The sequence below is a fragment of the Amblyomma maculatum genome, chromosome 4, assembly GCF_055883805.1.
Source record: "Amblyomma maculatum isolate TAMU_Amacu chromosome 4, ASM5588380v1, whole genome shotgun sequence".
In the NCBI taxonomy this organism is placed as follows: domain Eukaryota; kingdom Metazoa; phylum Arthropoda; class Arachnida; order Ixodida; family Ixodidae; genus Amblyomma; species Amblyomma maculatum.
The window spans coordinates 137,934,936-138,079,114 of NC_139347.1; the positions used below are offsets into that span (position 1 = coordinate 137,934,936).

A 144,179-nucleotide genomic window follows, 5' to 3' on the forward strand; every position below is an offset into this window, starting at 1 on the left:
CCAACGAAGAACGCCGCCTTGTCCATATGGAGAGAAGAAAGCTGTACCTTCTTTCCATCACGTGCAGCCTTTTTTCGACATACAGCTGCGAAGTGTCCGGAACAACCGCAGTAGTTGCATTTGGCTGCTTTTGCCGGGCACGAGGCTCTGGGGTGCGTTCCTTGACCGCAGTTGGGGCATGACCCGGGGGTGCCCGGTCGGTAGGACTTGACTCTGGGACGCGGACCTTGTATTCCAGATGAATAGTTCTTTGACGAGCTGTCCGAGTGCTGTCCTGAAGAATACTTTCTGGGCTGCCCTTGGTTGCTGACCGCGTCAAGATTGCCGGTCGCCGTTACCAAGGGTTCGTCGCCGGTTTCTCGCAGTTGCAGCTGCTGTCGTTGGACGGTCTCCTTTAAACGCGCTTTTGCCAAAGCGCTGGCGAGAGTCAAATTCGCATCCATTTGAAGCGACTCAGAGAGCTTAGCGTCCCTGAGGCCGACCACGAACCTGTCGCGAATCATGCGTTCCTTTTCCTTGTAGTCGCACCGGTCCGCCATCGTGTGCAACGCGGTAACGAATTGGTCGACGGACTCTCCAGGTTCTTGAGTGCGACGATGAAAGCACGCGCTCTCATAAACAAGGTTCCGTGCGGCGACGAAGTGCTCGTCGAACTTCTTTTTGACGACTTCGTATTGCTTCTGTTCTTCTTCAGGTAATGAAAAAGTAGCGAAGATTTCTCTTGCTTGCCTGCCCATCGTATAAAGTAGCGTCCGGACCTGTGCTTCTTCATTCCGCTCATTTAGGCCCGAGGCGAAGCGGTAGTCATCAAAGAGTTGGATCCAAGAAGGCCATTCGGACGTCCGGTCGAAGTCAAACCTTGGCGGAGCTGGAACCGCGAACATTCCGTGGGAGGGCTTGGCTGCGTTGTCCTCTGACATGGCGCCCGTTGACGAAGTTAAGGCAACGCCTCTCAAACGCCAGAGGATCCCACTTCTGACACCATGTCGCGTTCGGTCCCTGGCCGGACGCCGAGCGCGGCCGTGTAGCGGGCAGGAAGGAACTGAGACTTGCCCCGATCCCGGCACGATAACAACAACCCTTTATTTCACGCGAACAGCATCTTATATAGCAAGCACACATGTGACCAGTGACGTCACGGACAGACAATGTTTCAGACGCGGCACAGGCGCTATCAGCACAGCCGATTGCCCAGCCCCCAGCGGGAAAACTGAAACCAGCGACCTTCGGGGGTAGGCTCGCTGGACATCGCTGCGCGGGAGACCCCCCATCGACGCGGACACGGAAACTCTACGAATCGACATTAGAAAAGTCCGCGGTTGCCGATTATAACGCTACCTCGACGCCACCACGACGCACCCGCAACGACGACGAATTGCCGGTGGAACCGACGATGCACCAACGCACCCGCAACAACGACGAATTGCCGGTGAAACAGACAACGCAACAATGCACCCGCAACAACGACGAATTGCCGGTGGAACAGACGACGCAACAACGCACCCGCAACAACGACGAATTGCCGGTGGAACAGGTGACACGACAACGCATCCGCAACGACGAAGAATTGCCGGTGGAACGGACACCGCAACAACGCGCCTGCAACAACGACGAATTGCAGGTGAAGCATACCGCGTACACCGACGCAGAGCACTCAAACACTCAGAAGCCTGATATTCGCGAGAAGCTGTCGTTGGACATACCAGTAATACTTAATGGTCGCCATGTTCGAGCTTTGTTGGATACTGGCGCTGATTATTCTATTTTGAGCAGCCAGTTTGCCGCGATTCTCAATAAGCTTTTGACTCCGTGGGCTGGCACACACGTTCGCACTGCGGGTGGTCATCTGGTTACTCCTCTAGGCATGTGCACGGCCAGGGTTCAAATTCAAGAGTCGACATTTGTGGTAAGCTGCCTCGTTCTGAAAAGCTGCTGACGTGACCTAATTCTGGGCGTAGATTTTCTTCGTGAATATGGCGCAATTATTGACCTCCGGGATTTTAAGGTCTCGTTTTCAACTGAGAAAGCAGTGGCCCTCAGCAGTACACAGCGACCACTCAATGTGCTTCGAGTTTATGCGGACAGTGTCACGCTGCCACCCCGAACCAGCACCTTCGTTAATGTCAAATGCAATGCACTTCACGATGGTGATGCAATAGCCGAAACTAACCTCTCGTTACTGTTGACGCAGGGAGTCTGCGTGGCTCGCAGTTTGATCCATCTTAACTGTGGCCAGTCCAAGGTACTTGTTACCAATTTTTCGCACGAGTATCGACACCTTTTTCGGAATACTTCCGTAGCTTTCGCGGAACGCATATCTGAAGTCTCCGAGTGCTTGTCCACAGAAACCGTGCCACCGCCCACATCCCTCGACAACCTCGATATTAGCTCAGAGCTATCGGTGAGCCAGCGTGAACAGCTGTTTTCATTGTTACTTGAATTCAGAGAGTGTTTTGCATCATCGTCAAAAGTGCATCAGACTCCCATTGCCAAGCACCAGATCGTGACGTTCGATGATGTGCGCCCAATTCACCAGCACCCCTACGCTCTCTTCGACCGAGCGCGAAGTTATTAAGTCACAAGTTAAACAAATGCTCGAAGATGATGTTATCCAGCCTTCAAATAGCCCATGGTCCTCCCCAGTCGTTCTAGTTAAAAAGAAAGACGGCACGTTACGTTTTTGCGTCGATTACCGCAAGCTGAACGCCGTAACCAAGAAGGATGTATACCCCTTGCCGCGGATTGACGACTCTCTCGAACGCCTTCGGCGTGCGAGGTACTTTTCGTCAATCGATCCAAAAAGTGGCTACTGGCAGATTGAGGTAGATGAGCGAGATCGTGAAAAAACGGCCTTTGTCACACCCGACGGACTTTACGAATTTAAAGTTCTACCTTTCGGACTTTGTTCCGCGCCGGTCACATTTCAGCGGATGATGGACACTGTCCTCGCCGGGCTTAAATGGCAGTGTTGCCTAGTCTACCTAGATGATGTGGTGGTCTTCGCAGAATCGTTTTCACATCTTAAGCGCCTGCGGTCAGTACTCGAAGCCCTTCGATCCGCTAACTTGACACTTAAGCCACAGAAATGTCACTTTGGCTACCAAGAGCTTAAATTCCTCGGTCATGTCGTAAACGCTGCCGGCGTCAAGCCCTACCCTGACAAGCTTACTGCTGTTGCGAAATTTCCGATTCCACGTGACAAGAAAGCTGTTCGCAGATTTCTCGGCTTGTGCAGTTATTACCGCCGTTTTATCGATAACTTCGCTGATCTTGCTGAACCGCTGACTCGGCTCACCCGGGGAGACACCCCTTTTGTTTGGAGTCACGAGCAAGAAGCTGCTTTTACCGAGTTGCGTCTCCGTCTCCAATCGCCGCCTATTCTAGCCCATTTCGATGAGCACGGTGAAACAGAAATCCACACTGACGCCAGTAACATTGGCCTTGGGGCGGTTCTCGTGCAACGTCAAGAGGGTGTGGAACGAGTCGTCGCCTGTGCCAGCCGTGCTTTATCCCGCGCCGAGATGAACTATTCAACTACTGAGAAGGAATGCTTCGGCATTATTTGGGCGGCTGCAAAATTTCGCCCCTACCTTTATGGTCGCCCATTTAAAGTGGTCACTGACCACCATTCCTTGTGTTGGCTGGCCAACCTGCGTGACCCATGCGGCCGCCTGGCGCGATGGAGCCTTCGCCTACAGGAGTTTGACCTTACTATAGTCTACAAGTCCGGACATAAACATGAACCAACTTCTGGCCACTTGGGCTATACTCGCACACTTGCTAGAATACGAAAAACATTCTACTGGCCCAACCTTGCAACTGTCGTTAAGCGCTATGTTAAGAGCTGTCGGCAATGTCAGCGTCGGAAGGTTCCGCAATCAAAGCCTGCAGGCCTTCTCGTGCCCATAATACCACCACGCGCACCGTTTGATCAAGTCGGCATGGACCTTCTCGGTCCTTTCCCTCGATCCTCCGGGGGCAACCGCTGGATAATCATCGCCACAGACTACCTGACTCGATATGCCGAGACCAGAGCGTTACCTAGTGGTACAGCATCGGAGGTTGCCCATTTCTTTGTACACCAGATCATGCTGCGGCACGGTGCTCCGACCTGTATTATTACTGACAGAGGGACTGCCTTTACTTCACAAATGATGGCCGAAGTTTTTCATCTCAGCGGTACGGCGCATCGAAAAGCTACTGCTTACCATCCGCAGACCAATGGGCTGACTGAAAGGCTTAATAAGACCATTGCGGACATGCTGGCGATGTATGTCGACGTCCAGCACAAGACTTGGGATGCTATCCTACCTTATGTGACATTCGCGTACAATACGGCAGTCCAAGAGACGACACGCTTCACGCCGTTTCGCCTAGTTTACGGCAGAGAGGTTCGGACGATGCTGGACGCAATGCTCCCTTGCGAAACAGATACCGAGCTTTCTACCGACGCCGAACACTTTTCCCAAGATGCTGAGCAAGCACGCCAACTAGCACGCGTCCACATCGCCCAGCAACAGGACAAGGATCCACGCCGGTACAACCTCCGCCACAAACAAGCTTCCTACAACACCGGGGACCAGGTGTGGGTGTGGACTCCTGTTCGACGCCGTGGCCTATCAGAAAAGCTGATTTGCCGTTACTTCGGACCATATAAAGTCTTGCGGCGCCTCAGCGACGTTAACTATGAGGTCCTCTCAGATGGCCCAGAGCAGAGAGGCCATCGGCTACCTCGTCCAGAGACAGTTCATGTTCTACGCATGAAGCCGTATTTTATGCGGTAACTGAAAGACGGCATCTGCAAACTTTTTTTTTTCGTTTGCTTTTGTCCACCTGTGTGCACGTGTGCCGTGTGCGTCACGCTTAAGGAGGGAGGAGTGCCAGGGGGCGCTCGCAGCGAAAGACGTTGAAGTGGCGCTCGGAGAAGAAGGACGAAGTGAATCGGCTCCGAACTAGAAGGACGTACCTAAAGCTTGGACCTTATAATTTCACCTGCACCGGCTCTGATAGCGTAGCCCTAGTCGCCAATATCGTGACAATATTAATGATAAACTGAGTTAAGCAAAAGTAAGATGAAAACAAAATTGCTATTGTTGTGTCCTTACAGATATTCAGACGCTCCTCAGAACTTCAGTAAAGCACTTTGCGAGCATGTTGGTGCATTGCTTCTGATAATTCAAGGGCAACAACGACGCTGCACAGATACAGAGACGACAGGAAGCGCATGTCCTGTCGTCTCTCTATGTGTGCCGTAATGGTTGCGCCTGATTATCAGAATCATCCGAACTTCACTGCATTATTGACAGCGATGATAATGCCAAAGCTGCACTAGAGCCCTGCAGCACCTTATAGTGCATGATATATTATGTCTGACACTGGAAGCTGTTATCATGTTCTTAGATTATCATATTGAAGTAGTTTTAAACCCATGCTTGCTAATACAGTGACAGCCATAAAGTGAATCTAGGGCATCATGCTAACATTCAAGGCTTCTGATAGCCGCTGGATACATGATGTGGGCTACATCAGGAACCTGTACCTGGTCATCTTACAAGCAGTTGTGCAATTTATATTTTTCGTGTATTGTAAACGTTTTTGTGTTGTGTTTCTGTATGTCAATGCTTTTATTATTGAAGGCTAAAATGTGGCTTGTAAAACCAAAAACCTGTGCTTAATCATCCTAAAAACAGCTGTGCAGTTGGTGCTTTTATCGTGTTGTCAAAGTGTTTGTGTTCTGCTTCATATGGCAATGCTCTACTCATTAAAGACTAACATGTGGCTTTATTAAATTGTTTCAGTTGTCATTTGCAGTAGCCGGTTTCGTAGGCCAGCATGAAGCAGCACTTGAGCATGTGGGCAGAAGTTCCATAGGCTGAACTTTCATCCATGGTGAAAACAACAGCAGCATCCCTTTGCATTCTCATTTCTTTGTTATGGCATCGCTAAAGCTAGTATTGTATCGTAATCTGTATTATTAATATTGAATTATGATTGTCATATAGAAGCTGTTTGAGAATCATAAGAATTTAAACATTCAGGACTTTCCTTGGACAGTAATGTTTCTTTCTTATTCAGATGTAGGATGTAGCACTGGTTGGTTTGTGGGGTTTAACGTCCCAAAGCAACTCAGGCTATGAAAGACGCCGTAGTGGAGGACTCCGGAAATTTGGACCACCTGGGGTTCTTTAACGTGCGCTGACAACGCACAGCACACGGGCGCCTTGCTTTTCGCCTCCATCGAAAAGCTGCCGCCGAGGCCGGGATTTGATCCCGCATCCTTGGGAACAGTAGTCGAGCGCCGTAACCACTGCGCCCTTGTTCAGATGTAGGATGTAGCACTGGCTTAAACAATCCTTACACAGCAAATTCTTTTCACGTTGTCCACCATGTAACTTTTTGGCCTTGTCCATTGAAGTAAATAGCTAGTAATTTAAGTTTTTCATGGTCGTCCACTCTTAGCTTGAATACGTGAATATGCGGCATACGTTTTGCGAAATGCTATTGCATCCATCGCAGCCGTGCAGTAATGTTAAATGGCTTGTCCTTACAGGGACCGGCAGCTGCAGCTTCATGTCATCTGCCTCTTTTCTCCGGTGTACAGATGCGCATCAATGCAAATTAGCTAATGCATAGAGGAACCAGGAGCTGCTGGTCCACGTGATTTGTCTCTTCGCTCCAATGTGCAGACGCGCATCAAGGCTATGACGATTTCTCCCGTATGTTTCCCGTTATGATGAGCGCCTTCTCTACGGCACCCGAATCTGTCTGCGTGGGGAAGAATCAGGAAGAGAAAGAGCGGAATAAACACTCTCCCCACGTACAGCGAGGAGGGCCAGTCTGTCTCCCGCTAGCTGTGTGTGCAGTCTGCTTTCAAGCGCCTCTACCCGCGCCCTCCTCAAGGCACGTTGGTAACCCACGCATAGGCGTCTTGAGGCTCGGCCTCCTACAATCCCCTATCAAAGGCAAAGTGGTTTATGCGTAGAGGAATCAGGAGCTGCTGTGGCACGTCTGTCTGTTACGGTGTGCAGATGCGCATCGAGGCAAAATGGCTTATGTGTAGAGGAAGCAGTAGTTGCTGCTTAATGTCCTTTGCCTCTTTACTACGGTGCGCAGCCATGCATCGAGGCTAAGTTGCTTGTGCATGGAAGGCCCAGGAGCTGCATCTTCACGTTGTATGCCTCTTTGCTACGGTGCGCAGACAGGCAACGAGGCAAAGTGGCTTATGCGTACAGGGACCAGGATCTGCTTCTTCGCATCTGCTATGGCGCACAGCCGCTTATCAAGCGAAAGGGGCTTATGCATAGAGGGACTAGAGGCTGTTACTACACGCTGTTTGCCTCTTCGCTACGGTGTGCGGCTGCGATGGATGTAATGGCATCTCGAAAAGCGCGTGCCGCGCAGTCGCGTGTTCAACCTAAGAATGGACGAGTGTGTGCATGCTACAGCACACTTATTCATAGCATGAAGCTAGGCCAAGTTGGATAAATTATAGCGCACCTCATATGTAGCCAGCAAATAAAAACCACTCCAGAAAATTCGATAAATTCAATTTTATAGAATCCTCATTCATGCACACAGTACTGACAAGTCAGATTTTCTCCCTAACATAACCAAGGGTGCGTCTGTAATAGTCTAGCTTGCTCTTTCTCATCAGACTTCAATCAGCTGTGTGTTTGATTGTTGTGGCTGATTCAGGCGTGAATGTGGAGGTTTTAACCTTGCAACACGTATGGTATTGTAGTTTAGAGGCAAAATGATACTAATAACTGCAACCTTATCCCCTTATAATAGCGTTGCCAGACACTGAAATATTAGTTTACTCTGTATCGGTTCTCTCTAGCTGATGTGCAGCGACGTACTCATACTTATGTGACTTGGAGTGGCAGACTTTGCACTTAGGAACATGGTAGCGTTATCTGATGTGTTGTTTTCATTCCTGTAATTTTCTTTTCTATATAACTGTTTGTTACATGCCTTCTTGAAAATGGCGAGCTCTTTTGTCCAATCCTGCAACAAAGTATCAAAGGGCTCCAAAATATTCCACAAAACTGTGTGATATCTTTACTTCCAGCTGATGCTTCATATCAAAAAAACATGTAGTACTATCTGTTGAGGTAGCTTTATATTTCTTCCCCTTTTCGTTCTAATGAGGCCCAGCAGAAACAAACTCTGGAATCTGCAATGTCCTACGCCCTGTAGGCCCTCCTTTAGGGCACTACTCTAATGTCAACATCATTTTTATAGCTGTGGCTGCGGCACAGCACTCATGTCTTTTATACACTTGTTGTTACTAATCTCGTACCCAAGCGGTGGCTTATAGTATGTGGGCAAAGTCTGGCGAGTTTGGACTAGAATAGCGGTGTACAAAAGTTGTCACCTTCTTTCTCTAGCACACATATAAACTAATTTTCAACTTTCAAATCGACAAGAATGGCCCGAGACTCCTGGCCAATGCGATAGTTATACGCGTTGATTGTAGTTTATGTGGTCCACACACTTTTGTTCCCGATATTACACAGGGGCAAATTATGGGCCATCCTTGGACAGGGGCAGTTTATTCGGCCCCCACTACCCTCCCCCTTAAATCAGGTACAGTGTTTCTCGTCAACAGCTGGCAGCATCCATACAGACCATAATTGTCTTGTAATTCATGCTGCATACTGCCGGTAATACATCAGGAGCTTATGGTTGTCAGATTTCTTTTTGTGTTTTGTGTAACTGTAAGCCTTGCTATCATAATGTCATACAAAGCACTGTGGGTAAACAAGTAACTTTGCTTTTAACTCTTGAAGAAGCAATAAAACTGCACAATCACTGCGGCGGACCAAGATTCCACATTGGGTTTAGCCACATGTTGAATATCAATATTTATTCTGCTGCTGCGGCTTGCATATTATCGGTTACACTAACATCAGTAATTTCCTCACAGCTGCTCTAAGAAGACTAATTTTTTCACTATCCTACATGTCGATGTCGATATACAACTAATACGCCCCAGGCGTCTCTTCGTGAAGGGTACATCGAAACCAGCAAAATGTTGTGCAGTTTACAGAATAAAAAGGTGACAATTTTAAATGATGTTATTATTATTCACTTCTTTTCAAAGCTGGAACAATGGCTTCAAACATTCGCATCTTAAGCCACTTAAAATGCAGGTTTCTGCCACTAATGCATACCTGTATAATACTGCAATGTTGTGGCTGTGCTCTATGTTGATATACAGCATCCTTTATTCTTCGTTCCTCTGCATGTGCACTCCATGTCTTGGGCATTGCTGAGGGCGCATAGCAGCAAACATTTATAAGATCCTATGTTTGGTCAGAGTGGCATGGTGAAAAAGAAGCCTTAAAAACAATAAAATACTGAATGCCAGGTTCTGGTGAAACTATGCCTGTATCGTTTGGTACTCTTTATGGGTTTTGCTGCAGTTATGACCTTTCCATATAGTATAGAACCGTTCTGAATGGAGATGCACACGTGCAGTGCCATCTGGAAACAGCAATTGAAGGCAACTAGCATTTACCCTTAGAGATATCTAATCAAAGTTCAGCAGAGATATTTCCCTTTTTCTGCAGGAGGAACCCAACCTGCTTTGTCCAACTTACACCTGCAAGACTAGCAACAGCTGGTGGAGCGAGTGCGCAGGATAGTGCGGCTTCTGGCATTCCGGCCTAAGGAGGCTGCCCGCAGAGGACTCGATCGTCTCCTCACCAGTTCTCAAATATTACGTTTCAATAAATACCTTTTCCATCTACCCAAGGGAAGAGCTGTCACAGCCAAGGATATTTTAAAATTTTAAGTATATTCCTAATACTCCAGTTAGCCTGAATTTTACTATGCCATTCAGTCTATTTTTGCATGGAGCTTTAACATCGATAGTGTTTTAGCTTAGACTATTTATGAAAGTTTAGCAATAAAACCTAATAAGAATAAAAAATGCTATTTTTAGACCCACATATGCTGGTATGCTTATGCACTTCGCACGTTTTCAGGGATGGTGCCTTTGTGTAAAGCTTAGCTAGCATTTGTGCTTCTTGGATGGAAGTTTTAATTTAACACTACTGTTCAGTGCTTTGTTATGTTAAAGCAGACAACAGGAAACTTGTTGCTTATTCTGTTGTCTGCTTTACTCTCACAACAAAAGCATTGATCACTAGTATGTGAATGAAATTTCCTTGGCAAACGTTTGCTGAGCTTTACACGAATGTTATATCAAGCTTTTACACCAATAACAGGCCCTGCGAGTAAGTTCCGGGAAACGTCCGAATGTCCACCTCCGGCTGTCCGTCGGACGCCCATGGGGCGCGATCCCGATTCACAAATGATTGTACGGCGGATGTTCGCTGTACGTATGTCGAACATAACCAGATTTCTGTCGGATGTCCAAACCTCCGAAAACGGACGGCCGTCGGTCGTCCGTGGACGTCGGTGGCCACCTGAGGAGGTTTTAAAGGTCTGAACGATAGCTGAGCGCATAATATTTTCAAATGTCTTAGCCAGATCTTCACCTATGATAGCTTTGGCATCATAGGCTTGGCATTAGAGAATGTGATGTTCGAGCTGTAGGAAGGCGTCCTGTTTAGAGAGCCTAGGACGAAATCCCAATGTGCATTGGTTGTGAGAATATTGCTTTCTAGGCTCTGACAAAGCCAGGACTGAGAATATTGCTTTCTGGGTACTGACAAAGCCTGGACTGGAGCTCCTGCTCCATGCTTTTGCCTACCGAAGAGGTGAGGAAGATAGGCCTGAAGTTAGAAATGAGCAAATGTTCCCATATTTAGGTGTGAAGACCACTTTGGAATCTTTCCATTGCGGTTTGAGGGTGGTCATTAGCCACCTCTTTAAAATATTCAGTAACGGCAATTACCGGACATCGAGGTTGCTATGTACCCTATCCGGGACAGAGGCTGAGTATGTATTAAGCCTCTGGAGTTCAGCCTGTGCCTCCGCTTCAGAAATGGGTTGGTCGAGGAAGTCGCTGAGGGGCCTGCATTGTCGAGATGCTTTACCGGAGGGTATGTGGGAAAGTACTGAGTTCGTAGTTCTTCGAAGACTTCTAGCAGATGTGTATCGCAAGTATGTATTAGTTTGGTGAGGTTGTCTCTTTGGGTAGTCTTAGTCTCTGAGGAGTTTATGAATGGCCTAAAGAAGTTCCATGTCTGATATAAGCTCTTATTACCATCTGGCTTGTTGCATAGCCATTACCAGTTTTGTCATAAAAGATTTGCTTCATGCCTCTCTATTTCTTTGTTTAAACCAGTGAAGCGGCGTCTAAGCATCGGGTTTTACGGCTGCCATTGTCAGCGGTATTCTAGGCCTCCTGTAGCCTCTCTTTAATGTAGGAGGCGGATTTCAACTGTGCTGCTTGTGAAGTACTGTAGTAGGCAACTAGTTACCGACCAAATATCGGTTTGAAATTGTTTGGACCATTCGGGAATGTAAGTGAGGGGGCGTAGAGGCGGGGTGCTCTACGTGATTGGAAAAAATCCCTCTTCTTCACAGCGGAGCATGTGGCAGGCTTGTGGAGTAGTCCAACGTTTGAAAGTATTTTGATGATGAAATGATCATTATCTTCTGAATAGCACCAAGAGGCGGGAGAGAAGCGATGTGCGAACGTAAGGTTTTGTGTAATGCCTCTATAAACAATGTTTGCAGTGCATGTAGGAAAGATAGAGGCAGTAAGCAGAGCTCGTTGCGAGGCTAACCACCACCGACATCCTTTTGGTGCTTCGTGCTTGTAACCCCGGGGGGTATGAGAGACCTTGAAATCTATGAATAAGGGACACTTGTTTGCAATGCGCTTAGTAAGCATAAAGAGAAAGTCGAAGTTGCTTTGTAGGCAGTAAGTGTGGCAATATACGTATAGAATAAAAATACTTTTTGCTCGAGTGTATTGTGGCACAAGCTCGATTGGAAGATCATGAGTATTATGAATTTCTGGGGGTTGGAGATAGAGGTGATAAAGCGACTAATTACTAGAAATGGTGCAGGGTATGCGTGCTGAGTAGGTGCATATCCGGGGAAGGTGAGTGGTTTGGAGGTCTTTTGCAGGGAAGGATGTGTATACCGTAGCGCAGGACAGTAGTTGGTGAGCTGCATGACGCTTCTGGCCAAAACCTCGTCAGTTCAGCTGCCAGAGCGTAACATTACGGTGCGGAGCTGCCATTATGACGGCTAGTCTATACAGAGGTGACGCACAACGCTGGAGCGTGATTCATGAGCTATAGCAAGAAAAGTATTTTCCTCTGTATCCGTTGCTTATGACCTCTTGCGTTTTGGGAGGTGGGCTACATAATAACTGAGCCGGAACACGTCATCGTTATTGAAGTTTGAGAATTGTTGGGTTAGGACATCGAATCTGTGATTAAGAACAGTGTTGTCTTGTGTTATGCGGATTACCGCGTCTTTGCGAGTTGTACTTACCTGGTTGATGGAAGTTATAGCTCTGCAATTTTGCCTTAAGTTCAGTTCAGTCGTTCAGCCGTGTCCTACTCTTCGTGACCCTATGGACCATATCACGCCACGCTTTCCGGTATCTCACTATCTTCCTAATATCACATAACTTCATCTGCAGCGCCTCGAGGATGCCTTCTAACCATCGCGTTCGCTGCCTACCCCTTCTCCGGCGACCCTCAACTTTTCCCAACATCAAATCTTTCTCCAGCGACTCCTCTCTTCTCATCAGATGGCCAAAGTAGCTGAGCTTTAACTTTGGGGTTTGACCCTCCGATGAGCAGTCAGGGTTTATGATCGACAATATCGACTAATTTGATCTTCTGGCCGTTCATGGAACTCTCAAGATTCTCCGCCAGCACCACAATTCAAGCGCCTTCACAGTCCAACTCTCGCATCCATACATCACAACTGGAAAGACCATAGCACGAGTTATACGGATCTTGGTTGGCAGCGTAATGTCTCTGCTCTTTACTAGGCGGTCAAGGCTAGCCATAGCTCTCTTTTCAAGAAGCAGGCGTCTCCTAATTTCATGGCTGCAGTCTCCTTCCGGGGTAATCTTGGAGCCCAAGAAGATAAAATCTGTCACAGCTTCCACTTCTTCTCCCTTGATGCTCCAGGACTTGATGGGGCAAGAGCAGCACATGACTCCAGCAGGGATGTTAAGCCGTCCAGTGAGTTGAGGTGGAGGTAGGGGAAGGTATGGATGGAGCTGATTTTGTAAAGCGTTCCGTGTCAGCATCCATCGTTAGCGAATCAGGAGGGGCACTAGGGTTGCTGAGCAAGGTATGGACGGGGGTGGGTTAGGTCTAGGAGGCTGAATTGCGATGAGAGCGAGGGAAGGGGAATGGGAGATTCAGTGGCAAGATCATTTACCTGGGCTTCCAATCTGGCGATGTGTTGACGAAATGGTGCGGCTTTTGCTCAGGCTGCTATAGCTTCTGCTTCAGCGGCCTCCTCCTGCGATTTTGCCAGGAAGTGTTCTACATTGGAAGTCGCTGGCTAGGATATCGAGTGCTTGGAAGAACAGGTAGAGGTGTTTCAGGCTTATTTTAACCCTGCTTTCCAGGCTTGACCGATTCTTGATGCTGCGTTTGTTGCTGACTTGGCTGTTCGCGCGGCTGGTGAAAATTGCGTCGCTTGCACGATCATATGCCGGTACGATGAGGGCGCTCACAAAGAATGCACTTGGGATGCTGCTCAATGCACTCGGTGCGGATGGTGAGTTCCATTGCAGAGCCAATAAATGGCCCTGGGGCTCGGGTATACATCCGGACGCTGCCCGGCTGTGTGCAGTAGGTATAGGCGATCGGGCTACCACGGTATGGCGTGCAGCGATAAATGGCTCCCGTGCGTTTGATGTTTCACATCGGTTGTGTCAAAGACAATCAGGATTGTCGTGTTTTGTCAGTCTGGTATGCACTTTCAAGAACAGTGTCTGCTTCGATTTGCTTTTGAACTGAACCAGTGTCTTACGCTTTCCCTCTTCTCGAGTTTGTACGCGGTGGCGTGACTCGATATTAGCAGGCTTTACAGATACTACCTGTCGATGTCACGATAATGAGAACATTTTCACCCTTTCTCTAGTGGACACCTCGGATGTTTACATTAGTCCTACGAGAGTACTGCTCGTACTGAACCATTCTATTTTCAAGTCTTTTGAGAGCAGCGTCAGTCTCATGGTATTTAGCGTGTAAACTTTCGTTTTTCTTAATGATAGCAGCCGTTTATATTCGCGCCTCAACCAGGTGCTTTTTCATGCTCTCAATTTCGTCGCTCGTGAATTGAAGGCTCTCTTTCAGGGCCTTTATAACTGCACGCAACTCGCACAGGTCGGAACGATTGTTTCGGTTTGAGGGCTGCTGTGGCTTAGACATTGCCTCTCGCTAGCAGGAAACGCACCACCTGTACTAAAATTTAACAGTACTGCTGAAACACACACGATCCTGCCAACAGCAAAAACAAAAACAAAGCTACAGACTGCAGGCTAGGTGTCCACCAACTTGCAGTACAAAATGCGCTCGGTAAACCGAAGTGCCAGCCAGCTGCCGCTGGTGCGAAGTGTCCGTGAAGATAACTTCCGGTAGCGTCAGCGTCAGTGCAAAGCTGCCGCTGCTAAGTGGCTCACGTAGATGATAGTAGGGTGGAGTGGCTATTACTAGTAATCCCGCAGTTCAAAATGCGCTCGATATGTCGAAGTGTCAGCTAGCTGTCGCTGCTGCGAAGTGGGTGCCACTCAGAGGTATTGCTCTTTGGTTCTTGCCAGATAGGCTGTCGCGGTGCTGTCAAACTTGGGTGCAAGATGAACGACCTGAAAAGTCACGATGTAGCGGCTTCGTCGTATTTCCATTCGTCTCGTTGAAGGGCAGCGAAGAGGAACGTGTTTGGCAGGAAGGATTCAGGTACACAACTCTTGTCGCATTTTGCGCCGTCTACCTAAGACACAACACGCGAGCTGGGCAGCGCCTCATCTGCCGCCGTAAAGTAAATGCTGTCCAACGCACTCTTGGCAACCCCTAAGAAGATTAGCGCTCCAGTCTCTGCTTCACATTAAAGCAAGCCCTGCAACGGCCAATTAATTGTGGCGGCAGTTTAATAAGTACGTGCATGAAGAGGATTTCACACCTGTTTTACGTTTTCTTACTTCGAACAGTCTTCGACGGAGGAGACTCCTGGGGATGCAACAAGGAGCTCTGAAGACGCCCCAAAAATCGCCCAGAAATAACATAGGGTTGAATAAAGTTTTTCTTTCTTTCCTTCCCTCAGCATTCCCTTGATAGAGCAGCAAGCACTCGTTTTCGGTTGTTTCGTAATAAAAGAAACTATGCGTCCCACCTTCGCCGAGCAAAACTTCTGTCATTCTTTTAGGTGAAAAAAAAAAAGTACATGAAAATCACTAAACATTAAGATAGACCGCCACGATGGGACCTTGCGACTGGGAAGCAGCTGTCAAGGAGCGCTTGCTATGTTACCCGGCATCGGTCTCTTTTTTTTCTTGCGCCAAGCTGCTTGTGTCCGCCTGAGTAGTGAATGCTTGGCGCAAAGGGGACAATGCACTATTAACTTTATCCCCATACGCGCTAAAGTGAACATTCTCTTCTTCAGCGTGCTTTTGCAGGAAAGAGGTTACGCTACGTTGCCCCATGCACTTTTACGCTACTCGGGTGCTGGGACTCCGTACGCCATTGCGTGTGCTTTTCTGCGACAGATGGTACGTAGTTTTTCACCATTCTCTGGTCTTTCGGGCTAAAAGGACTTTGCCTAAGGGGGGAGAAAATTCGAGCGCATGTAATCGCAACTACAACTAATGCATGCAGTAGCAGCCTGAGTGAGGAAAATCAGTAACAAAGAAAGGACAAGCACAACATATAAGCTCCTGATGAGTCTAAAAAAAATTCCATTGCGCACTGCTGAATGCTGCTACCAGAATTATGTATTCTTAAGGAGAACTATTACCATGGCTATGAAAGGCCGGATAAGTACCCCATTTGCAGATTTATTCGGTGAGGGATATCAGGGCTCGTGGTGCTTAGGCCGATACAGCCTCTTGCGGAAGAGCACTACATGGCAACTGCATTGCACGTTCTCTGTATATGAACAGCCTTCATGATAACTATGTAAGCTTGAAGTAGGGCGGCATTTGCACGTCAGAAATAAAACTTTTTTTTTTATCCTGCAGGAGCGCTGTGACCAGTTCTTGTGATTTCTTGCGTAACAGTCGCGAGCGTGATTTGGGGCAAATTCGCGGATTTTTTTTTTATTTCTACTTTTCCATTAATTAGGTCAAAAGGAAAAAAGCCTATTCTGGAAAAAAATATCTGTTGAAAACATACTAAGACGTGGATTTCGCTGCTCTGAAAAGAATTGAAAGTATACGAAATTTCATAAGAGTACAGTGGCTGGTGATAATTGCAATTTCAAACGTTAAAATTGTGCTTCGTGCAAGTTGCACCAATAAACATGGGCATTTAGAAACGTACCTGCATGCTATTTAAAAATGACATCCGGTAAATATTCGTTGCAGATAGATGAAAATGGGTGCAATGGGAAGTGTCCACGAAAGTACCAAAATTTAAATCTAGGCAATGCTAAAGCGTTACACATAAAACTTTTTGTCTGAAGTAGAGCACACCTGAAAAAAGGCAACTGAAGAGTAAACGCCTGGAAACTGAAAAACAGTACAAGTTGTTTGGGAGCGAAACGGTCGTATATATGTAAGGGAACTGAAGGTGCCCTGTTATTGTTGTTGAGAGTGGAGCGAACCTGTGTAGGATAACGTGATGACTGCGAGTGCACGTACATTTTGTAAATGGGTGGCAAGACGCCGAGAATTTCGGTCAGCTCAATCTTGTACATGTTTCAATCTTATTCATGTAAATGTAAGAAGCTTCCAAAAGCACTGGAACATCTTAGAAATCTATTTAAAGAATGTGTTAACTTTCCTGGAGGTCATATTGTTTACGGAGATTAAAATCTATGTTCTTCTGTTTATACAGCCGCAAACTATTCAAATCTTTATCTTTTTCGACAGCCGCCGCCATGCGGCCTTATCATTGTGACTCCAGCGCACGGATCGTTTCTGTATTCTTTGTTTGTTTATGCTGGTTGTCGCGAGACGACGCTTTAACATTTTCTTTGTCGCACAAGATGCGACGAGATGTATCTTAAAGGTTCCAGCCACTAGCGCGTGTTCCGACAATGTCACGAGCTATGCTAATCACCATTGCGACGTCATCTGGATGTTTCTTCGCCGCCCTTAAATTGAGCGTTGACGTGTGCGAAATGTATTCTCAGTTTGACGACCAAAGAGCACGTTTGTTGCTATTGCCGCCGCCAAATTGTTTAGTTCTTTTGCGGGAGTGAGTCAGCCCAATAATGAGTTGATTTCAGAGCGATTACGCCTGTCTTCATTCTCGGTGCCTATTGCCTTGTCACCACTACGTGACAATATTACCGGGTGCGCGAGGTATTTGAGGTCAATATTCCTTATCGCCACGAACACCAGCAGGTTCAGCATATCTATCGAGACGTGCGACTTCTTGCTATTTGACCCCTTATCATTCATACTACGCAGTTAGTTCAAATACGGAAGCATACAAGTTGACGCAGGAAATGAAACGTCATGCAGTCCTCGTTGCACTGGCCGCGTACTCCAGTAACTTGGAAATTGCCAGCGTTCTGAATGTTGCGAAGTTTTCCGTTAACAAGGTACGGGCAGAACAGATGTGCTGTGCCGTTGACATGGCGTCTGTGGCGGGAAGTAAATAGCACAGTCAGCGGTCAGATGTTGCCAGAACACCTGATTTTCTTCAGTGCCTGCAAGTCATCTTTTGGAAACGACCGAGGGCAGTCAATGGGGGTGATTGCAAATGATGTCCAAGTCGCAGAGTCAACTGCCAGGCTCACTGTGCACGAGGACTTGAAGTACCATTCCTATGTCGTGAAGAGGCGACAATTCCTGTCCGATAAAACTCGGTTGAATTGTTTGCTCCTGTCCAAGCGCTTGCTAGGCAGGCTGATGAGACCTAAGGAGCCCTGAATGCTACGGAGTTTTTTCAGATGAAGAGAAATTTGACCAAGACCAAAACGCTAATCGTCGTAACGGCAGGTGGCTTTGCGCAAGCGCTCATAACCTGCCTACAGTGAGGCACACAATAATGTCCGTCATTTGTGATGGTGTTAGGAGTCGTCAGGAACGAGGGTGACGTCATGCCTCCACACTTTTTTGGCAAAAGGACTACGCGTCACTGGTGCCGCGTACGTGGAGATATTTGCCATCGCTGTGAAGCCCTGGATTAATACTGTTTCGAAAGAAAAACCTGATGTAATTCAGCAAGGTTCGGCTGCCGCCCACACCGCCTGCGTCACCCAGGACTGGCTGGCCGACAACGTCCATGACCACATCACTCCCACCTTGTGGAATCCTAGCTCTCCAGATTTGAATCCACTCGACAATTACGTCTGAGGTGTCGTTGCGAGAGAGGCCAACAAAAGGCCCACATAATGCAAAAAACTCTCTGAAGGCTACCATTGCTGACTCAATGGCCAGCATGCAGCCCTTTGCGAAACAGAATTAAATTAGTTATTGCTGCAGGTGGCATATTCATCGAGTCACTGGAAAGTAAACAGTGAAAGAAGTATTTCTCAAAGCTTGCTGAAAATATGTCCATTTTTGCTGGAGACATTCTTCTCTGCCTGAAGCCAAAATATTATCCTCAAATACCTCGCACACCCGGTATACAGGACTTTCATTGACAAGTCTTATACAGAGAAGGCAAAAGAGTATTTTTGTACAAAAACGGCTGGCGTAGTGAGCGCTTGAAAGTTGACAATAGCAATAATAATAAAATTAATAATAATAAGAGTAATAATAATAATAATAACAATAATAATAATAACATTATAATCAACGGAAAAGTAGCCTTTCACCAAAATCCTATTTAGATTTGTTCTCTATGAATGCTTATAGTGCCAGTTTTATCACATGCCCATTACGCCATGGCAGAGGCATTACGGTCTTTGTGAGCCAAAAGTATCATGTTTCTGTAGCTGACATCCCGTTTTCACATGCGGAATATTTAGCCTTAAAAGTGGGTCTATGACATTAGGTGGATCTATTAGCTGTGTATAGTCCGCCGTGTAATAGCATAGCATGAATGATAGCATAGCATAACATGAACTCGAAGACATACTTCTTAAGCACAAAGCAGACGACTTGTGCGTGGTAGGTGACTTAAACATTGATATTTAACGCCAAATAAGATTCCTGTTTCGGGTTACCTGTCATCTCTTTTGGCATTTGGAATTGAAAGCACGGGTAATGCCCTACGCGTGAAGATTTCATGAACGGTCCACTGAGGAGGTCTTGTCTTGATCTCATCGCTGTACGTTACTGTACCGCACTTTGACCGCATGCATTATTTTGCAACAAATAGCAGATCATTATTTCATTGTCTTTCATTTTTCGCTGCAATATGGGCTGCCTTTAACCAGTACATCAAGTGGAAGGGCTGCTAATATACTAACTATGACAATTACAGATGAAAGAAGATTGGATACGCTGAAAGAGTCCTTTCACTGGGCACACCTAACTGAAGGCAAACTAGTGGAGAGAGTTTACATAAACTTGCGTAATACAGTTGACGAGCTGAAAGAAACATGTACTCTGAAACTAGTGTGTAAAGAAGGCAGAATCACATTAGGTTGCGATCTTCTGCCGAACTGGGTCCCCAGAGTGCAGCAGGGTCTCCAAGCCCTCAAAGGTGGTGAGGTGCTCCCGACTCCGTGGCGGAGAATTCGCCGGTTCATTGGAGCAGGATATGGGCGAGGAGGAAGCTGTGGAGTACTCTAAGGCTACTGGAAGTGAAATTACCTGGAATAAATGTTTAGGTTTCTGGTATGGAGACTGAGAACACACACCGGAATAAGTTTGTGACAAGAGATGGACGATAACACCGGGCAAATACATTGGTGTACCACTTGATCAGCTCAAGAACACTAAAGAGTACTGGGAGGAAGAAACGCAGCGAGTTAAAAATCAAACGAACAAATGGGGAGGACAACTTTTTCATGTTTTCTAGAGCTGCTGTGTGGTACGTATTTTTGGTTGCCAAGATATTTTATGTCCTTCAAACTTTATCGATGACAAGAGCGTCTGTACAGAAGCTTCACAGTGTATTTGCAACGTTTATATGGCATCCACATGGGAACGCACGAACCGGGGCAATCTGCTTCACGCAGTTCAGAATGGGGGCCTTGGGGTGACGCATCTATTTCTCAAGCAAATTGTGACTAGATTTTCCTTTCTGCGTGAGCAAAGTGACACCTTTCTAAGGACTGTAATCCAAGTGAGATTTCCCGAGTCACTGCCTGATTACGTCGTATGTGCTTTTTCAAAGCCGGTGGCATTAAACCCCTTTTTGCGAGAAGTTGTTTTATCTTTTCGTATCCTTAAGGCAAGGTTCTCAACTGAATATCTGCCAATTGTGCCGCGGAAGAAGTTCTATAAGAATCTGCGAGATGTGTTTTTGGCACTGCCAGTGTAAAGCGCTGTGTATAATGCAGGGTCTGAGCGTGACGTTTTGAAAAGGGTAAAACGTATGCCTGTCAGAGCTGGTGCAAAATCATTCTTTTTTCAATTGCATTCCGGCTCTCTTCCAGTCAAACCATGGCTGCAGAACAAAGGGCTTTTTGTGCATTGGTCTATTAAGAGCATTATCTGCAGAAAATCCGATACCATTGAACACATCTTCTTGGAGTGCCATGACTCAGTTTTCCTCTGGAATATCTCTAACCGAACTTTAAAAAAGAATTGCCAATAACGCCATTCGGAATTCTATATCTCCCATGCGCTGACACTGAAAGAGTGCCGAATGACATGCTGATGCTATTATGTATGCATAGCGTATGGAAAACGAGTATGGATGTCAGGCATGCGCGAGCCGTTGTACACCCCGCTCGACACTGCTTCATCGAGAGCATGGTATACCTGAGAGAAAATCTGCGTGCACAAGATAGTTCTTCGGAGTGGCTACATGTACTGGACCAGCTGGCTTCAGTAAAGCCCTTTTAACTCTGGCGCTTTAGACACAATGTGCCTAAGGCTTTTAGCATCCCTTTTGTTTTGCTTTGTTTTTGTGTATTCAGAGTGGATGCTATGGGGTTGAAAATTGGTAATAAAGAAAAAAAGAAAGGCTCGTTTGTCTAGGGGTATGATTCTCGCTTCGGGTGCTAGAGGTCCGGGTTCAAATCCCGGACGAGCCCTTGCTTCTTTTTCCTTGCGCTGGTGGCAGCCACTGCTTTTGATAATTCCACGCTCATTTCGTAGCCTGCGTCGTCGTCTGCCTTGTCGCTGCACTCATTCATGCACCATTAGATACTCAGGCAAAGAGGGCGTCTGTTAATTCTCCATTTATGGTTTGCCCCTTGTCAGATATGATAGAAATTCACTGAGCGACTGTTCACTCCCAAGCTGGTGTATGTGTGTAATGTTCTATATGTGTCAAATCTGATAATAAATTAAGCAATAAAGAAAAAAAAGGCTCGTTGGTCTAGGGGTATGATACTCGCTTAGGGTGCGAGAGGTCCCGGGCTCAAATCCCGGTCGAGCCCTTTCTTCTTTTTCCTTGAGCTGGTGGCAGCCACTGCTTTTGATAATTCCACGCTCATTTCGTACCCTGCGTCGTCGTCTGCCTTGCCGCTGCACTCATTTATGCACCATTAGATACTCAGGCAAAGAGGGCGTCTGTTAATTCTCCATTTATGGTTTGCCCCTTGTCAGATATGATAGAAATTCACTGAGCGACTGTTCAGTCCCAAGCTGGTATATGTGTGTGATGTTCTATATGTGTCAAATCTGATAATAAATTAAGCAATAAAGTAAAAAAAGGCTCGTTGGTCTAGGGGTATGATACTCGCTTAGGGTGCGAGAGGTCCCGGGTTCAGATCCCGGACGAGCCCTTTCTTCTATTCCTTTGCGCTGGTGGCAGCCACTGCTTTTGCTACTCCCACGCTCATTTCGTAGCCTCCGTCATTGTCTGCCTTGCCGGTGCACTCATTCATGCCCCATTAAATGCTCAGGCAAAGAGAGCGCCTGTTAATTCTCCATTTATAGTTTGCCCCTTGTCAGATATGTTAGAAATGCACTGAACGACGGATCACTCTCGTGCTGGGCTCGTTGGTCCGGATTCTGCTTCCGGCCACGCTAGTGAACGGACGCAGGATGCAGGGCTCCTCAGGAGCGGCTTCAGCGGCCATGTCAGGCAGCGGTAACAGGTTTTTTGCACAAGAGAATGAGTATGAGGTGATCCTGCCCAGCCTGCCAACTGGTCGTATTGTTTTTATACTGTTTTTCTTCACGCTGACGTCCGTGCCCGACCATATCGGGTCGAAAATTTTCGCGACGCATTGGCCGATCTTAAGCTGCTCCCCGATGTATCTGCCTTGGCGGCGTATCGAATGAGCCACGTTTGGGCTGTGACCTTCGACAATGCGGTAGCTGTCAAGAAGCTCCTCACCGATGGTGAACTGAAAGTGAAGGAGGGTCGTTGCTTGATTATTGACCCTGCAAACCAAGACGTCAGAATGAAGCTGCACTGGTTGCTTCCAGGTGTGCCTGACGAAGATGTGCGAAAGGCTTTTTCCCCGTATGGGAAAGTGACTGACATTAAGGCCGAACGTTGGCGTTTTTATGGAATGACCGGAAAAGGTTCGACAACACGCCTGGTGTCCCTGACATTGAAGCTAGGTGTCAAGGTCGAAGACTTGCCGCATCAAGTTAGCGTCGCTGGTGAACTGGCTCTAGTAGTGGTACCAGGTAGGGCTCCCCTCTGCTTGCGCTGCCGTGGCAAGGGCCACGTCCGACGCGTATGCCGGGTACCGAAGTGTGGGGCGTGCCACCGTTTTGGGAATGAGGAAAGCCAGTGTACGCGGACATACGCCAGCGTCACCGGGCACGCTTCAGCCGAAGAAACAACCGAGCTGCTAATGGATGAGGTTGGCGCAGAGGATGCCGCAAGAGAAAAGGGTGACAGCAGCATGGTGAAGCTAGTGTCTCGCCCAAAGTGTGATGAAGAGCTGAGCGGGAAGTTTTAGCCTGCTCATATCCCTCAGGAAAGCGCATCTTTAGAGGCGAAGGCGAACAAGGCGGAAGAAGCCAACAACCCTTTTGACGAAGCATCAAAGGGTGATGAAATACGCGAGGAGAAGGCTATGGTCATTGTAGCCGCCAGCGGCAGCCAGGCTGGAAAGCGACCGCGAGAAAAGAACGCTGACGACGAGCAGACTCCGGAAGAAAGTGCCGATGAACCACCGACGAAAGCTCTTGGTGTTAGACGTCCGTCTTTCAAGCCGCGGCCGAACATTCCGCCCGACCCGCGGCAGGCGGCAAGCTGCCGCCCCCATAGTGCTTGCTACCTGGGAATTTTGAGAGGCTCCCTATTTATGCGGAGCGACAACGAACTGCTGGCAGACATCATTTTCAAGTTGCCCTGTCAACGCAACTGTAAACTGCTGTGAGTTGTGGGGAGTTTTTTTTTGTAACTAGTCTTACTGTTTACAAAGGTCAACAATATGCGTGACCTTCTTCTCAATGAAAATGAATGCATTACAAAAGGTAGCGTTACGTATGTCAACGTTGAACGCGAGAGGTCTAGCTTCAAAGTCAAAGTCAAAGTTTATTTCCCATCTGAAACTACAGATGGAGGAATCGTAGAAAAAAGCTGCCCTTGGGCAGTTTGACGAGTCTACAATTCTAATTATTGGCAGGGAGGCAACACAAGAGTTTATACAGTTTTGATAACAACTTCATCAAGAAAACATCAGAAAATACGAGAAACAGCAATATGTATACATAATGAAACTTAAACCATGTTATTCAAAAACAAATTATGTAGTTCACGACGTGGAAAAGAAAACAAATCGAGGTTAATGTGGATGTACCTATTTAGAAGAGATGGAAGAGTGTACTGAAGGCATTCCCTACCAAGGTTTAGCCGAGGTGTTGGCACCGTCCATTCTTCGCCACGTCTTGTTGAATAGACTGATTCTTTTTTCCTTAGTTCTGCTAAATTAAGATTTGTTACATTATTCCTGATTTCTGTTTTAAAAGTAACACTGAGGCGATATTTGTAAAGATTATGTGCTTTAATAACTGTGGAATGGCAAAAGAGAGCTGCACTTGGATATCTGAACGGTAAATTATATGTATTTCGGATATATCTTTATTGCATTAAATGAATACGTTCAAGGTTAGTGAATGTTTTAGTGCCCCACACTAACTGGCAATAGTTTAAATGCGAGTTGAATATTGAATTGTATATCAGCATCTTGGTTTTTGTGGGAAGTATGTATTTTAGACGGCCTATAACACCAGTGATTTGAGCTATTTTTTTAAATATATTTAACATGATAATCCCATGACATACTGGTAGAAAATATAACCCCGGAGCACTTAAACTGCTCAACTATTTCTACAGCCCGCGAGTTTAATATAATATTATCGTGCGGTGGGATAACTTTGTTTTTCGGCCTAAATATGACAGCATTGGTCTTACTCTCGTTTATTTGCATCAGGTTAACTGCAGACCAGACCTCAAGTGCTTTCATTGTGGCATTACATTGTTTGATAAGTTCATGAACATTTTCACCTGAAAACAATACGCTCGTATCGTCGGCATAGATGAAAAACTTTGTATTATCGCTGATGTTGACAATATCGTTTAGGTAAATATTGAAGAGTAGAGGCCCTAGCGTACTGCTTTGGGGGACACCGCAGAAGAGCGGCTTCTGCTCAGACCGTATACCATTTATGAACACCACTTGCTGTCTAAACGACAAATAGGAACTTAAGAGTGAGAGCGCTTTTCCTCGAATACCATAGCAGTGTAATTTATTTAGTAAGATTTCATGATTTACCAGGTCAAAAGCCTTTGAGAAGTCCACAAATACACCAATGACAATAGCTTTGTTTTCAAGTTGCTTTATTATATATTCCTTTTGTTGGAGTAACGCAACTACAGTTGATTTGCTTTTGCAGAAGCCAAACTGAAACGGTGTTAGCAAGTTAAATTTATGGATGAAATTTGACATTCTTCAATGGAGTATTTTCTCAAATGCTTTCGAAAACACTGGCAAAACAGAGATTGGTCTGTAGTGGCCGAGGGCGTTGCGATCTCCTTTTTTGTAAAGAACAACAACTTTTGCTAATTGCATTTTTACGGGAAAAACTGCAGCCTCTAAACACATGTTAAAGATGTGAGCAAGTATGGGAGCAATTATATCAACTACATGCTTGACTGGTCGTATTTGGATAAGATCAATGTCACAGCTACTGCTATTGTTAAGATTTGTTACCACCGACACTACTTCGCCTACCATGACTGGGTGCAGAAAAATTGTTTCACCATTCTGAATTCGAACATATTTGCAAGCGTCAGATTCGGCAGCACGGGTAGCGAAGCTCGTTAAAAAAGTATTGAATACATTAGCCAGTTCAACGCCAGAAACTTCCTTTCCATCAATATTTAATTTTGTTAATGCAGTGCGTGAGCTGTCCCACTGCAGAAGTGTATTTAATCTCGACCATAGTACACCATTCCGAGCATTCTTAACCTCTAGAAGTGACACATGATAGGCTGTTGGGGCAGACCGCAGTTTTTTAGGCAGTTTATTCCCATGTTTTTAAAATACCGCAAGGTCCTCAACCTTCCGGTTGGTCAAAATTTTTCTATACAGCTTGTCTTTCATTTTTACTTCTCTGCGAAGCTCTGGCGTTACCCTTGGCTTGCGGACTCTGCGACTTTTCACACGTGTTACAAGAGGAAAGCAGTCGCGATATATCTGTTTAAAGCAATCGATAAACGTATTATAAGCAACATTTGCGTCATGAAGTTCAGCTATCTTACTCCAATATACTTTCGTGAGCGCATCCCTAAAGGATTTCAATGATGATTCTGTAATAGCTTGGTATGTGATTCATGTGGACTTACTCCCTATTGTACTAGCCTTCTCAATGCAAGCAAACACGGAAAGGTGATCACTAACACAACAAGATAAAACACCAGAAAAAGCATTCAGCTGCATAGAGTTAGTAATAATTAAATCGAGAACTGAATGGCCTTCGCTTGTGACTCTGGTTGGTGTATTGATCAGGTTAACAAAGCCATTAGACATAACAGTCATATTAAAATCTCTAGCAGATGGGTTGGGATTACCCATATCAATATTAAAGTCACCACACGCTATTAAGGTTTTATTATGGTGATACTGAACAACAAAAGCCAGGAACACGTCATAAAACTGTAAAAATGATGCAATATTACCGTTAGGAGGGCGATAACACACAGAGAATACAGAACTTTGTGTAGAAACCGAAATAATTTTATAATCTGTGGTAATTAAAGTGTATGCTTCAAGTAATTCGCCTTCAACGTCGTCCTGAAGCAATAATGCAACACCACCGCCGCGAACACGTCTGTTTGCATAATATGTCGTAAAGTTCTTCAACCTGAAAACATCACAGTCACTTGTGCTCCACGTTTCGGTTAACATTATTGCGGAGAATTCAAAGGAAAAGCTAGCAAAAAATTCTTGCAGGCAGAATACTTTGTTTTTCACAGACCTAGTATTCAGGTCAATACATTTGTAAGAGGTCGCCGGAAAATCTGACACCACTTGATCCACATCACTGGGCAAGTATTAGCGAGTATCATTCATCCCTCTTTTTTTTCAACAAATTAAAACAAACAATGCGTCAGTTACAGGCTATCAAGGTCAGCTTTGGTCTGAATAAAAATGGCAACGGCACCGCTGGTCTTTCGAACCAGAACTTTTCCGTTCACGTACCAGACAAAAGAATAGCCTTTTTCCTTTGCCTTATTCTTCGCGTCCCAAAAAAGTTCTCGGTGGTAGCGAGTTAGGTTTTCCTGAATGAAAGCGTTTGTTTCACTGTCTTTCAGCGCGCTTCTTTTCTGAAGCCATGCGTCTTTTGTCTGCTGCTTGGTAAACCGGATAATAATTCCGGGGATTTTATCTCTCCTGGCTGGCAGGCGGTGAGCTGATGCGACGTCAGCGTCAGTGAGCTGAGGGACTGAAGCATGTCAGCAATCTGATTCAGAGATAACAGGTTTTCGCCCGCGACAACAGGGACACCGTGTACTTCCAGATTAAGCCGCCTACTGCGAAATTCTAGGTCCTTTATTTGTTGCTCAAGATCAACTTGTTCTGTAGCACGAGCTAAATCCTTCTCTTCCAATTCTGCCCCCCGCTCTCTGAGCGCCTTTATCTTCTGTCTTCTTATCTTCTGCTCAAATTCGTCGAACTTTCCTGACATGAACTGAACAGATTTTTCCATGTCACTGATTTTTTCAACTAGAGCAGGCAAGCTTTCGAGCTTTTCATTAATGGCCATGAGAACATCGGTTTCAACTTCGCTTTCAAAAGCGCCGGCAATACCAAGTTAGTAGTCTTCTTGAAAAGGATATCGATGTCGCAGCTATACAAGAAACCAAAGTTGAATCTCAAGAACAAACTGAGCGCATGTTGCAGCCTTTTCGATCGCGTTATAATATATACGCGAGTCATGCAGTAGGTACATCTGTGGGTGTTTTACTTTTAATTCGAAATCCTATTAACATTGAAGAAGAGTGTTTAAAGATAGATGCAAATGGCCGTCTGATAGTATGTGATTTTTTATGTTGCCAGATGAAATGGAGAATAATCGGTGTGTATGTCCCTAACAAGCCGCAAGAGCGTCGAGGTTTCTTTGAGGAACTTGTGCCTCATGTTAATTCTGAAAGATCGCTTGTTCTACTTGGTGATTTCATTAGTGTTTGTGTGCCCGAAAATAGGGCAAGAAGGCACGCTATGCGTTACCACAGCGCTCTTTACCTGAATGTGATGGTTGAAGAGCACAGTATGGAAGACATAGGTTTGATGTTGTCAAATTACAGTTTGCCGCAATAAAACCCATTTATTCACACGCTAGACTTGACAGACCATACATAACTCTCGGACTCGTTCCATTCTGTAGCACTTATAAGGTGAAACACGTTTCATTCAGTGATCACAGTCTGGTGATATTTACACCTGGAACAAAACAAATGAAATCGCACTTCAACTGGCCCCTGTGGAAGATTAATAAACTACTTGAAGATGACACCTTCGTTACTAAGACGCAAGGTGACATTAAGGAAGTGACGACAGGTGCGGCACAAAGCTATGTACACGCGTGGGAATGTTTCAAAGAAACGGTTAAAATAACCGCTATTGAACGTAGTACGATGAAACAGCGTGAACCAAAGAAGTCAGAAAAACAAGTGCAAAGTCAGCTACACTTCTTACTGAACCAAGAATGCGCACAGCCCGGACTACGCAGTAAAGAAATCAAAGATGTTACGCGGCAGTTAGAAGCGCTAGACCAAGATAGGTACAAAGGGGCAGTAATACGGGCGCGTGCGGAAAAGCTTTGGGTGAGTGAAATGCCAACAAAGCGGGAGTTAGCGGACGAAAAGAGCTATGCGGCGAAAAACGATATCGCGGAGATACGGGTGGGAAATTCAGTAACCCGAGATAAGGAAACGATTAAACGGGCGTTCGTTGACCATTGCCGTGACTTATTTGGAAGCAGCAAACAAGTGGAAGGATTCGAGAGCACTCTCCTGTCACTGATGCCGAAACTCGTTGATGGAAGAAAATCAGCACTGGAACATCCCATTAGTGTCCAAGAAATTGAAAAGGCCATTGATGTCAGTCCTGGAAAGACACCCGGGCCATACGGATTAATCGCGACCTTCCGAAAAGATGTGGCAGTGGCATTACACAGAGTGTTAATGGAAGCTTACGAAAAGAAAGAGCTGCCACCGTCTTTCCGACAATCGCATATAGTTTTGATCCCCAAAAGCAGTGACCGTGAGAAATAACTGTCTGTCTCATCTTACAGGCATATAACATTAACAAATGTGGGTTATAAAATATATATGAAACTACTAGCTAGACGATTGCAAACTGTGATTAAAGAAATTGTGGGGCCTCATCAGACGTGTGGCCTTATAGGAAGGACAATAACGACCAACATACACATTATGAGGAGCATTTTAGAATGTTGCGATGTTTTGTCTGGAAGAGCAGCAGTGCTACAAGTTGATCTAGAAAAACTTTTGATCGCGTCACGCACGACATACTCTTTACTTTATTAGAATACGTCAACTTAGGCGCAGTCATTGTAGATGGTGTGAGAATGGCATACAAAGGATGTACTGCCAGTATTGTGGTCAACAACGAAATCAGCGACCATATCGAAATTCTATCTTCTGTGAGGCAAGGCTGCCCCTGTCGCCATTGCCGTTTGCTATATACCTTGAACCCTTTTACTTGAAAGTGCTTTACAATAAAAATATAAGAGGTTGCCGGCTAATGACACCCGAAGTGAAAGTGCTTGCATATGCTGATGATATTGCTATCATTTGTGAGATTAAGTAAGTGTCAAGGAGGCTCTTGATGATGCCACTTCATACTGTCGATGCACAGGCAGTGTTATAAACTGGAGCAAGTGCTTAGGTTTCTGGCATGGCATATGGGAAAGCACTCCTGCCTTATTTCACAATGTTCAATGGGAAGATATGCCTACAAAGTACCTTGGAGTGCCACTTCAGCACTACAGGGACACGACGCAGTATTGGCGAGCTGAAATCGAGCAAGTATGCTCGAAAACAACAAATTGGGGTGGCAGAGACTTTTCTATTTTTGCTCACTCAACAATGTGCAATATTTTCCTTGTCGCGAAAACATAGTATGTGCTCCAGGCACTGTTCATGACTAGAATGTGTGTTCAGAAGCTGCACAGAGTGTTAGCTGTGTTTGCGTGGTGCTCAACGTTGGAACGCACGAGCCGCATGAACTTGTTTCGCTCAGTGTGCAGTGGGGGTTTGGGCCTTGTACATTTGTTCTCAAGACAAGTTGTGTAGAGGTTTACCTTTTTATGCGACCAAAGGGATTGCTTTCTTCGTACTATGGTCCAAGTTAGGCTTCAAATAGTTCTACCCGAATTCGTGGTTTGTTCCTATATGACACATGAAAGTAGTGTGCAGGGATATCTGCGCGAGGTCGTTGGAACATTTCAGATATTGAAAGTGCGATTCTTTATACAATACTTCAGTAATGTAAAACGGAGGAAGTTGTATGCGGACCTTATCGATATCATGTTACCAGTGCCCATTTACCGTTCACTCTACGGTGAGGGCCAGGGTGGGGACGTCCTTAAGAGGGTGAAAAAGATGGCTGTGCGGCCTTCGGTAGAAACTTTCTTTTTTCACTCACATTGTGGCACACTGCCAGTTAAACCTTGGTTAGTAGAAAATAGGCCTTTTGCCCCGTCCACCACGGGCTGCTTTTTATGCAATAAGCCTGAAACTATAGATAACATATTCCTGGTTTGTTGGGATGCGGTATTCCTGTGGGATATCCTGCAGAGAACATTAAAAAAAAAATCTTCCTGTAACCCCGTACGGTATACGTTTTTTACCGATCCACAGCGAAGATGGTGTGCCATATGACTTGTTCATGGTGTTCGTTCTTCATGGCGTATGGAAGACACGAATGGGTGTTCATCACACAGATGAAAATGTTCGGCTGGCTAGAGAGTACTTTGTTGAGAGTGTTGCATAACTCAGAAATGTGTACAAGGAGAAAGCTGAGAAGCCAGAATGGTACGCTCCGTTATGTGAACTTATTGACCTCAAGCGCTTTTAATGTACGAGTGCTGTCTTCCTTAAGATAGCGCCTTTTATTGTCTGTATTTGTTTTTCTGCCCAATCGGCAATAAACAAAAAAGAAGGCTCGTTGGTCTAGGGGTATGATTCTCGCTTAGGGTGAGAGAGGTCCCGGGTTGAAATCCCGGACGAGCCCTTTCTTCTTTTTCTTTGCGCTGGTGACAGCCACTGTTTTTGCTAATCCCACGCTCATTTCGTAGCCTGCGTCATTGTCTACCTTGGCGCTGCACTCATTCATGCACCATTAAATACTCAGGCAAAGAGAGCGTCTGTTAATTCTCCATTTATGGTTTGCCCCTTGTCAGGTATGATAGACATTCACTGAGCGACTGTTCACTCCAAAACCGGGCTCGTTGGTCTAGGGGTATGATTCTCGCTTAGGGTGCGAGAGGTCCCGGGTTCAAATCCCGGACGAGCCCTTTTTTCTTTGCGCTGGTGGCAGCCACGGCTTTTGCTAATCCCACGCTCATTTCGTAGCCTGCGTCGTTGTCTGCCATGCCGCTGCACTCATTCATGCACCATTGAATACTCAGGCAAAGAAAGCGTCTGTTAATTCTCCATTTATGGTTTGCCCCTTGTCAGGTATGATAGACATTCACTGAGCGACTGTTGACTCCAGAACTGGGCTCGTTGGCCTAGGCATTCTACTTCCGGCTACCGTTCGGTGCGGACGCAGGATCATGTGCTCCACCGGAGCGGCGATAGCGGCCCAGCCTGGCCGCGGAAACAGGTCCGACGCAAGTACTGATAGCGAGTATCAGATCGTTTTGCCTCAGCTGCCTACAGGACGTGTTGCGTTAAACACGGTTTTTTGCACGGAGATGTTAAAGCTAGACCCTTCCGAGTCGAGGATTTCCGCGATGCGCTCGCCGAGACGGATGCGCTCCCCGAGGTTGTCGCCTTAGGGGCGTATCAGGTAAATCACGTATGGGCTGTCACTTTCAAGACCGCTGAAGCCACAAAGCGCATCTGTGCTTTGAAAGAGCTTAACATTAAGGGACGACGATGCATTATTTTCGACCCTCAAGACCAGCAAGTCCGCCTCCGACTTCACTGGATGCTCCACGGTGTCGCTGACGAAGATATTCGGACGGCTTTCGCCCCATTCGGCAACGTAACCGCAGTCACCCGTGAACGATGGCGCGTCTCGGGTGTAAACGAAAAAGGCTCCACAACACGGTCCGTACTCCTGAAGTTGAAGATAGGGATGAAATTGGATGACCTTCCCCATCAACTGAGGGTAGCAGGCGAGTTGGCCCTCGTAGTAGTGCCCGGAAGGCCTATGCAACGTCTATGTTACCACGGCTCCGGACGCGAGTGTAAAGTGCCGCGTTGCTCTCGCTGCCGGCGCTTCGGACACGCGGAAGTGGAGTGTGTGCGCACGTGCGCGGCGGCAACGGTACCAGCTATGAGATAGGAGACGCCCGAGGACGTGATGGACGTTGCCGAGGCTGAAGAAGTAGCGAAGGGAACCCAAGACAACACGGGAGGTTCCGCAGTGCCAGATAATGTGGCGGCATCGCATGGCACGGATAAAGAGGTGTGCGTGGACACCAGCACTCAAGAGCCAGCGTCGGCTGTATCGGAGTTGTCCTTGAAAGTGGACGTGTTCAGTCAAGGCGCCGCACAACAGGGACCAGCAATGAGTGTGAGTGTTATCACGGAAGTCGGAGCTCGGCCAACGGGCACCGCTTGTGCGCCAAAGCGCCCGCATGCCGAGGCCGGCAACTGTGCTGACAAAGGGAACCCTAGCAACAACGAGGAGCCACAAGTGAAAGCGACACAGAGCCGATGACCACCGTTCAGGCCCAAACCTAATACCTCGGCAGACAGGAAAACCGCTGAAAAGCCTTCCCCGCAGCAAGTCGGGCCCATCACAAGTGATGGCGGTGGGACCTCTGGAACTGTCTAGCGGCACGCTAGACGTGAAAGGTAAGCGCCTTGCTCCCGGTGTCCTTCTTATGCATGAAAATGGCGATGAAACAGGCTCTGAGCGTAGCAACGCTTAACGTCCGTGGGTTGGCAGGAAACCGAAAACAAATCCAAGTACATCGCCTCTTGACAGAGCTAGACATAGACGTGCTAGCGGTTCAAGAAACCAAAGTGGAAGGGGAGGAGGCGACTGGGAGCATGGTGCAGCGTTTCACGTCAAGGTATGACGTGGCTGTTAGTCACACGGTGGGTTCATCGGCTGGGTGCCTTCTGCTTGTTAGGCGGTTGCCAGGACTGACAGTGCAGGCCGTGACCTCATCCGCATGTGGAAGGCTCATTGTCTGCGACGTCGTTTTTCACAATAGCGAATGGCGCGTTCTGTGTGTGTATGCACCCAATACTGTTGAAGAAAGGTTCAACTTCTTCACAAGCATGCAACGATATTTAAGTTCAGAGAAGAAACTCGTGGTGATGGGGGATTTTAACTGCGTGTTAAGCGCTAGAGATAAGACCTCAAACCGTGCCTACAAAGACGCAAGCACTGACTGTTTGTCCCAGATGATTGGTGAATTTTCGCTGGAAGACATTGCGGAGTGTTTGGATGGTGCGCGCAGTGTGCTTTACACTCATTTCCAGGGAGCCAGTCATGCGCGACTCGATCGGATTTGTGTATCGTTGGATGCGATACCAAACTGTCAAAATTATGCCGTTATCGCGATTTCGTTTTCCGATCACTGTCTTGTGAAGTGCAGTATTGGACCTAGAAATCAAAGCAAACATTTTATCTGGGAACTCTGGAAGTTAAATTCTAAACTCTTAGATGACCAGATTTTACGTGATACTATATTAGAGAAGATAAAAGAAATAGAGAAGCGACCTAACGTTAACATGGGGGGGGGGGGGGGGGGGCAGTGGGAGCTATTTAAACAAGAAATAAAGATGAAAGCGATAGAAAGAGGTAGTTGCTTTCGTCATAATGAAAAGTGAGAAGAGGCAGGACTAAGGTCAACACTAAACATGTTAGTTGCTCAGGAAAGCAAACAGCCGGGGGTGTATAAAGATGACATCAAAAATATTAAAAAGAAAATAGAGTTAATTGATGAGGAACGATATCGTGGAGCGATCGTTCGTGCAAGGTTTGAAAGATTGAAAGCTGGCGAGGCCCCCACTAAGCGGGCCCTCAGTCTCGAAAAAGCACACGCTCGTCGAAACGAAATACTAGAAATAGAATGGAACGGCAGCCGTATGACGGATAAGGATGACATAGCACGTGCGTTCTATGATTACTATCAGCAGCTATTCGCAATAAGGGACATTGAGTTGGAGAAGTTTAAGGGGGTGTTTGTTTCTTCATTACCCCGACTGGACAACTGCACAAACGAAAGACTAGAGCAGGTAATTTCCGAGCAAGAAGTAGCACGAGCAATAGAAAACCTAAACCCAGGGAAGTCGCCTGGGCCTGACGGTTTGAGCGCAGCTTTCTACAAAGCATTTAAGGAAGAGCTATCCCCGCTGTTGGCAGAAGTTTTTAACGAAGGTTTCCACCTTAATCTGTTGCCGCCTTCGTTTGCCACGTCACACACTGTGTTAATACCTAAAACTAATGAAACGGAGAAATTAAGATTTGTGACATCAAACAGGCCTATATCACTAACAAATGTTGATTACAAAATTCTAATGAAAGTTCTTGCGGCCAGGCTGCAGACAGTAATTCAAGAGATAGTCGGCACCCATCAGACTTGTGGCATCAAAGGACGGTCCGTAACTACTAATATGCATAAGGCGAGGTGCGTGCTGGAGTGCTGCGACGCTGTTTGCACTGGGGTCGCGCTTCTCCAGCTCGACTTGGAAAATGCTTTTGATTGTGTTTCTCATGATGCTTTGTTTTCTATTTTGGACTATATCAACGTGGGTTCTGTTATCAGAGAGGGCGTGGCCCTGGCGTACCGAAACTGCACCACGAGATTGATTGTCAACAAGGAACTGGGCGATCCAATAAATGGGCAACGCTCGGTGCGCCAGGGCTGCTCCCTCAGCCCTCTTCTGTTCTGTATTTATATAGAAACTTTGTGCTTGTCTATTATACGAAGCGAATTTGTCCAGGGCTTTCAACTGCATATGTGCGAGGTGAAACTCTTGGCGTACGCAGATGACGTAGCAGTTTTCTGCTTGGACAAAGAAAGTGTAATCAAGGCTGTTGAGATAGTGAAAGAATTCAGTGCGATCTCAGGAAGCCCAGAAAACTGGGGAAAGTGCTTAGGGTTCTGGCATGGGGAGTGGTCATCGACACCCAATGTTTTTGCCAACGTAACCTGGGTCACAACACCGGTGAAGTATTTGGCCGTACCATTGGAATGCTATGAAGACAGTGATTCATTCTGGCGTGCCCAAGCTCAAGAAATAAGCGAGAAGGTCGACAAGTGGAAAGGGGCGCCGCTATCTATCTTCGCACGAGCCACTGTGTGCAATCTGTTTTTTGTGGCAAAGTTGTGGTATGTCATGCAGGTACTTCATTGTTCCAGGTTAAATGTACAAAAGCGTCATCGAGTTTTTTCAGTTTTTATTTGGGCATCCAAATGGGAAAGGTGTAACCGACTAACTTGTTTCGCCGGATTCGAGAAGGTGGACTTGGGCTTGCTCATCTATTTGTACGCCAACTGGTTAATCGTTTTATTTTCCTCCGTGACGTCTCAGTCCCTTTCTTACGTACTGCGTGCCAAGTAAGGCTCGTGCGGGCAGTGCCCAATTTTGTTGTCTCTACGAGAAGTATTCCAGGGCGAATTTCCAAGATTTTTCAAGAAATAGTAAGCAGTGTCCGAATTTTAACTGATCGTTTTTCGGTAGAATACTTGAGTACATTCAAAAAGAAGAAACTGTACAACAATATTTGTGACAACCTTTTTCCTCTTCCTATGTACAGAGCCTTGTACAGCGAGAGTCTAGGTCAAGACGTATTAAAACGCGTGAAAAGAATGCCAATTTTTTCGGGGGTAAAGACGTTTTTCTTTAAGCTACATACAGGTACATTATCGGTGAAATCATTTTTCAAAGACAAGGGTTTTTATCTGCCTTGGGGTTCACAATGCCTAATATGTAAACAACCAGAGACAATAGACCATGTTTTTCTGCACTGCTGGGAGGAGGTTTTATTTTTGGGACGTATTACAAAGAACACTTAAAAAAGAATTACCTTTAGATCCACACGGAATCAGGTACCTGCCGACAGATAATGAAGATGATGTACCCCTAGACACCGTAATGTTGCTAGGATTACACAGTCTTTGGCGGTCTCGAATGGCGGGCTTCCACGATGACCCTGAAGCTCGCCCTGCAAGGCTCCACTTTCGCGAGTGTATGTACACCTTTGTTGAAATGCACAAAGCGATGAGAGCAGTCCCAGCATGGGTGGTGAAAGTTCAACCATTGGTAGAGTTGAAAGAACTTTAACTCGACAACGTCAACCCCAATAAGGTCAACGGCTTTTTTTACCTGTGTCATATTTATGTGAACATCACGAGCTGGAGTGACAGTTCAATTTGTGTCAACCTTGGTTATGTGTATGACAGCCGGCAATGAAGAAAAAAAGAAGGGGGCTCGTTGGTCTAGGGGTGTGATTCTCGCTTGGGGTGCGAGAGGTCCCGGGTTCAAATCCCGGACGAGCCCTTTCTTCTTTTTGTTTGCGCTGGTGGCAGCCACTGCTTTACTAATCCCACGCTCATTTCGTAGCCTGCGTCGTTGTCTGCCTTGCCGCTGCACTCATTCATGCACCATTGAATACTCAGGCAAAGAGAGCGTCTGTTAATTCTCCATTTATGGTTTGCCCCTTGTCAGGTATGATAGAAATGCACTGAGCGACTGTTCGCTCCAAAACTGGGCTCGTTGGTCTAGGCGTATGATTCTCGCTTAGGGTGCGAGAGGTCCCGGGTTCGAATCCCAGACGAGCCCTTTCTTCTTTTTTGCGCTGGTGGCAGCCACGGCTTTTGCTAATCCCACGCTCACTTCGTAGCCTGCGTCGTTGTCTGCCTTGCCGCTGCACTCATTCATGCACCATTGAATACTCAGGCAAAGAGAGCGTCTGTAATTCTCCATTTATGGTTTGCCCCTTGTCAGGTATGATACACATTCACTCAGCGAGTGTTCACTCCACAACTGGGCTCGTTGGTCTAGGGGTATGATTCTCGCTTAGGGTGCGAGAGGTCCCGGGTTCAAATCCCCGATGAGCCCTTATTTCTTTCTCTTTGCGTTGGTGACAGCCACTGCTTTAGCTAATTCCATGCTCATTTCGTAGCCTGCGTCGTTGTCTGCCTTGCCGCTGCACTCTTTTTTTTCTTTATTGCCTGACTTTGACACAGATACACCGCACTGGAACTCAAAACAACAGGAACAAAGGAATAATATATGCACACAAAGCTAGTTCGCTTTGCCTAACACCCACTGAGGGGCAGGCATTGTCATGTTAAAATTCCTTGAGCACCGTCAAAGGTTCCAAATTTAACAGCCACTCAGGAGCATGTGGTTGCAATTTAAGCACGTCGAGACATCGCTGCACACTTTCACGGAAATACATGCGCGCTGGCCGTGCATCTGGATCGCAGTGATAACCAGCCATTCGTGCGCGCCATATACTGTGGAGGCACATTAATATAACCTGGTCTAACGGCATATCATCGTGGTTATCCAATGGCAAGTACCTAATGCCATGGGAATCAAGTGGCAACTGTTTTTTTATTGTCCTTTGCAGAACATCCCACAAATATACCCCCTCCCAGCAATGCAAAAACACGTGATCTATTGTCTCTGGCTGTTTGCAGATGAGACATTGGGCCCCCCACGGTAGGAACATACCCTTTTCCTCCATAAATGATTTTACACTCAAAGTAGCGGTATGTAGCATAAAGAAAAACGTTTTAGCTCCCGTAGCAACCTGCATTTTCTTTACGCGTTTTAATACATTACTTCCTGTGCCTCCATAGTATAAAGCTCGGTACAAGGGCACCGGGAACACCACTTCACAAACATCCTTGTATAATGTTCTCCTGTTAACATTACTTAAATGCTCTTTCGAAACACGTGCGCTTAAGAATTTCACGCTCACAACAATTTTCCTAAAGAATCCAAGAAGAGAACCCGGCATACATTGAGTATAAACTACGAAATCAGGCAACGCTCGACCGTCTTTCCCCCCATGCTTCACCTGCCGGAACAGATTTGTCCGACTGCACCTCTCCCAACTCGAGGCCCAAACAAACACCGCAAGAACTCGATGCAATTTTTGCACATTTAAACGGGAGCAATGCAAAACTTGCATTACATACCATAACTTACTAATTAAAAACAGGTTGCAAACTGCGGCTTTTACAAATATTGATAATTGAGTGCTTTTCCATTTCTCCGATTTTTTCACGGGTTTCTTTGACCTGCTCTAGCCAGTATGGCTCGCTTTCCTTGTAAAATTCCAAGTACTTTGCAGGCGTTGTAACCCACGACACATTAACGTAAGTGTCGGGGGTCAGCTGCCATTCTCCGTGCCAAAATTCCAGGCACTTACCCCAGTTAACTTGACTCCCTGTGACTTTGCTAAATTGTTTTACCACATCCACTGTCCTATTTACACTCTCCTTATTTACACAAAAAACCGCAACGTCGTCTGCGTAAGCCAGTCATTTGACTTCTGACTCCTGCAGTCGAAAACCATCAATGTCATTGTTTTGTAGAATGCTTAAGCAAATTGTTTCAATATAAATGCCGAACAAAAGAGGGCTGAGGGGGCAACCATGGCGCACCGAACGTCGTACGTTGATGGGGGCCCCCAGGGACTTATTGACAATTAATCTCGTAGTGAAGTTACGGTACGCCAAGGCCACTCCCTCTCGAATAACAGAGCCAACATTAACATAGTCTAATATACTGAACAGAATAGTATGTGCCACACAATCAAAAGCTTTCTCCAAGTCCAACCGCAGTAACGCAACACATGCATCAGTTGCATCGCAGCATTCGAGCACACTTCTCGCTGTGTGAATGTTCTGAAAGATAGATCGCCCTTTGATACCGCACGTTTGGTGAGGGCCCACTAGTTCGCATATAACCATTTGTAGTTTGCCAGCAAGCACCTTCATATAAACCTTGTAATCAACGTTTGTCAGAGCAATGGGCCTGTAAGACGACAACTGCCTAAGCTTATCTGGTTGGTCAGTTTTCGGAATAAGTACTGTGTGCGACGATCCGAAAGACGCAGGCAGTGCCTTCAGTTCATACGCTTCATTAAATAAGGCACTAAACAAAGGAGATAGCTGTTCCTTGAACGCTTTATAAAAAGCCGCACTCAGGTCATCAGGCCCGGGTGATTTCCCTGGGTTTAAATTTTCTATTGCCTGCCCCACTTCTTTTTCGCTTATTGGCCGCTCCAATCTTTCTTTTTTTTTCGTCATCCATTCTTGGCATCGCGTCAAGAAAGGATTCTTTAAAACGGTCCAAATGAACATCTCGGGATGAAAAAAGCTCTTCATAATACTCCCGGAAAGCTTTCGCGATTCCTTCGTTATCAGTTTCTGTGCGTCCTGCCCAATCTACCTCTGCCACGTGATTTCGCCTTGCATTTGCTTTTTCTGTTCCCAACGATCTTTTTGTCGGCGTCTCATCCATGGCGAATTTTTTAGCTCTCGCACCCACCAGTGCTCCGCGATAATGGTCTTCGTCATTCAGTTGAAGTCTTTGTTTTACTTTTCTAACGTCGTCCATGTATAACCCTGGCGTGTTAAACTCCAGGGCTAACAATTTATCTAGCAAATATCTTAAATGCATTTCATTTTCTTTTTCTTGAAACCGTATGCAGCTGGCCTTTTCTATAGCTTTGATTTTAATTTGTTGCTTACACAGTTCCCATTCTTGACCCAGTTCGTGGGTGTCCTCCTGACAAATCTTACCAATTTCTTCTTCTACACGTCTGGTTAATTGCTCGTCATTCAGCAGTTTATTATTTAACTTCCACAATTACCAATAAAAACCGCTACCTCCCTTTCTTGTTCCAATTGTACACTGAACCATTCAGTGATCCGAGTACGTTACCGCCAAAACATAATAATCCTGGCATTTTGGAGCCAGTTCTGCGGACACAAATCCTGTTAAGGCGGGCGTGGCTAGCACCCTGAAAATGAGCACACTGAACCCGTCGCTCACTCGTGAGACACTCTGCAAAGTCTTCCAGTGCAAACTCGTCCATCAAGCGCGAAAGTACCTCTGTACTACTATCCCTAAATGTACAATGGCTAGTTTTGTCACCGGAGCTCAGTACACAATTGAAATCTCCCAGAAAGACAAGTTGCTTATCCATGTTTAAATACTCCTCAACAAAATCGAACAAAGCAGCCCTCTCATCAACTACCGTAGGTGCATATATACAAACAGCATGCCACTCAGCCGAGCAAAAACTAAAATCGAGGACCACACCCCGACCCGACGGAAAAGAAGCATGCGACTGCACTACAAGACCCGGCAGCTTCTTCACAAACAGGACGCATCCAGCAGAAGTACCGACTGCATGACTGACAGCTGCGTCAAACCGCGACCTGAAACGTTGCACCATGCTCTCGGTCTCTTGCTCACCCTCGACTTTTGTCTCTTGAACTCCAAGTATATTGATGTCATTTTCATTTAAAAGGCGCAGGACTTGGCTCTGCTTCCTTTTCGCTGCTAGACCTCTCACGTTAAGGGTCGCAATCTTTAGTGACAGTACATAAGCCATTTTCTTAGAGTGAAAGAGAGGCCAAGAGCATGGTGCTTACCTTTCACGTCTAGCATGGCGCTAGACGCTTTCGTTGACGCCAGAGTCATGAGGTTGGACTGGCAGACCTTGTGACAGTGGCGGCTTTTCGGCAGCTCTCCTGTCCATCGAGGCATTCGGTCTTGGTTTGAAGGTCGCCCTCCTCCCTATTGGCGTTTTTATCGGCGGCTCGTCGTTGCTAGCTGCCTCTGCCTTGCTTGTCTCACTTGTGCTCTCGTCGTGGGCACGCTTCGCAGGGCCTTGGACGTGGGTCGCTGGGCCGCTGCTCATTTCGAGGGTTTCCTGTCTGCCCGCAGACTCCGGAAGTTCAATTTTTGAGCTCTCGGCATCGCTCACACTTCCTTCCTCTGACGGTCCGTTGTTTGGTAGCGTGACTTCCTTGTCTGGCCTACTCAGTATCTCGTCACCGCCCCCTGGGGGCACTAACATGTCTGTCGTTGCTGCTATCTTTTCAGCTTCTCCGACCCCTTTTGCGGCCTCTTCTGTCTCTGCCACATCCATTTGGTGCTCAGCCATGTCCGCCCTCGCTGTTGGTGCAGTAGCCATTGCTTACGTTCGTACGCAATCATCCTCGGCGTGGCCAAAACGCTTACATGTCGAGCAACGCGGAATCTTACATTCCCGGCGCACATGACCGGTCCCGCGGCAGCGCAGGCACTGCATTGGCCGCCCAGGCACCACAACAAGGGCCAACTCCCCTGCTACTCTTATCTGGTGAGGCAGGTCTTCTATCTTAATCCCGGGCTTCAACTTCAGGAGCACGGTCCTCGTTGTTGAGCCCTTTTCGTGAACGCCCTGGACTTGCCACCGCTCACGGGTCACTTCGGGCACCTCACCGAAAGCCGCAAAAGCAGTTCGAATATCCTCATCCGCCACGCCATGCAACATCCAGTGTAGCCGTAGCTTCACCTGTTGACCCTCCGGGTCAATGATGATGCACCTTCGACCTTTCACTTGAAGCTCCTTGAAGGCTACCAGCCGCTTGGTTGCTTCAGTGCTGCTCAAAGTCACCGCCCAGACATGGTTTATTTGGTAAGCCCCTAAGGCCACCTGTCTGGGAGCGTACCAGTCTTGGCCAGGGCGTCCCGGAAATCTTCAACCCTGAAGGGTCGCACTCGTACAGCTGCGACGAAAAAAGAATGACACAAGTGACTCATGACCGGAGCGGAAAAATTGCAAGACGCGGCGCTATTGTAGCCGTATGCTTAGATAGCGAGAGTGCCAGGAATATTCCACTTTCCAAAGTGGGGGTGGCCGACAGAAAGCAGCACATCTCAAAGCTTGCATTTTAAATAATAGCTTGTGCGCTGCTTATCGGTATAATCACGCGCCAACATTTGTGAGCATGACTCCATTTCTTTATTTTTTTTAGCTGAAGTTTTGAGCAGCGACATTTTCTTTAATGACGTTTTTCCTCAAAGCCCGCCGTTTGTTGGACGATATACTGTCAATGGCTGTCAGCGCTAGCGAAGATCAATGGCATCATTCATGAACCTCCGCATTCCATAAATGAGTTTACTTTTTGGCAACAAATGAATGCAGCAGTTTGAACCCACAATTTTCTCTTTATTGACAAATTTCTTTAAATATTACCACAGCACGTGAAAGAAAGAGAAGTCTAAAATTAGTTGATAACTGGCAACAAATTAGAAGTTTTTCTAAAGCTAGATTAGTGACTGGCGAACGCTCCACTAGCCTCCACGACATAGCGTGTTCGTGTGGGTAGTGAGGCATAGAGGCTGCTGCGAAACCAGGCATGCGTTTTAGTCGCACAGCCTCTTGCACAGCCTCCCAAAGCAGATCTGGTGACGCTCCGTGTAGTTGCTGTCTTGCCAGCTGCTGCTTCATGAGGCCTCACACATTTTGAATAATATTAAAGTCCGCTCCTTTTGGAGGTCATGGAAGCTCTTGAATGCAGAGCTCTTCAAGTTTCTGCGGCACTATCCTTAAAAAAAAAAGTTTTCAAATCATGAAGCTTGGAATCCTTTTCGGGTAGCGCGAACAAAAGAACAGAAGTGAATAATGGGGATGCAATAAATGAAAGCTAATGCTATTATTTGTAAGCATATCGAACGAAAGCAATCGTTCGGCAAAAGTAACAGCCTTGGATAATGAAATTTAATAACTGAACAAAAAATGATAGTAGCATATTTTTTAAGGATCGATCAGCAAGATACAAACGTTGTAAGTGGGTGAAAGTAGAAAACGAAAGTTAAGTGACAACAATCACAAGTTAAGCCACGTAAAGTATCGGTAGCCCGCCAACAGATTCAAACCTCACCGCAGGATACTATTTAAAAAAAAGACGTTTAGTCTTCCATTTCAGTGCACTGAAATAAGTTATCCATTTACAAACTGTCAGAAAAAACCTTTAGCTCTTTTGCGCGCATATACGTTGAAAGTAATTGTACCTGCTTGTGTGGTCCTGTCATGCTGAAAAATGAAACATCCATCAGGAAACGAGCCATCCGAGATGAAAGGAATTAAGTTTCTTTCAAGTATATCCGCATAGGTTGATGATGTCAGGACTCCGTCTATCCGAACGAGCGGCCCTTCGTGTGTTATAACACCCCACACATTGACAGACCGCCGGCCGCTAGCGGCAACTTGTTACGTATACTCGGGTTCAAACCTGTAACAAAATGTGAACGTTTTCCTTGTTACGGCGCAGCTCAACACTTCTTTTCGGACATTCGCGTAGTAGGATTCAAAGGAAAAGTAAACTTCTTAGCTAGAGGTTTTAGAATTTACCGGGCGTATAGAAATGAAATAAAATGAAAAGACCACCGCAGCAGCTGTCATAAACACGCGACGATTATTTTCCGCACATATTCGAAAAGAAACACTTAGAAAAGTGCTGCTTTCCAGCCCTCTTAAAAACAGAAGCACAAGACCTACCGGGTGCAATCTGGCTTTCAAACACGGCGCTTTGGATCCCACTTGCTGCTAAAGCTAGATTCCTCGGTGAATACTACATTCATCCACTCTTCGGTCGTCCACGAAAGATGTCTAGTGGCAAACTCCTACCTGAGCGCCTTGTGTTTGTGAGTCAAAAGTGGCCTCTGGCAAGACATCCTACTGCGGAGCCCTACTGAACGAAGACGTTCTGTTATGGTAGTAAGGGATATCTGAAGGCTAAGTTCGTTCGGCTGTTATAAAAGTGTCACAGCAGGCGGTGGCCACGATCAACCTGTCTTCTTCAGTGGTCCGTCTTGGCCGCCCATCTCGAGCAGCGTCTCCAAGCCTTGCCTCTTGCCGAAAAGCCCAAACAATGCGCGTAACGCTGCCAAGCGAGCACCCAACCTCCGCAGCAACACTCCTTGTCCGACCTGCTTGAACAAGGGTTAATATTTGCACTCTTGTCGCCTCGTCGATTCGCGGCATCCTTATGTTGTGGCAAAGTTTATGGGAACTACACCTGCTTTTAAACTTTCTCTGTCGTGTGACGTAGGCACTGCCACACATTACTTTTGACAGTGCATTCCCAGCAAATTTTAAAGGGAAAAGTAATAAGGATACCGTTGCTCGCAAAGCAACGGTATCTAGCCACCTTGGCGTATGGTTTGGCCGATAAGAAATCAACATGCGTTCGTTTAAGATTTTGCATTTCTGATGTGCGAATGACAGGATGAGCCGTCTTCTGCCGGCCACCCCCACTTTGAGAAATGGAATGTTCCTGGCACTCTCGCTATCGGCACACTCGGCAACAGTAGCGCCGCGTGTCGCGATTTTTTCGCTCCGGTCATGAATAACTTGTGTCATTCTTTTTCCATTGCAGCTGTACGTCGCCGTGCAAAAAAACTGTGTTGAAAACAACACGTCCGGTGGGCAGATGCGGCAAAATGATCTGATATTGCTTATCATTGTTTCCGTTAAGCCTGTTACCGCGGCCAGCCTGGGCCGCAATCGCCGCTCCGCCGGAGCTCATGATTCCCCGTCGTACACGCCGTTGGCCGGAAGTAGAATGCCTTGCCGCGGCACTCATTCATGCACCATTGAATACTCAGGCAAATAGAGCGTCTGTTAATTCTCCATTTATGGTTTGCCCCTTGTCAGGTATGATAGGCATTCACTGAGCGACTGTTCACTCCAAAACTGGGCTCTTTGGTCTAGGGGTATGATTCTCGCTCACGGTGCGAGAGGTCCCGGGTTCAAATCCCGGACGAGCCCTTTCTTCTCTTTCTTTGCGCTGGTGGCAGCCACGCTTTTGCTAATCCCACGCTCATTTCGTAGCCTGCGTCGTTGTCTGCCTTTCCGCTGTGCTCATTCATGCACTATTGAATACTCAGGCAAAGAGAGCGTCTGTTAATTCTCCATTTATGGTTTGCCCCTTGTCAGGTATGATAGAAATTCACTGAGCGACTGTTCTTCCCATAGCTGGGCTCGTTGGGGCAAGCAACGTTTCATGTTTTCAAGAGCCACTGTCGCCAACCCTTTTCTGGCATTTGGTATGTCATGAATGTGTTGCGTGCTGCAAGGGTGAGCAATCAAAAGATACAGTGGGTTTTGCTATATTTATCTGGGCCTCGACTTGGGAGCGGTCCAGTCGAACTAATTTGTTTTTGCTTGTCAAGAAAGGTGGCCTTGGCTTAACTCACTTGTTTTTGCGACAAATCGTGTCGTGTTTTGTCTTTTTACGCGATCAAAATGATACCTTTCTCCGCACAGTTATGCAAGTAAGGCTGAGTAGATTTTTCCCTGGATACGTCGTTTCGACTGTTCATAATATGTGCGGAGGTGTACTGGGTACCTGCATGAAGTAGTTTTGTCGTACAGGCTTTTGAATGTACGTTTTATCCGTCCGTGCACCACACGCTCGCTGCCGTTGTCTTGATGTCGGTAGCCGCCGCAACGGCCACTGCCACGAATCCTTCTCGCTTGTATTCCGCTACGTCCACGAACCGGGCGTGCGGGTCCTGGGCGTGTTGCTCGACGAGGACTTTGGCCCGCGCCTGCCGCGGTTCTTCGTTGTACTCGAGGTGCATCACGCCTCATCGCTGATCTCGCACGATTGCCGACTGGGAGCTAGGGGGTTGTAACCCAGGGACGTCAGTATACTGCGGCCTGTCTTGGTGGTAGAGAGGCGCTCCATTAGCGTTATGGACGCCGAGCTGCAGGAGCCGAGCAGTACTCGTGGTTCCCATTAATCCCAGCGCCGTCTTGTAAACGCGTCTGATCAGTGTGTTTATATTTGTGCTGACAGTGACCTGCCAGTCACTGACATCGCACAGCACACGGGTGCCTCTTCGTTTCGCCTCCATCGAAACGCAGCCGTCTAGGTCGGGTTCGAGCCCGACTACTCCGGCACAGTAGTCGGGCGTCTTGCCACTGCACCACCCCGGCGAGGCAGCTGAGCCACCTGATTTATTTATGATTTATTTATAGGAAAGGAAAGGCGCGCTAACTGTCTCACTTGTTTTCTGTGGACACCGCAACCGCGCCGTAAGGGAAGGGAGGAATATGGGAGTGAAAGTGAAAAGGGAGAAAGAGAAGCCGTAGTGGAGGGCTACGGAGTAATTCGATCACCTGGGGATCTTTAGCGTGCGCTGACATCGCACAGCACACGGACGCCTCTTCGTTTTGCCTCCATCGAAACGCAGCCGCCGAGGTCAGGTTCGAACCCGGGTACTCCGGCACAGTAGTCGTGCGTCTTACCACTGCACCTACCGCTGCCTCGTGCGGACAGAAGAGGAAAGAGAGAAGAAAGGAGAAGAGGGAGAGAAAGACGCGCGCCGCGACAACAGCAGTCGTCCACCAGCGAAGCGGTGGCGTGTGCAATGACGATCTACCGGAGATAAAAATTCGGTGACTGGTTAGCAGCCGCCGCAATAGGCGTTGACCTACCATCCCAGCGCCGTAGGGCCAGGAACAGCCACCCTTCTGACGCGCACCGCAACAGCCGTCGTCCACCACCTCAGTGGGGGAGGGCGCAATGACGGTCTACAGTAGATACAAATTAGGTGGCAGGCCAGCCCCAGCCTCAAGCGCCGTTGACCTACCATTCCCAGCCACGTAGGGCTAGGAACAGTCACCCTTCACTACCTCCCAACCCTGACCCCAACCACGCAAATTCGGAATACGGGCCTAGGTGGTCGAAATTTCTCCGCAGCCTTCTACTACAGCTCCTTTTTCTGTATTTCCACTTTTTCTCCCGCCTTCCTCTCTTCCATTCCAGGTGTCCACCGAACAAGTGTGGCTGATACTGCGCCTTTCCTTTCCTGCGACCCAATTAATCTCGGCTCCGCTACTTGGCAAGGCGTTCTCTTTGTACGGGCGTCTCTGCTGGTTTGCATCTTGGCGTCTCCGCTTGGCAAGACGTTCTCTTTGTTCGGGCGTCTATGCTGGTTTGCATCTTGGCGTCTCCGCTTGGCAAGACGTTCTCTTTGTTCGGGCGTCTATGCTGGTTTGCATCTTGGCGTCTCCGCTTGGCAAGACGTTCTCTTTGTTCGGGCGTCTATGCTGGTTTGCATCTTGGCGTCTCCGCTTGGCAAGACGTTCTCTTTGTTCGGGCGTCTATGCTGGTTTGCATCTTGGCGTCTCCGCTTGGCAAGACGTTCTCTTTGTTCGGGCGTCTATGCTGGTTTGCATCTTGGCGTCTCCGCTTGGCAAGACGTTCTCTTTGTTCGGGCGTCTATGCTGGTTTGCATCTTGGCGTCTCCGCTTGGCAAGACGTTCTCTTTGTTCGGGCGTCTCTGCTGCGTCGGCAGTGGAGTCGGCCAGCGGCCGCGGTGGCCGCGAGCTCTTGTCATGCGTAGCGCACCAGTTGCTCGTCTCCGATTTCCGCGTACGCACGGCGAAATTCTCGGCTGGGTAGCGTAGTGCAGTTCTCGCTACAAAAACTCAGGAAACTACTTTAGTGAGGGAGAAAAGCTATCTCGTCTAACCGTTAATGGCGGTGCTTGTGTGTCCCCCTAATTTTTGTTGTACTTCGTCGAAGAGTCACGGTGCCCTCTGTCGGTGTTCATGGGTAAAGGTGCCGGGATATATGAGGGTGTTATTAAGGAGCTTTAGTACCTTCCGAGTCACGAACGAAGCACCAACATATGTGGGTGATTCCACGAGGTGAAGCTGCCTAATTGTTTGATATTTTTAATGTATTTAGTTTTTAGATATATTGTACAGCCTTTGTCAAAACTTCAGAGCCCAGAGGGTTTGCTTTTAGGCCGTATGGTATGACCTCTTTAACAATCGTGGAAGTCCTATCCATTGGAGAGGGTTGGAGGAAAACACTTATTGCCTTCAGCAAGTATGCAAATATGGGAATGAATTACGAGCCCCATAGTATGGCTCAGAAGTAAACCCCTTCCACTCTAACCTATAGGCAAAGGCTGTATATGTAATACTCGATATGTCAACAGTCCAATAATTTTTTTTGTAACTTTAATATTGACGAAAATTATGAACAATTGCACGCCACTGGCAGACTTTTCGCACACATCACTGTGTACGGATATTGCAATGACGTAAAGTGAATCGTTCAAGCCATAGTTAATACATGTTACGCAGTCAAACCACAGATGGCTCGAGTAAGTTAGGCGTTTTTCCGACATTCTGAAAAATGAGAAATCAGGCCTTTTTACACGAATCATTTTCTGTGCGACTAGAAGAAACGCCTTTTTCAAATTTTCTGAACTAATAGGCATTTGTGCGCTAATCAAGGTCACTAACTTCAATTCTTATATATCATAGGGAAGCATAAGAAATCCATGCCTTATATTGCAGTTTTTACTGTATGGTTGTTTTAAATACAAATTATAAAACAATAACGATTCCTAATTTTGCTCAAAATTTCTCAAACAATTCTCAAGACGTAGGCGAGAAAGGATACAAAAATACATCCTGTATTATATTGTTCCTTATCAAGTTAGGAGAGCTCAAACTTGTCACTTATCCAGCATTGGCTAAAGCACCTGAATGTCGTTCGTGAAGCAACTGCTACTCGGAACCTTGTTTTAAATTGCCCGTAATTGTCATGACAGACTTTTTTTTTTTTTGCTTTGTGGATGGAGCAAAGTCATTTATTTTTAACAGGCAGCATCAGTCTGCGGCTTAAGCGCGATGAAGAGGCGCTTGACCAGTTTGACCAGAGAGGAAACTTGACCAGTTTGAGCTCTCGTAACTTGATAAGAAAAAAAAATATTGCATATCTCTTGATATCCTTTTTTGCCTACGTCTTGAGCATTGTGTGAATAATTTTGAGGAAAACTAAGATATGGGATTTTTTATATTTTTTTAAAGAGCTCATACAGTTAAAAATACAATATTGGGATAAAATTTCTTATGCTTTTCCTCAATATATAAAAATTAAATTCAGTAATCCTAATGATTGCTCAAGTGTCTATTAGTTAGAAAATTTTTAATAAGGTGTGGCTTCGATTCGCGAAGAAAATAATTCATAAACAAGGCCTGATTTCTCATAAGTGTACGAAATGAATCTTTTCCGCGGAAGCAATAACTTTCTAAAGATGACGAAAAGACGCCTAACTTACTCTTAGCCACCTGTAGTTTAACTACACAAAATATATTAACCATGGCTTGAATGATGCCACTTGTTCACATCATTGCAAAATCCGGACATAGCGATGTGCGCAAACCATCTGCTTGAGGCGTGCAATTATTCGTATTTTTTCTCCCTTGATATTAACGATCAAAAAAAATAATTGCCCTGTAGACATATTGAGTACAAGGAGTTCAACATATCCAAAAGCAAAATAAGTTAAAGATATCAAATAATTAGGCAGTTTGATCTCTCTTGAAAATCACCCATTTTCCTTTTCGCAACCGTTTGTTTCCGCAAACGATCATTCAAAGCTAATAATTAATCGCAGGGTGTACGTTGTCAAAAGACAAACGCTTTGCGAAAGCGTACAGGAACGAGAAGCGAGACTTGGCAGGGCAGGCCCCGTAGGCTTCGCGGGATCGCCGTGAGAAGCGTTTGGCATGTGTGTGGCGTCCAAGGGTAGGCCTTGAAGTAGACTTTTTTCAAGGCTGGGGTTTAGAGCAGAAGAGGTTTGAGGGTTGTTGTCGCCATCGTGCTTACTTCTTCCGATGAAAGGTCAAATGCTAGATCTGGCGCGATTGCTTCGCAGCAAGAATACTAAAACGAAGTCTCGCCGCTGCTTTTTACCTCGAGAAGGAGTGCTACCACATTTTATTCTTCGGTGGGCAATGATGCTAAAATCTGCTCTCCTCGATATTGCACAACCTAAGCATCTGTCGCAGGACTATATTTCCACAAACGTGTCTCCTCTTATTTCGGCCACTGTCCACCACTCACCGGAGCGCCATCATGTCCTGCCGCGATGGGGAGGCGAAAATGGTACAAGACCGCTACTGGAGGGTGCCCGTGATGATGGGGTGTTCCATGTTTCTGCTCATGATGCCCTACGGGAGTTTCGGATTATTCTACGTGTTCTTCATGGACAAGTTTGGTGTGTCGCGGGAAGACGCGTCCTGGCCACAGAGCGCCTGCTCCATGGTCAGTCACCTGTCAGGTGAGAAGAAAAAGTAGAGGTCTAACCTGGTGCTACGCCTGGCCTATCAGACTGCAAAGTTGTATTCAATGTTTTAATTTATTGCACATAGATTGTTAGTCATGCGCTTTATGTGCTTAATTCGTTGCGTGACGAGCTCCAGCGATCACGCAGCTTCTGTGGAATCCCGGAGAGCACGTTTGTTTTAATTTTAGTTATTTTCTAAATGTGCAAACATTTCCAGTTGATGTTGGTCTGGAGAATGCAAGGTAAGATGACGCTGGCCTTGGCACAAGTATATTTTATTTATTTATTAATACTGCGGAGTCTTGACTCCAAGCAGGGGTGAGCAGATACAAGTAAAAAAAGGTACAACAAAATATACACGAGCTTCATGCATGAGCAAACGGATGATGCAAACAAAGAAACAAAGGTTTCACTTGTGAAAGGCTCTCAAGTTATCAGTAAATATTGCTACATTTATGCTGTTCAACACGTGCATCGGTAGTTATTCCTTTCTCTAATTATTTTGACAAAAAATGAGCGCTTAACTGTAATGGAGTATGCTCGCAACGCTTTTAGAATTTTTTCATGATTAACACGCGTACTTGCCCGCGAAACAGAAGTAATATAGTCATGGGGATTAATTTTAATCACATTGTTGTATATTAAGTACAAGAAGTTCAACCTTGCTTGAGTGCACCTTGCCTGAAGGAATCATAAACCAACAGGGTTGATCACCTCTAAAACTATCTGTGCGTTTGAATCTGTTACAAATGAAACGGGCTGCAATCATTTGCACTCTTTGCTTTGTAATGGTCTCATAGACAACTTGTATATTGGAGACGAGGACGCACCAAAGCTTTGTACGCTGCCAATTTCATGTTTGCTGGGGCCTTTGTCAGTTGACGCCTCAAATATCAGAGAGCCTTTAGAGCGTTCCCCCCAAATAACATCAATGTGAGCATTCCAACTCGGGTTATTACTTATCTGGACTCTAAGGTATTTTACAGAGACAGATTCTGTTAGATTTATGCCAGCTATAGAATATGCATGTGTCAGAACAGTTTTCGTTTTATAAATTCAAAGGACCAAACATTTATTAATGTTAAAAAAACCAACCACTTTGTGTGTACCTATATAGAACTTCAGCAGATTACTGTTAAGCTAAATCTGGTCTACTGTGCTGTAGAGTATAAAAAGCAATCATCTGAATTAGTTAAACTCTAACTTCGGGATCAACTATATTCGGTAATTCGCTTACAAAGATTAAAGATAGGATAGGTCCCAGAACAGATCTTTGTGGAACACGAGAGGAAACCTGAGGTGGATCAGAGTACTCACGGTCAACATTAACATATTGAAATTTATCTTTTAAGTAGGCTTTAATAAGGTCAACAATCTTTGGATTGATTCCGGCAATGCAAAGCTTTTCTTTGAGTTTAGTGAGGAACCTTATCAATGGCTTTGGCGAAATGTAGGAAAACAGTGCAAGTTTGTACTTTCTTACAGCTGCGATAAAAAAAATCATGACAAGTGGTAACCAGTTGTGAGGCGGTAGGTAGGCACGCCTAAATCCATGTTTCTCAGTAGATAGAAAACGACTAGATTCCAAACATTCTGTCAAGGCTCAGCAAATCACATGTTCAAACATTTTGCAATTCGTCGAGGGCAAGGAAACTGAGCAATAATTAGATACGCAAGTTGGCTCGTTTCTCTTAAAGATTAGTATGACACGTGCAAGTTTCCATTCTGAAGGGGCTGCGCCCTGAGCCAAAAAGGAATTGAAAATAACGAAGAGATAATGTGACAACCATTGTGCATAACGGCGAAGGAAAGCTGGTGTATTGTTATCAGCCCCACTGGACTTTGTTAACATCAAGTTTTAAAAGCAGGTAAAAGATACCTTCGCGGGAGACATCTGGCATTAAAGTGGAATAGCCGTCTGCATAGAAGGAAAACGTGAATTTTATAAGCATACAAAGATTTAAAATACTCATTCAATACTTTGGGAATGTTTTTTGATCCTGTGACAGGTGAGCCATTAGCTATTAGTAACATTTTGCGTTGTTTTGCGCCATTCATGTAACGCCAGGACTTGTCGGGAGCTTCACTGAAAAAAACGACCAAGTGTATTAGTAAAAATTTGCTCACATTTGCGACATGCTCACATTTGCCTCATTCCGTTTACTAGAACGCCGAATCCGCTTTAATTTACGTTAAGTGTGGATTATATCCCGCGTAATCCATGGGTTATGTTTTTTGTCTTCAGTATACTAGAGAAATGCACTGTGAAGCAAGCAAGGCATAGTTTTTAAATATGCACCATAATACATTTACATTATCCTCAGCCCTGAAACTATCAAAATGAGTCTCTAGAAAATCCAGGATGCCTACATCATCAGCTACATTAAAATTTTTCACAACAATAGGGCGTTTTTTGCCTTCAACATAAGCTTACAGGAAAAAAGCACGCGAAACAAGATTACGATCAGATACACCTTTCAAGACAAGAACAAAAATACACTTAAGGGCACAGCTACTGAGCACTAGGTCAAGAATGTGTGTGGAATACAGAGGTGCAGATTCTTGTTGGTCTCTCAACAATCTGCGTCAGATTACATGTGAGGGCAGTATGCACAAGGAGCTCATAATGGCCAGAATTGGCACCCACAGCATCTTTGAGAAACCAATCAATATCATGCAAGTGAAGTCACCACCTAAAATAAGCTTCACTCGGTCGCCACGAATGCATTGAACATAATCGCACAGGTTTTCGAAAAAGGCGACATCCGCGTTAGGAAGTCGATATACTACACCCAATACAATAGTGTTACCAATCGATCTTACAAAAAAACTTTCATAATTTCGAATCCAAGACAAGAGTACAGCAGCTATACTTTCCTTAGGTACTATCGCGACTCCTCCTCAGCGCATCGGCCTATCGCGTCGCCAAATTCTGTAGGCAGGTGGGAAATTAAACCATCAGGGATGTCAGAATGTAGCCAGGTTTCTGTCACAAACGCAACGGGAGGATCCAGTTTGTAAAGGAGCGCTTCGAATTTGGATGTCTTATTTGCGATGCTTTGTGCTTTAAAAGGAATGATTCGTAACGGTCTGCTCTTATCGGCCCATCATTTATAATACTTTCGTTTCTGACATCGAGTGACTACACGACTGGATGATGTTGCAGCACTGTCACTGTCACCAGTTTGGCCACCAGATTAATTTTTACGTTCATTCGATATGGCAAGGAATCGTATTTCGTTCCTTTCTTCATCCCACACATACGTGTTCTCATTGATAACTAGCTTGTAAAATTTTAGGTGTACCGCTTCCTCGGGATTGCAACTATTTTTAACAGTAGACAACAGTTTCCGAACTTTTTGAATTCGAAGAGGGTAGTCCTGAGATAATGACATTCGTGAACCTTTCAGCTGTTTCACATTCCTAAAAAGGTCCATTTTTTCATTTCAGTCGAAGAACCGTATTATCAGTGGCCGCCTCTTATCCTCAAATTGCCTGCCGAAGCGGTGTATATATTTAGCGCTTCCGACTTTATATCATAGTTTTATTTCAAACACTTCTGTTGACACAGTATCCTTCGGGTTCTCCGGAGTTTCTGTGCTATCTTCCTTCACCCCGAAGATAATCAAGTTATTACGCCGAGAACGATAGTCTAGGTCATCAACCTTGCTACACAGTGATGCAATCTGCTCCTACCGAGAATTGAACTTTCACATTCTTCTACCCTCTTTATCTTTGTGTAAAGGATTCTATTTGTTTCCTCAATCGAAGCCAGCCTTCTGTTCGACTTGGATGCATGAACCTCTAACTTCTCCCTGATACATTTTAGCTCACTAGATGACCCTTTATGATTTTCGGTGATGATTTCCAGCTGTTCAGACACGGTCAAGGGGCCTGGATTGGTCTCTACATCTCCACTTAGCAAGAGCCAGGAGACAAAATGAATCAAAAGAAGCCGCCACACACTCACGTCGCAGCTAAGAGCAAGGAAGTACAACCAAACACAATGGGGCACTCTTAACTTCAAGACATTGCTTATTACTGACCTGCGCGAAAAAGAGGAGATGGCTTAGATGCGTCTACATCTTACAGCTGCTTCTTTGTTCACTGGCGAAGAACGCTAGGGGGCGTTCGTCGATGCATCCAACGATGTCGATGTCACTCTGGCATGACCGTGACGCGCACGGAAAGGTTTCGATAAGTTATGATCGCTGGAATTCGACGATCGACAATTGTCGATGCAGGCACACACAGTCCACGGTGGTAAATGCATGGTGAATCCTGCTCAGCTGCGCCTTCATGGAAAGGACCGCCGCACGTAACGAAATCCTGTACGAAAAAGAAGAGACGGTTTAGATACGTCTGCATCCAGCAGCTTCTCTGTGGCTCACGTGTATTTATGGACATTTTCTGCACTCTGCGAGACAACACACTCCAAGCCTATCTTATTCGAATAGAGACGCGAGAACACTATGAGCCCGTACACATGCGTGCAAGGGCACCTGCGAGAGTGGCCGCAAACGTCTGCTCGAATGCAACAGAGAAACTGTTGCAAATACGTGTGCCACAACAGTATAAAAATCACTAACGCTGCTAATTAGTCTCTATATGCACATCTCTTGAGAAAATTGCGCATTCCGAAGCGGTTATATCTCTCTCGTTTATATAGCATTTAAAAAAATCCAGCTTGCCCTCCATCACGTGCATCGCTGGGTACGAAATTAGACCCTTTTATGCGATAGAGTGAGTACAGGTCTGGTTCCGCCTGAAAGCTGCTGCTGCAGTCGATGGTTGATAAAACTTCTTATTGGTTGACAGGACCATGACGCCAGAATCAAATGACCTCGCGCGGGCGTTTAAGTGCAGTGCTATAAAATAAGGCAAACGGAATGGTGGACGGTCGAGATGAAGTCAAAGATGACTAGGAGGTTCCTATAACGAATTCTTACCTGAAAATGGAAGCCCTTCATAAAAGTGTGGATAGGAAGCCCACCACGCCCTTTCGACCGCAGCAGCATTGATTTGTACAGGCCGCTTCCCTACACTGCGGCCGGCAACCGCTGGGCTATCGTAGCCGTTGATCATCGTACGAGGTATGCAGAAGCCGCCGTACTTCCATCTGCCAAAGCGTCAGAAGTGACTTCCTTCATTTTGCAGCGATTTGTTCTTCGCCATGGCGCACCTCGAGAGCTGCTCAGCGACAGAGGACGTGTTTTCTTGAGTGACGTTGTGAAAGCATTGCTCACCAAGTGTAACATTATTCATAGAACCACCTCCGCCTATCATCCCCAGACTGAGCCTCACTGAGCATTTCAATCGTACCCTTGGCGACATGCTCTCTATGTACGTCTCCTCCAACCACTCAAACTGGAACCTCGTCCTTCCGCATGTCACGTACGCTTACAATACCGCAACGCAGTCCACTACTGGCGTCTCTCCTTTTTCTCTCCTCTACGGCCGTCACCCCTCTGCTACAATCGACACCATACTACAGTATCAGCCAGACATATCAGAGTATACTCCTGCGTCTCAAGCAGCCCAGCATGCGGAAGACTTTCGAAAAATTGCCCGCGCATTCACGGCTAACACCCAGTACCGCCATAAATCCAACCATGACAGCCAGCACTCGACACCGGACTTCTCATCTGGCGCTCTTGTGTGGCCTTGGATACCTTCCAATGCTCCTGGACTGTGTTCAAAATTTCTTGCTAAATACCATGGCCCATACCGAGTTCTGGAGCGCACCTCTCCGGTTAATTATGTGATGGAACCTGTTACGCCGACCCATGATCTACGCCGGCGCGGACGCGAGATTGTTCACGGCCAGCGCCTCAAACCCTATTACGACCCTGCCGTCTTGCTCACGCCATAAGTCGCCAGGATGTCTCCTCTTCGTCCCGCGGGTAATTGTGAAGAGGTAGTGCACGAGGAACAGTACAGGCAGTGGCATCGTGATCGCTGCACGTGTTGGACCTGACTGTGTTCGCTGTCGCTGTGTTCGCCGCTGATCTGCGCAGTCCTGCTGGTCGAGTCCTGCTGATCTGCTCAATAAACCTCTATCTTACAAAAGTAAATTTACTGCCATTAGTTTTTGAGCCCAGGTCCTCTGTATGCCATATGCTCGCGAAACGCATAGGCCGCGAAGGTTAGGTTCGTTGGTTCTATAAATGTTGACCGAAATCGTTAGAGGTCTATGAAAGACGCATGTTCGCAGAGCAATGGCAGGTGGACATTGCGGCGTTTCGGAGGACATGTTAATTTACATCCCTCATGTGTAGAGCGGTTGAGCGTTATTAGTAGGCCATAAAAATTGAACTTCTATGACGCGACAATTTCGGGGCTATTGCTCTAGCCAACCTACTTCGCACCGTCATAATAATTTAGGTGCCAAGGCGTTCAACTGCTGATCCTGAAGTCGCGGCTAATGGCGACAAGCAATGCGCTCGTGTGCTGTGGAATGTCAGGGCACAATAAATAGCCCCAAGTGGTTGAAATGTTTGGAGCCCTGCGCTTAAAAGCCCCCCGCCCCCCCAACCATAGAGCCTGCGCCACTGTGGGACGCTAAATCTTACAGACAAACACAACACCTACTTGATAACACAACCATACTTTCGCAAAGTGTTCCTTTGCCAACACAGTGCTCCACCCGAGCGCTTTACACGATGGCGATGGGAACTGTAAATACCGTGACGGCTGCCAGCCTTTAGAACAGTCATCTTTTCGAGTGTCTCCTCTATGTTTAAGAATTACAAAAGCTCAAAATGGAAACCTAGCCTTCCTGTCAACCGTCAGAGCTGCCCATCTGGGTCGCCTCGTGGGACCGCCTCTTGGGGACGCCTCCTTCAAAACATCTGCGGAATCTTCGTATTGTGTAGACCCAGCTAGGGTCTTCTTTAGGTTTGCAGAAAGCAACAGAAGAATCGAGCGCTACGGCCAGTGCTTCGACTGCGTGTCCTTTGAAGTTCGCAGCAAACCATGAAGGAGTTAAACCACAGCACACCCTATCTGACCGCGCTTAATTGAACTTACGCTCTTTAAACTAGGTTCACGCCTAAAGACATCTAAAGCCCGTTTTACACAACGGACGAAACCATGGTTACGCCATTAACCGAAGTTATCGCAAATCTAGATTGGTAGCCTCAACTGTTGTCATTAACCCACAAGATGCCGGCGTCCACAGAGGCAGCATGCATGTCGGCGACGTCCGATTCAAGGCGTACGTATAGGTCACATGCAGCAAAGGACATCCCTATAACGATATGGGAAAACTATCTCCCGCATCTGCATCGAAACATAAGAAATACACAAAATTATGCCGCCATAAAAGCGGGAATAAATGAAGGACTGCCTGCTGATGAGAGGTCATACAGCATCAAGCAGGTTCGAATGAAGATCGAGAACCTGAACAAAGGGTACATGTAAGTACAAACGAAACATTGCGGTTCACTGTTCCACAATCGCGTCAAGACGGCTGCGTTGAGTGTTAATGGAGCGACTTATCTGAAGGCATCTCGTGCTTGTGCAGGCTGTTACCTAAGTACATGGCAGTTCACTGCTTCATATTCTCATCATCATCATCAACCTGACTGTACCCACTGCAGAGCGAAGGCCTCTCCCATATTTCTCCACTTAACCCGGTTCTGTGCTAGCTGCATCCACTTGACTCCTGCGAACTTCTTAACCTCATCCGCCCACCTAACTTTCTGCCGCCCCCTGCTACGCTTTCCTTCCCTTGGAATCCAGTTTGTTACCCTAAGCGACCATCCGTTATCCTCTCTTCGCACTACATGTCCTGCCCATGCCCATTTCTTCTTCTTATTTTCCACTAGAATGTCGGTAACTTGAGTTATTTCTCTGACCCAGTCTGCACGCTTCTTATCTCTTAATGTTACCCCTACCATTTTCCGTTCCATAGCCCTGTGGGTTGTCCTCAACTTAAGTAGAACTCTCTTGGTTAGCCTCCACGTTTCAGCCCCATAGGTGAGTACAGGTAAGATACAACTGTTGTATACTTTCCTCTTGAGCGATACCGGTAAGCTGCTGGTCATAATCTGCGAGTGCTTGCCAAATGCGCTCCATCCCAATCTTATTCTTCTTGTTATTTCCTTTTCATGGTCCGGATCTGCGGATACTACCTGTCCTAAGTAGACATATTCGCCTACTACTTCCAGTACTTCGCTACCTAATGTAAACTGCTGTTCCTTCCCGAGGCTGTTGAACATTACCTTAGTCTTCTGCATGTTGATTTTCAAGCCTACCTTTCTACTTTTCCTGTCTAGGTCATCAATCTTCGTCTTCATCTTACATAAGTTATTTACGCCTGAAAACAACTCAAGTTTTGTGTTCAGGTCTGTGCTCTCAATGTAACAAATGAGGAGTTATTCTTTATACCCTCCTTGCTTTCACTGAATACGCGCTGAAGGTTTTTGCAACTTGGTGGATAATCTCGCTGTTGATTAGAGCTCGTCCTCTCTCCAAGGTCTGTTCGCCCTATTTTCGCTACACCGCATCTCTAAACGAGTTTACATGCGATTATTTTATGTCCCATTCTTTACATACTTAACAGTGCTGTGTAAATAACACTTCAATTCGGTGTTTTTATTGCAGTTTATTAGCATTATTCCTAGTTTCTGCTGCATACTGTTATGTCATGCAATTACAGTATAATTTAACACACACACTGTCAGATGTTTACTTAGTTGTCAATAGATTATTTATTCTTGGAAACGTAAATAGCGTTCTCTCTGCTTAGGAAACTGATGTGTGATGACACAACTGAACCACCAGATATTCTTTTCAGTGGTACCACCTGGTCCATAAATGTTTGGGTCTTCTGGTGACCAATGATGACGCATTGGTCTTGAACATCGCAAGTGTTCATGTCTGTAATTGCAATTAACGACGCAAATATGTGCATATAAAAATATTCGTGAAATTATTTGCAAAAGCAATCTTGGCTGGGTTTTTAAAAGCAACTGAGAAAGGATAAACTGCAAAAAGTATTGCAGGCTAAAACCTTCCATACATTATGTGCTGCACCACAGCGCTCATTGAATTTTCTATACAGTCAGTGAGCTTAAATATCTGTGCGTGAAAGCTGTGACTAGTTCTGGTAGGCTTGCGTCATCCAGCTTTAAAGTATTTGTCTGATTTCCATGAGGTGTGTTACGGTCATGGAGATGGCCCTCTTTCCTTGGTTGCAAATTCGGGCTATCGTAAAGCAAAACAGGTTTCGGTCGATGGTTTACAGGTGCTTGAGGTGATGGCTACGGTGGAAGGAACTGAAGGGTTCGCTCCTTGGGAAGACGCCGCTGGAGCCGATACCATCACATATGGTATCAATGAATTAGGAGATGGGTCCCACAGCAAGCCACTTAAGCAAGGAGCGGCATTGCTGCAGAGAACCCATGCTCAAAAGATGGGGACAATGCAGCCGCAGCAATGACAACCCCAAAAAGCTGAAGGAAATGGCCTGACTCCTCCATATTTTAGCAGCTGCTGGAGCTGCAGAAGGAGGAAGCGCCACCGTTGCCAAGCTAGCCAAGAGATCATACGAGCTTGAAAAAAGGTTTAGAAAGCAAGGGGAATCTAACTACATTCAAGCCTGTATAGTGAAAATGATGGTTTATGCGGTTTAACGTACCAAAGTGGCTCGCTCAGGCTATGAGACACGCTCTAGTGAAAATGATGCAGCAGTATTTTGAATACAAAAACAAATAAACAGCATACGGCGAAATAAAGTTGGTTGGTTTGTGGGGTTTAACGTCCCAAAGCGACTCAGGCTATGAGAGACGCCGTGGTGGATGGTTCCGGAAATGAGCATAAGAACATATACAAGTACAGTGTTTTTGTGCAGCCTAGTAGAGGTGTCATAATTAAAGGATGGAAAAGCTGTTACATGGGCCGGTAGCCTAGTCACCAAATAAGCCTTGACATATGAAATGCGATGACAACTGTAGTTTGGTTTAATCAGGAAAATATAATTTGAATAGAAAATGGAAGGAGAAAGACTAGATGTGATATTCTGCTTATACGTCCTAGTGCAGCAATCGGATGGAATGGTTAATAATTGATACGATCAGTATCAGATAATTATATCTTCTTCAAAAGACATTCAAAGGTATGCAAGTATGCTTGAAATGATGCATACTTTAGTGAGAAAAAGAGAAGCACGACATTAACTACAGAATTTATAACTGCAACAGAAAGGCATGCAAAGACAACATGTATGCCCTATCACGTTTTCGTGTGGTAAATATAAGTAAATGAAACTGCGTCTTATATGTCAAATTGCAGCCAAGTTAACACAATTTTCTCGACGTTTGTATGAAATGCTACGTCTTGGCTGATGCATCATATATTACATTTAGAAAATAACTCAATTAGGAGATAATCTTCTTCGATGCAACTACGAAGGCGCTAAATTTAAGCACAGGAAATGGCTGCACGTGTTTAAAACATGATAGAACAAGATGTAATGTTTTGCTCCAAACATCAAAGAGCAGTAATTAGGACAAGTGACAGATACCTAGTGTGAAGAAAGAACAACGTTCTACTAGTCTTGTGCTCGCAACCACACTAGTAATTCAAAACAGCTCAGACCGCCTGGTTGTGGATACTGGTTGAGCTCACGCGACTTCAGCGGACCGTATATATTCAATCCAGCTTCAATCGCATCGATCCAAAGCTATTCATACATTTTATGATGACGCAACATGCACGAATCATGCCGTTCACATTGCAAGGTTCATTCTTAGTGGCTTTCAATAAAAATCCTGAAGCTTTCCTTCATGTGCCCATACGCATTTTCGACAACTCGTTTTGCACTGGATAAGTGATAATTAAAAACTTGTGATGGAGAACCTCCTGGCTCAGGCTACGGACATGGCTTCATCAGGTTAGCTGTGGGAGAGCCTTATCCGCAATGATTAAAGGGCCCCGTGATACTCCGCTGAATATCTTTTTCCCTAGCTTAAATAGATCACTGAAAAGCACCTTTAAGGCTCGTGACTTAACCTTCACAACACAGTTATTATTTCTGCCGACTGTGCCAACATTTCTGTACATGAACTCACACCGCTGCAACAAGAATCATACTCTGACACTCCTTATATTTATAATAGTCGGTGGCTCATTATTAGGCAAGACACACTTTCATCTGAAGGCCGTCTAACCTCTACCCCTTGGGTAAATCCGGTCACCGGTGTAAATGGTTTAACGTGCTCTTCGAACTCGTGCAGTCGTGGATAGCGCAAAACTCACTGCTCGAGGACACGAACTATAACACAACACTGCTCACGGAAGGTGATATTAACTGAAGCACTGCGGGCATTGATCACTGTTCTGTCCACCACAGATAACATAAACCGGTAAAGCCCGATGGCTACCATTTTCTCCAATGGATAGCATCACGCATGTTGGTGTCAGCACGCCGCATGCACTTGCAAATACCTAGGAGATAATATTTTAATATGTGCCTCCTTCTGAAATGTACTCTGAAATCCTCATCTGAAAGATGAGGTGGAGTAATTTGCCACCATGCAGGACCTCGATAATAGCAAGATAGGCACCTGTCACACGAAGCGATTCTCGCAGCGATCACCCTAAGCTGTCTACAACGCCTTTCTGCTCGTCTTCTTTCCACGCCCAGTCTTTTTACTTCAGTGAAAACTTCCTGCTCCCGCATTTGCCAATGTCGAAGTCATGCTTGCAAAGATAAGGCGATAGCCATGAATGCCTCATCTTGGCTGCCTTCATTGACGACAGGCCTTCTCAAAGTCATTAGTACTCAAGCAGCACAATATTATATGCATGCTGAATACTACACACCACCGCAGAAAAGTCAGGAGCACAGACAACGCAGCGGAGCGCATGAACAAGCAGCGCCGGTGAAACGGAAGATGTTGAAAAAAAAACGTGAGAAACATCAATATTGAAAGGTTGCAAGCTATCTTATGCGAGGCTTTTGAGTTGTAGTCACGTGCATTTTGCTTTTTGTAGCCATGTTCAAAAGCAACGTGGCAAAAATTATAGTGGTATTTGTGAATTGCAGTTTTTGTTCTGCCGATGGCCGAAATATTTTCTCTGTTTTACCCCAGACGGCGCCAGTGACTAACCCCCGCCCATGTGACAGAGATTTAACCTGGTTTAGCAACGCAGCTAACTCATACACAACATAACACAGCTTTCGCTTCCTTTAACGGGGTTAGCCGAGCTAAGCCGCCCCCATTTTTGAAGCTAAACTTTTCACTACGCCATGTAAAGTCAAGTTTGCCGTTAGAAGTCGTAGCTGCGAGAGCGCATGCGCTGTACCCATGGCAACCAACTGCGCTTTTCTACGGGTGTTCTGTTGCTGGAGGGTAGCAGTAACCCAAAGAAAATGCGCGTAGCAGCGCGGAGAGGAGGAGAAGGGTGGTTTCCGCACTGCGAATGCGCACGCCGCCACGGAGAGTTGACTGAGTAGGGCAAAAAAGCGTCCGCCGTTATCGCATGCGGGCCATAAAAGTGGATTCTGCCTAGAACGCCGGTAGCGTTGATCCGTTCAATGGAACGCTGGTTGTGTTCGATGCAACGTTTGGTCGGCCGTTGCCAGAGCTTTCGTTCCACATTCGGTTAAGCAGCGTTGCACCCCTCTACTTCTTTATGTAATATCCCCGAAACCATACTTTTACTAGCCCTGAAATCATTACCCAAGCAGCATTGGCCGACTGCCGACCTATGGCCGGTCATCGGCAGCTGGTCGGCAGCCGACCTGCCGGCATTCGGGGCTCGGTCGAATGACGGTCCATGGTTGGCCATGTGCCAGGTAGGGCGGAAGTCGGCCATCAAGCAAGGCCCAAGCTCGAGCACCCGACTGAACGCCGACCAATTTGGCCATGGTAGCTCGGCCATTGGGCGGCCCATGGTCGGCCATGTACTAGGTTGGGCAGACGTCGGCCAGCAACCATGGCCCGAGCTTGTAACCCCAACTGAATGCCGACCTGTTTGGCAACGGTTGCTCGGGCATTTGGCAGCCCGGGCATTTTGCCATGTTGGCCAGGAAGCCGGCTAGCACTCCCGAACCAATATGCTTGTAGTGGACGCCGATTACATCCCTGGATCTACTTAACCTCTAGTACAAATCCAGTTAGTGAGAACGCGCATACAAAACGAAACCATGTGGCCATAGCACGATTATGTGACATTAAATTAGTGATTATAAGGTAGCTTTTTCATTGCCGAGAAAGAAAACGTTGCCGCAAGTTGATCGAACAATTGACCGTTTTGTCAGCCGTTTTTTGTCCTAGTGCTTTTGCATTATCCATAAGGAACTACGCGCAGCATCGTCTGTTTACCTGGGGAAAGGGACCAATACGATGTGTGTACTTTCTAGATGCAATCCCTTGAAAATGAAAAGCCGGAAGACCCGAGTTTGCCATTTTAGTTTTGGGCATTCACACGGTGGTAAAAAAAGAAAAAAAAATGGCAGTTTTTCGCGCAGACTGCGAGCATGACAAGCCCCGGTACATTTATATGGCGCGCAACATATATATCGGCAATAAATAACAAATTAGTTTGTTCCGCCTATTAGTTTAGAGTCCGATCATTCTAACCGCGCTAGGCGGAGCCCTGGGCTAGGGGCACCGACCACCCAGCTCCTGGGAATTTTTACTGATTATTATGCTCATTAAAAGTTTTCTCTCTCCCTCTCTCTTCCACGTAAGAAAAAAAAAGATTGTCGGTTGACCTCTTATATTAATTTCCAAACTTTATATAACATTGTCAGATAAATGGAAAGAAGAGATCTGCAGTTGGTTTTGCTGCCAAAACATTTTTCCGGCCACACGAAATTAATAATGAAGAGGCGGAGTTTCGCGCTTATCTTCTCTGCTCTTTTGGACAACTTTGGTTTTGAATTACGCAAAGTATGTTACAGTTAATTGAAAATTATCGGACTAAATATATGCATGTTTTTATTTGTATTCATTTATTTTTCGCTTTTCAAGGTAGTGTAGATGTTTTTATAAATTTTCACAAAATCGGCCGAAGAAACGAAATTTTTCTACTTTGCAGACCTAATTATTTCAAAAAGGTTTATGGCAGAGTCGCAAAAAATCCAGACTATGTTCTCAGCATAGTTATGTATTAAACAGCTAAAGCTTATATTTATATAACTTTTCAATACACAGATACGATCGCGCTAATTTAAAGAAAACAGCGAACATTGAACATTTCTTAGGAAAGTAAAGATAGTTTAAACATTGTTTAAACTTCTACTACGTATTCTCCACTATACCCCAGCTTTCGAAATCATTAAAACACCTTACATAATTTTGTTGCGCAAGTAATTACGGCCACTTCAATAAGGCCCTGGTGCAAGGCGTAGCGCACCACGCAGATCTGAAGATTCTACGGCATTTGGTAATCGCCCATGACCTCATCGAGACGATGCTTCCTGAGGAGGGGGGCAAATGACACATAAAAGTCGAAGCAAAAGATGACATATGAGACGACAAGCGCGAGCCTGGAAGAGAAAGAAGCTTGAACGCAAGACTCGCTCTGGTCGACCATCCAAACCACCTAACGTTAGGCCCTCCTTGGCGTTCTACCGAGACGTGACAATATTATTGTAACAGGGAAAAATATATTTACAAAAGAGGAATTAAGATATATACAATGAGAGACAGCCAAGGAGCTAGGCAATGAGGGCCCCCGTTCGACGCACTTTTTTCTTAATCTTACGCAAACGAGCGCGCCACTTCGTCTTCATCATTCTCATCATCATCCAGTAACGTTTTGTCTCGACATTGGAAACTAGCTGTGACAGACACAGCAAAGAATGGTTCAAAGTCGCGGCAACTGCACAGTGCAGCACAACAGCAGCGGAACAGCGCACGCGTGCGAGTCACGGTAGCAGCGTCGCCGTCTTTGTCAAAGCGATCGCGCTTCTTCTTCGGGCGCTACAATATGCATTTATTTGCTGTCACGAAGAAACGCAACGTAAAAACACGCGTAACGGAATCCATAAAAGTAATATGACAACAGTTCAAACCCTGAAACGCGAAAAGGAGGAAAAATGCAAACTCGACTAAATAAGCGAATAAGCATCAATATCTATATCTTACAGGCAGTAATAGCGAGATTATATATCTAGACAAAAAAAAACGAAAAAAAAAGCACTCGGAGAGAGAACATAAAGGGACTACGGCGAAAGCGAAAGGTTCGGCGATTGTCGACATCGTGCGAGTTCGAAAGCGGCGCGCCCAGTACGATGAAACGCGCTCCTCGGCGCCTGTAATTTGGCCTCAACGCGCCCGCAGAGTAAACATCCACCCTCTTCCTCCGCCTGTTTCCCACCGACTGTGCTGGCGCGTCTCACATGCGCTGTTGGCTTGCGCACGCTCTGCGCAGACTACCGGTGAACAGCAGGGAGGCGAGAGTGGCTGGTAGAGGCAAGAACCTCCTTCGGTTTCACGTTCCAGCTTTTGTTACCAGCATTGAACCAACACGTACAGCTTCGAGCAAACCGCTACGATTGCTTTTTTTTGTTTATTTTATACAAAACAATGCGCCAGACAAATTTTTTTGGGCAAGATGGCAAGTACATTTAGGAGAGTACCTTAAACAGAAATAACCGCTTCACCGTCAGAAAAGGCGGACGTGCAGACTTTTCAAAGCGCGTGGCCTCTCCACTTTTTCTCGCAGGTGTGCTTACCTCGCTAACACACATCTCAAAAGGAAGGTCGTTTTTGTCGGCCTGTGGCCACAAAAGTCTCGTAAATTGCCTCTGCTCAACTGTTTTTAATGCCTATGCTCAGTTGGTCCGTCGCTTCCAGAGTGAGGCCTATTGAGCCTTAGGAAAAACGGCGAGAAATTCCGCCTATGCATGCGCGCTATCGCTTTCGGGACCCATGATAAGTAGAACATTAGCCCACAATTCACAAGGATTCCGCAAAATGTCCACAAAATTGATATCCGAATCTGAAGCGTATAAGGCGTGATGGCTCCGTGGTTACGCTCGAGTTCTGAATACAAGTGCGAAGGTACTTGTATTCAGTCAAGGAGTCAGGCAATGACTTCGACGCACTTCTTTTTTTTTATTCTTCCACAAACGAGCGCGCCACTTCGTCCTCATCATCCTCTGTCATTTTTTTGTCTCGACGTTGCAAACTAGCTGTGACAGACACAGCACTGAATGAATCGGAGTCAGCTTTGTATGCGTAGAGCTCCTGATGCGCTGTGGCATAGGGCAGCCCACAGACGTTTTTCGCAATCACCTTCACCATTATTACAATGAAAATTTCTGAGGAGAATAAAAAAAACCGTTTATGATATCTTTTTAAACTTTGTTCACGTATTCTTCTCTAGATCAATTTGCAACGTCAATAAAAACACATTGCACAATATTGATGCACTAGTAGTTACGACCAGTCCAATAAGACCCTTAAAGAGGAATTTGCAATTGCTGTAGGTCTGACTTCTTGGCCACTAAGCGAATAAAATGCAAGCAGGATTCGATTTCAGGTTCTAAAAATATGTCCAACAGTAGGGAAAAGATGTCGACGGAAATGAGGACAGTAATGTTGAGATGTTGAGATGACCGGAGCGGCCATAAGCGCGGGGGTGTGCTCTATCCAGACATTCGTTTTAAGAGGCGGAGCAGTGAGAGCTCGTTTTTGCGTCTTCAGACCGACAGACTTCAATACATATATTATGGTGAAGCTACCCAAAACTAATAAAAAATACTTCCTTGTAGCAGTTCAACGCATCGGCACTAGAGCTTCACTATTCTATCCGCCTGTTTTTCGCACCGCAACCGGACGCCAATAACACGGAATGAAGTTAATGAGATGCGACCACTGTCGGGAAGCCCGCTTCACCAGCGCGGGCGACAGCCTCTGCCGCATGAGAAACTGCTGCGCCAGATGCGATCGGTGGAAAGCATAACTGGTGCTGCAGTGGCAAAGCAAGGTATGGAATGCTAAAAAAAAGGAAAAAAAAAACAGTTGGTAACCGGATGCTTGTGCCTCTCTCAGATGACGGCATCCAGACGGCCTGAAGTGGGCCTTTTGCCGTGCGTTCACGCTAGCCAGGACTGCATGGAAGACACTGTACAGGAACGAAAATAATGTGCGCTGTCGAGTCATTCGAAGAAAACGGATGCAGCCCAGAAACACTGTGTTTTACTGAGGCAGTTTTCCATGCCCTTCACAATTTTTCCATTCTACTGAAATGATTTGGAATACGTTGCTTGCTCATTGAACGTTATCGTCTCCTTCTGAAATTCGCGTTAAGGTGAAGGTGATTGCGAAAAACGTCTGTGTGGTGCCTGATGCCACAGCGCATCAGGAATTCGACGCGTACAAAACTGATTCTGAATCATTCATTGCTGTGTCTGTCACCGTCAATTTGCGAAGTCGGGACAAACAATAACCGAAGAAATACTTTTATAGCTGGAGAATGATGAGGACGAAGTGGCGCGCTCGTTTGTGGAAGATTAAGAAAAAGAAGTGCGTCGAACTGGGGGCCCTCATTGCCAGGCTCCTTGGCTGTTTCTCAATGCATATATCTTTAATCCTCTTTTATAAATGTATTTCTCCCTGTTACAATAATATGCCAAAATTTAAAAACCTTGAACGATTCACAAATTCGGGAGAACTTCAGATCTGCGCGGTGCGCTATAATTGGACAAAGGCCTTATCAAAGTGGTCATAATTACTAACGCAACAAAATTATACACGGTGTTTTTAATAATTTTGAAAGCTGAGGTAGTGTAGAATAGGCGGAAAAAGTTTAAACAGTGTTAAAACAGTTTTTTTGTATTTTCCTAAGAAATTTTCAATGTTCGCTGTTTTCTGTAAATTAGCGCGATCGTATCTGTATTCAAAAGTCAAAAAAATATAAGCTTTACCTGTTTGCGGATAACTATGCTGAGAACATAGTGTGGAATTATTGCTGCTCTACCATGAACCTTTTCTGAAACAAAGGCCTGCAATTTAGGAAAATTTCGTTTCTTGGGCCGATCTTGAGAATTTTTATAAAAACATCTACTCTTACCCGAATAGCGATAATTAACTGAATACAAATAAAAACATGTATATATTCAGTCAGATAATTTTCAGCTAGCTAACTTGAACATAGTTTGTGTAATCTATAACTAAATTTGGCCAGAACAGCAGAGAAGCTCGGAACTCCGCCTCTTCGATATTATTAATCAGTCATCATGCAACAATATATAATATTTTGAAGTAAATATAAAAGGTCGAACGACCGTCTTTTGTTCGATCATAGGTGGAAGCGGGAGGGGAAAGATGACGTGCGCATTTGTCGATGCACGGCACTGTAAAAAAAAACCGTAATTTTACGCAGACAACCTCCATAAAAGAACGTCAGACGGTTTTGTTTTCCACAATACGTATTGAACATCCGAGAATTGGCGCACGGATGAAGGAGAATGTCCTTATAAGCATTTCAGACACTTCCGTTTTACTCAATAAGTATTGAACATCCGTGAATCGAATTTCAAGCGCTTCCGTTTTATTCAATACGTATTGAAAATCCGTGAACCGGGCATGGATGAAGGAGGAGTTCACGCCACTGCGACGCCCGCATGCCCAAGTATGGAAGATCCCCAAGCATGCACACTGTACATGCTCCCACGCCTTCCCGCCGGGCTGGGCTTCTCGAACCACCTGCACCATTTCAAAGCCGCGCATCGTTTCTCCTCTGGCCGGATGCTGCTGCTGTCAAGCATAGTACACACAGCAGCATCACCTAACGCGCAAAGCAAAGCGCTCTCGGCCGGTGATCGGAGAAGCGCTTTCATCGCGGCCGCGGCGGCGGTATTGCAATGGAGTCAAAATACAGGAGCGCCTGTCTGCTATGCGGCCTCAGTGTAAGTTGAGATCAAAACCTCCGCTGGCGTACTTTTTTTTTCATTCTTTCGTTCACCTCTTCCCTCCCGGCGCTGCGCCCACCGACAAGTAAGAGGTACTGTACATTACCTTGGGTACTGCGCCTAAAAACAAATAGAAAACTGGTCTAGAAGTCGGCGTTCCTAGGCTTTTCGGTTGTCGCCATGTTGGCCGATTCGATGTAAGCCATTTTTTTTTTTTTAATCACGCCTTGTACGTGTCATCTCCCAGCGGAAAACAACGTTCTCACGCCTTCGCGCTTACTCCGCACCGTCTGCTGCATAAAGCCGCCCGCGCCCGCGCCGACGACTGCTTCGTCCCCTCGTCGCTAGGGCAATGACGCATGCGCCGTAGCGGTTGCGCACTGCATTCTCGCGCCTTTTTCAAGTGAGCACAGGGCGTGGACGTGTGGAGCTAAACTTCTGGACTGCGATACTGCATTGCAACTTTTTATCTTTGACGACCCAGCCATCTTGTGCGCTTGCGAATACATCTGGATCACCGACGAGCAAAAAAAGACAACGTGTTCGCCTAACAGGTGAGAACAATCTTAAAATTGTCTTTGAGGTGCAACTCGTGACTGGCTTCATACGGGTGTCTAAGAGCAGTGCTGCACGCTTCGCAAAGGCGCCATTCAGGCAGTGCAAACGTTTTATTCAGTGAACAATTTCGATACAGGGCGCGCTCTCTTTACAAACTTGTTTATTTGCATTGCTCATATGATTTTCGCTTCTCCGCATGATGAGTCCAGACAGAGGAACTACTCGGACCATATCAAAACTATTCTATAGCACTGTCCGACTAAACGAACGTCTGGTGTTGAGCGGTACTTAAGCAGCACACAGCAGCACCTTGGCTTGTATTTTGGTCAGCTGCGGTGATTAGATTTAAGGAGGCATAAACCACTTGTCAATCGCGAACTAAGCCGCTCGTTTGTACCGTGGAAGTTTGTTTTCAACTGGAGCTGTTCGACCGCAGTATGCAATAATTAATGCGATAGCGTTAAAGTTGCTGATTAGCAGAAAATCCGGCTAATTGTCAGCGAAAAATCACGGGCGTGGCTTTGGCAGGGGAAAAGACATGGTGCTGATTGTTCAGAGGGTTGTGCGCGGAGTGGTCTTCGTATGACAGCTTGTTTGTAAATTATATGACAACTTATTTTTTATTATAGCGTTATTACCGGATGGTGCTGAAAGATGAACAGATGCCCGAGATGTGCGCAGAGCTTTTCTACATGGCTGGCCTACTTTGAACATTTTTCTTAACATGGTAGTGTACTCGGTGGAGCCTTATGTCCAATCAGTCCGTGCGGTGCTACGTTCAAGAACTACCGAACCTTCAGAAGCCATGTCTTCAGGCACCACAGAAACCGTGCTGAAACAGAAAACATTGCCTTTCTGTGTACTGTGCCATCCTGCGGGAGATACAGTCATTACGGATGAAGCTTGTGGCACATATTGTGGACCATTTCAAATAGAGAACAGAGTAGAAAATTAGCATCGTGAAACACAGGCACTGCAGCAGACCAAAAAAAACAAGCTAAGAAAAGTAAAAGCAGCAGCTATGGCTGTCAGAACCGGCAGCCTGTCCAAAAGCTAATTGCCGAAAATGACCATGAAAAAATTGATTTTTTGAAAAAGGAAGGAAGGAAAACATTCAGAGATATAGACGTGCCGCTTGCAATGGCGTGCATGAAAGAAACATATTTTTACTAACGGGTGTTCATCAACTCGGCTAACCCTGTGCATACCACAGCCCAAGTGAAAGAAGAATGGCCATTGTTATTTCACAGACCATTCTTCTACAGTCACGCACATAACTTTCTTGGGAAAGATGTTCAGGTAAGATAAGAATGGCTGCAGTGTACAAGTTGGAGTTGTGAATATTCAGTTCTGCTGACTGATATGTGAGGAAACCAAGCTATGCTGTGAAAGATCTTGCTTTTGCGAGTGAAAAATTTGAGCATTACAAGCACAGACCTTGTGCAGAGCAGCGAAAGTTGTGGAAATCCTAGGGTGGTGAAGATCTGCAGCTAAATTTAATCAGTAAGATGTAAATGGGCATCATTTTATGAGAACTTTTATATGTTTATTTTTTTTCCCGATAATTTGTTTCTTTGGTTTAGGACTGCCAGACCCGCATCACATTCAATGGTGATACTGTGATAGCCGTAGAAAATTGGTAGCATACTGCAGTGTTTCTTGCTGCAAATTTAAATTTCTTCATACATGTCAAAGCAAACATTTGCCTTTTGCCATTGAAGCCTACCAATAATCTTTGCTTGCCAATGATGAAAAAAAAATTTTTTAATTTATTCCAGACCAAATTTCAGGACAGTATTGCAATATGCGCTCCACTCCTTGTAAAGTACCTTGACAGTGCACCTTCAAAGGAAATCATGTACCTGCTTGCAGAGCGGCAGCTCGAAGAAACAAAAAGCAACATCAGAGCTGAGGCAGATGTGGTAATGCATCTCCTTGCCACATACTTCAAGGACGACCCTTGTGCTCTCTACCGTATCTTTGAAGTGAGTTATAAACCCCACTGTACATCAGTAGTGAATCCTGAGCAATCCATTTTGGAGATTGTAAAATAATGTGAAACTATTGTGGTGTCAGGTATAACCTAACAGCCTTCATGACCTTATTCATTGAAACTTGGAACTATATGAAAGAAAGAAGAAAGAACTATAATTATTAGAAGCCTTGATTATTGCAGTTTGACTTCCCTTACGTCTTTTCAGTATGCTTGTTAGGTTCGGTAGCTACCATATGCTGGCACCACTCTTCTCTACTTGCAAGACTGATGCGTATGGCTATATGGAATAGGAGCGTGGAACCCATCAAAGAAAGGAAACTTCTTAGTTGTAAAAAGAAAAGGTACACCTGTCACCGCCGTTTTATTTTTGTTGAAATGCTTAGCATGTGTAGTATGGAATAGAGAGCAACATCATTGAAGTTAAATCTGCAGGTGACTCAGAATATCCGCAGCTGTATTGTTTGCCGCGTATATGTTCCTAGAAACCAAAGGATTCGGTGCATCGGCTGAGTAAAGAAACATGGCTATAAAGTTAGTAAGTTATCACTGTTTTGGAGCACCATAAGCTGTTCTTGTTCGTTACCACATGAATTTGATTTTACTCCCGTCTCTTATCAGGAAGGCACGAGCATTACATCCAGGATCTCCGATTTGCCGTCCACGCCAGTTATATTTGTACTCGGTAAGCTTGATGATGGTATTTATTATCATGCTTTGTACATATGGCTGCGGCAGCAGATTGTGTGTTTGGACTAATTGTAGTGATCCATGCCTTTTCCTGGATTGCTTAGCTCTTCATTCACAAAAAGGCTAACTAATCAAATTAAATTACGGTTTAAATTTTGGGAAGCTGTCTTCATAGTTTACGAGATATTGTCATATATCTAACCAATGAGTATGGGTATATGTTCTTGTAAACTGTAGATATGCGAGCATTATACAAGATCACTATGTGTTCCTATTTCAGTCAAAATGACCATTTGAAGGCATAGACTTCCGAAAAAGAATGGGACAAAGTTGCCACTTCGAGTATTCAAATAATGATTGCTATATAATTTTGCGCGACAGGCACATCATTCTTTTTATTTTGTTACTAGCATTTTTTATGGCTTACAATACTGAAGTCAATATTTATGTTATTAAAAATTAACCAAAAAATTGTCTTCATTTTTTTTTGCAAATTAATTGCTCCTTTCATTTTGACAGCACCAGTGCGTATGATGCCTTCACTTTTTAGGCTACATTAAATAAAGCACTGCACTGTGTTGCATTAGAAGCAAAACAAAAATGTTTATTCTATTTCAGGTACCATATATGGAAAGCAGTGGGTGTTTTGTGAACAGGAGGCTGTATTTATAGAGCCAGCATCATTCAGTGAGGTAGATTGCCTGCTTTTCGTGCTGTAATAAGTCCTGAATCTTGAGTATGCGGAGCCAGCGACAACGACGCTGGAATTTATCCAGAGGTGAGGCTCTTATCGTTTTTTTTTTTTTTTTTCTGGTTGTATCGTATATATGGGATGAATGTCATTTCTCCATTTAACACTTGATTCTTCGTTTATTGTACTTGTTGAGGCGAAGCATTTCAGGATAGTGCCTTTAAAGGACCATTTGAAAATATCTTTCCTCCTGGCCTTACTTTTCTTGTTGCTTTTAGAACTGGTTTATAATTATGTGCTGTGTATACTAATGCATGTAACGCTACTTTTCTAGTCTTGTTTCCAGTACTCAACTTTTTCATTAAGAAAATAGAATTCCCTATCTTGTCAAATTCAGCAGTGGTGCAGGCACGAAAACATAATTTCTGTGCACTTCTATGAGCTGGCTTACTACTAGCTTGCCTGCTCTATTGTAAACCGGGTGCTGAGGCTCCTATGGACGAGCCCACCGAGGGTGAATGCAGACGGTGTACAAAGCGATAGGCTATGAATAATGCACGCACCAGTGATTTGACTCAGCTAACTTGCCACTTAGGACGCTCACCCTTATCGATCTGTGAAAAGTGCATCCTTCAGCAATTCCGTCTTCACACAGCAGCCAAACTTTATTTGTACAAACACTCTTCCATGTTACAGTGCCCTAGCTGTTCACATATATAAGCAGATATAGAACATTGCCTCACACAACGCAGACTTCTAGTCTCCCACTTATTATTTGCCTCGAACCCCACCATGGCTCATTTTGCTTGCCTCGCGGGACTAGGCCGCACAACGTGCTCTTGTCACTTTCGTCAATAGCCTTCTAAACACCTAGCCCAAGGGCTTTTTAATAGACACGTTACTGACATGCACCGCTGTGATGGCCAGATCTGTTCCTTACTGTAAGAAAAATTACGAAATATTTTTGCACATAATTTAAGCTCTATTATGTGCAACCTCTCGTAGCTCCAACAAAATATACACCTGTGACTTTGTGCGCGTTTGCAATTCCCTTTTGTTGGGGGTATTGCAGAATACGTGAATCTATGCCACAGTACATTACGATTTTATTTACTTATATCCAGAGATATATAAATAACTAAAATAATTTTTACAGGTTGTTTAGCCACTATTTCACCTTTTTCTGCAGCCGAAGTTTTTGGAATAGTAAGCAATCAGCGATACACATCAGTGTTCGAGAATTGCATGAATGTTAAATAGTTGCGCTGAAAACGTATGCTCGCCTTTGAATATTCTAGCAGAACTACTTAGCCAACTATTCAGTGTTTAATACGGTTTATGAAATACTAAGCAACAAACATAACAAGCATGTTACAATGTATTCTTTGGTAAAGCAAACATAACTAAAACAAGTCATTTCTGTTTTACAGGCAAATATTTTTCATCTGTCCCTTGTCAGGGAGCAAGTGGCGAGGCGGAAAGAAGTCACTCACCAGCGTCCATTCGACAGTTACGAAGTTGGCGCAGAAGCTTCGTTCCATCTCCTGATACACTAAGCATGTATGTCAATTTTCTCATGGTTGTTCTTGACTGCATGCCTTCATGGCTCTCTTGATCTTTTTTGATGAATTCTTGCTACGTTAAAAACAACTGATGCCTCCTCATTTAAATATATATATATATATATATATATATATATATATATATATATATATATATATATATGTGTGTGTGTTTTTAACCATGATCCTGGAAACAGTGTAATAATTGAAAATTCTGCGTTTCCGCATCACTTAAGCTTTTTTCCCATTTCATCTCCTCGAAACAACTGCGCGAAGCATGACTTCAAGAACTAAGCGAATATTTCGTCCGGGTTACATGCAAGCAAGTGCGCAGACTGGCTGCGATATGAACAACATTTGCGCCGAAAATAGAGAAGCCGTGCATAACAGGCGTGTGTGCCACCAACGCGCGACAGAACACTACCGGCAGCCATTTGCGCAGCTTTTGACTGCGCAGCGCGCCGCAATCAATTAGTAACCGAATACTACGCGCTCAGCTTTGTACATATATTTTGGACACCGTCTTTTCTGCGCGCAGGAAGCCATGTTCGCTCAGTTTTTGGATTTTGTTAAGAGTTAGGGCAGTTTTTTGTTTTCAAATGTACAGACGATGCTTTAAAAACTGTCCGTGCAGTCTGTGCAAGCGAATTTTACAGTGGGGCAGACGTTATGTGCGTGATGCCGCTTGATGATTAGGCTATAATTAAGTCATAATAAACCTCCACTTTTATAATGATTAATATCATATTGAGGATTTGAAAGCCGTGAACCCTTTTCAAAATTTTCTTAATCGACGCCCCCCTTCTGAGAACGCACCTTCAGGTGAAGGCGCGCTGTCAGGAAGCGGCGACAATAGGAGAGCGGTTTCGCAGACGCGCTTCGAAGGCTGAGGAAAATAACAAAACAAGCAAAAAGGCGCATCAGCCGTGTGTGCACTGCGCCCCTGTCACTGGAAAGTAAACAACGTGCACGTGGGACACATTGTACAAAAAACTGACGGCCGGTATGAGGCGACCATATCGTCCGAGATATATAGCTCGCGAAGCGCTCGATCACGGCGCGCACTTTAAATGGGACAGGACGTCAGGTCCGCCTGTTCGGCAATTATAGCTCTTTGTGCCTCACGTACTGTATGCATGAAGTGCACGTCATAGCCATCGTAAAAAAATTTTAAACCGAAGCAGCTATCCACGTATTCTAATTGTATAGAAAATCATTTGGGAGTAGAAAAGAGCAACTTAATAAGATGTGCATAGTTCTTTAATGAACAATATGTATAAATGGACGGTTGAATAGTTACAGTAATGGAGTATTGTGCTAATTCTTTACGGCCGTAACCGCAATAAATATTACTCATACTGATCTTAGCTTTAAGCTCTGGCATTGACAACCCTATCCAAAGAACCGACTAGTAGTGACAGGTTGTTTACAGCTGTTGATGATTAGGTAGGTCATCATGCTATTATTGCAAGCATATTTGCTCCTTTTTGTACCTTTGTTTATTACAAGCAAAACTTAATTTTGTTCCCTATTCCTAGGGACGCTGCACCTCTTACAACACTCACTGTTCAGTCGCTTTTATTCAAGGTACAAAAAGGAGGAAATGAACATGCACTCATAGGATAGCCTGTCTTACCGTTAACCGCTGCAAATAACACGCCGCAGCAACCTTGGATGAGGTTTTCAATGGGGTTACCTTAGATGCCTAGCAATTTCTGCAATATTTATACCAACCGCTGCAGTGAAACAAAAAAAAAGGTAACACTGCATCACTGTAACTGCTGCATGCACCTTTAAATGTGCCATAATTTTATTGCCTATTCTTATAGACGCAGGACCTCTTGCTATTGACTTTGTTCAGTAAGCAACCGTCTTTCATTGCTTCAATTTCTATCTCTCCATCACTTTATTGTTGCTCCGGGTGTGACCATTTGATTTTATTGTTCAAATAATGTTTTATCATGTGTGAATGATTTAGCCTACACATACATGCTTTCATTTTTTTAGGTGCGCATCGAGAGTGTTTTCTACGTAGAAATGGTTTGATTAAGTTGTATCACTGGTGCGAAAACCAACAGTTCGGTACCCCCGGAAGATCTGTGTCCTGTGGATGGCAAGGGTATATAGAAGAGGATAATCAGTGGAAAAGCCTGCCTAAAAACTTACAAAGATGACGCAAAAGCGAAATGCTGATCAGGGTGAGTGTCTGATTAGTTCTGTTATCCCACTTCACTTGCTAGGTGATGTGACTATATATGAAGCACCATAGTATATTTTGTGGTATACTCGCTGAAAATTGTGTAAACATTAAATTTTTCCTCGTTCAATTATTTTCAGTGACGTACGAATTGGAATAAAGCGAAGTCATCCACGCATTTAATGCCCATAGACATTAGATGCGTGAATGAGTTCATTAATTGTGTTCCTATGTGAACATGCAATAGTTTGTCGAATTTATTAATATGGTAAAAGTCGACTTTTTTACTGTTAACCGGAGTAATACATATGCTCCGTATCATAGCCTTATTTGCCTATAGTTTGTGACTGCTCTTTCTCAAATTGTATTCTGCAGAGTACACGTTTGTCATCCCGTACGCCTATTTAACTTGCGAACAATTTGCAATCGAATTCCTTTTGCGATGTTGTTTCAGCTACAAATAACGAATGACAGTTGTGACAATATAGGTAGCTTTAGGTACAACGTGTAGCGCGGAAATCTTTTTTATATATGATGATATTTTTATTCACCGCATTGCCTAAACCAGCCTGTTTGAAGAGACGAAATGAAAACAAATATGGATGTCTTTGGACAGGAACAGTAATCGTGGAGTCATGACCATTTTGTTTTAATTAAATTTCCCTATGTCGTGGGCTAATCTCTCGACACAAAGGAAAGACCCTTAGGTTTGCAAGATGCGGCGTAGTTTTCTCAGAAAAAAAAAAAAAAAAACGCCTATCACTTAAGCTGGAAAACCCCGTTTTTGTCATTTCAAAATGTTGCACGTTTGGAGGCCTTCTGCTTGCGCACTAAAATTTTGTCATCCATTGTTTTTTACTCACCACATCAACATAACATTTATTTGTATAAGAAATATTGAAAGCTTGTTTCATTGATGCAGTTGATTTAGTAAAATATCGCAAACTTTGCTTCAAGCGCAACGCGCTACAAAAATGTTTATTTTCAACCTTACATACTGGCGTGATGCGTTACGTTGTTTGCACTAAAATATTCTGTCTTTATTACGCAGGTTATATTGTTAATTTAAGGCAGAATCTGGAGATCTAAGCTGCTATGTGTGTTCTCTGTAACGCTGGAAAGCAATTTGCTTATGATTGCATTATAAAAAATTACACATTTAAAAACCATCTTCAAAAATATAGTATTGTTAGTTATGGTCAATGCTGAGAAATGGAATAATATATTAATAGACTAGATTGAATACTACTGCACCTAGAAATAAAAAAAGAATGAAAGACAGATAAAAAGTGCAGCCTTCACTTGCGTTCTGCCATGAAATTGACAGAAATAGCGAATTAATACCATTTTAAGCTAGATTATGTCCTTGCTGACAAGCAGAAAAAGGCTTTATTAGCGCTGACAAGGCTTTAAATTTTACTTACAGTAAAATGTAACTAAATTCAGCAAACAGTAAATTGAAGTTTTGATGCCTACTCTATAAGGGGGAGTCATATAAGCAAATCTATAGATTAAAAACAGGCATTTTTATATTTGTAATTTTACATTTTGCAGAATTCGATATATTTACTGACTCATATTAACAAAGTACTTTGCATTGTTTCCAGAGATTTCGATAAAAATCGATGTTGCGGCATTTTCTTCAGTCCTAATCAGTTTTCCTTATTTTACCATTTTTTTAAATTTTGGCCGATTTAAATATTATATGTAGAACAAAACAAACCTAGAGCTTCAAGTTTTTTCCAGAAATAAAAAATGGAACCTAGATAATGCAGAGAAATAGTTTCAGTGCCAGGATAATATTGGATCTTGCAAGAATGCAGGCTGAATTTGGCCATTATCAGGACAAGCACTTGGTTTAATATTTAAGATTATATTTTTAAACAATATAACGCAACACTTTTTAGTCCGCGATATTGTTGAGGTACTGAAGATTCTTGAGAGGTATTTGAAGATCGAAGATGATCTTTTTTTTAATTGCAGCAAATTTACCCTTTACTGCTGTTTTCGAATTTTGGGCAATTTTGATGCGTTGTGTAGAACACATCTAGCGGTCTGGAGCTCCAAATATTGCCTGGAATTAAGAACATGCGTTAGGAAGTGGAAACATATTTAGTGCAACCGACCTAATGCATCACATTCCAGTATACAAGGTTAAAAATGCATATTTTTACAGCGCATCGCTCCTGAACCAAAGTTTGCGATTTTTTAATAACTCAACTGCAAAAACAAAACGGGTTCGTAATACTGTTTGTAAATGTAAAACCTGCATATATTTAGTGAGTAAAAAATAGTAGATGACAAAATCATGCTATCCAAATTTGCAACATTTTGAAATGGCAAAAACAGCGTTTTCTACCTCTAAAGATATACCGTAATATTTTTTTTTGTTTTCGAAGAAACTACGCCGTATCTTGCAAAACTAAGGTTAATTCCTTTGTGTCTAGATATTTGCCCACCACATATAAAAATTTCATTTGAAACGAAAGATGGTCATGGGACCTCTATTATGTTTCTTATTAAGGCACCCATATACGCTGTGAGAAAGCCACTATCAAGGGCTTCATTTTAAAATTATATATTTCGAACGGTTGGGCCATCTAAGAAAATTTGAAAGCTAGGCACACCTTCGGTGTCGCCAGCCCTCACTTTCTGTTACAGCTGCACTTGCGAAGCTGAATTAATACGTTGAGTACTTTATTTTAGCCACGAATATTGGTGTCAATTTTAAAGAAAGACCGCAGTGACGCGATTCTCGTAATATTTGTAAGTGAAATCTGTAAAGCTTACAAATATACTTATATGTATGATCTCATGCAGGCTTTATTCAAGTTACATTACACCTGCTGTGCTTGATAGCTTGAGCCAAGGGTTCGAAATAAACCATTAGAAGCAGGCGATGGAAACCGATGACGCATTGCCGGCAGCCTCTTAGGACAGCACAGTAAATTTTTTTTTTGTACGTAGGGAAGTGAGGTTATTCGCTCCAAGTACTAAATATTCACTTTAGACAATAAATACGACTTACAAAGTCGGTGAGCACGTTCGGAAACCTCTGTTTCGATATTTGCGGTTAGAAACCTCATGTGTACCTTTTTTTTTCTAGCTGCAGTGTTATGTACATACCGGTTATGTAGATACCGAAACCGTTACCAGCCCATTCGCACACTTCAATTGTTCTGCTCTCAACATGATTTTGAGCGGACGAAACAACCTGCCGCTATGATGGCTGGTCCCATGCATGAGTAAGGGTGATATGCTGGCGATGGTTGCCTCGCGTCAGCCCTTTGGCGCACATGAAGGCGCGAGTTACACTGAGCGCGCTGAACTTTGCAATGCGGATAATGACTACAAAGCGGTAAGGATACAAATGAGTGGAACATTATTTTTCAGCTGTAAAGTACAAATACGGTCTTGTTGAGCGGTTGGGCTGGCGCGGACAAAGAAACCATAGGCAACTTATAGGTCTAACGCTACACAGGGCTGTCGAGCCAAGCCAAGGCCTCAATTGTATTGTCCGGCAATCTGATTTTTGTATTTTCGGGGTTTCCTATTGTATCTGGGGAACGAAATGCAGACGCGATGGTTCTTTATTGCTAATAATGAAACGTGGTTTGTGCCGGTACTCTTCAAAGTAGCAACACCATTTATTGTGTAAGTCATTAATCAGTAATTTAGGTAAATAATGTCAATTAAGGATTCCAAACAAAACCTTTTCTGTGGCGCTCAAGGTAGCTTCCAGCAATATGTTTCTGGTTTCCTTCCCCTGCCTCGGAAATGTCTTTTTTATCCCTTGGATCAAATTTGCTTGGACAATCAGTATATGTGTAAAAATGGTGCACCTCATATTTCAAATGACTTCAGATATCATCGGATGACTACATCACAACTGATACCACTGAAGGTCCTTATAATTGCTTGAGTGACAGCCTTTTATCATTTTAACAGGCTAGGAAACTCATGAATACGGAATGAAGGCTGATATTTTCTTTCGTATATTTTCTAGGATGCCTGAGGAGAGGCAGCGTGTACCTGAGTGACGTCCTCTGCAGGAAGACCGCGGCAGCAATCAAGCGATGGCTCGTGACAGTGAAGTAATAGGACGGCGGGCACAACGAGCAGGGAAACGTGACATCTTCAACTCAGTCTAGAAGCTGAAAGTCAGAATAAATTGATGTGAAGCCTCACAAACTTAGTAAGCTTTAAGTGCCATTTTTTTATTAGCAGGGCTTGAGCATGTTTCGAATATTTAAGAAAAACCAATAAAAAGTGCTGTTTAAACCTACATTTGCCGATGCTCAGGCTTTTTGAGCTACATACGTATGGGTTACTTTTCACCTGCCCGGAGAACACCATTACTGATGCCACAAAGTTAGAGCTCGCTTGGAGAAGATGCGCATCTCAAAATATTGCCGCAGCGCTAATTTTCCATGCACAATTGAACTGCAGACGTTTTAATGGGTACACCATAGGCCATGGATGAGTAGACCACTAATTATACATGGATAAACCACCGGGCAGCATGTACCGCCGAAGTGGTTGGACCATGTGTGGGTAAGCCATGGCCCATATGCATGACCCTAGCGCGGCAGCAGGCTGGCCAAGTCGGCCATACTCTGGCCCGAGGTGCACTGCCGACGGTGGATAAACCACCGGCCAGCGAGTACCGCAGAAGTGGTTGGGCCATGTGGGGGTAAGCCATGGCCCATTCATGACCCTAGCGCGGCAGTAGGCTGGTCAAGTCGGCAAGCCATGGCCCATGCATGACCCTAGCGCGGCAATAGGCTGGCCAAGTCGGCTGTACTCGTCGGCCCGAGGTCGATTGCCGATGATCGGCCGTTCTTAAGCCATTGTCAATCCCCGACCTCGGGCTGAGGTAGGTGGCCTAGGTCGGCCCGGTGAGTTTCAGTCGGCCATATTGGCAAGGGCCGAGTGCGGGCCGACCATAGGCTTGCCGCTTGGGTATCTAAGACCTGCCTTTCAAAACATCTTCTCTGTTTACCCCAGCAGCAATTCGGTATATAATATGGCATGACACATCTCTCATTGACACTCGTAGGCGTTTAGTCAATGTCCAGCCGGCGTGGCGCAGTGGTTACGGCGTTCGACTACTGTTCCGAAGGATGCGGGATCCAATCCCGGCCTCTGCGGAAGCTTTCCGGTGAAGGTGAAAAGCAAGGCGCCCGTGTGCTGTGCGATGTCAGTGCACGTTGAAGAATCCCAGCTGGTCGAAATTTACGGAGTCCTCCACTACGGCATCTCTCATAGCCTAAGTTGCTTTGGGACGTTAAACCTCACCAACCAGCTCAGATGTTCCTTTTTTTTGTAGGCCTCATTTATTAGGACGAATTCACATTTTGTCGCCTGACGTTCTTGCAATATAGAGGTTGTGCAGGTCCCTGCTTAATCTTTCCTGTATTTGCAGGCTGATTTTGCAAAATATTGAATCAAATTTATTAAGTTACCTTTCTGGTTCTTGGTAAATAATTCCTCAATAGAGTGGCGCCCTATCTGCGAACGAACTGAGAAAGGGGCCCTTAAGAATAATATATAAAATGTACAACTTTCATTGTTCTCGCTAAGGGCCCGTATGTCTTCATAGACTAGAAGAGCGCGTGAAGTCGACGTTATATTCAATACTTTTTTCAGGGTTCATTCTGTTCGGGCTTCAACGCTGCATGAAGACCTACCACATCGTTCACCTGAGTTGCATCGTCACGATTCTGGCGCTAATCAGCTCTGCATTTGCCCCTACTATGTTTTGGATGGCGGTGACCTTCGGAGTTATTCATGGTAAGACATATTCCAGCTAGATGCAATCACAAAAGCAAATGCTCTGCTTGTTAAATTCGAAATTCCGGTCACACAAAGTTATCACCCCGTTGAAGAGGTGAAAACGAAAAAGACCAACATAATGCACAGCCTACGGCACACGTTTCATTAGGCAAATGTCAGTCCTGTGAATAGAAGGTGACGTGCTTCCAAGAAAAGAATAGGTGGCACAAAGGCACCCTGTACATGAAAAAGGTATAGTGCAAATTAAGCTATCCACTTTAAGCTCTGCAGAGATGCCCCAGGACTCTTTGTCCTTACTAAAGGCTAAGAAAAAGCTAAAAAGTGGGTATAAAATAATTTATTTACAGTATTGTGTCTACGTAACCATTTATGACATGTTTGGCTTTATTTTAAATATCCAGGGACCCATCTTACAAGTTCGTGCGGCGAGGAGAATACAGGCATGCGAGAGAAACTAGACATCGCGAGGGGCATCTGTAGTCTGCGCCTCGGATTAGAAGCTTATCTGCATGCCCACATATTGTCCGAAATAACGCTCGGTAGCTTGTGTGTGTGGCTGCCCTTCAAATTGGCCATGCGCTCGCATCACACCCTTTTCAATGTGTTAAATTGCCACTGAATCAAAAAAACGTTTGCCGCCAATGTCTAAATACAATGTATACCACTGTTCTGTGTCCTGTAATACTATTAGCCACAACAGTACTTGGAGGGCAGCCTATAACATCTTGTATTATTTCACAATCTTCACAAGCCAGGAGTACATACCACAACTAGTGTACGCAAATTTATGCACTTTTCAATTATATGCGATCAAGTATTTGTAATACGGTCTTGTTAGTGATATGTGCTATAAAACAATCCTGTGCAGTGGTATATGCATGGAAAGTGGATTATGTGCGGATGTGTAAAAACTTATACTATATATAAACAACTGCGCTGAATGCTGCCCTGAGTGCCTAACACACATTAACACAAGGTAGGGTGGCAATTGGCCTGCAGTACTTTGCAATCGTCCTGTATCTATCTAGGTTTATTTTTCACATGAACGCCATAATCGCTGCACCCGTTAAGAAAGAAATTGATTATGGTTGCAAAAGATGTGTCATTAAATTCAATGATACTGTGCACGAAGACAAAGTGACGCATAAATGGTATGTCACACATGGAGCATCATTTTCATTAACAACACTTCTACGAAACGCATGCGCAAGATTTCGCTCAGTAGACCAGCAATTATATTGAAACTTATTTCCTTCTCCTAGGTCCTGTATTAAAAACCAGCTGGCCATGCAAACTGCGGATATAATTCCACACCAGATATGCTGGCTGAAGAGCTAATCTGATCACATATGGATTATTGCAGCGGTATTCTCGACGTCTCTACTGTGTCAGAAACACATCTGGCATGAAATATTGAAGCAGGTCTTTTTAATCCTCAATAAGCCAAAAGACAATTGTTAGTTAGCCAGCTACACTTGAATGCACCGTTCATTTATACCGTCACAAGAAGCAAACTTAGCATCACTTTCAACGAGAATCACAAGCCTTTGGTGCCATTTGCAGTCACATCGTAAACCAACCGTAGTGCAACTCGCTGCTGAATGGATTCAGGTCTAACTTAGCTTTAATTAAGGTCTAATTGAGTCACTTCACAACTCATGCTGTACAGAAGAGGAATCAGTCTCTCTGTATGAATAAAATACCTACACGGAGACAGTGTCACCTTACTTCCTTCAGAACGTTCGAACAACCCAAGTAACTGTGCACTTTCTTTCTGTGCACAGACTTGCCAAAGATTACACTGCCAGCGTGGCACTAAATCTACTTTTTTCCAGACTAAAGAAAGCAAGTGAATCGAATGCTGCTCTTGAGAAGGTCGATGCAGAAACGGAATGTGCATATGTGCGTGGTCAGAAGACATTGACACTGTGCTAATATTGTTAAGAGTGAGGTTTTTGTTGCCGGTATGACAAGCGTCGGAAGCTTGAGTCCGCTTGAGCCCCCAGCACGAGCCGGCCGTTCGACGTCCTTTTCCCTTTTTTATAAGACCGTCCTTTTCTCGTCGTCGTCTCAATCTGGGCGTCATACTTACCCCTACGCAGCCGAAGCCCGCAGGACAGTTAAACAACGTCGCGTGATCAAAAAGGCTTAAGACGAGCAGCGTGTACGACTTCACTTTTCGCGGAACGATGGCTGCTGGTCGTGAGGCACGCGATGCGGTAATTGAGCTCGCTGAGTTGGGCAAGGACGACACAGGGTCCATCATAGTGTTACAACAGCTTTTGGGACAAGCTCCGCTTCCTAAAAGGCCGCCACAGCAAGACCAAATCCCCAGGTTGACAAGTGACGTGACGGTGGTGAGTGTCGTAGCGTGCTTTTGAGCGATCCTGGGATGCAAGAAAACGAGGGTGGCAAGGCGGCGGGCTTCCTCGGCAAGGGAGGAATCTTCATCAGTATTCGCAGGGATGGTGTACAGTGTGCATCGTGGGGAACGAGCGTAAAACAAGAAGAATGGGCTGAAGCTAGTAGTCTCATGGCGGGAGGTATTAAAATAGTACGTGATAAATGGTAGGACGCTGTCCCAGTACTTTTGTTTAAAATCAACGTACATGGACAGCATGTTCGTGATAGTATGGTTCGTGCGTTCAGTTAAGCTGATAGTCTGAGGATGGTAAGGCGATTAATGACGAAAATTAGAGGCACACTAACGGAGTAACTGCTCCACAACGTCGGCGCTGAACTGGCGACCACGGTCGCTAATAATAACATGCGGGTCCGTGACCGGAGGACCATTTCCTAGAACAGAAAACAGGAAACATGAGATGCCGTGGTCAAGGGTAGGGCTGCCGTCTCGCGATACCGAGTCAGGTAGTCAACCCAAACCATAATCCAACGGATTCCATTTTGTGATAGCGGTAGGGCGACAAGGAGACCAACGCCCACTTCCTCAAACGGTACACGGGGTGGAGTCACGGTGTGAAGATGCTCCGCTGCAACGCTTGTGAGACGTTTATAGCGCTGAAACTGAGTGCAGCTGGCGACGTATTTCTCAATCGTCGGTCGCATTTTCGGCCAACAGGACCATTTCTGGGTGCGGTTCAGAGTTCGCAAAGATTGAAGATGACCGGAGGTAAGGTCATTGTGCATGGCGCGCAAGAAAGAGGTTTACAGGCTCTTCGGAACAACTATGAGTAACGGGGGCCCGTAGAAAAATACTTTTTCTTCCGTAGCATCGGAAGCGTTGGAAGCTTGAGTCCGCTTGCTGGAACCCCTGACCCAAGCCGACCGTTCGTCCTCTTCCCTTTTTTATGATCGTCCCTTTCTCGTCGTCGTATCAATCTGGGGGTCACAATATATTGGACCGGCGTTGATCATGTCACAACCAAATGATATGTGCCTCAGATAGATGGGTGCAACAGCTTTACTTTCTGGAAATAGGACACGAGCCGATTCAGTACATGTACTGTGTTTCACGCCCATCATACAAAACCAATTCCCCCATCCGTTCGCGCTTTCATGTACAGTGTATTTCCAGAAAATGACTAATTCTGAGTGGCACTTTTCTTCTCCATATAGCGCCACACAGTCAATTGGGCGCTTCATGAGGTGAACTAAAATTGCAAATGACATTAAATTTGCCCATTTTGTCTCGTAATGATCACTGCAAATGAGATCGCGAATGAAACACCGAAGCAGCGTTTCTGCAGTTTTTGCTGCTACATCGGCACCCAATTTTTGCTGAGCGAGCCACACGGTACGCATTGTGGAGTTAATCACAGCCAATAAGATCTGGAATCAAGCACTCAGCTTTCTTCATACCCACTGCTTTACCTCAATAAGGTGAAGATCAATCCGGCATACGACACATGCACCACTGAGTTAATTGCAGCAAATGTGACCAGGAACAAAACATTGAAGCAGCTCATCCCGTGGTCAGTGCTACATATTCAGTATTAACGAACTGGATAAACGGCACACACAACTGAATTAATCTCAGCAAATTACAACGGTATTTTTCAACAGTAGCAAAAGCAGCGGTGGCAGAATGAAGTTCAGTTACTTCCAAGCCACTGGTTAATAAGGGCTACCCTTGCAAGTGTTTAGGGGCTGTACACTAGATACTTCATTTTCGAAGCGCATATCATCTGCGTCGAGATGGATGACGATGGACAGGACAAATACACTGCCACTTCAGCCTTCAATAAACTTTTTCAATATCGGTGATATTTCTGACAGCGCTTGCCCAGTGCTCTGCTTTCACCTTGGTGATTCTCTGAAGAGAACCTCTACAAATATCACCCTAAATGTGGCACTCATGGCTGCCACAACATGCTTCAGCTCAGCCCATATGAGCTCGATTGGAATGAGCTCACAGTGGCAGAGTAGAAGCCTCAGCCCTCTCGATCATTGCGATTGTGCTGTCAGTAAGATACTTAATGCATTGCGGCTTTATAGTGGCCACAAGGTTAAGAAGCTCTTTTCTCAGCATTGTCTGCTGCTAAATAACCCCTTTTGATCTTAGCCATTCCTGGACTACTTCCTTGAAAGAAGCAGTCGTAGGCACTGCTTTTTCCAACCGAGAGTGAAACGAAGCATTGTTCATTACAATAACAATACATTGTGGCAATTTCTATAGTACCACACGAAGCCACCTCTCGAAGCGGGTGCCGTCCATCTGCTCGCGGTAGTCACCGAACGTTTTAAAGCGAAAGGCGTCCAAGCAACGGCCGGCGAAGCCGTCATCGCTGCCGATATGAGTCACGATGCGGCGCTGCCCCTCTCCTGACGGCTGCTCCAGACCCGTCGTCAGACCATGCACGATGGCGTCGTGGTGGAAAGCAACAGTCGTGTGCACCCAGACAGTCGAGAGAGTATGTTCTGCACTCACCCCTATTTCATCCAGAAAATATTTTCCGACCTTCTTTCCTGTACATTACGATGTCATGCAGGTATCTTTGCTCTCAAGCGACAATGTCATCTTGCTCAGTCAGCCATGAGTCACTGCTCTCTTTTCACTCCTGAATCCTATATCATGGAAGAGTATGTGCAGATTCCCCGGCTTTAGGGGAGTAACTTCTCTATAGCATTAAAATCAGCGGCAGTCTTCTCCACAGTTGGGATATCTTGATGGCGAAAAACCGATGCACGCAAGAGCGCAGTGTGCACTTCCTAATATCGTCATACACTTACGTGTGCCTTCTCTTGCCTTCGCTTCGTGGGCATTTCTGGGAGGGTGTTTTAACATTTCCATCATTTTGCTTCACGTCGTTCTTAACGTCGATCGCTAACCCAAGGCCAACTGCAAGGTCACTCACTACCGCACATGTTTCTTTCGCGAGAAATTTTGTCTGCTGGTACTCCAAGCAAATACACGCATTTCGGATCATCTCCCGTCCGCAACGTGAGATGATTCGGCCGCTTTTATTTTTCTTATATTACTTATGATACGTGGATATTAACTCTACAATCCTCATTCGAGAAGCATGTTGTGCGTTCAGATGTCACATCTTTGGGATACATGGTGGAAACGAGATGCAGTGAAGTGAAGAACAACATAGCGCTTTCATGAGAACTGGAAAGTGCTGAAATTCGCAGTCAGGCTTCGTCAGCCACTCTGATGCGCGAACGACCTTCTATCGAATTGAGTAAAGGCATGCATTGTTGCTGAAACTCACAAAGCATTTCACAACGCGCTTTACCAAGGGACCGAGGGCTCGTCAAGCACCCCGAGCTTTTTCCTCGGCCATTTTCATCGTAGCGGTGAATACATCTGTTAATAATATTATTTTTATTATTATTTACGATCTACTTGGCGACACGGACGCATTCGAAGAAACCGAATTCCAAGCGCTGCACGTAGGTATAAGGCTATCGGTTGTAGCGTCATGGTCTAGCTCGAGAGCTAATCGTTTGTGGGAGGTCCCTTGATAGCTAGAAGCCGCTTTTTCCTTAGCCTGTATCCGATTGTAGTTGAAAGCCATTACCTTTCTCGCTCATGAACTTCACCTGTGCAGAACTTCATAGTTCCATATAATTCCCAACCACCTAGTGGCTTGGGGCGGAAACTGACGTAGTAACGCGTGCCAGTTTTCCGTTTTCGTGTCCAGAAACAGAGCGTCTTTGTTTGTTACTTGTAGTGCTGCATTCGCATCAAGGGAAAAAGAGGAACATATATGAATTGTGCTGCGTCTTATTTTGAATGTCGGTGAATTGCTATTTCTTTGCTTCCTAAGGGAATAAGATGACGCGCACAAGGCGACGTTAGAGTCAACAGGTGCGTTCTTTTTGTGTCGCAATTGAGATTGTGACTCAGTGCCTTTTAGTACTTGAGTTCTAGTATAAAAAATTTTGACCAGTGAAATTACTGAGGAAATGTTATCGGGCAGTAAAAAATATAGTTTACCATTATTTTCCTTTCTTTGCAGGGGTCGGCCATGGGCTCTTTATAACAGCCGGCGCCATATATATTTTGCTGTTCTTCGACAAATACCGTTCAATAGCATCGTCGCTGATGTTCGCCTCTTGGGGACTGAGCTCCATCATCAGCCAATTTGTGGTGACACGGCTTGTCGACGACTACGGACTCCACGGGACCATGCTTCTCTTCGGCGCTATACTACTTCACTCGACAGCACTTGTCATGCTGGCCAAGTGCCCTTCCGCCGCTGTCCAAACATCCACGCCTTCCCTGAACAAGCACATCGTACCAGACTTCGAAGATACCACAAGAAATGGCACAGTTCAGCAATGGTAAGTGCACAGCGCAAATGTAGTCACCATCATTACTATACAGCACAATGGCGGCAGCTCCTGCCTTGGGCCTGTCATGCCCAGTAAGTTTTAAAACTTCACCGCAACACGTGTGTTTGTGCGTGCGCATGGAACTCAATGTTATTTCCTTGTCTACTTTTACACTTTAATGGTGAATCGCAATTAGTCATCCGGATTGCTGTCGGAATCTGCAAACAAGCAAAATTTCTAGAACGTCTAGGAACCTAACTAGACTCGCAGCCTTATCACCAAGATTCGAGTCCAAATTGCGCTTTGAAACACCTCTTAGATTTCCTGGATCAAGAGTGTTAGCATAGGATCGCCAGCCATATCCCTTGTAAAGCCCTGTTTGTTTTGGTTATCACACACGAGTGCCATGCTCCACACAAGGAAGCTGTAATCGAGAACGTTCTGCGAATATTTTTCAGTAAAACAACAAATTCCGAGTCATAATGAGTTTCACATTGTGCACATCACCGAGGAGTTCAAATAAATTTTTGGCACGCAAGCGTTCCTTACGCAACGTCCAGTGCGGTCGCGCTGTTTCGCTTCTCGTTTAACTTCGATCTGCTAGTTAATATGGCGGCTAGTCGCGATAAGGTTTTGACCCGACGAAACATGTGCCTCCACATTCATTGTTAAGCGTAAATCTACAGAGAAAAGGAGATACGCATTACATCGTTTCCCACAAAATCAGACAATCTAGCAAAATTTGCAAGCCGCGGTGGCCGAGTGGTTAATTATAAACACGCTCGGCTACAGAACATGAGCACACGACTTAGAACCTGACCATGGCGGCAGCGTTTCGATAGAGGCGAAAAGGAAATACGATCGTGTGCTGTGCAATTTCACTGTATGTTAAATACCAGGTGGTTGAAATTTTTCTGGATACTTCCACTACGGCACATATCTCTACTTTCAATCCTACCTTTCGCCTATCTTTTACTTGGGCGGTTCATGGGCCCATGGTGATGTAGAATAGATACAACAAAGAGGCGTTCATTTGCTGTGCGATTTCAGCGGACATTACAAATCCCCAGTTGGTCGAAATTACTCCGTAGCCCAACACTAAAGAGCCTCCTGATCTCTTTCCACACTCACTCCTACTTTCTTTTCTTCTCCTACGGCTCGGTTCAGGTGTCCATGGGAAGTGACAGACACTACGCTTTTTCTTTCCTGTATACCAATTTATGGATACTGCGCCTTTTTTCTATAAATAAATAACATTTCTTATCAAAGAAGCTTAATATTTCACAAACTCTGCCAGTCTCGCAATTGCCAAATATAGGCAGAATGAACATTCGGCGTCAAAGGCGCTATTGCGTCTACTGATGAGGTGAAGCTTGAGCGTCATGGAAACTTCTTACTTCCATGTGAGACAGTTTTTGACTCGCTTTCTCGCTTCCTGTGAGGTGAGGAGGAAAACGATTTTATTGAGTGAGTGATTTGCGACCCTGCAAGGACCAAGGGCGTTCGTAAGGCTTCGTAGGGCAATGGCACTGGCACCTAATTTGACACAGAATTTGGATGTCGCGGTCATGTGACATAAAGAGTGTCTCGCATTCCTCCCCTGATCCTACGGCGGGCTGTCCCTGCGGGGCTGCTCAGGAGGGTATGATCTAAGGGGGCGTGCGACTGGGTGGCTACGGATCGTCAGTAGGATAAAAACTGTGGAGTTCTCGTCTGAAGACGCCTGAGGGGATTTGTTGGGAGTCTGACGGCTAAGAGTGGGGAGGCGGTTAAAGTTGACAGGCAAGCAGTGCTTGCTTTGTGAGCTCAGAAAACGTGTGTACCCGCTCCATTAAGAAATCCCGTCATGGGTTGCCATTTGCCCAGATAATGAGGCCTCCGGCGAAGTTATCAGCGGCCCCGTTTCAGAACTTGCCTGAGACAGCAGCCAAGCGAGCTCAATAAGCCTGTAAGGATTTAGGGAGCACATTCTCAATATTTCCCATGCTGCGGATCAGGGAGAAAGTTAAGAATGGCTGTTTTAAAATCGAAACGAATGCAAACCGCATTGGTTTGGGAGCTTGCTAAGGATCTACCCGCTTCCTCTGCTTCGACCGGGATACAAAGAGGGCCTATGAAGAGAGTGAGTGGAGGGCTGCTGGATGCTGGATATAAGCCGCAGCTACCGAACGGTGTGAACGGCACGCGGCGTCCACCCAGGATACATCCTCCAAAGCCCCATAGTCTTTATGGAGAGGTTTGGCTCTCGAGACGCGGCGGGAATGATGTTCTTGATGGACATCCTTGGAAAGGGGTTCGAATATAAGTGTTGCATGTCCCGATGGAGAAGGCTCAACTGCTCAAAGTTTGCGAGTATGCGAATTCAGACCGTGTCCAGTATATGTCGTCCTGTCAGTGCCGGCCAGGCGAAGGTGTTGTGTGCTTCAATAATTTATTGTATAGTGTTCTGCACTCCTAATTTTAAGAGCTTATCCGTCCTAATGTTCTTTGGTAGACTGAGGGATGCTTTTGGGACCAATCTCATTAAGGCGTTGATTTAGCTTCAGTAGAGGGGAGGCTCAGGTAAGCAGAGGCGTAAAGAATGTGACTGAGGCCAAGTACATTTACATACATACAATACATACAGATTGTCTGCTTTATTTAGACCAGCTTGTGAGTAGCAAAACCTTCTAAGCAGTTGGACGGTGGGGTAGGTGGACTGTTTTAATACCATCAAGGTCATTTTTTCCCGTTTCCTGTCAGCGCAGACCAAGAATTCGGAAGGAGGTGGTTTGTGGTATAGCAGTATCATGCAGATAAATCGCCTACGGGGCGGCAGGAACGCGCAGCGGCCGGAGTCACAAGAGCTCCGAGTTTGTCGGGAGGAATTCAAGACCAATGTTTGCCATATGGTTAGATATAGCTGTGGCCGCGTTTTTAAATGTCACTTCAGTGTCTCCAGAAGAACCATATACGGTACAGTCCGTTATATAATCTGTTTAAATTGTGTGTCTCAGGTGTGGGAAGCAGATTAGAGGATTTGTCAGTGGCTCATGGTGACACTGAAAATTGAAATTCAGTCGTGATAACACTGCCCCTTGAGGGATGCAAAATTTACGGGATATACATTATGTAGGTATATCATCGAATACAGAGAGATTGCCCGCACGTTTAGGTGGCCCTCATATAGTTTAGGTGCTGGGCTCGAACTGCAGTTCTTGGATGCCTTGCAGGATGGCATTATATATGATCTTATCAATGCTTTAGTGAGGTTGGCTGTCAGGACTGCTCTGGTGTGGTGTGACATGTCATTTAGGATAGCATGTCAAATCTGTATAGGACATAACTGCTAATAGACGGGTTTGAAATCGTTCCATGATATGCACATATAGTTTTTGGGAGCCATGTGTTGCGTAAGACGAGTGAGAATAATATGCTCGAACAGTTTGCCCAGATATAAAGTCAAGGAGATGGGTCGTGGATACTGACATTAAAGGGCTGATATGGAGCAAAGGAATACATATTCCCAATATTTCCATTCAGCTAGCTGATACCCAGATTCCAGCACTCGCTAAAGTATTCAGTGAGGAGACAAATAGGATCGTCATGCAGGTTTCTGAGCACGATATTGGTTATTTGGTCAGGAGGTTAGTTACAGAGCTTAAGGAGGTTGCCTTAACTTCGATCCCCATATCTGGGGCATCTAGGAAGGGTTGATAGCGGAATATGTAGTCGGGATAAGATACTTCTTTGCACAGAATAGTATAGGTTGATTGCAGTTGGCTTAAGAATGATTCCTGATTACATTGGTGTTCATGGGAGCATTTTGAGAGTAAGCCTTGGTTCCTTTTTAGTTTCAGTGGGGTCCATCATACGTCGAAGAGAAGGCCAGGCCCTGGAGGCGGTCAAGTCAATCCAAGTCAATCGCATGTTTAATACCAGTTAGATTTACTAGAGAGCGGCGCAGGATCTTTTGCTTTTGAAGTTCTGCCAGTTTTTGTTTCAGCTTCGGTTACGCTTCCGGTTTTTCGCTCCCCTCTTGTTGGCACGTGTGTACCGTTAATCGACACGTGCGCAGTTAGTCTTCTATAGTAATGAAAGGGTATTTTGCAATGGCATAGGCAGGTTTACTGAGCATTAGTTCTGAGACGAGCTACTTCGGAAGGAAATTAGAGTTAAGGATGAACAGAGAATGAGACTTCTGAGAGGATGGGATTCCGGAAATGTGTGAGCTACCGGACAGGACAGTACATGGCAAGTGTATGGTTTTAAATGTTGAACATACTTGGTAGCTATGGGGCTTGGAGTGATGTAAAAGAATACCAGAGCGCATCCTGGAGCCATACATTATTGTCAGCATCCTGGAGTGCTATTATATCAGGGGGTGCGGAGAAAGCAAAGAGCTGCTGCAGGTGGTATCATTTTCGAAGAAACCTGCAGTTATTTTGTAGAATGTGTGGTTGGAGATTATTAGTTTGGGGATGTAACGCCCCAAAGTGACTCACGTTATGAGAGACGCCGAGTGGAGCGCTTAGGAAATTTCGAACACCTGGGGTTCTTAATATAGACTTACACCACAGAGCACACGGGCGCCTTGCTTTTCGCCTAAATAGCAAAGCTGCCACCGCGACCGGTATTCGATCCCGCATCCTTGGGCACAGTAGTTGGAGATTATTCTCCCTCAACATGGCCATACTGGAGGGTAGGAGGGCGAAGGATGAGAGTTGCTTTGGGGTTTCGAGCTGAGGTGTGTGAAGGCATTCCAGAAGTAATTGTGCAGGCATAATGGCTGTGGTTACTTAACTGATAATCATTTCTGTAAGCTTAGCGATTCTGGTTTCAATGTACGTTCGAGTATGAGCCCTAAAACAGCCTTCCAGATTTCGGGCAATTTTTCGGATTTGGAGGCAATGTCTGGATCGTCTTCTACCTGGCAGTTTTTGGGGGAGAAGGTGGGTGCTTTCGGGGTGTTGGTAATGGAGGGATTTTAGTTGGCTGAATAGCTCCATAAAACTCCGGCCCTCAGTCACCAGCGGCTACGGAACAACTGACCACGGCGGCGGTCAGACCTGTGACGCAGCAGGGGGTGCTAAGAATTTCTGGCTCCGCTGAACAGGCCGTTATTCGAAACTGACCTTGGCAACACTTAACGCTAGAACCCTAGCTAGTGAAGCTAGTTTAGCAGTGCTATTAGAGGAACTAGAGGGCATGGAATGGGATGTCATAGGGCTTAGTGAGGTTAGGAGGCCGGATGAGGCCTATACTGTACTGAAGGATGGGCATGTACTGTGCTATCCAGGTTTACCGGAGAGGCGAGAACTAGGAGTAGGGCTCCTTGTCAATAAGTATATAGCGGGCAATATAGATGAATTTTATAGTAATAATGAGAGGGTGGCAGGCATCGTAATGAGGCAATCATACCGCCAGCCGTTGTCAAAACACCGAAGCGGCCATTAGTGGATGGCATCCTAACGTGAGAGGTGGAAGATGGTACGACCGCCTGTGGTACCAGATGAACGGACTGCGAGGTCGTGTTCTCGAAAGCCTGTTAAACGCTTTATTCAACCGAAACATCATACTGCTTTCACACTACCATGGTTTAATCATGCTAGCGCCTACCTAACTAGTTTCTTCTCAATCCACTGCGCGTCAGCACTGCATTTCTGATATTTAATTGTGGAGGCACTCCTGTTTCCTTTCACAGGTATTTATTTATTTATTTATTCATTTATTCAATATACCTTACAGGCTCCTAAGGCGGAGCATTGGGTAAGGGGGGCACATGAACAGTGAAGCACAAAATTAATTACTTACAGGCAACGGCAAGATACAAGATTATACAAAAGCAAAATACATCAAGCGCCGTAGTTAACTAACTTTGTCACGCTAGTTAGCGTTGCTTTTTGCGAATTCAGCGTTTACAAAGCCTGTTTGATTAAAGACATTGGACGCATACCGTAAGTATAAAAATATATATTTGTTCATAATTATCGCGCAATTAATGGTGCCCACTCATTAGCTTCTAGTCATTGCTCATATGTTTAGTTACGAAACGCATGGCGTGTCACAAGCCAACACTGAATACCTCTATACATTCCCGTATACACTGAGGCGACGAAATACTGACCCTTCTAAGGGAATATATTCCACTTTAAGGAACAATGGGGAGTTCGAGCGGAAGGGCCGCGGAGAAATATACTAATGACCTGCGTCATTCAACATCTCACTGGTGATGTAAACCTGTTTGTACGGCATTGATTAGGACAAAATAAAAACAATATGTGAAGAGTACTGTCCAACGGTGATCTTTCGGCCACTAGACAGAAATTAAGTGCGAAACATTAGCCGAAATCCAGGTTTACAACACAGTTTTCGTATATATTCTGCTTGTTTCCTCATTATTTTCATTCCTGTTTTGCCCAGCTTTCGAGGTCTTTTAGCCCCAAACCATGAAGTGGCACACAGTAACCAACTTCGCTGTAGCTATACGTAGTACCGAGTCCGTTAAAGAGTTTTATGTAGTTGCACCATCTACAATAGTATCGAGTAATTTCGACTGCACATTTGTTTAACCTGATAATGAAGCATATCGTTCGCCAGCAGATAGATCACTGAGGGATGCGAACGCTGCTACGTTCCTAATTGTTTAGTGATTTAAAGGTGCAAGTCATGAATAGGTTTTGTAGCGAAAGCTGCACTACGCTAGGGTTTCAAGCCGTCGGCGTGGCAACATTGCACCGTGTGCCGTTGCCTAGCAGCTATCCGGGGGTATAGGTCGAGAGCTAGACCGGGAGTTGGAGGAGGAAAGAAGAAGAAGTAAAAGACGAAAAAGAAGAAAAGTAGAGTAAGAAAAGAAGCAGTAGAATAAGAAGACGGCTAACTCGGTAGTTGGAAGAGGCGAACGACAACAGCGAGTTGCTAGGATAGAATGTTCGTTCTACCGCTGTGACGGCGGACAATAAATCCAGGTGTCCGGAGAAAACTTCACTGCAACACTCACAACGTTTGCTGTACCACTAGGTTAAAGCCATGCTTAAGCCCCCACAATTATTTTCAGCAACTGCTAGCCTTGCTTATTTTTTTATTAAGGAGAATGCACTGTAGCAGTTGTTGATTTGATATTAGACTGAACTTTGTTACAACAACTTTGAACTTTAGGGGATTCGAATAAAAGTGAAGAAGTCACACGCGGACAAAAACTCTTTAACGGTAACAAAAACACTGGATATATTCAGCAAAGTTTACACGCGTCTTTCTCCGACGAAGGGTGCGGTGCGTTCCGCACTGTCCCGTCCGCTCTTCTCTCACTCTCTCTCTCTCGGCCAGTCGTTCAGAGCAGCACTCGCACCCCGCACGTGCGCACAGCCTCCTCGCCGCAGGCCCAGGCCCCTCCTTCTCCTCAGCGGGGTGCCACGCGGACCCTTGTTTCCAATCGCGCGTTCCCCGGTCGTTCCGGGAAAGTGGACCATGCCGTCTTCGGTTTGTAACTTGAAACCTAGGAACGCGCGGACTTTTGCTGGCTGCTCTTTCGGGAGCAAGAGCTCGGCATTTCTTCTCTGCTTTGAGCTCAGATTTATGGCCCTTTTTCGTTTCTGAAGTCGAGCTACGGGATAGTCGGTTCTTTTTCTTTATATATTCTTTACATGCACAGAGATGCTAGTTCGAACAACGCAAGCTCGACTTTCTTTGCGGCTTGGTGAATATTACACCTACATGCCATATTATTTTAAATTATACCTATATTATACCTGCATGCCAAAATATGTTCGCCAATGCGACTTCGTGTCAGCGCTACTACACTGAGGGTGAGGGCCAGCTTCTGCAGGAGAGCAGCGCGAAACAGCGGTAGCCCTAAGAAAGATTTAGATTCTTAGGGTCTTCACTTTCTAATGCATGGAAGGGAATAACAGGCGCACACATGCCTGGCCGAAAACATCAGCGCTTCGCTATATTTAACGGTGTGGTTCAAATAACGGATTTACTGGACCACATATTAGAAAACGAAAACTCCAGTTTGATGACACAGTTTATGGACTCTTAACTCTTGGGCCCAACATTTTGTAAGGATATGTTTCTTTATCTCCTGCGGATATTTCAGCTATTAATTTTCTCAATGGAGCATTGAACAACTCCGTAGTGTACGTTAATTTATGCGTATAGCGCTGTGTGATGAAGTGACTGTGGTCCGAAATCTAATGGGCACTTTGGCATCCACATTGTAGCAATGTTAGTATAGCGGCGTTTTTCTCCACACTAGCACCCTCTGCAGTGACTCAATCAGTACAGTCCTCAACAACTGAGAACAAGAATCCTGGCTACATTCCCCACCAAAAAGAGAGAGCGAAAGAAGCAACTTTATTTTGCCAAAGAAGTGAGTGTCAAAAATATCCTGCGCTAAGGCCTCCAAAGACTACCGGTCTGTCAACTTGCACAGGGACAGCCAAAGTCGCCAATTCTGGAGAGAGGGGCACGGTTAGAGGTTGCATTATATGTGAAGAAGAACATGAAACGCTTTAAATTAGCTTGTGTTCAGAGAAGTTTCAGAATGAAGAGGAGAGCTAAAGTAATCAGGACATAGGGACCAAGGTTGCGAAGTTTATTTACGTCAGTGTGCCTAAGAACTTTTATTTATCAAAAGGAATAAAAGATTAGTCAGGAACATTATGTTTCGGCACAGTTTCCTTGTCGTATTTTTTGCCATATTTTAGGTGAAGTCTTGTCCCACGCTGACAGATGAGAGGTTCGTATTCCGATGGAGAGAAAGTGCCGAATACGTCCATGTGCTGCTCTATCTCATGCATATAAAGAACCCTTTTTCGATGTCATACAGCCGCCACGCACCACGTCATCTCTCTTATCGTGCGTGACACGTGTCGACGTTAGCTCCACAACTCTTACAAGCAACGTTATGTTTTGATGTACACGTGATGACTTTCATAAAATCCGACAAAGTGTTTTTGAAAGAATTCGACATCTAAGATAGTTTCACAACTTTCTGCGGAAACGATGTCTACCTCGCGGCGGTGATAAATACAATGGGCGTCTAAGCGGTTTGGCGACGTCATGTGGATTCCCCTCAGAAAGCTTTGGCTTTCATTGGGTACAAATTTGTGTAAAGGTACGGAAAACAATTTGTGGAGCATGAAGATTACACGAAGAAACGTTTTTGAGCAGTTGTGCATTTTTGTGCACTGGGAGACCACTATTGTTCAGCTCCGACTCGGAGACTCAACTTCGACTGGTCCGACTGGTCGACGACACCGCCGAAGCTGCAGGGCTAACGGCCATTGCTTAGGTGGGGAGAGGGCTGACCTGTTGGCAAATCCCCTATATCCATCAAGCAACTGAGTTAGTTGTTCTGTCTGTCTGTGCCGTTAAGGCATGAGGCCATAATCTGAAAGATAATCCTTCTATACGTGACTTGCACAACGAAACGCTCAGTGCTCCGCTCTGTCATAAATTCTTTGTTGATAAATAATTTTAGAACCCTGCACATCCCAAATCTAATGAAGCTGCGAATGTCACAATATATTACCACGAAAATTCGTGATATCTGTGCTATTTTCAAGCTATAGCTATCTGATAGCTACAACAAATCTTTCTATTCAATTTCAGTGCCACACCACGTCAACATTTCCCAGCACTGGATACAGAGAAGCCCAAGGATGGACTGTATGCTTCCTTAAGGCGGGCCTTGGCGTTATTCAATATGCCGGCTTTCTACGTCCTTCTAATTACCAACATAGTCGGGGACTACATTTGCGTAGAAGTTGCAAAGACAATTGCGGATTACGGAGTCGACAAAGGAATGAAGCTCAGCACGGCCAAGCAACTTATAACCTTTTACTCAGCGGGACAGTTCCTGGGACGCATCGCTTTGCCTGTGCTGGCCGATATGGTGCCTCCTTGCCGCTACCCGCTGTACGCCTCCAGCTTTCTTGCGCATTGTGCAGCCATGATGGCGATACCCCACGTCTTCGACTACCCAGTCTTAGCGGCGCTATCATCTGTGGTGGGGGCATCACAGGGGTACATCCTATGCATGAAATACGTGCTCATTGCATCCTATCTGGGCGTCGACCGTACTGCAGCATGCTGCGGCTTCGTTGGCATCGCCATGATTCCACTGTCGTCCTTGAGCCCAAGAATTGTAGGTGAGTACACGGATACTTTGAGTACTATTCGCCTTTAGGCGATGACGCATACCTACACGTTTTTCCAGTAAGACTGCCTCTGCCTCTTTTCTTTACGACGCTTGCGCGCATCCGCAGTCACGTGACCACTCGAAGAAGAGCCACCTTGTTGTAGGAGGAGCCATGAAACTTTATCTCCGCGACATTCGCGATGTCATCGGCCTGAAGGCGTGACTCTAAATGGCTCCACTTAACTCCAATATTCCGAACAATCCTTCGTGAGCGTTTTCTGGGCGCCTGTGCAGGTGCTATAAAATAAGAATACGGGAAAGCGTTGGAGCAGCCGTATGTGTGGAGAGCTGGGATTCCGTCTCAAAAATGAATTAGCGAAAAAAACTAAGGACGACAAATAACGCGATGCTCAATGTTTATACTTGCTCTATCTGCCTTTCGGTACAAACATGGCAAATCTGAAGAGCTATGCTGGCAAACATACTGCGCTCTAAAACACAGATGAGCCAACAGCTTAAAATTGATACTGCCCACTTTGAAGTTGACTGTTATTTTCTGCACAATCACCTTAATAGCGTGCGTGGTTCTTATTAAGCACTTGGGATGTAAACTTTCAGTTCCTTTATTTCAAGCCTCCTGATTAAAGTGGCAGATTTAATTAACAGAAGAGTTTCAAGTAAATTCTGACTCATTAATATTTATTTCTACATGGCCGACATTAAGAAACAATGATCTTGTTAACGTCGGTAAAATTTACCACAGAAATATCTGGTTATGCATATGGGCATCCTCTGTGGGCTTCTAGACCGCATCATAAGCAGGCTACTGCACTCCTCAAAAATATTTTAGATTGTGCGGCTTAACCGAACATACTTTAGGCCTCTGCATATCACATGCAGCTTCACAGCGTATAGTCTATTTTAGGGTGTATTAGGGACGTGTGCGTCCACGCGCATACTTCATCCATTCAGTGGCACTTTCGCCCATTCGCTCAATTACGTACACTCACATCCACTCACGGTAACATTTCACTCGCACCCACATACATCCACTTATGCTCATGTTCACTCACTTACATCCACTACCGGGAAATTCGTACTTTCTTAAGCGAAAGCTTTAGTACCTTAGATAAAGAAGATAATATAGGAGGTACAATGTTAGTATGGATGTCGCTCCAAGGAGGATCACACGTGTAAAGGAGAAATGTGGAGGGTTAGGCTAGACTGAGCGTCTGGCAGAAAGCACGCGCTCAACGAGAAAACAGCGCCCGCACCCGTTGTTCGGGAAACGGAGGCAGCCTCTACGTAGGACTCCACCATCACTGCACTAATAGCAGCGACGGAGCAGCAATCACGAGTAGCAGTAGTCCGTGTTCTATCGAATTTAAATAACTGGATGCCAGTAATTTCGTTTATAGCTTCGCTCTTATCAGTCACTGTTAATTCCTTTTCATTTTCATTTCTTTTGCTTTCAGCATTAGTGCGATATATTTTATGTATATCTATTTCCTTTTCTTCTATCGCGCTGCACTTATGCGATGCCGAAAGTCCTCCTTTGACTCCTCTAATAACTGGGTTTTTGAAGCCAACATAATTTCTGTCGTTGCCTTCAAATAGTACTAAGATCAGAAGTGGGCGACCGACGAGCAAGAGAGGCTGCTCGAGCACTGTCGCGAAGCGCAAAGATGCATTTATGCGCGCCAGCTTTTACTGTCATCATGATCATTATGACTATACCTACTGCAGCGCTAAGGCCTCACCCATACTTCTCGCGTCTCCATAGCCTAAGTCGCTTCGGGAAGTTAAACCCCAGAAAACAAACAACAACAATCTCCCATACTCCTCAAATAGTCCGTTCCTGTGCCAGCTGCATCCACTTTACACCTGAGCCCATCTTAACCTAATCAAAGCTGGCACTCCGGTCCCAAGCAAACATTACTGTCGGTGAAGTGAGTTGGCTTCCTGCCATAATGACCATTTTGGAATTTAAAAGTCATCTGTCGAAACTGTCAATAATACGTACACCTACGCGACAGTAGAAGTTAGCGACTGTGACATTGCGATATTGCGGCAAAGTCGTTAGTAACGCTAGAAGCTCACATTCTGGATGCATTATTGCTGTACTTGTTTTTGACCGGTGGCATAATTTTGGATATACACAGGTCAATAATTCAGTGCCCCTACTATTTACGCAGTCCGCCAGGAAAACGCGAAAAAGTTTGAAGAAAAATTGCTTTACCGGGTGAGCGAAGGTTCTTGTAAAAGCACTCTGGTTTGTGTGTTGAAAGAAGTACATTTAAATCCAGAAGTGAAGATACAATAGGCCGACATTTCCATTAAGGTACCTTTACACTTTTCATACTTATTTCTTTATATAGAGGCTGCAACAGCCTTCATTTGCATAACGAATTGCGGAAAGATTTTGGAAGGCCCTTTTTTAGTTTCGTTCTACGCCGTTTCTTAGTAGAGCATGTCATTTCAACATCACTACTGTAACACTTTTGCGAGATATGCTCCCACGGACACTGTCGATAGGCTGCACTTGAGCCGGCACAAGAATTGCCGAGGCTGCACTTAAACGTTTAGTAGAGGTCTGGAGCAAAGCTGAGGCTGGAAGCATCAAAGGCTGAGGCTGAGCATCACAGACTGACTCGCAACAATATCAGGCAGGGCTTGAGTAAATATGTTGAGGATACGCTTGACCATAACTAAATGGACTTCCTCAACAGCTGTCACAATTGCGGTAGACATTGTAGCCTCCATGTCAGGAGCAGATCGCAAAAAGCTAGCATAAGTGAGTCTTTTCAGGTCAAGGAGAACACTAGTTTGTGCTGAAAAGCAACGATTCTGTTGAATTTATTTCTAATAAAGTTTCCTCTTGAGACCGTTTCTCAGAACTGGCTTTGTGACGGTGTGCTCGTTATTACATAAAAGAACTAGGCTTTCCAGTGGAACAGATGTCAAGCGAGTGCCCTTCCCCACACACCCTGCATCTAGTCGCTGACTGACATGTTCTTCCACTGTGTCCAAACCGTCAATAGTTGGTATATTGAAAGGGGCGAGGATATAACGGGTCAATGCGATAGACAATAGACCAAATGTTCAATTCATAGGGACACGTGCGACCAGTAAAAGTTGTCTTCACAGACTCTGCAGAATCAAGCAAATCTATCACTGCGTCAGAGCAGCGATCAATACATATGAAGGAAAAAAGCCTGTGGCTCTTAGAATTACTTCAAAAGTTGTCGAGCCGTAAATACAGGGTAAATACGCACAGTACATTTAGCGCACGCCAACTGTACTGTAATGAAGGTTTCGACAAGAATGGCGGTAAATTAACTGCAGCCTAGCAGATATGACAAACAATGTTTGCAGATTTGCAAACAATACCTCGCCTCCTGAAATGTCGCCCCTCAGAGATATCAAAATAGTGATTGGTCAAGCTCTTGACTGGCTGTTGGACAGTTTTCAAATTTTTCATTTTCAGCATTCCATCACCTACCATACGAGTGACCCAGGAATCCCACTCATACTATTTACAAAGTGATTCCAGAGGCAAGCTTTCAATCGGCAGGCTGGCAAGCCAATCTGTAGAGCCTCCTCCCGGGGAGGTGACAGACATGCCTGTGCATAATCTAAAAGCAACTTCACAATAGCGAACCCTATAATGCTAGCATGAAACCTGGCCAACCACCCCCGAACACAGGCCTCACCACGAAAGAGCGTCAGGCACCAAACATCTTGACTGTACCGCAAAGACAGGATTGAACGTACGGTGTACCTCGCTCCCTCGCCTTCTGATTTCGACCACAGCTCCACTGATATCTGGCCGTTATTGATCATTATTCTAAGCTCCCAACGTACTGCTAATATGTTTATATTTATATTCCAGATAGTATACTTCTAAAATAAGGATAATTTTTTTAATTTGCTTTCTTGACCTAAAGCCGTGAACACTCTGCCTCGGTTAACCTAGTACTCCGAGCCTTGCTGCTGACTATCTGCCGGCTGCCAGTCACCGCCAGCAAGTATGTTCTTTCGCGGCAGAAAAGTTGAGAAAGGGACAATTGTCATATGGTTCTCCTACTGGAGCACCGTGGTGAAAGGCTTTCTTTTTCCTCGCTGTGCTTTAGGCACCTAACTGCAACTAATAATGGAAAAACCCTTTCACAGTGCCATCCCGCGAAATTGTAATTAGGCATCCTCTGTGACCACATCTCATTGCATCTGTTGAAAACTCAAGCTTATTCATGATGATTCATTATATAGCTTCGTTGTGAGCAAACCCACTGACTAGTCTAGTCCAAAGTAGGCTTCAGTTTGAATCCTCCTGCACTGCGGTATACTGTTGGAGCTGACCACTGCCGTTCTTCTCCCTTGTGTTTTGCTGCGCTGCAGGGCTGTTCCGAGATTCAAGCGGCTCCTACAACAACTTTTATCGGATGCTTGGAGCCATGAGCTTCGCATGCGGCGCCCTTTTCTTCGTCTTCCACATCTGGAACGTACTACAAGAAAAGTCGGCAGCCGACATGAAAAACTCCGAGGAACAGACTCAGGAGCCCTCTTGATATTCGTTTGCTCACCATGTCTTGCCCAACAGACATCACTTATCAGAGATGCGGTGTGCTTCTCATTGCTGCAAAAAAGCCTCGCCGTTTAAGGCTATGTACCATAATGTTAATAAACCTTCGTCTTTTAACTGCTATGTCGACTTTTCATTTCTTGTCTGCAGCCCAAATGATGTTTCAAATGGTTTAAGTTACTACCTTTACATTTATAACATAATTTGTACAAGATGTGTAGTTTATTTAAGTATAGACATATTTATTTAACAGCTTTACTGGCATTAATTAAAACCAGTGGCTGTGACAGAACTAAAAAGATCGGCTGGGCGGCATTAATGTTCCCCTTTGCCATAGACCAAATTTCAACGCTATGGAGTTATAGGCCCCTTGCTGCGGAAACTTCCTGCTCGGCATTGCTGAAGTCAGCATGCATCTGGCAAGGGATAATTGGTAGATTACATGGTCGGGCAACAGCGATTAGTCCGACGATCGTGTGACCTTACGAAACTGCATGACTCGGCCGCGTTATAAGGAGCTGCTAACTCTGGCAGAGCCTTCGAGACTCGGGAAGGAGGCACCTGGTCCCGAGTTAGATGGATATTCTGTCACAGAAAAGATACCCCTTAACCACATTGGCATGTCCGTATGGCGTCGTTATATAGGAACGTTTTACCCCCTTGAGAGGTCTTTCTCATATAGTAGTAGCTGACAGCTTTATGTTGACGATCAGCAGGAAACAAGAGTCACAATTTAAGGGATCGCGGTGATGGGGTGAAGAAAAAAAGCGCGTTATCCAACAAGGAGCTGCAAGGGGAGTCATCGACGGGCGATAATAGTGATGTCACATCACACGCCTCAAGGCGGAACTCATATGGGTCCCTTCCTTAGTCGACCGTATGCGACAGGCTATATCTTAGGCTGGAAAGAAATCCCCCCCCCCCCTACAGAAACAACTATCTTCCTTGGACGCTGTGGACTGAAAAAAAAAATACGTACCAACACATTTTGTAATCTCTATATGTTAAACAGACTCAATGCAGAAAATTATCCCAGTTATTGTATTTGGTTCGGAGCAAGCGCCAAATTCTACAATATCTCTTGAGTACAAATCTGTAAAAGAGTTAATAGTGCCACTCGTGATACATCAGCAATCGGAGGTAGCCCTGACTAGGGACAATCTGGATCATGCAGCTATAGTCCACCAGTCACCAGCCAGCGGGGCCCTGGACTAGAGTCACCGACCGTCTAGCTCTTCCTGATTATCGTCATTAATAAAAGCTTCATCTCTCTCTTTCTTCCTCTTGCTTTAACTCTCCCTTCAGTTTCCACAGCAACGTGTGCCGAGGAAGAAGAGATACCTGCAGCAAAGTGTACTCAGCAAAAGCGCATATCGTGTATTTGCTTGCGCTGCGTTCTGGTGCTGCACCCCGAAACGTTCTTGAGGCACTTACGACCCCTTAAGATCGATAAGGCGAAAGCCTTTTGGGAATAGTTATACTGCAGTGTTTTTTTTTTTCACAGAGCGCAGCCGATCGCACAGTGCAGGACAGCGGCTTCTTCCGTGCCGGATTCGAGGTGAGTAGCCCTACGCGGCGGTGATGGCACGCGTTCGTTACTCCGCTTGGTCTTTATGCGTGGCAGCATATGGCTTCCGCCACGCTCCCTCCTGGAGACTGGGGTGAAGGCGTCGTAGTTTCACCGTTAAGTTGCCAGGTAGAGGACAGGATCGATAGACAAGGAGACCGAGGTGTATTTCGCACGTTGCAGCCCAGTGATTTGAAGCATGAGCTATCTGGTACTGTTCCTATAACGTTTTCCCATGCCTGACGTACCCACTTAACGCACTCAGTCAGTAATCAGAGGTGTGGGAGTTCGATTTCTGGAGGAGGATGTTTTTTGTTTGTTTTTTTTTTGCTTAAAGCAAAACAGAACCCCAGCCATATCTCATGGAATTGAAGGAGGGTTGAAATCTGGGTCAGTTGGCACATTGTCTTAGAGAATAATAACCAGCCAAGGGACGAGGGCTAAGAGAGACGAAGTACACACGGTAGCTAGACTAACAACTGTGCTTTATTGAAATAATAACATTTCCCAAGAAACATTGCAAGGCATGCGCACCTCGACGTCCAACACACAGCATAAAAGCGACAAAAAACAACAAAAACCAGCAACGCTTCGGAGATAGCCAAGGCCCTAGGGTCTTTGAGATAAAAAACCTATTTCGTTCTGCATCAACGATATGGATGCTGTGCTAATACAATTATCTCCTTGCATACTTATGTGATAAGCTTCAAGAACTTCGCGCTCTGCCTTACCCTTGCCCCTACCAAGAAACGTGACATTTGAAAACAGCGGATAACAACCGCAATCCCTACAATGGCGAGACAAATTAGCTCCGCTGGTGTGTGACAAAAGTTGCGATGCTCTCGCAATCTATCATTAATACACTGGCCAGTTTGGCCGATGTAAACTTTTTCACATGTTAGAGGGATCTTATAAATAACACGTGTGGCACAAGGAATATAACAATCATTATGTCGCGTAGAGCACACAGGGGCCTTAGATCTGCCATGAGCAACACGAAAACAAAGACTTGATAGCTTGCAAGCTTGATAGCTTGATAACACATCGTTGATGCAGAAAGAAATAAGTTTTTTATCTCAAAGACCCTAGGGCCTTGGCTATTTCTGGGGGTTTGTGGGAATGTTAATAATGTTAATGGGGTTTGTGGGAATGTTAAATAAAGCACAGTTGTTAGTCCAGCTACCGTGTGTACTTCGTCTTTCTTCGTCCTCGTCCCTTGGCTGGTTATTATTCTCTATTCCCATGGAATCTCGCGGACACATCTCACCCACGCGAGATTTTCACCGTGAGCCAAGTAAGGAATTCGCCTGAATAACAGAAGCAGGCCGAGCATATTAGAGCGGCTAAGCAGCCGCCCTATTATGCTCTAGTAGGCGGCCGAGGGCACGGTACAACTTTCCTCGAATGTGTGACATGCGACACGATCGACTGAATTTTAAGTGCTTAGTTTGTCCACGCGATAGTGAGTACACTAGAAATTATGACATTACCGAGGCACGTAAGAAAACAGAGACTGTCGGCATTCGTATGTGTGTCCCTCGCCGCGGTAGCATTGTGACGAATGCGAAGGGTGGCTTAAGAGGTGTGTATTCTAGTTTGTAATGCACGTGAGGCCGCTTACATTTTTTCCTGCCAACTTAATAAGTACTCGTGCTGGCCCCGCTATATCATATCATATCATATCATATCATATCATATCATATCAGTTTGTTCAAACATTCTATGATGCTTAGGGGCACGGACAAAAAGCCCTCGATGGGCTTGACGAGGTCCATGCCCCCTGCAAGGCATACAGTGGACAGCGTTTGATGCGTCAATGGTAGAAATACACTAATGCTCATAAACAGAAAATCGTACAAAATGATAAAAATGTGATGCAATTAACAATTACAAACTTTTAGGGTATGGAACATGACAGATATGATAAACGGAGATTGCATTGCTCTGGAAAACACCGCTGAATTAGTACATATGACATGTTCAGACAAAGAAACTAACAATATTACTATATATATTTGTACAAAAATATACTCAGTCCTCAGTTCAGTCGTTCAGTCGTGTCCGACTCTTCGTGACCCCATAAACCATGTCACGCCACGCTTTCCGGTCTCTCACTATCTTCCTAACATCACATAACTTCATCTGCAGTGCCTCGAGGATGCCATCTAACCATCGCGTTCGCTGCCTACCCCTTCTCCGGCGACGCTCAACCTTTCCCAACATCAAATCTTTCTCCAGCGACTCCTCTCCTCTCATCAGATGACCAAAGTAGCTGAGCTTTAACTATAGAATTTGACCCTCCAATGAGCAGTCAGGGTTTATGGTCGACAATATCGACTGATTTGATCTTCTGGCAGTCCAAGTAACTCTCAAGAGTCTTCGCCAGCACCACAATTCAAACGCGTCAATTCTTCGGCGGTCAGCCTTTTTCACAGTCCAACTCTCGCATCCATACAACACAACTGGAAAGACCACAGCACGAGTTATACGGATCTTGGTTGGCAGACTAATGCCTCTGCTCTTTACTAGGCGGTCAAGGCTAACCATACTACCCAAAAATATACTACTCAAATCCTTAAATCATTTATCAGTGACGTCTGTGCCATCTTCTCCGGAAAGTTCGTTAAGAAGAGACGGCAAGCAAAACTTCAGCATTTGTTTTCCGTAATTTGTACGGCAAACGTCAACTTTCCAATTTTGCGGTTTTCGCGTACAATACAGAGGACCGTTCGCCGAGAGCCTGGCTAGTTCAGCTAAGGAATTATTGTGAGTGATTATTTCCGATTTGTAATAGCGGATCAGTCTATAGGGGTATAGACACTGTATACGGATGGTGTTAAACGGTTTGAATAATTCGGCTGTACGTGAATAAGAAGGCATTTTACCAATTATGCGAATTGCACTTTTCTGTATAAGAGAAATTTTAATAATATTTCCGAGTGTAGTAGTTGCCCAGACAAGCGCGCCATAAATCATGACTGAGGAAAACAGGAAATTGTATAGCAATATATTAATAGAAATCGGAAACAGTGAACAGTGGCGGCGTAAATAGCCAGTTGTGCGCGATAGTTTCCTCACAAGGTAGGTAACGTGGTCGTCCCATGACATATTCTCGGAGAAAATTATTCCCAAAGTTTTAAATTGCTAAACTACTTCAATGGGAGTGTTATTGATCACAAGAGATTGGAAGATGGGAAAGCTTATGACGTGGATGGAAGATAACTGCACCCCGCCGGGGTGGCGCAGTGGTTACGGCGCTCGACTACTGTTCCCAAGGACGCGGGATCGAATCCCGGCCTCGGCGGCAGCTTTTCGATGGAGGCGAAAAGCAAGGCGCCCGTGTGCTGTGCAATGTCAGTGCACGTTAAAGAACCCCAGGTGGTCTAAATTTCCGGAGTTCTCCACTACGGCGTCTCTCATAGCCTGAGTTGCTTTGGGACGTTAAACCCCACAAACCAACCAACCAAGATAACTGCTTTGGTCTTACCAACGTTAATTTTCAATTCGTTTTCAGTTGTCCAAGTGTTTATCAGCGCCAATTTCCTGTTTGCTCTTTCGGCAAAAGTGTGGCTTGATTGTCCGGAGAAAAACACGCTTGTATTGTCGGCTTATATAATATAGTCAGTAGACTTATCAATGTTAACGATATCATTGGCGTGTATTAAAAACAGGAATGGCCCTAAAATACTCCCTTGAGGAACGCCTGAAGCTACTGATTTCATGGCTGAGCAATATCTGTTAATATCAATGAACTGTGCACGGCGTTGTAAATAAGAAGATAATAAAGACAGGACTTTACCGAGAAATCCATAGTGTTCCAACTTTTGAAGGAGGATTCGGTGGTTGATAAGGCCGAAGGCTTTCGTGAAGTCTCAAAAATGCCAAACACAATGTTTTAATTTTCAAAATTTTGTAATATTAGCTCCTTTTGAGCAAGTATAGCTAACTGAATTCATTTGTTTTTTGTTTTTTTTGGAAACCATATCGTGCCGGAGTTGTTATATTATGCTTGTCGGAAAAGGCCTTTAAGCGTTGAAGAATAATTTCTTGATTCCGTAACTCTGGAGGATTGTATATTGCACGGGAACACGCCTGACGACAGGCAAATAATAAATACATACGTCAGATAGGGTGCGATTACGTCAATGGCGCACTTCATTGGTGTAATTTGAAGGCCAAGTGCATCTTCCAATTTCATGTTGCTAAGTGACAGAAACGCTGAAATAACTTCATCCTTAGCGACTGGTTTTAATAACATAATGTGACCATTGCTTGGTTCCGCGTAACATAAATTATTATTCATATTTCTATTTTGTGCCGTGGCCACGAAAAGGAAATAATCGTTAAACGCATTGGTTAGCTCAGCCCCACTTAATTCTATGTTATCTATTGTTACCTTTGAAACTGTTTCGATAGTGACTGCCCGGTTAGAAAATTCAGGGCCTTCCACAGCCGCCGATCGCCCAGTAGATGCATTGAAAATGTTTGTGCGTAACACCTTTTTGCTGCACGTAATTCTTTGTTAACAAAGTTTCGGCATTCTTTATATTTGTTCAGTGTTTGAAGGTCTCCAGCACGCAAAAACGTAGCGAACAGTCTGTGACGTTTTTTAATAATCTTAACAATATCTGTTGTGACCCATGGCTTACGAGGTTTTTTAGGCCGCTTTAACATTGCTAGTGGAAATGAGTGGTAGTAGGCATCGCTAATATTTTTCCCTTAATTTCTTGTATGCGTCTTCGGGGTCAGTCGACGCAAGCACGTCAACGCAATTCAAGCCAGCTAAACGGTCGCGGAATAACGATAGCTTTTCTGGGTTTATAGCAAGGTAATAGATAGGCTGTCTTAAGTGATTGTTAGTGTTGACTGCATGCTCAATGGGCATGAAGATTGGAACATGATCACTTAGCGCGTAATTAATAACACCACATTTCAGATGGGTTATATCGAAATTCGTGATGATCGACGCATGCACGTCAACGCAATTTAAGCCAGCTAAACGGTCGCGGAATAACGATAGCTTTTCTGGGTTTATAGCACGGTAATAGATAGGCTGTCTTAAGTGTTTGTTAGCGTTGACTGCATGCTCAATGGGCATGAAGATTGGAACATGATCACTTAGCGCGTAATTAATAACACCACATTTCAGATGGGTTATATCGAAATTTGTGATGATCGACGCAAGCACGTCAACGCAATTTAAGCCAGCTAAACGGTCGCGGAATAACGATAGCTTTTCTGGGTTTATAGCACTTTAATAGATAGGCTGTCTTAAGTGTTTGTTAGTGTTGACTGCATGCTCAATGGGCATGAAGATCGGAACATGATCATTAGCGCGTAATTAATAACACCACATTTCAGATGGGTTATATCGAAATTTGTGATGATCGACGCAAGCACGTCAACGCAATTTAAGCCAGCTAAACGGTCGCGGAATAACGATTGCTTTTCTGGGTTTATAGCACGGTAATAGATAGGCTGTCTTAAGTGTTTGTTAGTGTTGACTGCATGCTCAATGGGCATGAAGATTGGAACATGATCACTTAGCGCGTAATCAATAACACCACATTTCAGATGGGTTATATCGAAATTTGTGATGATCGACGCAAGCACGTCAACGCAATTTAAGCCAGCTAAACGGTCGCGGAATAACGATAGCTTTTCTGGGTTTATAGCACGGTAATAGATAGGCTGTCTTAAGTGTTTGTTAGTGTTGACTGAATGCTCAATGGGCATGAAGATCGGAACATGATCACTTAGCGCGTAATTAATAACACCACATTTCAGATGGGTTATATCAAAATTTGTGATGATCGACGCAAGCACGTCAACGCAATTTAAGCCAGCTAAACGGTCGCGGAATAACGATAGCTTTTCTGGGTTTATAGCACGGTAATAGATAGGCTGTCTTAAGTGTTTGTTAGTGTTGACTGCATGCTCAATGGCATGAAGATCGGAACATGATCATTAGCGCGTAATTAATAACACCACATTTCAGATGGGTTATATCGAAATTTGTGATGATCGACGCAAGCACGTCAACGCAATTTAAGCCAGCTAAACGGTCGCGGAATAACGATAGCTTTTCTGGGTTTATAGCACGGTAATAGATAGGCTGTCTTAAGTGTTTGTTAGTGTTGACTGCATGCTCAATGGGCATGAAGATTGGAACATGATCATTAGCGCGTAATTAATAACACCACATTTCAGATGGGTTATATCGAAATTTGTGATGATCGACGCAAGCACGTCAACGCAATTTAAGCCAGCTAAACGGTCGCGGAATAACGATAGCTTTTCTGGGTTTATAGCACGGTAATAGATAGGCTGTCTTAAGTGTTTGTTAGTGTTGACTGCATGCTCAATGGGCATGAAGATCGGAACATGATCACTTAGCGCGTAATTAATAACACCACATTTCAGATGGGTTATATCGAAATTTGTGATGATCGACGCAAGCACGTCACCGCAATTTAAGCCAGCTAAACGGTCGCGGAATAACGATAGCTTTTCTGGGTTTATAGCACGGTAATAGATAGGCTGTCTTAAGTGTTTGTTAGTGTTGACTGCATGCTCAATGGGCATGAAGATCGGAACATGATCATTAGCGCGTAATTAATAAGACCACATTTCCGATGGGTTATATCGAAATTTGTGATGATCGACGCAAGCACGTCAACGCAATTTAAGCCAGCTAAACGGTCGCGGAATAACGATAGCTTTTCTGGGTTTATAGCACGGTAATAGATAGGCTGTCTTAAGTGTTTGTTAGCGTTGACTGCATGCTCAATGGGCATGAAGATCGGAACATGATCATTAGCGCGTAATTAATAACACCACATTTCAGATGGGTTATATCGAAATTTGTGATGATCGACGCAAGCACGTCAACGCAATTTAAGCCAGCCAAACGGTCGCGGAATAACGATAGCTTTTCTGGGTTTATAGCACGGTAATAGATAGGCTGTCTTAAGTGTTTCTTAGTGTTGACTGCATGCTCAATGGGCATGAAGATCGGAACATGATCATTAGCGCGTAATTAATAACACCACATTTCAGATGGGTTATATCGAAATTTGTGATGATCGACGCAAGCACGTCAACGCAATTTAAGCCAGCTAAACGGTCGCGGAATAACGATAGCTTTTCTGGGTTTATAGCACGGTAATAGATAGGCTGTCTTAAGTGTTTGTTAGTGTTGACTGCATGCTCAATGGGCATGAAGATCGGAACATGATCATTAGCGCGTAATTAATAACACCACATTTCAGATGGGTTATATCGAAATTTGTGATGATCGACGCAAGCACGTCAACGCAATTTAAGCCAGCTAAACGGTCGCGGAATAACGATAGCTTTTCTGGGTTTATAGCACGGTAATAGGTAGGCTGTCTTAAGTGTTTGTTAGTGTTGACTGCATGCTCAATGGGCATGAAGATCGGAACATGATCACTTAGCGCATAATTAATAACACCACATTTCAGATGGGTTATATTGAAATTTGTGATGAACAGGTCTAATAGAGTCCGAGAAGTAAGTGTTATTCTTGTGAGTGACTCTATAACATTGCAGCATAGGTGGCAGTTCAACAGTGTTTCCAAACTTTGCTTGACACTGTTATCAGCAAGCCAATTTATGTTGAAGTCCCCACCTATCATTCCTTGGTGGTATTTGTTCTTGTTAAAAAAACTCCAAAATGGAATCCAAAAAAGAAAAAAAGCTGGCATGTATCTCCAGAAGGTGGACGATAACAGACGCAGAAGATGTTTGAGTTTGATCTTAGTACTAGCGTTTCGTAATCTGGTGTGACAGCGCAGAAGTCTGGAAGCAGTAAACATTTAATATTATTTGAAGTTAGAGCACAAACACCGCCCCCTTGTTGGTCAGTACGATTCATAAAATATGATCGGTATTTGGGCATTCGGAACACATCATGCTCAGTGTTGAACCATGTTTCAGAGAACATTATTACATCAAAGTGTACTCCAACTTCGCGAAGGAAACATTCTAGATCAGCATATTTATTTCTGCCAGATTGCAAACTGAAGTGAATGCAGTTAAAACGTGTTTGAGAACTGTAGTTGGCATAAATGCTCAGTTCTGATATATCTAGGCAATTTACATCGTTCAAAGCCATGACGAAAAAAATACAAGAAAAAAGGAATACAGTGGAGAAATCGATAGGGCATAAGGCAATTCTTTGCAGTAAAGCGTACGACGCATTCACCGATAGCTACCCAAACGGCGGCCGGTAAGCACGCGCATGTTATAACACTTATCAGTTTATGCCAAGACACATCAAAGGGGCATGCACTTTCGCTATCAGTTGCAGTGATAGTCTGCCAAGATACAATTTCAGAACCCGTGATCTTTCTCAGCTTGAAACTAAATGTTTGGGCTTCAGCAGCACTTTTCATAATTAGAGGGGGGGGGGGGGGGTTGAACACTGGAGACGATCCATTATTCTCAAGTAGTTTGCATAAGAAATGGCAAACTGTGCCTCTACTGGAATTTGTTACGGTCACTCTCATTCTTAATGATTATTGTTTGCGAGCCATCTGACTGCTTTGCATATATCTCGCCCCCTCTGCCCCAGACGTGCCTCCACCCAGTAGCCTTTTTCTTGGCAACCGTCAAGCTCAGAAGGCGGCGGAGGACGGGACAGAGGTGATCATTTACGACGGCCGATGACGTTGATTTCTCGCCAAAGTCTTGGTTGTTCAGTCGCAGTTTCCTTGCCTTTAAATCGATCTGGGCATCTCTTTTCTGACGTTTACTGAACTGCACAATGATATTATTGGGCTTGGATTTCGATGGAACGCGGTGACACGCCTCAATGTCCTCGGCCGCAACCGGTACAGTGGTGAGCTTTCCCAGTTGACAAACAATGTCAGCAACATTTTCATCGGGGCTTTCTTCAATTCCTTTGATCTCATTGTTTTTGTTGCGGGAATATTGCTCCGAGAGGAGTAGGCGAAACCTCCGCCAGAGGCGGGAAACGATCACTCTATAGCTTACATATACAATGACGGCTAAATATACAACGTTTTAACGCTACTCTAGAAATGACCTTCTACTTAATTATATAACTGGTTTTATGGCAGCCGCTCCGACGGGTACGTTGACCATTTTGTTGATCACACTTCCTGCTCTCGTGCATCTGGATGAAATTACAATAGGTGTCCGAGGTAGCCAGGTGGAGTCGCTATCTTCTCCAGCACGTCGCAAAGCTGGTGCACTGGCCACACGTTCCCAGGAAACAGGGTAGGTCGCCTCGACGTTGAGCGCCGCATGTGCACTACAATAGCGGCGCTGGCATCAAAGCACTCAGAGCAAAGCGCCTACTTCAAGAGTCCGGTCTATGTATATCGAATGAACCTCACAGCTTTTGAGCACGGCTGAGTGCTTACCGGATAACAAGAGACCAAGTTAAGGGGTGTGAAGACCATAAATATAGAGGCAGCAAGCAAAATTTGGACAGTGTGCAGACTATACGACTTCTTACACGCACTCCAATATCACTTATCTGCGCCTATAATTCGGTCAAAGCACAAATTTCTCTAAATATTCACTCAGGTATTAACTCTTTTGGGATTAACTAGTACTCTGTGTGAGTTGTTTAGCTGAGCATTGGGAAAGGCAAAAGCATTTATTGATAAACAAGGAGGATGAGAACCCGAAGGATACCCTGCTCTGAGTGGAAAATTTAGCTCGTGAAGTGATTTGCTGAGGCCGCTGCCCAGGCGATCGGTCTAGAGCTCTCATTTGCTCCAGCCCAGAGCTGCTAAGCTACTTCACCCCAGATCAAGTTTACTCAGGTGCACGTGAAATGGGGAACGGGGACATTCGTACAATGTTCAAGGAGCAGAGCATACTTTCGCTTAGGAAGACAAAATGCGCGACAATATAGTGGCCACGACAATGGCTGCCTCCTGGCACGGCTGGCATTGATGTCGTATTCTTTCTCCTAGGGAGGAAAACAGGTCTTCTGGATCTCACCTTTTATCAGAAGTAGAATAAAACTGTTTTTTTTTGCAAACATTTTCCACGTAATAGGTGAATTGTGAAAGCCCTAAGCACCTGTGCTCAGGTTGCGCTCCCTTCCCCGAATTGGCGACGTACTAGACTGTCTCCTCTCCAAGGTGCCCAATTTTTCTCCAGCCTTGGGTTAATTACACCACGTTGCTGACAAATCTCGGTGCACGAAGATGACAAAGAGAAGCCCGCCTTTGCGTACCGAATGGTTTGTACGAATTTAACGTGATGCCCTTTGGGTTCTTCAACGCTCCTGCAACATAGAGCGCATGATTGACACAGCTCTACGAGGATTCAAATAAAAAAATGTGTGTTACATGGATGACATCTTCATTTCTTCTTCAAGATTTTCTCATATCACGCCTCTCGACGAAGTTTTGGGAGCACTTTCCAACACTGCCGAAATACGACGAAATGCTGCTTTGCGTTATCATCTATTGACGTTCAAGACCACATAGTAAGCAGGGCACAAATTAAGCCTAACCATGGGATAATCGCTGCTGCACTTCACTTCCCACGTCCGACTTGGCTCAAAACTCTGCGCAGTTTTCTGCAATTATCATCATACTTCTGCCACTTCATCCGCAATTTAGCCTCTATTGCCTCCACACCGACACGTACTTAGTCTGGTCTGCTACTTGTGTGATCTGACTTCGGGTCCCAACCTGTGCCTGCGACTATTTTGCACAACTACGCCAATGATCATGGCATTGGCGCTGTTTTCCTCCAGCGACAAGTCTGTTCAACCAAAAAATCCTTCATCGTACCCTTTCCGACACGCAAGCTCTACGCTGAGTCCTCCAGAACAAAACAGCACTATTACTGAGAAAGAATGTCTCGCTGTCTTCTGGGCTGTCCAAAAATTTCGTTTCTACCGGTACGGCCGTCATTTCACGGTCATCACTGATCACAATGTCCTATGCTGGACATGATCTGTGAAAAATCTGACCGGTCGTCCTGGGTGCTGAATTTTCCGCCTTCAAGAGTACGACTTCACAGTAGCTTGCAAATCAGGACAGCAGCACAAGGACGCCGACACTCTCTCTGATTGTTTTATTGCCCCGCCGTCGCAACATCACCCCTCCCCAACCTTAACACTTTGTTCAGAGCCACTTTGTTCAGAGCCTAGTAATGACCGCCGCCTCCCATGCTTCGCCGTCAAAAATAGTAGGTGCTCCTGCTCACTACCAGCGTATTGAACCATACTGTCGAAGGCTGATAGACCTCCAAACAAATCTCCAAATTCCCATTTTCGTCGACAGCTCAGCAATTTCAGGTACGGGATGGCACGCTAATTTGGCACAACTACAGCCCGCTGGGTCACACCTGGATTCCCGTAATTTCCCGCCCTCAAATTCTCGAAACCTTTTTACGGAGACCCCACCGCTGGCTACCAGAAAACATATCGTGTCAAGAACCGTTTTATCTGGCCTGACTTCTCAACCTCTGTTCCAGCTCAGATACATCGCTTATTGTATCTCTTGCCAAGGGCGCAAGCGGTCTATGTCAGCTCCGGCCGGGCTGCTGAAACGTCGCCCGTGTCTTCTCCCGCTTTTCGCACACATTAGCATCGACTTGTATGCACCCCTGTCATTGACTCAGCGGGCAACCACTGGGTCGTTACTGCCATTGACCCCTTTACCCGATACGCTAAAACCGCCGAACTTCCTTCTGGCTCCGCTTCTGAAATCACCTCCTTCTTTCTCCGCACTATACTTCTTCACCACGGGGAACCTCGTGTCCTGCTCAGCGATCGTGGGAAATCGTTCCTCTCCTCCATACTCACCGCAGCGGTTCCTGCTTCGTGCATGCTGCACAACACTCCGTCCGCTTACCGCCCTCAGACGATCATAGCCTCATAGAACGCCTTCATCGCATCATCTCTGATGTGCTGTCCACCTACATTCACGCTCTTCACAGCAACTGGGACTCTTTAGTTCTCTGTGTCACATTTTCCTAAAACACTGCCGTTCAACGAACCACTACCTATTCTCCGTTTTTCTTCGTTTATGGCCGCCCCTGAATTCTCACTGGGAGCATATTTTATTGCGAAAGCAAAACTATGTCTGGTTTGAGCCCATCGTGTAGTCCGTGGACGCAGTCACGAACGACCTTGAACAGCCGCAAAGCAGATAAAGACGAAGAAGCTCGGTCACCCGCAGCCACGATGCCCCTGGATCACCTGTTCATGACCCTGGCTGTCCTCGCAACACCAGTTGCGGAAATAAACCTTCAACCTTCAACCTCAACCGTCGTTGTCGCGGCACCGAGGTAGCGCACGTGTCGCGTTTGAAACACTTTACCCGTCGACCTTCATCTCGGGGGAAGGGAAAGATTGTAAGCGCTGTGAATGAACGCCATCTTCATCAGTAATTATTCATTATCGGTCAGTTCGTCTGAGCATGGACTGTGGACGAACCACTGCTGGTTGATGGCTGCTGCATCGGCTTGTCTGCCAATAGAAACGTGAACCTACCGGTGCTCCCTCCGTTTCACAATATATATATATATATATATATATATATATATATATATATATATATATATATATATATATATATAATATTGTTACGAAGATGACGAAGCGGGCAGTGGCGCGGGGCGGAGCGCTCGCGCCAGGCCCGCTGGCCATTAAAGCATATTTCATCGTCATGTCATCACGTCGTTCTTGTTCTGTTGTGCCGCCATGTTTCATCGCTTGTCATGCCACCTCGTAACATTTGCTTGGAGGTGCGGTTCATACCCATCCTCGCCTTGCACCGTCGAAGCCAACCGCACGCCGGATCCATCTGCCGAAAGCCCGTGAAGATCGCCGCCCAGCTCTGCCCCAGCCCTTTTTGCTCAGACCCGACCAGCCGCTGTCCCCAGCCTCGTCCCCAGCCCTGGTGCGACATTACAATTATCCCCGAAAGAAAAAGGAGGCATCCTGCCGACTCATGGCGTCGACACAACAGGCGGGTCTAAACTGGGCTTGAGGCGGTCAGCGTGCACTGTTTCACGCCCGCGGCGAAGCACATCTGGTGTCGGTGCAAGCGGTTCTAATGAGTAGTTCACAGGAGAGGTCTGGCAAATAATCCGAAACGGACCATGATACTTAAAAGCAAGTTTCGTAGAGAGGCCGGAGGGGGTGGCGGAAACCCGAAGCCACTCGAGGGAGTCTGTGGTGTATGAAGGAGCTGGACAAGTCGGTGCACGAAGGAACGACTGGTAACCCTGGTTCGGGGTTGTAAATGATCGGGCCAACTGGCGACATTCTGCATATGAGGCCGTTTGAGCGACTGTGGTTGATTCCGAGTTGTCAGGGCAATAAGGGAGTACGCGTGTGTCCATAGTTGAGGTGGGTTCACGGCCGTATAGAAGGAAAAAGGGGGAGAGGTCGGTCGTGCTTTGTATCGCAATATTGTAAGCGTACGTGACGAACGGAAGAATCCGGTGCCAGTTTGAGTGGCCGGACGCGACATACATGGCTAGCATGCCACTCAAGGTGCGGTTAAAACGTTCCGTCATGCCATTTGTCTGCAGATGGTAAGCCGAGGTAGAGCTGTGGACAATGCGGCGCTGCTTAAGAAGGGCTTCAATGATCTCGGAAAGAAAAACACGGCCATGTTTACTGAGCAATTCTTTAGGTGAACCGTGGCGCAGAACAAGATGATGCAGGCCGAAAGACACAACGTCTGGCGCCGGCGCCGAAGGTAAATAGTATCAGCGCCCGTCCTGTTTGTTCTTCACCTCCGTCCACGTCTGTTGCGCTGTTTTTCTATCATGTCACCATACCAACTCGCCCAGATGTCTCTTCTATTACAGTAAATAGCATGTTTCTGCGTAGCGAGTAAGGTTGTCAACAGCCATGATGACCCAACGGTTACCAGCTGGAGTGGCTGGCAGTGGCCCGTAAAATCATTACCCACACGATCGAATGGCCGGCTGGGGCAGGGCAAGGGCTGTATCGGAACGGTGGAGTGGTGTGGAGGGTTTTTGCAACATTGGCATTCCTGGCATGTGCTTACGTAATGACCCACGAAGCGGTACATACCCCGCCAGTAATAGCGGAGGCGAAGACGAGTGTAAGTTTTCAACACTCCAGCGTGGGCACACTGAGGATCGGAATGAAAAGCGGCGTATACTTCCGAGCGGAGGTGCCGAGGAATGACAAGGAATCACTTGCGTCCGTCGGAAAGGTAATTTCGGCGGTAAAGCATGCCGTTGCGGATGTCAAAATGACGAGCTTGGCGACGAAGAGTTCGAGAAGCTGTGTAGATAGAAGCGTGAGAATAGAAGCTATCCAAGGGTCTTGTCTTTGTTTATTGGGCATGTCGGCCATTTCTAGCGAAGATGAGTCACCTACGGTGATAGCTGTCGAGTCAGAGCCGTATTGAAGAGGTGACCTAGACAGGGCGTCGGCATCAGAATGCTTACGGCCAGACTGGTATGTGACCTGAATGTCGTACTCTTGTAAGCGGAGCGCGCAACGAGCAAGACGACAGGATGGGTCTGACCCAGCAGAGTGCGTGATGGTCCGTGACAACAGAGATGGGTCGACCATAGAGACATGGGCGGAACTTCCCAATGACTCAAATGATTGCCAAGCACTCCTTTTCGGTTACAGAATAATTTTTTTCGGCTTCTGCTAAGGTGCCGCTGGCATACGCAACAACGTACTCCGGGCAGCCAGGCTTTCATTGTGCAAGAACAGCTCCGAGACCTACAATGCTGGCATCAGTGTGAAATTCGGTAGGTGGTGGTAGAAAACATTTATATAGGATACAAATACAGGAGGTTATGCGTGAGCTGACGCTGAAGGGGCCAACCCTCACAAACACTAGGTGGAGGTCCCTAGATCGGGACCCCAGTGGCGTCTGCCGCCGCTCGGGCTCGCCCGACTAAGGCCTGTTGGGCCTTCAGGTCGGAGCAGCCGAGCAGGGTCGCCTCCCAGTCCTCCCGGGTTGGGTTGGGGTGAGGGGGGATAGCCGGGTTTGAGGGGCAGGCCCACACCATGTGGTAGATGTCCGAAGACACCATCCCACAGTGCGGGCAGCTGCCAGAGAAAGCAGGGTCGAAGTGTTTTAGAGCTGCCGGGCACAGCAGTGTGTTGGTATAGAGGCGAAGTAAGAGCCGCTCATCCGCCTTTGAAAGGCATTTACATGGGCGGGGGTAAAGGCTGTGGCTAGATTGGTAGTAATTTACGATATCTTTGAATGTATAAGCCGGATTAGGATCAGCGTCCTGGTCGGAGGGGGAGAAGGAGGAAACTTCCCGGAGGGAGAGCGCGCGGGCGGCGGCGTCGGCAGCCTCGTTTCCAGCCAGCCCCTGATGAGCAGGAGCCCAAATAATATATCGGGTAGCGGGGTCCCCAATGTAGGAGCTATGTTGAAGTATTCGGTAGGCTAGATAAGGGGTCCAGCCCTGTTCGACATTCCGACAGGCCCCTCGCGAGTCGGAAATCGGAAATTATATATTTCGAGTCAGAGTGGGAAGCAGCCAATGCTATGGCGACCTCCTCCGCATGAGTTATGTTGCGGGCCCTGAAGCTAAGACCGTTGACTGTTTTCGCCTCGTCAACGGTCTTAGCTTCAGGGCCCGCAACATAACTCGCCGCAGGGTCAACTTGGCGGAGAATCGGAGGCGACACTAGAAGGCGCCGAGGCATCGAAAAGGCCTCATCACAGCCGGACGTTCAAGACGAAAGAATGGCGTCACCGGAAAGGAGCTCAATCAGCGGCGAGATGATCGAAGCGAAATTGCGGACGAAGCGACGAAAATACGAGCACAGCCCGATAAAACTACGCAGCTCCTTTAGAGAAGTTGGGCGTGGAAACTCAGCTGCTGCACAGAGTTTCGCAGGATCTGCACGAAAACCGTCTTTCGAAACAACGTGTCCCAATACAGAAAGCTGGCGAGCCCCGAAGCAGCACTTTTGTTGCAGGCCGGCGTCAGTCAAACACCTCAACACACACTCGAGACGGTCCAAATGTGAAGTAAAATCTTTTGAAAACACGACAATATCGTCCAGGTAATACAGACAGTCATGCCACTTGCGTCCGCACAGAATTGTGTCCATCATGCGTTGCGTTTGAAGGTGGCCGGCGCGTTGCACAATCCAAACGGCATGACGTAAATTCATAGAGGCCGTCAGGTGTCACAAAAGCAGTTTTTGGTCGATCGTCAGCTGCCATGGGTACCTGCCAGTAGCACAAGCGCAGGTCCAGAGATGAAAAGAATTCGGCACCTTGAAGGCAATCGAGCACGTCGTCAATACGTGGAAGGGGGTAGTCCTTCCGCGTTATCTTGTTCAATCGCCAGTAATCAACGCAGAACCGGATAGAGCCATCCGTTTTCCTCACGAAAACAACTTGAGAAGCCCAAGGGCTGTGCGAAGGCTGGATGACGCCGCGCTGAAGCATGTCATTAACGTACTCGGTGATAACTTGACGTTCTGCAGCCGATACGCGATGATGGCGCTAGCGTACCGGGGCGTGCGTACTGTTGTCGATGTAGTGAGTGACAACGGATGTGCGCCCCAAAGATGTCTGAGGAAAGTCGAATGAGGAACGGAAGCGCCAAAGCAAGCTGACGAGCTGGTCGCGCTGATCTGCTGAAAGACTGGTATCAAGACAGCCAGAAAAAACTAAGTGGAGTTGTCGTTCTGAACAAAAGCAGGCAAGTCAACAGTATCGAGCTGAAGTGGGGCTGGGTCTTCTGAGACGTCGTATGTCTTAGCGTCATCAAAGGACTCGGCATGACCAAGACGTTCTCCACGAAGAAGCGTTTACGGATAAGGAAACGGGTTAGAGATGTACATGGCGCTGTAGCTACCACAGAAGGTCAGAGGGGCGGAAGGCAGGACTAAGCAATAGCGATGATTAACGGCTTCAATCGGAGTGAAAAGAACAGTCGAATCGGAAAAGCAGGCGCAGGAAACGGGCACAAGGACGGTAGAGCAAGAGGGGATGTCAATATCTTCGGCAACGGTTATCTTATCGAAGTGGAGCGGTGTGTCAGACGAGGGGGCCGGTGGCAGCGGAGACAATTCGATGCTGGCTCGGGCACAATCAATAATCGCCTCATCACTGGCGAGAAAGTCGCCATCCAGAATCAATTCGTGAGAGCAGTAGGACAGCACAAGACATTCGGCGACGTACAAAACACCTTGAATGACAATTCGAGATGTGCACGCTGCAAGCGGTTGAAAGCGATGTGAGCTGGCAGTTCGGAGAAAAAGTTTTAAACAGGCTACGTAACTTTACGAAGTCGGCGGCAAAGGCTGGCACTTATAATAGACACAGCGGCGCCAGTGTGCACAAGCACGAGAACTGAACGCCATCACCAAACACTTCCATAACGTTAGCCGGGGAAGACGGAGGACTTGCACAAGTAGAAGAAAACGCAGTTCTTGCCTCCAGAACAGCGGTTATCAGTTTTCCTCCGGGCCAGCGGAAGAGCGACGGCGCAGCGGCGAGAGGGAACGACGGCGGGGAGACGGTGATCGACGGGAGGAGTGGGAGGAACGGTCAGGATAAAATGAGTCCGTAGAGGTGCCAGCAGCAAGAGGGGGAGGGGAAGGTTCATAGTTGGAACTGAAGTTGGAACTGTACAGGCGGGGGCAATTGCGGTACAGCTGTGTGCGCTGGCGGCAAAGCCGGGCGACGTGGCCAGGAACGCCACATGAATAACAGATTGGGCGGTTATCGGAGGCCGCCATGGATTGTTGGCCAGGCGTCGAGGAGGCAGTAAGGACGGGGCGGAGGTGGTGGCGGTGGTAACGGTGCAGCATACACGACAGGGCACAGTGGTGTTCTGGCGGTGACAGCGGCGTACGTTAGCGGGCTGTCACAGGTGTCAGTTGAGAGCTTGGCGATAAAACGTCTGCAACTTGCTCCTGGATGGTGCATCGAAGTGCAGGATCTAGCGATTAGGTGGTTGCGGCAGAAGCAGGGAGGGTGAAAGTTGGCGAGCCACTTCCTCCCGTATAAAATCCTTGATATCGGGAAGGAGGGAAGGCGGTTCAGATCCGAGGCCGCATGTTGTCGGAGGCGGGAATAACAGATCGTTCATGACAGAACGTCGAGTAGAAGCTTGTTGCCTCTTGAGGGCGTCGTAACTTTGACAAAGCTGAACAACTTCGACGACGGTTTGCGGGTTTCTGGCCCTCAACATATTAAACGCATCGTCGGAGATTCCCTTCAGAATTTTGTTATTTTGTAAGCTTCGGACATAGAAGTATTAACACGTTTACAGAGATCCACAATGCCCTCTATGTATTGTGAATATTTCCTCAGGATGCTGAGCACGGGAATCGAGCACCTCGAGAAAGCTCGTTTTAAAGGCCGACCAGGTGGGCAGGTCGTGTTCGTGCTTGCGAAACCATAAATTGGGTACATCTGTCAGGTAGAAGAGGATGTTAGCTAACTTGGTAATATCGTCCCACTTGTTGTATGCGCTTACGCGCTCATGCGATGACAGCCAATCACCCATATCTTGGTCATCTGCGCCACTGAAGAAGCTGGGGTTACGCTGGCGAAGCCCACCAGAGCACAGGATGGTAGGCAGAGCAGTGGGAGCACTCGAGTATGGTGTAGTGGCCTGGCTTGTTGCGTCAGGCATAACGGATGGCGGCGCGAGTGTGCGACTGCGAAGCTCCAGCGTGAGAGGAGAGAACGAAGAGCAGCCTCCACCGAATGTAAGAGTACGTTCAGTCACAGGTTCTCAGGTAGGTGTTCCCGTCGAACGTTTAACCAGCAGGACAGTCTTTTGCGTCGTTTTCTTTGTCGGACGTCTTCTGTTTTAGCACGTGCCTTTTGCCATGCGCTCGTCTTTGCAACAGTCACCGAGCGTTGGAGCGATACTACAATATATTGCCGCGTGCCTCTCTGAAAAGAGGACAAAGAAGAACAGAGGACAATGAGGACGAAACTGAGTGTAGCGCGTTGAACTGTTCCGATCAGTGATCGCTGCCTTGTACTCGTTACATTTTCTGGTGGAGCAGCCGGGTACGATTTCCCTTTTTGCTGAGTGCAACCCGTCAAGGGCAACCGAGAGCCACCACGGATTTGACACCGGTCCATCGCAGTTGCAGCCGCCGCCTTCGAGGTCAGTCGCCAGAGTTCGGGCCTCTTTCCTGCACGCCTGTGGCCAACATGCGTAGGTCTAACACGAACATTGCTGCTAACGGAGAGTCTTCACCCCAGTTCGTCGTCCTCCAGTCTCGAACGCCACCGTCCTTCCATGGCGAGCTTTATGAGGACGCTTTGGACTGGCTGGACCAATTCGAACGGGTCGCCAATTACAACGGCTGGGATGAGCAAAGGAAGCTCTATAACGTCTCCTTTGCTCTCGAAGATTCAGCACGGACATGGTTCGTGAACCACGAAACGACACTATCAACATGGGACCTCTTTCGTCGCCAGCTGTTGGCGACCTACACCGCCAACGACCGAAGAGAGCGTGCGGAGTCGGCGCTGAAATCTCGTATCCAAGCCCCAAACGAGAGCATTGGAATGTTCTACGAGGACATGATCCGCCTTTTTAGGCGTTCTGATCCAAATATGTCAGAGGAAAAGAAAGTGCGCCACATCATGCGCGGGGTGAAGCAAGAACTATTTGCTGGGCTTGTGCGCAATCCCCCTGGCACGGCATCAGAGTTTCTAGCGGAGGCCACCACGATAGAACAAACACTTCGACACAGTGCTCAGCACTATAACCGTAACGTGTCCGCCATGTCACCGGTCGTCTACGGTTCCGGCATCAACGGTTCTGATGATGCCTTAAGGGAGCTGATTCGATCTGTGGTCAGAGAAGAGCTGATACATATTCAGCTACAGGGTCTAACATCGTCGTCGAGGCTTCCATCACTCGCGGAGGTCGTTCGCGAAGAAGTGAGGCAAGCCGTCTCGGAACCGTCTGTGCCTGGTGTGCAGCCACCGCCACCGAGTGTGCCAACGTACGCGGCCGTGCTTCAGCAGCATAACCTCTGTGATCCTCCAAGAGGGAACCCCACTGTGCCGCATCCAAACCAGCACCATAGTGGGTACGGTTCTCCCAGAGCCAGAGTGAACCCCCCTACTCTTGATCCAAGCCCACGCCATCCTCCTCTTCTAGCCGAGGCACGACTTCGAGGGACTGACGTCTGGCGTGCTCCTGACAATCAGCCTCTTTGTTACCACTGTGGTGAGGCCGGTCACATGTTAAGGTTCTGTCCGTACCGCCGCGCCGGACTAAGTGGCTTCCATCCGCGTGCACGATGTCCTCGGAGTGGTGAACGACCACCCGAAATCGAGGAGTACCTGTCGACGCATACGAATCCTCCGGACGTCCCACAATACGGGTCCCGCGTCATTACTTCTTCCCGTCATCGTTCTCCAAGTCCACGGCCCTCTACACACCGCACTAGCCGCTCGACGAGTCCCCGCTCCCCGAGGCTTCGGGAAAACTAGGAACAGCGACCTGCGGAGGTGAGGCCGCTGACGAGCGAAGTGCTGAACATCCTCCATCAAGTTTAGTACATGATAACGGCTATCAGACGGCGACATGTAACGATGATCCTGAGTGCGCAGTTTCGGACATACCGGTTTCTATCGACGATTGTCTCATTACAGCTTTAGTTGATACGGGGGCGGACTATTCAGTTATGAGCAGTGGGTTAGCCAGGAAATTGAAGAAAGTTTTAACCGAGTGGACTGGGCCTCAGATCCGCACTGCAGGGGGACACCTTATTACCCCGGCTGGAAGATGCATTGCGAGAGTTGCAATTGACGGATTTGTTTATGTTTGCGACATCGTACTTACCCACTGTTCGCGAGACATCATACTCGGCTTGGACTTCTTACAGGCTAATGGTGCGATAATTAATTTGCAAGAATCACGAGTGACATTTTCGCCGAGCCAAGCCATTGCAAGATCTAGCGTCGACGGCTCATCAACGTCCGCCTTACGTATTACAGCTACTGACGTTACGGTCCCGCCACGGTGCAGCATTATGGTCTTGGTAGAAAGCGACTCACCATGCGACCGAGACGTACTGGCAGAGACGAACGTGGGCTTGCTTCTTGAGAAAGGGATCTGCGCTGCAAGAGGACTTGTTCGCTTACGGGACGGTTGTGCGAAGCTCTGGATTACGAATTTCGGGACCGAGTTTCAGCACATTGCGAAAGGAACGGCCATCGCGTATGTTGCCGACTTTATTGAGCCAGGGAACATCTGCACTCTGGCGCCGCTGTCGCCAGCCAGATGTAATGCACCCGACATTCTATCAACTGTGGACATTAATGCCAATCTGTCGGTGGTTGAGCGGTGGCGACTCCTAGACCTTCTTCAGGAACTTGCTGGATGCTTTGCAACGTCTTCGAAAGTTGGGCGTACCCCAGTAGCCAAACACCGCATTATGGTTGACGCGGAGACCAAGCCAATTTCCCAACACCCATACCGAGTGTCGTCAACGGAACGAGAGGCTATTCGAAGACAGGTGCAGGAAATGCTTGCTGATGACGCGGTACAGCCATCTACCAGCCGTCTACCAGCCCCTGGGCTTCGCCTGTAGTGTTGGTGAAGAAAAAAGACAGCACCTTGCGTTTTTGCGTCGATTATCGTAAGTTAAATCAGGTAACGAAACGGGACGTATACTCGCTCCCACGTATCGACGACGCATTGGACCGGTTACGCAATGCCAAATATTTCTCGCCGCTAGACCTCAAGAATGGCTACTGGCAGATAGAAGTGGACGAAAGGGACAGAGAGAAAACAGCGTTCGTCACCGCCGACAGCCTTTATGAATTTAAAGTGCTTCCTTTCGGTCTCTGTTCTGCACCAGCAACCTTCCAGCGAATGATGGACACCGTTCTCTCTGGACTGAAGTGGCAAACGTGCTTAGTGTATCTCGACGATGTCGTCATTTTCGCGGCTAGTTTTGAGGAGCACCTTGACCGACTGCAAATGGTACTACAGGCACTGCGTTCAGCCCAACTGACGATAAAACCACAGAAATGCCATTTCGGATTCCAGGAGCTCCGCTTTCTTGGCCATGTTATTAGTTCTGAGGGCGTGAAACCAGATCCCGACAAGACTGCTGCTGTGAAAAATTTTCCGCGCCCAACCGACAAAAAGTCCGTTAGAAGGTTTTGGGGGCTTTGTGCCTATTACAGGCGTTTCGTAGAGAATTTTTCAGTGATTGCCCAGCCTCTTACGCGTCTTACCCGAGACAATGTTCCTTTTGCGTGGCAAGATGATCAAGAGGATGCTTTCAATGAGTTGCGCCGGCGACTGCAGGCCGCCCCTATACTTGCCCATTTTGGCGAAAACGCCGCTACGGATATCCATACCGATGCCAGTAATTTTGGACTCGGTGCCGTTCTGATTCAGCGGCAAAATGGCACTGAGAAAGTTATCGCTTACGCAAGTCGCTCTCTTTCAAAAGCAGAGACAAACTACTCACCACGGAAAAGGAATGTCTCGCGGTAGTTTGGGCCATAACTAAGTTCCGACCCTATATTTACGGCCGACCTTTTAGGGCTGTGAGCGACCACCATTCGTTATGCTGGCTAGCCAACCTCAAAGACCCCTCTGGACGGCGTGCAAGGTGGAGCCTCCGTCTCCAAGAATACGACATTATGGTTGTATACAAGAGCGGCCGTAAGCACAGCGACGCCGATTGCTTATCTCGTGCACCAGTTGATGCTGCCCCTCCCGACCGAGAAGACGATGACTTCCCGTTTCTTGCTGTCGTCACGACCACCGACATGGCCCAGCGTCAACGGGTTGACCCCGGTTTACGCCCGCTTATTGAGCATCTCGAAGGCCTTGATGTAGCTGTCCCACGTGCTTTCGCACGGGGTTTATCCTCCTTCAGCATTCGCAATGGCGTCCTATATAAGAGAAACTTTCAGCATAACAAGGAAACCTTTCTTCTCGTTGTACCGTCCGACCTCAGGCCAGAAATCTTGCACGCATGCCACGATGAGCCTTCGGCTGGACATTTAGGAGTCACGCGAACATTAGCACGCATTCGACAAAAGTACTATTCGCCTAAGTTGATGCCTTCAGTCCAGCACTACGTGAGAACATGCCGAGATTGCCAGCGGCGAAAGACACCTCCGCTGAAGCCTGCAGGGCTCCTTCAGCCGATACCTCCGCCAACAGCCCCTTTCCAGCAAGTGGGTATGGATCTTCTGGGCCCTTTCCCAACGTCCGCATCAGGGCACAGATGGATAGTAGTTGCGACGGACTACTTAACGCGATACGCCTAGACACAGGCACTTTCCCGTGCAACTGCTGCAGAAGTAGTCCAGTTTTTTCTTAAGACCATCATACTGCGCCACGGTGCCCCATCGGTTATTATCACTGACCGCGGTACAGCCTTTACGGCTGAACTAATGCAGGCTCTCTTCAGTCTTACCCGCACAAGTCATCGTAGGACTACTGCTTACCATCTGCAAACAAACGGACTGACTGAACGCCTCAATAGAACGCTTGCAGACATGATTTCCATGTACGTCGACGTTGAGCATCGCACGTGGGATGAAGTCCTTCCATATGCAACTTTTGCACACAATACGGCTGAACAGGAGACGACGCGTCTTGCGCCATTCCAGCTAGTCTACGGTCGTCCCGTCACCACAATGTTGTACGCTATGCTACCCATAAGTCATGGCGACGATGTCACCAACGCCTATGCAGACGTCGACATATTTCTACAGCGGGCCGAAGAAGCGCGCCAGCTCGCACGATGCCGTATTCAACAACAACATCGCGATGCCAGTCGGTACAACCTCCGACACCGAGACGTTCACTACCAACCTGGCGATCTTGTATGGGTGTGGACACCAGTGCGCCGTCGAGGACTCTCCGAGAAACTACTTCGCCGTTACTTTGGGCCATACGAGGTCATTCGGCGTCTTAGTAACGTGACTTACGAAGTTGTTGCTCGGAGCCAACGACCTTCAACACGGCGGCGCTCAAGTGCTGAAACTGTTCATGTAGTGCGGATGAAACCGTATTATGAGAGGCAGTGATCTTTTGCGCGTGTGTAGCTTTGTGTTGCCTGCTTCTCCTGTGTGCATAATATGAGGACATTCCCAGCGTCGAGTCGCCGCTTTCGAAGAGGGGGGGTAATGCCGCGTGCCTCTCTGAAAAGAGGACAAAGAAGAACAGAGGACAAAGAGGACGAAACTGAGTGTAGCGCGTGGAACTGTTCCGATCAGTGATCGCTGCCTTGTACTCGTTACAATATATATATATATATATATATATATATATATATATATATATATATATATATATATATATATATATATATATACTGTGAGGTGTTATTGGAAACTTGTGGACGGTAGACGATCACTGTATCACATCGCTTGAACTCGCCCTCCAGTGTTCACTAAGCGTTCGGCTCCACTTCGACTTCGACACGCGATATGTCACGTGCGCTACTGTCAGTCGGAACTATTACAAACTTTTCCTGTCGAAAAGTAGCCAGCCTGACGACTCATGGCAAGGGAAGGATTGGCGGATCATAATAGGACTTGAGGCAGTTGACGTGTACAGTTTCTCGGTAGTGGCGACGATGATCGTAAGAGGGGTCTAGGGCAGGTGCTCTACTGTGTATTTCACGAGAGAAGATTGTTCCAGAACGCGAAAAGGTCCGGGATAACGAGATAGCCGTTTATGTGGGAGGACAATAGTGGAGGGAGGCACCCAGCCCTTCCACCAAGCGTAAGGTCAGGACGGTAGGCGATGACTGTACCGCGTCGCTCAAGCCAGCTTGCCTGTGTTCACCAGGCTTTTGGCTCAATTTCGTCGACGTCTTCGTAGACATCGACGTGTCGCGTGTCGCGGGAGCTGCTGTCAGTCGGAACTGCTAAATACACACTCACACACACACACACACACAAGTATATTGTTATGTACTCAGTACGCAACAAGGGTGTTTATTCGCAGTATTAGCGCTGCGAGTCCGCAAGGCAGTCCAGCACACACCATCCTCTGTTTCTTCTTCACTCCAGACTCTTCTTGTTTCCCCTGACGCCCCGAAGAACGTGACACTTCTCCCCTCACAGACGAAGCCCACAGGGCATGTAGTTTAAGATGCCGAAGATGGAACTATTTTAGATGAGCCACATGCACCACCTGGGGCCTGCGTGAGCATCGGCCACTTTCGGTGCGGCGTGAAATTACATAGTTCACATCACTCAGGCGCTCCACGACGACAAAAGGACCGCTATAGTGAAACAGCAGCTTCTGGGCTAAACCACGCTTGCACAACGGCGTCCACAACAACACTATATCACTAGGCACATACGAGACATGTGGGCGTCGGTTGTCATAACATTCCTTCGAAGGGTCCTGTGAGTCCAGGATGCGGAGGCGGGCAACTCGGCGAGCTTCTTCGGCTCGACATAAAGTGGAAGCGATAGAAGGCTCGTCGTGGAGGAGAAAGGAAGGATGGTATCGAGACAGCTGTGGGGAACTCGAACATATAGGAGGTAAAACAGACTGTAGCCAGTCGTCTCATGCTGTGCGGTGTTATATGCGTATGTATTCAAAGGGAGAATGTCATCCAAGTTCTTGTGATCAGAATCCAAGTACATCGCCAACGTAGTTGTCAGAGTGCGGTTGGTACGTTCAACAAGTCCATTCGATTGCGGGTGATACGGCTCTGAATGACGGTAATCACAGGCGCACCGACGAAGGAGTTCTTCGATAACTTCAGCTGTAATTGGCGCCCACGATCACTGATCAGAACTCTAGGAGGGTCATGGCGCCGGACGAGAAATCGCAGTAGAAATAGGGATACTTCGTAAGCGGTGGCTAATGGTATTGCGGTTGTTGCTTAATATCCAGTGAGATGGTCAACACATACCACTATCCACCAGTTATCGTTCAAAGGTCGTGGGAAAGGTCCCAAGAGGTCGAAGCCGACCTGCTCAAAGGGTGGGGTTGGAGGCGCAATAGGGTGCAGCGGTCCTGGTGGACGGGAAGTAGGGAGCTTGTCCTGAATGGCTAGGTGCATTTCGGCCAGTAAAATCATTCCTATGTGCGATGAAGGGTTCGGGCGACACCCAAGTGCCCCGGTGTGGCATCGTCGTGCATCATTTCAAGAATCGGAATGCGGAGATTTTCCAGAAATTCTTACCGCACGATTCGGCGTATGAGATCAGCCATGGACTCCGGAGCACTGACATCAACAGTCGCGATGGATGTGACGTTGGCCAGTGGCCCAACTTTAGGTATGACGCGGCACAGTTTCAAGGTTTCAAAAGTGCGGCAGTGCCTGATGACGTCAGTTGCCGAGTTCAAATTTTATTTACTGATAAGGAATGTATAAACATCTTCAGAGATTCCTTTGAGCAAGTGCCCCACGTTATCTTCCTTAGACATTCGAGGGTTTACAATTTTGCACAATTTCACAATGTCCTCGATATATGTTGTGCACGTCTCGCCGGGTACCTGGGCTCGCTGCAACAAGTTTGCTCTGCGTGCTTCTTCTTCGTGAATCTGTCGCCAAAGCACTTCTTTATCTTTTCTGTGAAAACATCCCAGCAGGTAATCGAGTCTTTATTATTATCAAACCAAATTAGGGCAGTGCCCTTCAAGAACACTATGTTCACTAGTTTCACGGTCGAATCCCAACGATTGTACCGGCTCACCCGATCCTATTTGGTTCGCCACTCATCAACGGTGCGCGGCTCGTGGTAATGCTGCCAGTTGCTCACCGCAGGTGTTGCTCGACCACCGTCACCGTCGTGAGCCATATTAGATGGCAGGGGTGGTAAACCAGCGAGTCGGCAGCTTCGTCGAAGACAACGGGGATCCGTGTTGATCTACCCCGCAAGCTCCACCATGCCTGTTACGTACTCAGTAGGTAAAGGGGGTGTTTATATGTAGTTTTGGCGCTGCTAGTCCGCAAGGCACACCAGCACCAACCAGCCTCTGTTTTTTTTCTTCTCTCCACCCTCTTGTTCCTTCGCCTGACGCCCCCGAAGCACGTGCCAATATATATATACTGCCACCTAGTGTTCCTGATGTACTTAGGTGGCGCCTGGAAATGGAGGACACTGAAGTCGGCTCGCGCGCTTTGTACGAACTCTGCCTGCTCCTAGCCCTTTCGATCACGTCTTGCCCTGTTGTCCGCGACATATTTTGGTGGAAGTGCTAGGTGTCGATCCCAGTACATGTCCTGTACACCAACGCACGCCCTAGACTCAACTCCTGTGCCAGTCGATACCCCTGTGCACCGTATCAGACGGAGTAATCAAGGCCTGCCCCCTGAGCCCGGCCGTTAGAGTTCAACACCGCAGCCGCCCCTCGACCTGCTATGCAAACTCCAAGTTACTACACACGGCAGACTGCCTCAGCCTTTCCACGTTGAAGACTGTCTCGTCCAGCTTGAACAGGTCGCTTCATTTAATCAATGAAGCGACGCCGCCAAGCTTCGAAATATCTTCTTCAGCCTGGAAGATGGCGCTCGTACTTGGTGCGAAAACCGAGAACACGCCCTAAAATCTTGGTGCAAGTTCTGCCGACTCATTCGTGAGACCTGTATCAGCGTGGACCGGCGAGAACACGCAGAAAGGGCTCTACAGTCTCGTATGCAGATGCCAAATGAGACTAAAAACTAAAAATGTACGCGGAGGACCTGATCCGGCTTTTCCGACGTTCTGACCCTAACATGACCCAAGACAAAAAGATGCGCCACCTCATGCGCGGTGTTAAGAGCAACTGCTCGCTGGCCTTGTGCATAATTCACTGAGCACAGTTGCCGAGTTTCTTGCGGAAGCTGTCACAGTGAAGAGCATGCTGCAGCAGCGGTCTACCCCCGACGACAGGCCGGTGCTCACCACTTCGGTTGCGGAGCCGCTTTCGGGCTTCTGGGCCCCCCCCGAGCCTACGCGACATCATCCGCTCAGTTTTACGCGAAGAGCTCCAGACGCTTTTCGGTGCTCCCCAGCCGATGGTAGGCTCTGTAGCTAGCATTGTCCGCGAAGAGCTTCAGGCGTTGAGCTCTTCGGTAGTGTCCCCTTCTTCCACGTCCCACCTAAGAACATCAGGAACACTAGGTAGCATTACTCCCCCTCTCTGCTGATCAGCCACCCTTTTTCCACGGAGCACCTGCGTCCAACTTATGCAGATATGAGGCGACGTCCTGCACCTGCTTCGAAGCCATTACAGCCACCCGATCAAGGCCCACTGTATTCCGCACACACTGAGCCGTGCGCCGACAACCGACGACTACCTAAGCGGAAGGCGGACCTGTGGTGCGGCCGAAATCGCCAGGGCCTGTGCTTCCATTGCTGGGAACCAGGTCGTCTCTATCGCCAGTGCCCCTATCGATACCTGGGACATCAAGGATTTCCCATCAGCATGCGTAGCCCTCCACTAAGCCAACGGCCCCGTAAGATGGAAAACTCTCTAGCTCAGCAGCGCATGGCGCCATCTTCCCAGCGGCAGTACGCTCCCGGTCCCCACGCCGACCATCGCCGCAGCCCAGATCAACCTGGATCGTGTAACGACGGTCGCCAAGTCCCCGCCGGGAAACCTGAACGCAACGACCTCTGGGGGCGAGGCCACTTGCAATTGACGTGAAAAGACCTCTTGACAACGATACTTGTGAGACATCGTGATTTTACGGCATCGACGAAAATTCCTACGCATAAAGATTGATTCTTGCTGGACATACCCGTGGTTCTCGACGGCCATAAGGTTAGCGCATTGGTGGACACTGGCGCTGATTTTCTGATTATAAGCGGGAAGCTAGCGGCTCTTGTTGTACAAGTAATGACACCGTGGTCTCGCACCTAGATTCGCACCGCTGGTGGACATGTCGTAACTAGTAGTGGCCTGTGCACGGCAAGAGTTGAAATTCGCAGCTCCAAGTTAATTGTAAGCTGCCTCGTTATATACCTGATTGCTCCCGTGGCTTTATTCTTGGTGTTAATTTTCTCCGGGAGTATGAAGCTATTATCGATCTCCGGAAACGCACAATGACATTTTCAACCCTAGAAAGCTGCTGATACTGCCGCCAAGAATCGCCAACGCCGCGCTTCCCTTCGAATTTCCGCCGAGATCGTTTCGATTTCGCCACGCGCCAGTGTTTTTGTGACTGTTACTTGCGACGAACTTCGTAACGGGCATGCGGTCGCGGAAGTCAGCTAGTCTCTTTTGCTCACCCACGGCATCTGTAGACCACGCAGCCTCATTCACCTCCGCGACGGCCGGTATGAGTTCCTGATGACTAACTTCACCAATGAATCCCGGAATCTTTTTCATGCTACTGCCATCGCATTTGCTGACTCCTAAGCGGATGTTTCAGACTGTTTTACGTTTGGGGCTGTTAGCACTGTGCACCCCCCACTTGACCGTCTTCATATTAGTCCAGATCTCTCAGACACACAAAAGCGTGACCTACGTGCCCTCCTACTAGAGTACACCGCTTGTATCGCGTCCTCATCGAACGTACGGCAAATCCACCAGATCATTACTCCTGACGATGTCCGCCCTATCCGGCCACAGCCGTACCATATCTCAACGACTGAACGTGAAGCGATTCAGACACAAGTTCAGGAGATGCTTGTGATGGCGTCATACAACCATCCGACAGCCTGTGGTTATCCCCTGTCGTGCTGGTAAAGAAAAAGGATGGGACCATTCTCGTATTTGGTAATTGTCGAAAGTTGAACGACATCACTAATAAAGACAACTACCCGCTGCCCCGTATCGACGATTCGCTCGACAAGCTTCGTCGCACCCAGCACTTCTCCGTTTACTTGAAAAGAGGGTACTGGCAGATTGAGGTCGATGAGCGGAACCGCACAAAAACAGCTTTTGTCACCCCAGAAATACTGTACGAGTTCACATTGCTGCCTTTTGGCCTATGTTCGGCGCCGGCTACATTTTAGCGCATGATGGAAATCGCTCTCGCCGGCCTCAAATGGCAAATCTGTTTAGTTTATCTCCACGACGTTGTCGTATTCTGTAAAACCTTTGGAAAACACCTCGAATGCCTGCGCGCAGTATTATATGCCCTCCGGTCAGCTGACGTAACACTCAAGCCCGAGAAGTGCCACTTTGGCTACAGAGAGTTGAAGTTTCTCGGTCATCTTGTGCAAGCCGCAGGCGTTAGGCCAGACCCCGACAAAACTGCCGCTGTCGCCAATTTTTCGGTTCCTAGCCTAGAAGAGGAGTTTGAAACGTTTTCTGGGTCTATGTGCGTACTACCGACGTTTCATCGCCAACTTTTCGAAGATAGCCTCACCCCTGACCCGCCTCACGCGGGAAGATACACAGTTCGTGTGGGCCGCCGAACAACAGGAGGTTTTTGCGGAGCTACGCTGACGACTGAAAACTACCCCTGTTCTTGCGCAATTTGATGCATACGCTGCCACCGAAGTCCACGCCGACGCTAGCCATATCGGCCTTGGCGCTATACTCGTTCAACACCAAGCTGGCGTGAAAAGGATAATTGCGTATGCCAGCCGCACGCTCTTCCGCACTGAAACAAATGATTCAACTACGGGTAAGGAATGCCCCGCGGTTGTGTGGGCAACTATGAAATTTAGGCCCTGCCTCTATGGCCACGCGTTTAACTTCGTTACAGACCACTATTCTTTGTGCTCGGTGGCCAATCTCCGTGACCCATCGGGGCTCCTAGCACGATGGACTCTTCACCTCCAAGAATTCAATTACACCATTGTGTACAAATCTGGTCAGAAGCACGAAGAGGCTGACGCGCTCTCGTGGGCACCAGTCGGATTAGTCGATAACGTCACGTATGACGACAGAGGTTTTCTTAGACTAGTGAATGCCTTCGACATAATGATCCGACAGCGAGCTAAACCAGACCTTCGACCTGTCATTGACCACTTGGAGGGTCGCACTGCTGATGTTCCCCGCCAGTTTGGAAAGAACCTGTCTGCATTCTGTCTTCGGGATGGCGTTTTAGTCAAGAAAAAACTCCAGCACTGTTGACTGAGCGCACCTTCTCACTGTGCCGGCCGATCTTCGCACCGATATCCTTTTTGCTTGCCACAATGAGCCAATCTCCAGCCACTTGGGCTTTGCACGCACACTCGCTCGAGTTCGTAAAGCCTATTATTGGCCTTTACTTTCTGACGCCGTCCATCGCTACGTCAGAAGCTGCCGCGATTATCAACGTCGAAAGGTGCCACCTCTCAAGCTCGCGGGTTTGCTTCAACCTATTAATCCATCTCGGACGCCATTTGACCAAGTCGGCATCGACCTTCTGGGTCTATTTCCACTGTCATCGGCGGGTAACAACTGGATTATAGTCACGACAGACTATCTCACACGGTATGCGGAAACCAAACCAGTGCAGCGTGGCACATCATTTGAGATCGCTCAGTGCTTTATGCAGCAAATCGTGTTGCGTCATGGCGCACCGTCCCTAGTTGTCACTGATCGAGGCACCGCGTTTACGGCACAGCTCATGAACGACGTGTTCGAGCTTAGTCATACCAGACAATTAAAAAGCTATGCATATCACCCGCAAATGACATCACGGAGAGACTCAACAAAACCATCACCGACATGATCGCAATGTACACCCTTGCGCAAAAGTGGAGAGACCACGCGTTCTGACAAAACTGCTCGTCAGCTTTTTCTGGCGCTGAAACGGTTATTTCTGTTATGCGTAGGGTAACCTCACTAATATGCTTGCCATCCTGCCCATGCAAATAAATCAGGTTTATTTTTTATACAGAACAATACTAATTGAAATGGTGTGCGTGGTCTCTCCACTTTTGCGAAGGAGTGTACATAGACTCGCAGCACAAAACCTGGGATGAGATTCTCCCCTGCATCGCATATGCCTACATCACGGCCACCCAAGCGGCGACGCGTTTTACATCATTTCGCATAGTCCACGGACGTGACGTTCAGACGATGTTCGCTGCCATGCTTCCGAGCTGCAAAGATGATCCTCCACTCACGCCAGACGCAAAGCAGTTTGCTCAGCGCGCTGAGGAAGCACGTCAACTTGCCAGAATTCACATTCAGCAACAGCAGGGCACGGATGCACGCCGCTACAACCTCCGTCATCGACACGCCTCATGCCATTCTATACAGAAAGGTTGGGTGTGGACCCCGGTGCGTCGGCCCGGCCTGTGCGACGAACTTACTTCCCGTTACTTCGGACCTTACGAACTTCTGTGCCGTGTCACGGAAGGGACATACGAAGTTCTTCCAGCGGGTACTGTACAGCCCTCGCGTCAGCAACCAGGCTCCGATGTCGTGCACGTTGTGCTCATGAAGCCCCATTTAACGCGGTAGTGGTCTATACGCTTGCTTCGTTGTCGAGTAAGACACCTCACCCAGCCGGCGTTATCTGTCCGTGTGCTGATATTTGTTTTCGCTTGCATTGCCCATGGCCCGCGCTCCGTCTCTGATTTGGTTCTTTTATAGGAGGGGGAGTAATGTCACCTAGTGTTCCTGATGTTCTTAGGTAGCGCCTGCAAGAAGAGGACACTGAAGTCGGCTCGCGTGGTGTGTACGGAACTCTGCCTGCTCCCATCCCTGTCGTTCACATCTTGGCCTGTTGTCCGCGACAGTATATATATATATATATATATATATATATATATATATATATATATATTGTACTGTGATAGTCAGCACTTCAGCCATCGACATGCACCAGTGCGTTGTGCAACGAAGACAAAGAAGAAGTACGCTAGGCCCGCCGTTGCAAGGTCCTCTCCTCACAACTCTCCATCTGAGCGTCAATAAACGCCCTATTACAATTGGTGGAGGTGCGGGGTAGTGTACGGCTTCGCAGTTCCAGTTTGGATGGGATCGTTTCCGGCTTCTTCATTCCGGCGCTTCTTCATTCGACCTTCCTCAAACTGACTTGGGCCGCACGTCTGTCGTAGAGCACACCATCGACATCGGCAAAACCGCACCTTTGCGCCAGCGCCCCTATCGTGTGTCGGCTTCGGAGCGCCAAGTAATTGCTGATCATGTGGACGACATGCTCCGTCGTTGTGTCATTCAGCCATCCCACAGTCCCTGGGCGTCTCCAGTTGTGTTGGTACCTAAGAAAGATGGCTCCTTCCGGTTTTGTGTCGACTACCGCCGGCTCAACAAGATCACGCGCAAGGACGTCTATCCTCTGCCACGCATCGATGACGCACTGGACTGCTTGCAGGGCGCCGAGTTTTTCTCCTCGTTGGATTTACGATCTGGCTACTGGCAGGTGCCAATGGATGACGCTGACCGCTCTAAAACTGCCTTCATCACACCAGATGGATTATGTGAATTCAACGTCATGCCCTTTGGACTTTGCAACGCCCCGGCCACATTTGAACGTCTCATGGACACTGTGCTTCGTGGATTCAAGTGGCGAACCTGTCTTTGCTATCTCGATGATATCGTAGTCTTTTCTACCGATTTTCAATCCCACCTGCTCCGACTGAAGGACGTTCTCACTTGTCTCGCTACCGCCGGCCTCCAACTGAATCTGAAGAAGTGCCGCTTTGCTGCTCGCCGACTAACTATTCTAGGTCATGTCGTTTCTAAGGATGGCATTCTTCCCGATCCCGCCAAACTTCGTGCAGTTGCCGAATTCCCACGCCCAAAATCACTGAAGCAGCTACGAAGTTTCATCGGCCTGTGCTCCTACTTTCGCCGCTTCATCTTAAATTTCGCCTCTATTATTGCTCCTCTCATCCGGCTCCTCTCCGGCAGCTCCGACCTCTCCGCATGGACACCTGCTTGTGATGACGCCTTCAACACCTTACGCCGTCTTTTGGTCTCGCCTCCCATCCTCCGCCACTTCGACCCGAATGCGCCAACTGAGATCCACACTGACGCTAGCGGTATTGGGATAGGCGCCGTTCTCACCCAACGCAAACCTGGTATCCGAGACTATGTGGTGGCGTACGCAAGCCGCACCTTGACCAAGACAGAGTCAAATTATTCTGTTACGGAAAGAGAATGCTTGGCCATTATTTGGGCCATCGGCAAATTCCGTCCGTATGTCTATGGCCGACCATTTTATGTGGTCACTAATCATCACGCTCTGTGCTGGCTGGCGTCCCTCAAGGACCCGTCCGGCCGCCTTGCTCGCTGGGCTCTTCGCCTCCAAGAGTATGACATTCGTGTCATATATCGCTCAGGCCTCAAGAATACTGACGCGGACGCTCTTTCGCGCTCACCGCTGCCTCCCTCTTCGTTGTCTGATGAGATCTGCGCCTACGATTTGTCTTCGCTTGCCACTATCGACATGGCCACAGAACAGCGGCGCGACCCGTGGATATCTACACTTCTGGACTTTCTTTCAAGTCACTCTCCAGGTCGTTTGTCTAGGGCGCTTGCCCGCCAAGCTCACCATTTTTCAATTCGTGACGGGCTGCTCTATCGCCGCAATTATCTTCACGACGGAAGGAAGTGGCTTTTAGTCATCCCCCGTCATCTCCGCGCCGAAATTTGTGCTGCTTTCCATACTGATCCCCAGTGCGCCCACGGCGGAGTGTTGAAAACCTACACGCGCTTGCGTCTACGCTTCTTCTGGCGTGGAATGTACCGCTTTGTCCGCCATTTTGTCCGCTCTTGCCAGTCTTGCCAACGCCGAAAAACTCCTCTCAAGTCTCCTGCTCCATTGCAGCCGTTGCCCTGTCCTGCCCGTCCGTTTGATCGTGTCGGCATAGATCTATACGGTCCCCTTCCTACAGCTTCAGCTGGCAACCGCTGGATTATCGTGGCAGTGGATCATCTGACCCGCTACACTGAGACATCATCACTGCCCTCTGCTTCCGCACGCGACGTGGCTGCCTTTATTCTGAAAAACCTGGTTCTTCGCCATGGTGCCCCTCGCGAACTGCTCAGTGACCGCGGACGCGTTTTCTTATCAGACGCTCTTGAGGCTCTCCTGAAAGAATGCCGCACCATACACCGCACCGCTACCTCGTACCACCCTCAGACGAATGGACTGACAGAAAGTTTCAACCGCACTCTCGGTGACATGCTGGCTATGTACGTGAACACCGACCATTCCAATTGGGACCAAGTTCTACCGTTTGTTACTTACGCATATAACACCGCGGCACAGACCACTACTGGATTCTCTCCATTCTTTCTCCTTTACGGGCGCGAGCCACCCTGTACCATGGACACACTTTTTCCCTACCGCCCTGACGTTTCCGAATCTTCCCCGCTATCCGATGCCGTCACATACGCAGAAGAATGCCGTCAGCTCGCCCGCTCTCTCACAACAGAAAATCAGTGGCAACAAAAATACCTCCATGATAGCGGCGAAGCTTCGTCATATCTGCCGAACTCTCTGGTGTGGCTCTGGGTGCCCTCCACAATCCCTGGCCTTTCAAAGAAATTTGTTGCTCGCTACCACGGGCCATATAGGGTCCTCCAGCAAACATCTGCAGTCAACTACGTAGTTGAGCCCGTCACGCCCTCTGCGGACTCGCGTCGCCGTGGTCGTGAAACAGTTCACGTGAACCGATTGAAGCCATTCTATGGCCCCGCTGTGCGTTCCGCGCCATAAGTCGCCAGGATGGCTCCTTTTTTTACCCGAGGGGCAAATGTACTGTGATAGTCAGCACTTCAGCCATCGACATGCACCAGTGCGTTGTGCAACGAAGACAAAGAAGAAGTACGCTGGGCTCGCCGTTGCAAGGTCCTCTCCTCACAGCTCTCCATCTGAGCGTCAATAAACGCCCTATTACAATATATATATATATATATATGTGTGTGTGTACGGAACTCTGCCTGCTCCCAGCCCAATATATATATATATGTATATTCCCAGGTAGCACAAAGTGGGCTATGAAGGGTGGGCCCCGGTGGGCCCGATGTAGGCAATGCAGGACAGCCCCGGTGGGCTCAATGTGGGTGCTGCAAGAGGGGCCGACGTAGGCCCGAAGCGGGCTGTCGACAAAGCCCCAATTGGCCCCACTAGGGGCCGATGCAGGCAGCCCTTGCGGGGCTGCCCACATTTTTCCGGCATTGTTAAAAGGGCACATCCCGCCAACTCCCCGCGATGGTCCTACTTTGGACCGATTTGGGCAGCCGCTTTGGAGGAACATTTTTTTTTTATTTCAGTTAGCCCCTCAGAAAATGACATAGGACCAATGCGGGTTCTATAGCGGTAGCCACACTTGGGCTTGCCCACATTATTCTCATAAGGGTCCGACGTAGGAAATTGATGGAAAGCCCTAGTCCAAGTTTTCCCAATCAATATTTAGGCACATAATTAGGTAATTACTTTATACATGTCTGCACTTTCTAAACAGCCACAATATTAATTTTTACAATAATTCATAACATTCATCTAGCCGAAATGACTTCATGTACATCTAGTTCAGGCTATGGAGATGTGTGTTCTGAACAGTAATATTGTACTGCGAGTTGCAGGCTGTCCAAAGCAACCACATAAGAGGCAACAGTTAGCAATCAGGTTGTTTTAGTATATGTAGCGCAATTTTCACGAGCGCGAGAACTAAAGCCATGTAAATTTCTAATCGACTAAACATGGCCACAACTGTTATACAAATCATCTATAACAGTAATTTAGGGCAACATCTAATGCAAATAAAAGTTGGAAACAATGATTACGCAATTGCACGCACGCCTTCTAGCCCCATTACGGCCGATGTGGGACCTACAGCGGTTTTGTGTGGGCAGCCCCAATTGGGCTGGGTGTTGGTTTTGAACCTAAAGCCCACTTGCTATTGCACGTGCCTTCAAATTCCCCACAAGGGACCAATTTTGGTATCATGCGGGCCCTCCCACCTTCCAGCCCCATTACGGCCCATGTGGGATACAAAGCAGTTTTATGTGGGCAGCCCCAATTGGGCTGGACGTTGTTTTTGAACCTAGAGCCCACCTGCTGTTGCACGGGCCTTCAAAGCCCCCACAAAGGACCGATTTTGGTACCATGCGGGCACGCCCGCCTTCCAGCTCCATTACAGCCTATGTGGGACCTAAAGCGGTTTAGCTAAGGCTGCCTCATTTGGGCCTCACGAGGGCTTGCCCAAATTGAGCCCTTATTCATTATTCACCTGCCCTCAAGTAACCTACAAGGGGCTTATTTGGGCAGCATGTGGGTATGTGCGTTTTCTTGCCCCACTACGGCCGATGTTGGTCCCACAAAGATTTAATGGGGGCGGCCTCACTTCGGATCTATGAGGGCTTTCCCATAAAAAGCCCACATTTAGGTTGGATTGCCCTCAAATATCCGGCAAGGAACCCTTGTGGTCTGGATGCAAGAATGTGCTCTGCATTAGCCCAAGAAACGCCGCTATGGGACCCATGCAGGAGGAGCAGGGGCAAGCCCAAATGGGGCTTGCCCACATTTGCCCCATCGGGGACCGATGCAGGTTTTATGATGGTTGCCCCAGCCCCACTTGCCTACATCGGACCTACTGGGGCCCCACATTCTGTGCTACCTGGGTTGTTACGACAAGGGTTCGGCGTCGGAGCGCTGCACAGTTCCAGGAGGCAGAGAACTCAGCTGATTAATGGCGGCGAGTCCGGCACGGGCACGATAGTCTCCACGTCCTTCTCACCGTCTTTTTCCCTGTTTCTTCTATGTGTTTCTTCTTCTTCAGGATTGCTACACTTCCCCCCGGGAAAGCCGAAGCCCTCCTGGGCGAGGGAGTTAGTCGTTCCCACGGGATTGGCATGGCTTCATCCGGGCGACATGAGCGATTTCCATTGTAGCTGAGCGATGACCAGTTGCGGTCATGCGTGCGATTTGGTAATTCAGGTCACTGACCCGGTCGAGGACAATGTAAAGGCCGGAGTAATGCGCCAACATTTTCGGGGCTAAACCACGTTTCTGGAGAGGTCGCCAAAGCCACACTAAGTCTCCAGGAGCGTAGGGCACGTAGCGATGCTGTCTGTCGTACCGAGCTTTGAAACACTGTTGCGAAGCCAGAATACGCAAACGGGCGAAACGGCGAACTTCTTCGGCCCGACAAAGAGTTTCGGCGATGCAATGTTCGTCATGGACGGAATAGGGAAGAATGGTGTCGAGGAGGAGGCAAAACATTTATTATATAAACTTCCTTTTCTTCCTGAGTGGAGCCCTCAGTCCAGGGTTCCATGCGCCGCCTCGATCCTGCAGGCCCGCCAGAACAGCTGTCGCTGGTCTTGCGGGTTGCGGGAATACCGAGGATCACGGGCATACAGAAGAAAAAAGGGGCTGTAGCCGGTTGTCTCGTGTGTTGCAGTGTTAAAGGCAAAAGTTATAAACAGCAGTATGGTGTTCCAGTTCTTGGGGTCTGATGCAATGTACATAGAAAGTATGTTGACGACTGTGCGGTTGGTGCGCTCCGTCAAACCGTTGGTTTGAAGGTGGTATGGTGTGGAGCGTCGGAAATGTGACGAGCACAAACGGAGCAGCTCTTCCACAACATCTGCCGTAAACTGGTGACCTCGATCACTGACGATCAATCGCGGAGGTCCATGGCGCAGGATGACGGAATGGAGCAAGAACATGGACACGTGATGAGCGGTGCCTGAAGGAAGAGCGGCCATTTCGCAGTAGCGGGTGAGGTAGTCGGCACAAACCACGAACCAGCGATTTCCATCAGAAGCTTTCGGGAAGGGGCCCATAAGGTAGATTAGAACTTTCACAAACGCACCATGTGGTCGAATCACAAGATACAGCAGGCCCTGTGGCATTGACATAGAGCGTCTGTGTCGTTAGCACTCAGTGAAGCTCACCACATATCGCTCAGTCGTCTGACGCATCTGTGGCCAAAAACCATTCGCGGGCACGGTGGAGGGTTCGTGACGAGCCCAGGTGACCGGAAGTGGGGTCGTCGTGCATGACAAGCATAATGCCCGAGCGGTAACTCTCGGGAACCACAAGAA

General features: G+C 46.5%; 1 protein-coding gene, 1 long non-coding RNA gene and 3 other non-coding genes across 5 annotated transcripts; all 5 read left to right on the top strand.

Moving 5' to 3' along the window:
- Positions 1-31,066: 31,066 nt before the first annotated feature.
- Positions 31,067-31,138, top strand: TRNAP-AGG (transfer RNA proline (anticodon AGG)). The gene has a single exon. It is a non-coding gene; the product is annotated as a tRNA-Pro (tRNA).
- A 5,104-nt stretch (positions 31,139-36,242) lies between these two features.
- Positions 36,243-36,314, top strand: TRNAP-GGG (transfer RNA proline (anticodon GGG)). The gene has a single exon. It is a non-coding gene; the product is annotated as a tRNA-Pro (tRNA).
- Positions 36,315-44,532: 8,218 nt separating this feature from the next.
- Positions 44,533-44,604, top strand: TRNAR-ACG (transfer RNA arginine (anticodon ACG)). Its single transcript has one exon. It is a non-coding gene; the product is annotated as a tRNA-Arg (tRNA).
- A 5,024-nt stretch (positions 44,605-49,628) lies between these two features.
- Positions 49,629-103,730, top strand: LOC146192943 (monocarboxylate transporter 12-like). Its single transcript, XM_084600486.1, has 4 exons — positions 49,629-49,928; positions 88,724-89,048; positions 98,634-99,172; positions 103,561-103,730. Exons 1-4 carry the CDS (start codon positions 49,724-49,726, stop codon positions 103,728-103,730), a joined length of 1,239 nt encoding a protein of 412 aa, XP_084456612.1. The 5' UTR covers positions 49,629-49,723.
- LOC146192944 (uncharacterized) lies at positions 69,249-72,762 on the top strand. Its single transcript, XR_014706782.1, has 4 exons — positions 69,249-69,365; positions 71,242-71,354; positions 71,984-72,047; positions 72,671-72,762. It is a non-coding gene; the product is annotated as an uncharacterized LOC146192944 (long non-coding RNA).
- Positions 103,731-144,179: the final 40,449 nt, after the last annotated feature.

Coding starts and splice junctions, on each gene's coding strand:
- LOC146192943 (XM_084600486.1), top strand. CDS start 49,724: ATGTCCTGCCGCGATGGGGAGGCGAAAATGGTACAAGACCGCTACTGG. Junction 49,929..88,723: donor CATGGTCAGTCACCTGTCAG/GTGAGAAGAAAA, acceptor CTTTCTTTGCAG/GGGTCGGCCATGGGCTCTTT. Junction 99,173..103,560: donor CTTGAGCCCAAGAATTGTAG/GTGAGTACACGG, acceptor GCTGCGCTGCAG/GGCTGTTCCGAGATTCAAGC.